This window comes from Erigeron canadensis, chromosome 4, assembly GCF_010389155.1.
Source record: "Erigeron canadensis isolate Cc75 chromosome 4, C_canadensis_v1, whole genome shotgun sequence".
In the NCBI taxonomy this organism is placed as follows: domain Eukaryota; kingdom Viridiplantae; phylum Streptophyta; class Magnoliopsida; order Asterales; family Asteraceae; genus Erigeron; species Erigeron canadensis.
The window spans coordinates 16240112-16384290 of record NC_057764.1 but is presented as its reverse complement, the minus strand read 5'-3'; the positions used below and the strand labels follow the sequence as shown (position 1 = coordinate 16384290).

The 144179-nt window shown below is 34.5% G+C and overlaps 6 protein-coding genes, 5 long non-coding RNA genes and 1 other non-coding gene across 19 annotated transcripts; 4 read left to right on the top strand and 8 right to left on the bottom strand.

Moving 5' to 3' along the window:
• The first annotated feature begins 513 nt into the window (after positions 1 to 513).
• Positions 514 to 8728, top strand: LOC122596796 (heat shock 70 kDa protein 16-like). The gene is made up of 10 exons (XM_043769440.1): positions 514 to 608; positions 795 to 2015; positions 2869 to 3081; positions 3549 to 3638; positions 3729 to 3857; positions 3994 to 4191; positions 4937 to 5083; positions 5166 to 5294; positions 6520 to 6650; positions 8313 to 8728. The coding sequence occupies exons 2-10, from the start codon at positions 846 to 848 to the stop codon at positions 8404 to 8406; spliced, it is 2301 nt and encodes a 766-aa protein (XP_043625375.1). The 5' UTR covers positions 514 to 608; positions 795 to 845; the 3' UTR covers positions 8407 to 8728.
• Positions 8729 to 19166: 10438 nt separating this feature from the next.
• Positions 19167 to 19716, bottom strand: LOC122598675. Its single transcript, XR_006323688.1, has 2 exons — positions 19507 to 19716; positions 19167 to 19408 (listed from the first exon to the last, which is right to left on the bottom strand). It is a non-coding gene; the product is annotated as an uncharacterized LOC122598675 (long non-coding RNA).
• A 3327-nt stretch (positions 19717 to 23043) lies between these two features.
• On the bottom strand, positions 23044 to 23490 carry LOC122597043. The gene has a single exon (XM_043769678.1). It carries the CDS (start codon positions 23488 to 23490, stop codon positions 23044 to 23046), a length of 447 nt encoding a protein of 148 aa, XP_043625613.1.
• Positions 23491 to 56006: 32516 nt separating this feature from the next.
• Positions 56007 to 56495, bottom strand: LOC122597042. The gene has a single exon (XM_043769677.1). The coding sequence runs from the start codon at positions 56493 to 56495 to the stop codon at positions 56007 to 56009; it is 489 nt and encodes a 162-aa protein (XP_043625612.1).
• A 24447-nt stretch (positions 56496 to 80942) lies between these two features.
• Positions 80943 to 85814, bottom strand: LOC122596598. Of its 7 annotated transcripts, none has more exons than XR_006323341.1 (8): positions 84602 to 84838; positions 84129 to 84196; positions 83722 to 83962; positions 82953 to 83090; positions 82656 to 82764; positions 82525 to 82566; positions 82311 to 82435; positions 80943 to 81252 (listed from the first exon to the last, which is right to left on the bottom strand). It is a non-coding gene; the product is annotated as an uncharacterized LOC122596598 (long non-coding RNA). The 7 variants fall into 7 exon arrangements; XR_006323338.1 differs by lacking the exon at positions 80943 to 81252 and adding an exon at positions 85700 to 85814 and having other exon boundaries at positions 81846 to 82435; positions 84602 to 84645; XR_006323340.1 differs by lacking the exon at positions 80943 to 81252 and having other exon boundaries at positions 81846 to 82435; positions 83722 to 83782; positions 83878 to 83962.
• Positions 85815 to 86881: 1067 nt separating this feature from the next.
• LOC122597041 (uncharacterized mitochondrial protein AtMg00810-like) lies at positions 86882 to 87844 on the bottom strand. Its single transcript, XM_043769676.1, has one exon. The coding sequence runs from the start codon at positions 87842 to 87844 to the stop codon at positions 86882 to 86884; it is 963 nt and encodes a 320-aa protein (XP_043625611.1).
• A 3171-nt stretch (positions 87845 to 91015) lies between these two features.
• LOC122598716 lies at positions 91016 to 91121 on the top strand. The gene has a single exon (XR_006323706.1). It is a non-coding gene; the product is annotated as a U6 spliceosomal RNA (small nuclear RNA).
• Positions 91122 to 91912: 791 nt separating this feature from the next.
• Positions 91913 to 94465, top strand: LOC122598298. Its single transcript, XR_006323578.1, has 3 exons — positions 91913 to 92266; positions 92651 to 92870; positions 94100 to 94465. It is a non-coding gene; the product is annotated as an uncharacterized LOC122598298 (long non-coding RNA).
• Positions 94466 to 105513: 11048 nt separating this feature from the next.
• LOC122598625 (protein DETOXIFICATION 40-like) lies at positions 105514 to 111174 on the top strand. Its single transcript, XM_043771211.1, has 6 exons — positions 105514 to 105897; positions 108841 to 109529; positions 109622 to 109860; positions 110042 to 110160; positions 110643 to 110729; positions 110810 to 111174. Exons 1-6 carry the CDS (start codon positions 105565 to 105567, stop codon positions 110885 to 110887), a joined length of 1545 nt encoding a protein of 514 aa, XP_043627146.1. The 5' UTR covers positions 105514 to 105564; the 3' UTR covers positions 110888 to 111174.
• A 4361-nt stretch (positions 111175 to 115535) lies between these two features.
• LOC122596779 (uncharacterized GPI-anchored protein At1g61900) lies at positions 115536 to 123811 on the bottom strand. The gene is made up of 8 exons (XM_043769410.1): positions 123618 to 123811; positions 119751 to 119936; positions 118644 to 119249; positions 117546 to 117791; positions 117414 to 117428; positions 116249 to 116392; positions 116118 to 116162; positions 115536 to 115949 (listed from the first exon to the last, which is right to left on the bottom strand). Exons 1-8 carry the CDS (start codon positions 123667 to 123669, stop codon positions 115879 to 115881), a joined length of 1365 nt encoding a protein of 454 aa, XP_043625345.1. The 5' UTR covers positions 123670 to 123811; the 3' UTR covers positions 115536 to 115878.
• Positions 123812 to 130641: 6830 nt separating this feature from the next.
• LOC122594862 lies at positions 130642 to 131296 on the bottom strand. The gene is made up of 2 exons (XR_006323130.1): positions 131171 to 131296; positions 130642 to 131062 (listed from the first exon to the last, which is right to left on the bottom strand). It is a non-coding gene; the product is annotated as an uncharacterized LOC122594862 (long non-coding RNA).
• Positions 131297 to 135549: 4253 nt separating this feature from the next.
• LOC122594940 lies at positions 135550 to 137676 on the bottom strand. 2 transcript variants are annotated; one of them, XR_006323158.1, is made up of 3 exons: positions 137383 to 137676; positions 137224 to 137309; positions 135550 to 135583 (listed from the first exon to the last, which is right to left on the bottom strand). It is a non-coding gene; the product is annotated as an uncharacterized LOC122594940 (long non-coding RNA). The 2 variants fall into 2 exon arrangements; XR_006323157.1 differs by having other exon boundaries at positions 137224 to 137299.
• Between the last annotated feature and the right edge of the window lie 6503 nt (positions 137677 to 144179).

The window sequence follows — 144179 nt, the reverse complement described above, 5'->3', positions numbered from 1 at the left end:
TGTAGCCTATGTAAAAGGATAGTGAAAATATTTTAAAAGATAAGGTTTTTAAGTGTAATTGGTAGGATAAGGTTTTAGGTTTTAAAGAACAATTCTATAATTTTTAATTATCTTTCTATATATTCTCTTTGTCTCATTTTAATTGTTATATTTTAACTGGTGAAGTTTTTTTATCTCAAGTTTGACCGTAAATATATTAGTCGATTAAATTTATATCAATAAAAAGTACATTAAAATTTAATTAATTCATATATCTTATATCAAGTGTTATATAATACAAACGAAAATAATAATAATCAAAGAAAAAGACCTAAAAAACAAAATATGATTTATAAACAAGTTAATTAAGAACATTTAAGTTACTTCCAAACTAATTTTTTAAAAATTATATTTATAATCAATGGAATTATAAAGGAGTGAGATTGCTTAATACATATACATACATCATGTGCATCCCATTGGATTTCGTAGTTTCTACTTTGTCAATTGCCTCCCGTTCCTTTTGTTCCTCATTTTTCCTTGTTCTACAAATCTCTACACACAAACACGCACATTTTCATTATTATTCTCATACTATTAACTTATTAATTAATCATATATAATAAAAGGTACGCTTCTTTATTTCTCTCTTTTTATATATTTATAAATAAATAAATTCATTTTATGATCATCTAGTTTACTTACTGTAAAACATACATATGTTCTGTGATCACAATTATGTTTGTTGATTGTTAATTATTTTTTTACTTTTATAGTAATAATGCTTTATTCTAATTATTTAATTTAATCTTTAGGGTTTAGCGATCATAATTCAGTAACTGCTGATTGTTAACTTATATGTAAAAATGAGTGTGGTTGGATTCGATATCGGAAACGAAAACCTAGTAATTGCGGCTGCAAAGAATCGTGGAATCGACGTGTTATTGAACGATGAATCTAACCGTGAGACGCCTGCAGTGGTGTGTTTTGGCGAAAAGCAAAGATTTTTAGGCTCTGCAGGGGCTGCTTCCGCTACTATGAATCCTAGATCCACTATTAGTCAGATCAAAAGGTTGATTGGAAGTCGGTTTGATAAGTTAGTTATGCAGGATGACTGTAAGTTGCTCCCGTTTGAAACTAGCGAGGCACCTGATGGCGGTGTTTTAATTCATTTAAACTATATGGATGAACGGAAGACATTTACCCCTGTTCAGATTATGGGAATGCTGTTTGCGCATTTGAAACAAATGGCGGAGAAAACCCTTGAAATGGTGGTTTCGGATTGTGTTATTGGGATTCCATCGTATTTTACTGACTTGCAAAGACGGGCTTATCTTGATGCTGCATATATTGCGGGATTAAGACCTTTGAGATTGATGCATGATTGTACTGCGATTGCGTTAGGTTATGGGATTTACAAGACTGATTTTGCTGATTCTGGGACTACTAATGTTGTGTTTGTTGATATTGGACATTGTGACACTCAGGTTACTGTCGCGGCTTTTGGAACAGGGCATGTGAAAATACTATCTCATTCTTTTGATAATAATTTAGGAGGTAGAGATTTTGATGAAGTTTTGTTTAAGTATTTCGCAGAAAGGTTTAAGGAGGAATATAAGATTGATGTTTACACAAATACTCGGGCTTGTTTAAGGTTAAGAACAGCATGTGAGAAGTTGAAAAAAGTTTTGAGTGCTAATGCTGAAGCACCATTAAATATTGAATGCTTGATGGATGAGAAAGACGTGAAAGGGTTTATAAAGAGAGAAGATTTTGAGAATCTGTGTTCTGATTTGTTACAGAGAGTTGGTGTTCCTTGTGTTAAGGCTGTAACTGATGCCGGAATAAGCGTTGATGAAATATATTCGATCGAGCTTGTTGGTTCTGGGTCTCGAATACCAGCTATTATGAAACAACTAACATCTCTTTTTAAAAGAGAACCAAGGAGGACACTTAATGCAAGTGAGTGTGTTGCTAGAGGATGTGCACTTCATTGTGCAATGCTTAGCCCCACTTTCCGTGTTAGAGATTATGAGGTTTGTTTTTTAATGCTGTTTGTCTTTTTGTTCTATTTTTGCAAATATTTTCAGCTCATTTTGCCGTACATTATGCTATTTCATTTATTTTGAGAAGGTAACTTGGTTTTGCATCCTGTTTATAAAATCCATTCTCCAAGTCCCATTACAAGGTGAATGAAAAATAATGTTGCATATTGAAATTACTCTCTACACATTTAATAAATTCGGTGTCCAGGATATGAAAATTGCTGGTTGACTCATTCCATTAAAGAGGGAATGTCTAGGATATGAGAATTGCAGGTTGACTCATTCCATTAAAAAGGGAAATTTAAAATGGAAAGTGATTCTTTTGTTTTTGTTTTATAGACGTTCATACACCATATACTGGATCACTGTTGATATACTTTTCTTATAATTTCAAGTTTAACATGAGGATGCCTGATGAACTCTCTTTATTTTGCTACGTATCTAAATGTTACAAGTCTTGGTGTTGATCATTATAGTACAACTAAATATAATGTCTTATTTGACAATGATTTAGGAGAAAGCTCCCAATTTTTTTTCCTTTTTTTTAGTCATTTGATTTGATTATATTTAATTAAGTAGACTTAACTGATCCAGAAATTGTTTTCTGGCATTAATTGTGCTGAGCGACAAATCCACTGACCCTATCTACCTGGAAAAAGGGGTTGTTACTTGTTTGGTAGAATGAAGCTATTTTTGATCATCAATATATGTCTGTATAAGTATGACACCTGCATGTCACACCTGAACATCAACTGATATTTGAGTTAGATTTTTTTAAATATGCAATTGGCACAGAAGATTTTTAATTATAGAGGTTTCATGATGCATTTTGTGTTGGTTGTAGGTTCAAGATTCATTTCCTTTTTCAATAGGACTTCAATCAGATGAATGTAAAGATATTTCATTGCCCAATGATGCATTGTTTCATAAAGGCCATCCATTCCCAAGTGTTAAGATGATTTCTTTGCATAGAAGTAAAACTTTCCATGTGGAAGTCATTTATGTCAACAAGAATGACCTCCCTGTTGGAGTATCGCCTCATATCAGTCGTTTTACGGTAAGAATATCTTGAGTTCGTATCTTTTATATTTCTAGTCTTTAGTTATTGAGCAGTTTCTTGGTGGCTACTGGTGTTTCCTGTTTTGACATCAACAAATTTTTAGGTTACTCGGTTATGGATTAGTTGATTTGGGTAACATTTGATCTCTAATGGGTCAAACAGGTTAAAGACTCTAGTTTAAAAGGAAATGGGTGCAGTGGGTTAAAAGTTACCCAAGTGTATTTTTAATATATAACACCGTCTAAATAATATTTGAGATATATATAATCTCTCCCATGCTTAAATATTTGGACAAAAGGTGTTTCAGGTTAACCTTAATGGAGCTGTTTTGAGCGGTCACTTCCCACTCTTACCCTACCAAATTTGCCACCTCTACTATAGTATATTAGTATTTTTGTTCTGAAAATTTGTTTGTATGTCTCAGTTTCCTATACCATTGATTTAATCATCAAATATATTCCCAGATTGGTCCTTTCTCAAGTGCAGAAAAAGTGAAGGTTAAAGTTAAATTTAGCCTAAATCTTCATGGAATTGTAACGATCGAATCTGCTTCTGTAAGTATAATTTTTAATTCTCTGTATGTTTTCATAAGATGAGTTTAGTCATGTTTTATGACATATACCTCTTCGTTTTTGTTGTTTTAGTTTATAGCAGATGATCACTCAGTTAAAAATGCTAATTCACCTTCAGAAGCAATGGAGGCAGACAATCATGTATCAAATGGTGCTGCTGATCATAAGTTTCCCAATTCTAGACCTTCAACAACATATTCTGTAAGTAATATTATGATCAAATCTATATATGTGACGTGATTTGATATCCCGGAGCTAATTTGAAGTTGATTTTTACATTTATGATACACATGTAATTGTTTGTTGTAATGCCAACCATATATATTTTACTATACAGGCTGATGAAATGAGAAAGGGCAAGTCGCAGAGGCAGAAACTTACGGTTTTTGAAGAGGTATATGGTGGAACTACAAGAGATGCTCTTTCCCAAGCTCAAGACATGGAAAGGCTGTTGGCAGAGCAAGACATATATGTAGAGCAAACTAAAGAACAGAAGAACACACTCGAATCGTTTGTCTATGACACACGTAATAAGGTACGTCGTTGGTTTAGAACCAGAGTTCAGTATTGCTTAACATCCTTTGCATGAAGTTTATATGCTTTATCTGAGGTTACAATGTTGGTTTATCCTGGTTACGTTGTCACACTTACAGATCAGACGGGTTCAAGTACATGATTTATGTGGGTCAACTAGGTCAAAAGTTGCTGAGTGTATTTTTTATTAGGGATAAGTATCCTGGAATGTAACAAACTTTGGACGAATGTCTATAGTAGGAAATAACTAAAGTTGTGTGTATTGTATGTAAACAACTTTGAGAAATGTTTATTGTATGTAAGAAAACATACGTGCAACCATATAGAGGTGCCACTTGTTAGATTTTAATTGGTTGAATACATTTTCTTACATAAAATAAACATTATTTCGAGTTGTTTACATACAATACACACAACTTTAGTTATTTCCTACTATAGACATTCGTTCAAAGTTTGTTACATTCCAAGATACTTATCCCTTTTTATTATATAAACATTTAAAAGGGTAGGTTATTGTTGGAGTAATAGATTTGCTGCAATCATATTTGACACTAGTTGTATATGAGAAGAATTAAAGTTGTTGGACAAAAAATGTTTCGGTCAATCCTGACCACTAACCAAGCTGCCCGCCCAACTGAATTTGACACTTCTATGTATTATGCGCGTTGCAGCTTTTGCAATTATTGGTTCTTTTTACTTCCAAATAAATCATAAGAATTGAAAGAAGTTTACGTGATTTACTTTAGCTTCTAAGTTCATACCGGAGCTTTGCCACAGAGGAAGAGAGGGAGAGAATCTCTAGAAATCTGCAAGAAACGGAGGACTGGTTATATGAAGATGGTGATGATGAATCTGAACAAGCCTATACTGGAAGGTTGGAGGATCTAAGAAAGGTATCTATAATGTCTACTTTTGAACCTCTCTCTAACTTTTTTATATATGTGGATCTGTAATTATATATATTTTTTAATGTAGCTGGTAGACCCTATTGAAAGTAGATACAAGGAAGAAGATGCTCGAGCACAAGCGACAAAAAACCTATCTAATTGTATCAAAAGATATTGCATGGATGCAAATTCACTACCTGCTTCTGAGAAAGAGGCGGTATGATCTATTCTTTATTAATCTATGACTACGTGTGCAATAATGTTACTCAGTTCATCGTAAGTGTCAAATTAGAAACATAGCCTTCAACTATTTTGTTCTTTTGATAAATGGGGTTAGAGTAGAACTATGGTAAGATAGTAACACCCCTACCAGTACATAGACTTTAAGTCCGAAAATAAATGGAAGGCTTCATTTGTTATATAGATTAGTTGTAGAGCATCCAAAGTGGGATGTCATACGGTTAGGGTGACAAGTGAATAACAATAATAATAACTTATCGGTATGTAAAGGGTTTGGTCAGCCTGACACCTATAGTTCAGTTATACACATTTTTGTGTGCGTCCATTTTCATTGTTATATAATGAAATAATGAATAATTAACATGGTGATTCTTATTACAACAATAACAGAAATATGACACATCATTCTTTATCACCCTCTCCACATCACAACTGACAGCAACTATCGGATATAATCCGAAAGATTCGAGACACCACAACACCTATATATCGCTGCCCCTGCTGTGCTGGTACCATGCTTCTATTAGTATTACCCCACTAGTAATGTGAAATTTTTGAATATCAAATGTATAAAAGTACCCTTTGGACTGTTCTCATTATAGCTAAACCTTTTTTATTTTAGCATTTCCCAAATGGCCACATTTAAGTACTAGCTATAGAGTTTAAATCCATGGTGCCTAGCTTTATTTGCACTTCATATTCTAGCAAAAAATTCCCAATGAACACCATTGTTTGTTGAAGTTTATAGATAATATGTGAGAATGTAATTGGTAATAAAAATCATTGTAATTGGCCACTATCTATCTACCATTTCCAGCATCTGTATTAGTCATAAGTGTACTTTTTTGTTTTTCTTTCGAATGATAGTCTGTTTGTAATGATGTATCACAGGAAAATGGCTCTATAACCTCTTCACTCCATACTTTAATCTTAGTGATTAATTATTAGTCAAATATACATTGTTTATGTAGTCAAGTCTTCTCCTTTAAAGTCATGATACAAGTATTTTGCAATTGTCACCTATTGAACTTTCACAAAAAAGGTAAATGTTGCAATTATCTCGTGACAGTGCAAAAATGAAATTTGTCAAATTTATATTCAAAATAGATGGTCCACATTTGGAATTGTGAGGTGGACATTTTGTTTCTTTTGGCAAGAATATTGATTACGGTTATGGTAATTTCATTGGCGAGGTGATTCAGGTATATAGTGAATGTAGCAAAGTTGAGAAGTGGTTGAAAGAGAAATCCCAACTGCAGGCTTCTATGCCGAAGAATGCTGACCCTGAGCTCTGGTCATCTGAAATCAATCAAAAAACCGAGGTTCTAGAGAGGTATGTTTTGACTTTGTGATTTGCTTACTGTTGTTAGATTAAGCTATAGGTTTATGGGCGCAAAATCAATTGTTTATACCTCACTGTATCATTCAGGTCGACCTTTAAAAAATAAAATAAATTATTAAGAAAAACTCCCACTAACAAAGTGGAAAGATGTTATTTATAATGAATGTATAATATATGATACTAAGAACTACATCTTAGATTAGTAATATAAGGGAAAAATCCATAAAAAGGTAACCTATTTATACAAAATTCCTAATAAGGGGAACCTATTTAGTTTCGTCTATTAAAAGGATCCAATTTCATAAAATTTCGCAATAAAGGGAATATCGTTAGGTTTCATCGTTAGTCATTCGTTTAGTGCCATGTTGACTTGCCAAGTGATTAAAAAGCCCACATAGACATCTGATGTGGCAATTTAATCAGGGTATATTAGTCCTTTTAGCTCATGTCTTTCTTCCTCAAATCAATCAATATCTATATCTATCATTCTGTATATATATGTACATATAATCTATATCCATATAGCTCAGTCTTCAAATCTCTTTTATCTTCAAACAATTCGAATTGTTTTGATCCTTTGAGTCACAACAATTAGTATTTTTAGCTAATACGTATCATTTATTCGCAAAAGTGACACCCCATCACGAAGTCCACATGATGACCAATGATGAGATATAAAATTAGTTGACCCACAATCTTCATCTATCCATCCATCCAGCACAATGAATGTAACTAGATACCGACCACCACCTTTACTCCGACTGTTAGATCCCACCACCACCACTCTACCATCAGATCCCACCACCACAACTCTGACCGTCAGATTCGGCCATCACGAAAAGTGCCACCACATAAGCAACCCAGCTTAGATCTTGTGTGTTACTGTTATAAGAGTTAAGAAAAAGTGTATGTATACATACACATGTGTATGTATGCATTTAGAAGAAATTTTTCTGATGATGATTACGATGATGATGATGATGATGATACAAAAAAACCCAGTTGCCCTCTTCAAGCTTTATTAAGTTATATAAATCTATTTTTTGGATGCTTTTTTGCTTTTCAGATCTTTGTTAGGGAATGGAATGTACGAGAAATTGAGAAAGATAATAGATATAGATGAGAAGAATATGATATAGATGATGATGAAGATTAATACATAAAAAATTTAGTGACATGGTAAATTTTAGTCAAAGTCCAAGTAAAGAATTTTTAATGACATGGCATTTAACGGAGGGTTAGCGTTAAAAACTAACAACATTCCCTTTATTGCGAAACTTTTAGAAATGAGGTCCTTTTAATAGACGAAAACTAAATGGATTCCCTTATTAGGAATTTTGTGTAAAAAGGTTACCTTTTTATGGATTTTTCCCTAGTAATATATTGTTTTTATTAATAGAAAGGAACATTTACATACACTTAAGTTTGATTCAGACTCGCTTGACCTTGGTACTTGTTTATTTGTAGTAGCTCAAAGTCATTTACCCTTTGACTCTTTACGAATCATACACAACCCATTTTCCTGATTCCATAGAAATTGGTCGAATTTGCAACCCCTTGCCCAACTCAGCAAACCCCCACTTCTATGGACTACAGGTAGTTTGTATGTTAATGCTAATCAATTGGTGACTGTGCCACTTATATATTTTTCAGAATTTTCAAGCACATAACGAAAAACAAGTATTCGAGCTCAAGTCATGAGGATACCAATGAAAGGGACAAACCTGATGACATGTATATAGATTGATGATATCCACCTTAGCCTGAAACTTAACACGCATTTTGAAATGATTCTCTCAGAATTGAGATTCAGAGGTAAGAACAAAATTTTGGTTGCTGAATCCCCAATTTTGAAGGTTATATGTATTGCCTTTGATTTGTTGTGTCATATGAAAAAGGGAGAAGTGGGATCTACCTGCATTTGTTATTAAAAGATGATGATTCGAGTGAATCAATCAGTTTGGTGGTTTCATGCTTTCATTCTGTAGGTCTGCTTTCGTTGACTTGAAGTTGATTTCTATGACTTCGCTTATGTTTGTTTTATTTGGTAAGTATTTAATGTTGATTCACACTGTAGATATTGTTAATCAAAACTTCTATATACTATAACTGACGGAATTAGAACCAAAAAATCAAGAGTTAAGTTATATAACTAGTCGAGAAAAGTATACTCTAGTTTTTACGGTCTTCTGCGGTTGAGCCAACCCGCTCTTAACCAGATGAGTATATTTGTGATCCATGAAAGCAAGCTAAGATGAAGAAAAGGACAAGATGGAAGTGCGGATAATATATACAGCTTGTCATGGACGAAAGCCTATTTTATTTAAGGATATGTCTCTTAAATAGTGATGGGCTCCCGTTAAAGAAAACAAAGATCAGTACCCGAAATAAAACTGGAATGAAGTTAAAAGGATCTCGTTGAGCCTGAACTAATTCAACCCACGATACAGTTGCACCACGTGAGATTAAACTAGCCTCCAAAGATCACCTAAATATGCTACAATTTAGAATAGCATTGGAGTAATTGTCATCTCCTAAATTGTTCAGTAGATAAACAACAGGAAATATATAGTTTCATTCAAAAGCGGTGATGCATTATTTCATGTCCAATACTAATAGAAAATGGCAGACAATAATGGTCCACTAAACTAAATAATAGGAAAACTTCTCAAACTAACTAGCACAATTTGCAACATGAATAAAAAACAATAAAAATAAATTAACAATAGCAACTGCAGCTATTCTTGTTACTCGGCTTGGGTTCGAACTAGTACTACCCAAGAGGTGGCAGCCTGGTCTTGATCATGGGCTTCCTAATGGCGCTCGTTGAGTGCAATAGCTGGACCGGTGGGGCTAACAAATAGTATCTTCTACAAATCTTTTTAAAAATATTACGAACATAATATCCGCGCGTTGCAGCGGAATTTCATTTTAGGAGTAAACAATTTGATACTCCTTTCGTCTCATTAAATGTGTCATATTTTGAATTTTCAAGTCTTTCATTATAAACTTTGACCTTATATATTTTGATTTGTGTTATATAATACTTAATGAAACTTATATTAATAAAGCATACATTTAAAATTCAATCAATACATATAACTTTCATCAAATATTGTATAACACAAATCAAAATATTTAAAGTCAAAGTTTATAAAAGAAGACTTCAAAATTCAAAGTAAGACACATTTAGTGGAACAAAGGAGTATAAGGGTAGATATAATAATTTAGTATTGTAGTGTGTGGAGGGGCATTTTGAGAAACATAAATATGTAAGAGTTAATCTTCTTTGTATCATTCCAATTGTCATAGGGCCCTGAAGGCATAAGGCTTATGAGTCCAAGTTGTCTTTGATTTCTTGGTTAAACAAAAAATTTTTGCTTTTAGCTTCTATAAAAGAACACTACAAGACTAATTTTTTTTTTTGTTGAGAAAGCTACACATGCGGTTACAAATTGCTCCACATTTCTGAAATAAAGATCAATGCGTCGTAATCGATTGAACCAAACAAAGGAAGACATAAGTCTATCAATTTGTTCGATGCAACTAGTAGCCAAAGCCCAAAGGGGGTAGTACCGAATATAGAGACTTTTTATAACACGATGACTCGGCATTATATCTTTATTTATACTTTGCTGGTGATATTGCAAATTTCTGGGAATTTGTTTTAAACGAGAACGGATGTTTGTTTACATATAACTATTGTGCTTAAATAGATCAATAGTTTGGAAAAAAAAAAGAGATAAATGTCATGTTTGTAAGGGTTTTTTGGTAACGCCATATGCTTGTTGTTCATCAGTTATGTCACATATGCATACGGATGAGCTCATATCGCTCTAAATTTTTATTATTTAAACCCAATAATATAATAAAAAGAAACTGAGCCTTAGAATATGTTTAGGAACAAGTTGTGGATAATCCTTCATGGCTGCAATTCATCAAATGTTGTAAACTTCGCACTCTTTGTTTTTGCCCCGCCAGTATACGAATAATCTGTAAAAACTTTTCCGGGATATGGATCTATAATCAAGATTAGATCTATCCATACTGAACTTGGATCTAATATATAATCACTGCCTTTAGATATGTAAACAGCGCTCGCCAGTTTCGCCATCAGAAAACACAAACAAGAAAGGATCGGGATGGATAAAATCCGCCACTGTTTGTCCCTAAGTTCCGACCAACAACAAATTTAAAATGGCGGGATTAGATGATGGTGACCCACAAGAACCGCACAAGGTCCGTCCAAGGTCCAAAGGATATACGGTATAAAGAAATGGAGTTGAGAGAGAATTATTTTGGAATTTTGTTGTATATTTCTAAAACTGAATAATACAAAGGAGTTTTGCAGTTCATATACTGTCAAACCTTTATAACCGCCTCTAACTACTTTCAGTTATAAAGTTACACTATTAATCCTCTAACTATATAAATATTTACATAATGTAACTGAATGTAATATTACATCATCTTGCAATATAAAAGTGCCGTCATCACCATCTTTTTTCATCTTGGAGTTGGACTTTGTAATTGATAAAGTGTTACATACAGTATTTACTTTTGACATTTCTGGATTTTCATTTAGAGATACATTACATGTATCTTCATCCCCCCCCCCCCCTTCCCCCAAGTTGAGGTGCTATAAGGATTACAGCAGCTTAACTTGCTCAAACAACTGTAATGGAGTGCTTTGGAGAGCCCTTTGGTGAGAATGTCTGCAACCTGAAGTTTGGAGGGTACAAATTTAGGTTTGATATGTCCAGATTTCATCTTTTCTCTAACAAAGTGACAATCTAACTCTATGTGTTTGGTTCTGGCATGGTGGATTGGATTGGAAGCCAGGGCAATTATGGAAGCATTGTCACATAGCATAAGTATTGGGGTTGGAATTGTGATGGTGAGATCCTTAAGGAGACAACTGAGCCATGTGATTTCACAGGTACTCTCTGCTAAGGCTCTGTACTCAGTTTCTGTTGAGGATCTGGAGACCACACTTTGCTTATTGGATTGCCATGAAATCAAGCTGGTGCCTAGAAAAATTGCATAGCCTGAGACTGATCTTCTGGATGTAGGGCAATTTGCCCAGTCACTGTCACAAAAGTTGAGCAATTGTAGGGTGTTCATGGTGGGGAAAAATAAGCCTTGTCCAGGGTTGAGTTTGACATATCTGAGAACTCTAATTAGTGCCTTCATATGTGTTGTTGTTGGAGAGTGAGAAAACTGGCTCAGGTGTTGGGCTGCAAAGGCAAGATCTGGTCTGGTGATTATTAAGTAAACAAGTTTTCCTACCAGTGTTCTGTACAATGAAGGGTCAGGTAGAGGATCTCCTGAATTAGGTAGAAGCTTCACTATAGGATCAACTGGAGTAATTGATGGTTTCAGATTGGTGACAGCATGATCTAGAAGGTCCAAAGCATATTTTCTTTGGCTCATAGCCAACCCTGTAGAATTTCTGAAGAACTCTATTCCAAGATAATAATGGAGTGGACTAAGGGCCTTGATGCTGAATTGTTGGTGGAGACTGGCTTTGACAAAATTAAGGATTGATTGGTTATTGCCGCAGAGGAGTATGTCATCAACATACACAAGGAGAGCTAGAAAATGAGTATCTTTGGTGAAAGTGAACAGAGAAGTGTCTGCATAGCTCTGTTTGAATCCAAGGGATCCAAGAAAGGTGGTCAATTTGATGAACCACTGTCTATTTGCCTGTTTGAGTCCATAAAGGGACTTATTCAATTTGCAAACTGTGTTAGAGGGAAGGTCCTTGTAATAACCCTTTGGGATAGCCATATAGACTTCTTCTTGAAGATCACCATGAAGGAAGGCATTATTGACATCAAGTTGCTCAATAAGCCAGCCTTTGGTAACTGCCACTGTCAATAGGGTTCTTACAGTCACCATCTTCGCAACAGGTGGAAAGGTTTCTTTGTAATCTATTCCCTCTTGTTGGGTGAATCCCTGAGCAACTAAACGGGCTTTGTATCTCTCTATGCTGCCATCTGATTGATATTTAATTTTGAAAACCGATTTGCATCCTATGGGCTGTTTGTCAATAGGAAGGGTGACAAGGGTCCAAGTATTATTGGATTCCAGTGCATTAATTTCTGTTGTCATGGCCTCAACCCATTTTGGATGCTTAGATGCTTGAAGATAGGTTTTAGGTTCTTTTGTTTATCAAGTGAACTAATAAAGTGAAGAGAGGAAGGGGATAACTTGGAGTAGTTAAGATAGTTTTCAATGGAAAATTTGGAGTGAACAGAATTAGTGATGGACTATGGAAGTTGACATGTGTAATCTTTAAGTTTGATTGAAGGTTGCCTTGTTCTTGTGGAATGTCTGGTAGGTGGAGGTGATGGTGTTGGTGGTGGTGGTGGTGGAAGTGGTGGTGATGATGTATTTGAAGCTGATGGAGAGACAGAATCATTAGTAGAAGAGGAAGGAGATGGTGTGGATTGTGTTTCAGTGGAAGAGGAAATATTGAGAGATTAAGTAGAAGAGTGAGTTTGTGAAGTAGAAGGAATATGAGAAGAAGGTGATGATGAGACTGGTGGTGGAAAATAGATTGGTGAAAAGGTGGAAGGAGAAGCAGATGTAGATGGAGGAAATAGAGTGGTGTGAAAGGGAAATTCAAGATCATGGAAGGTTACATGCCTACTGACAAAAACTGTTTTGGTATCCAGATTATAGAGAATGTAACCCTTTTGATTTTGAGGATATCCTAAAAGAGCACAGGGGATTGCCCTTGGGGCAAGTTTGTCTGCAGGATGTGTAAATGCAAAACATTAACATCCAATGACTCTTAGAGGTGATGGTGACGGTGGTTCATTGTAGATAAGTTCATAGGGGGTCTTGTGGTTTAGAATAGAACTTGGAAGTCTATTGATGAGATAGGTTGCAGTAAGAATGGAATATCCCCAAAGATGAATTGGTAAATTGGCTTGAATTTGAATTGCTCTTGCTAGTTCTAGAAGTTGCTTATGCTTTCTTTCTACCCTAGCATTTTGCTGGGGTGTGTATGGACATGAGGTTTGATGAATAATACCACATTGTTCAATGTAAGTTTTAAGGTCAGAATTGAGGAATTTAGTCCCATTGTCACTACGAATTGTTTGGATTGTTTTCTGGAATTGTGTAGTGACATAGAGATGGAAAAGTTTTAGTGTGGAAGAAACATGAGATTTGGTTGGTATGAGGTAAACCCAAGTGGCTCTTGAGTAATCATCAACAATAGTGAGAAAATATTTGCATTTATGGATTGTTGGGTGTTTGTATGGTCCCCAAACATCAACATGTATCAATTCAAACAACATAGAGGCATGAGAGGTACTGACAAAAAAAGGTAAATGTTGTTGTTTTGATAAAGGACAAATTGTACATTTATTATTACTATTACACTGAATGAAAGGACAAATACAAGGTATTTTCTTTAAAACTTGAAATGAAGAGTGGCCAAGTCTTGCATGCCAGAGATCAGAAGTGTGGAGCTGAGGAGAGTAGCTGAGTTGCGTGAGGAGATAGGTGGGGTATAGATGTACAGCCCATGTGAGATTAAGCCAATTGGGATCATTCCATTATGGGCCTGCAAATAGCAATTATCATGAGTGAAATTGACTGTGGTTTTTGTGGAGTGTGTGAGTTTTCTGATGGAAATTAGGTTGTAAGCAAAATTTGGGATGTAAAACACATTATGTAATACAAGATTAGATTGGAGCTGGACAGTTCCAATTTGAGTGACTGAAACTTGGTGTCCATTGGGTAGAGTGACAAGTATAGGAGTGGGACAGTTATGAATATGTAAGAATTTGGATAAGTTGTTACAAATGTGGTCAGTAGCACCACTATCAAGTATCCAAGCATCGATTAGGGTGTAAGCAGATGGAGTAACAAAGTGATAAATGCATGCTGAAATGTAAGAGTAAATAATATTGGATAGTGGTGAAACAGGATCAGTACCTTGAGATGTTTGACTTATCATCATCATCAGCTGGTTCAATTGATTCTGTAGTTGATCCTGTTGGGTCTTTTGGGTTTTATCAAAGTCATATTTTCCTTATAAACATGAAAAACGCAGCGGAAGAAATGAACCTTTCATTATGTTATATGTAGTTAAAATCAAATTTTAACATATAAAAGAAAACCCCAAACAATAAGGATCCATGTATATGAATGTCATACAATCAAAATAACAACCATAGGATGTTTAGAAGACTACCTTCTTCCAAGCTTATGAGAAGGTTGATATGAAGAAGATGATGTTCCTAGAAAGGCCAAGTCTTCAAGATAGAAGTACCTCAAGCTTGCATACCCCAAGTCTCCAACAAACACACCCAATATGCTAGGATTTAGACTTAAAAAAACTTTCTCCTTTTGCCTTGTTTGTGCCAAAATCAAGAGAAGAAAAAGAGAGAGTTTTTGCACTTGAGAGTTGAGAGAACACTATATCAAATGCATGTAACAATTGTGTGTTTCCAATGTAGCTAGTGGGTTATGTAAAACAAGCAAATGCATGTGCATTTTTGGGTGGGGTTGGCTGGCCACAAGGTGAGACCACATGGGTCTCACCAACTCAAAATCCACTTGCATTTTCCTTTTATACAATATATATAAATGTATTATAACATGTTATATACCTTATGTAACATATTATGTATTATACATAACACACATAAGTGTTTATTTTGCCAAATAAACACATTCACATATTTCTCAAAATAAATTATCCATATAATTTACTTATATTTCTCAAGTGCATTTATTTAGAAACCCATTTCCTAAATGCTTCAAGTATTGATATTTATTTAAAGATCATATCATATAAATACATATCATAAGTGTTTGTCTAACTTGTTATTGGGTATGACCTGACTTGGATCATCACATACTAGCCACGTCAATTTAATATGTGTCTTGGGCATCCGAAATTCCAACAATCTCCCACTTGCACAAGATTCATAGAATATTGACGCAAATAGCAAATACCGCCTAACAACGGTTTGCTACCCCTAATACGTGTGACGTAGTGCCATTCAATAACATCATCCCCTTCAAGTCTCTACTTGAAATGATTTAGGTGAATCGATCATTTTTCCTTTTGTCACAGATGTCATGTTAAATCCTAGAGACATAGAGTGATCATTCTCTATTGATTTAACTTTGTAACAGGCCTTAGACATCTAACTCTCAACGAATAAGAGGGACAAATCCCATTTCGACTACATACGTCTTTCACAATCACCTTATATCATACCTGAGCTTAGCCTTATGTACTGCCATGTTTCAGAACAGCGAAGAACCAAGTCAAAGTGTAATATTCAGTGAATATCAAGACCCAATATGTATCTCAGGTCTGAGGACACAATGATATTCGCCTTTTAAATCAAGATTACTTATGATCAATCACAAAGATTCCATGTAGTAATGCTTGAGTGCAGGTCAGTCCAATATTTGTATCCCACAAATATCTATGAACCTTGGCAGCAACACATTGCTCTATATTGAAAACCTTTTGAACATCTACCAATCCAAGTTCATAACAGTCTTACATTCATATTTGTTCCCACAAATATGATCGACTACGGACATTTAGAATAACTAATTTATTCATGGATTTAAACATGCAAAAAAAAAAAAAATGGAACATAACACACTTTAAATGCATAATACCAATATTCATATAAAAGTGTTAACAAATACAAACGTTCCGATATCCAAATACATAAAATAGATCAAATCCAATCACTAGAATATCGAAGTCCCATGGCACAAGTATGACTTTCATGCTTAGGCCTTTCAAGGAGCTTCGTGAGTGGGTCCGCAATATTTTGATCGGTGTGAACTTTGCGAATACATATCTTTCCCTTTTCAACTTCATCCCTTATGTAGTTGAATCTCCGCTCAATGTGTCTAGTCTTTTGATGCGCACGAGGTTCTTTGATTTGAGCAATTGCGCCCTCGTTATCACAAAGGATTTCTAGGGGTTCTTGAATGGAAGGAACAACCCCTAGATCGGCAATGAATTTCTTCAACCATGCAGCCTCTTGTGCTGCCAAAGAGGCGGCGATGTATTCTGACTCTGTAGTGGACAATGCAACCACATCTTGCTTCGAGCTTTTCCAAGAAACAGCTCCTCCATTTAGAATGAAGATGTACCCCGATTGTGATCGAGAATCATCTCGATCAGTTTGGAAACTCGCATCCGTGTAACCCTTTACAACGAGCTCCTCCTCACCAGATCCATATATTAAGAACATATCTTTAGTATTTCTAAGATATTTCAATATATTCTTGACAGCCATCCAATGACTATCTCCTGGATTTTGCTGGTATCTACTTGTCATGCTCAAAGCGCATGACACGTCCGGTCTCGTGCATATCATAGCATACATGATGGATCCTATAGCAGATGCATATGGGATTCCATTCATTTTCTCTTGCTCAACTTTTGAGCTAGGAGATTGAGAAGTGCTCAATATAGTTCCTCTTTGAATAGGTACTAAACCTTTCTTAGAGTTTTCCATCTTGAACCTTTTCAAGATTTTATCTATGTATGCACTTTGATTCAAACCTATTAAGCGCCTTGATCTATCCCTATAGATCCTTATTCCCAAAATATAGGCGGCTTCACCAAGATCCTTAATGGAAAAGCAACTTCCAAGCCAGGCTTTTACACCTTCCAAGGTTGGAATATCATTTCCAAATAGAAGAATGTCATCGACATATAATACTAGAAAGGTAATGATGCTCCCACTGGCCTTCTTATACACACAAGCTTCATCAGCGTTTTTGATGAAGCCAAATTTCTTGACTTCTTCATCAAAACGACGATTCCAGCTTCTTGATGCTTGTTTCAATCCATAGATTGATTTCTTTAACTTGCATACTTTATTAGGATGTTTAGGATCGACAAAACCTTCAGGCTGATCCATATAGACATCTTCCTCAAGATATCCATTTAGAAAAGCGGTTTTGACATCCATTTGCCATATCTCATAGTCATAATGAGCGGCTATGGCAAATAATATCCTAATAGACTTTAGCATTGCCACGGGCGAAAAAGTTTCATCATAGTCGACCCCTCGAGTTTGAGTGAAACCTTTTGCTACAAGTCTAGCTTTATAAGTAAGCAAGTTTCCATGCATATCGTGTTTCAATTTGAACACCCATTTACTTCCAACTACTTTGGAATTTGGTGGTTCATTAACTAATTCCCAAACTTGGTTATCATACATGGATTGCATCTCAGCGTTCATGGCTTCTAACCATTTGTCCGAATCCGATTTGGACATTGCATCATGGTAGGTGGTAGGTTCATCAGAAACCATCATATAGCATTCATCCATAAGAAATCCATATCTTTCAGGTGGATAAGAAGCTCTACCAGATCTGCGAACGTTTTGTGTGCCTTGATCAACTCCTTGATCATCTTCAACATATTTTTGTTGAAAGCTAGTGTCACCCAAGTGTGTATCTGTCAGTGGTTCTTGATCTTCTTCAAGTTCCACTGTTCTAGAACTAGTTCCTTCCATAAGGAATTTAGTCTCCAAGAACTCAGCCTTTCGAGCAACAAATACATTTTGCTCATTAGGATCGTAGAAATAATATCCCAAATCATCTTTAGGATATCCTACAAAGATACATTTAGTGGATCGGGGTTCTAATTTGCTTGAGGTATCATGTCTTACATAAGCCTCACAACCCCATACTTTTAAATATGACAAAGATGGAACTCTTCCATGCCATATTTCAAAAGGTGTTCTCTCCACTTTCTTGGTTGGAGCCATATTTAAAATTCGGGCAGCAGAGATTATGGCATAACCCCAAAATGACAGAGGTAGTGAGCTTTTGCTCATCATAGAACGAACCATATCTAATAGGGTTCGATTCCTCCTTTCAGACACACCATTATGTTGTGGTGTTCCAGGGGGAGTTAGTTGTGAGATTATCTCACAACTTCTAAGATGATATTGAAAAGCATCACTTAGGTATTCACCTCCTCTATCAGAACGAAGAATTTTTATTGTCTTGCTGAGTTGGTTTTCTACTTCATTCTTGAAAATTTTGAACACTTCAAAAGCTTCACTCTTGTGTTTTAATAAGTACACATAACCGTAACGACTATAGTCATCGGTGAATGTAATGAAGTATCTTTCACCATTCCTAGTCATTGGCTTAAAAGGACCACATACATCCGAATGTATGATACCTAATAAATCTTTTGCCCTTTCATTAGTGCCATTGAAAGGTGCCTTAGTCATCTTGCCTTGTAAACAAGATTCACATACATCAAATGAATCATTTGATTTTGTTTTCAAAAGACCATTCTTTTGAAGTGTTAGTACGCGATTCTTATTTATATGGCCAAGACGACAATGCCAAATATAGGTTTCACTTAAATCTAATTTAAGTTTCTTGGTGGTAGCTTGGTACATTGAGTTGTCATATGTTGTGCTTTCATGAACCAATTCATAAATACCATTTCTAGGCATGGCTTTAAAATAAAATACATCATTCATAGAAATATGGATATCATTGTTAACAAATTTAAAATCATATCCAACATGTCTTAAACGGGAAACTGAAATAATGTTCCTAGTTAAACTAGGTGCATACAAAACATTGTTCAATACAATTTCCAAACCATTTGGTAGTTTCAAAAGATAGTCTCCTTGGGCTTCAACTTGTACTTTCGCACCATTGCCCATAAAGAGACTAATGTCCCCCTTCTTGATGTTCCTTTTTCTTATGAACCCCTGTAACATATTACAAATATGAGTTCCACATCCGGTATCCAATACCCATATGTAAGAAAAAACAGTATTAAGCTCAATATATATCATAAATATTGTACCTGAGGTTTGCCCTGCATCCCTCTTAGCTTTCAACTCTTTGAGATAGGTTGGACAATTACGCTTCCAATGTCCTACCTCCCCACACTCAAAGCATGGGTCATTGACAGCAACCTTTTGCTTCTTCGTTTTTGGAGTATCCATTTTTGCCTTTCCTGTTCCTCTGTTGTTCCTTTTGTTGTTTCCCTTTCCTTTAGCAACATTTGCCTTTGGTCCGGGTTGGCCCTTTTCTTTCCGCCCTCATTGATCATGTGAACGGGTTGAACCTTTCCTCCCATGCTAGCCTCGGCCGTTTTGAGCATCCCATGGAGCTCGGAAACGGTTTTGTCCCATCCGTTCATGTTATAATTTAACACGAAGGTCTCAAATCTCTTAGATAAGGAGTTGAGGATCAAATCCGTAGCCAACTCGGTTGAAACGGGACAATTTAGCCTTTCGAGGCGATCAATGTAGCTTTTCATTTTAAGAACATAAGTTGAGACGGGTTGAGAATCATCCATATGACATGCATGAAGCGCTCGAACCGTTTCGAAGCGTTCAACCCTTGCCTTTTGTTGGAACATTTCCTTGAGTTGGGTAATCATGTCGTATGCCCCATGGTGCTCGAACTCCTTTTGGAGTTCGGGAGTCATACTCGCCAACATTATGCAACTAACTTGCACGGAGTCATCGACATATTTAACCCAATCATTGTAGGCATCAACATTTGTTTCTTCGGGCTCATCGGGAATAGGATCGTCTAGTATATAGGATTTCTTTTCATGCTTGAGAACAATTCTCAAGTTACGAAACCAATCCACAAAGTTGTTTTGGTTAAGACGCTCCTTTTCAAGGATGGATCTTAGTGAAAAATTATGGGCGTTTGGGTTGGGGTTGATTGGATTGTTAGCGGCCATCTACAAGATTAACAAAGTCTTTATTAGTATTTTCGATATCAAATATAAATTTTAATTGTTAATACCCTTTTATGTCTCATGGACAATTAATAATTAAAATCTAGAATCCAATGTTATATTTAAATGATGGTTAGGTGACCTTTATCCCATTATTTAAATTAACAAGGTAGTCAACGTTTGACAATTGTAACATTTTACAATTTCTAGTGGTATGGGATCGGTTTTAACATCTTATGTTAAGTCGGCATGTTTAATCCCATCAACGCCTTTGGTTACCATGCTTCGGTGACCCTAATCACATGGCTTCCAAGTCAAGTTGTCTCACTTATACACACATGTAAATTTATCTATACAAATGGTTAGGTGACCTTTATCCCACAAGTATAATGAATTTACCTTAACTTATAAGTTCCCTCAAGGTAGTTAGGTGACCTTTATCCTACAAAGAGTTCCCAAATAATTAAGTGTTGTATAAAAGATGGCGTTTTAACTTGTTTTTAAAGGGTCGTTTGAGTTTTTATATTCTAGTTAAAACTTTGTATCATGATGATAATTTTGAAATCCATATTTCAAAGTTCTTTTATAAAATCCATTTTTATAATTGTAGCCATTAACTTTTAATAAAAACCATTTTATTTTACCAAGTTAATGTCAATTTTAAAACCAATTTTTAAACTTTTATGTATGTCATTTAGTTTGTAGTTTTGAACATCCACATGACAATATTATCAAACAACCACACAAACATGACAAACATAATAATAAGTGCACAACATTAGCCAACTAATTTGACCACACTTGTTAGCCGAAACAAGTGTGTCAAAAGGTCCCAACCTAAGGGACAAAGTGACACAAAATTTATGTCAATGAACTCCCACTTGATCTTGCATCCAAATGCTTCAAGTAATCTTTTGTGATGTGATTTGAATGTCTTTCTTCACTCTTCCTTTTGGCCTCCAAAACAGCCCCTAAACTCTTTAAAGCCTTCTTGGAGATTACATTTACAAGAAAAAATGCAACTAGTCTACTTATTACATTCCAAATGAAATAAATAAAATTACATAACCAAATGAATGAAGAAAATCCTATTTAACTATTACAACCATTGAATAATTAAATAAAATACAAACACATCCACATATCACAAACAATCACAAGGTCTTTTGGCTAAGTTGTGACACTATAATACACAAACAAAAATCAACTTTTGATGCATACATCCATATAACCGGCTCTAGATGCCATTGTTGGGTCTTTTGGGTTTTATCAAAGTCATATTTTCCTTATAAACATGAAAAACGCAGTGGAAGAAATGAACCTTTCATTATGTTATATGTAGTTAAAATCAAATTTTAACATATAAAAGAAAACCCCAAACAATAAGGATCCATGTATATGAATGTCATACAATCAAAATAACAACCATAGGATGTTTAGAAGACTACCTTCTTCCAAGCTTATGAGAAGGTTGATATGAAGAAGATGATGTTCCTAGAAAGGCCAAGTCTTCAAGATAGAAGTACCTCAAGCTTGCATACCCCAAGTCTCCAACAAACACCCAAATATGCTAGGATTTAGACTTAAAAAAACTTTCTCCTTTTGCCTTGTTTGTGCCAAAATCAAGAGAAGAAAAAGAGAGAGTTTTTGCACTTGAGAGTTGAGAGAACACTATATCAAATGCATGTAACAATTGTGTGTTTCCAATGTAGCTAGTGGGTTATGTAAAACAAGCAAATGCATGTGCATTTTTGGGTGGGGTTGGCTGGCCACAAGGTGAGACCACATGGGTCTCACCAACTCAAAATCCACTTGCATTTTCCTTTTATACAATATATATAAATGTATTATAACATGTTATATACCTTATGTAACATATTATGTATTATACATAACACACATAAGTGTTTATTTTGCCAAATAAACACATTCACATATTTCTCAAAATAAATTATCCATATAATTTACTTATATTTCTCAAGTGCATTTATTTAGAAACCCATTTCCTAAATGCTTCAAGTATTGATATTTATTTAAAGATCATATCATATAAATACATATCATAAGTGTTTGTCTAACTTGTTATTGGGTATGACCTGACTTGGATCATCACATACTAGCCACGTCAATTTAATATGTGTCTTGGGCATCCGAAATTCCAACAGATCCATTCGGTTATGCATTGCTGAGTCAGAAGATGATGTTGGTGCAGCATTGTCCATGGGTGAGTTTGGCATGAAGGGACTTGCAGTGACAGTTTCATTTGCCATGATTGAGTTGACTTCTTTCCCTTTGGTGTAGGCTAGAGGCTTGAATTTTCCATGTAATGGATGTCCTGGTGGATAGCCAACCACCTGATAACACTCTTCTTTGGTATGTCCCTCTCTGTTACACTGCCCACAGTAAATTCCTTTCTTGAATGGACTTTTTCTCTCTGTAGGCTTGAGTGGATAGATGTTTTTAGGCTTTTAGTTGACCATGGAAGGCTTATAGGGTGTGTGGGTGGACAAAGTGGCAGGGATGGTTGGTGGTTTTGGCAGAATGCCTTCTCTCTGTTTATCTTCTTGCCAAACCATTCCATATGCTTTGGCCACAATGGGCAGGGGTTGCTGCAGAAGAATTTGTCCCCTAATGTTTGCATAACACTCATCTAGACCCATCAAAAACTGTAACAAACCTCTTCTTTTGCTCCCTTTCTCCATTTTTCTTACCATTTTCACAAATACAAACACAAGTGCAAGCATAAGGTGCTTCTAAGGCATCTAACTCATCCCAAAGTCCTTTGAGTTTATGGTAATAAGTCTCAATACTCATGGTTTCTTTCCTCAGGTTGGAGATGTCAACAGAAACTTGATAAATTCTATGATTATCTAGCTGACTATAGTGCTCAATTAACTCAGTCCACAAGGCATGTGCAGTATGAATGAAACTAAGGTTATTTGCAATAGAATCACATACAGAGTTTAAAATCCAAGAGATTACCATGTCATTGGTTCTGTCCCAATGTGGTTTGAGAGGTGAAGTTGAAGTTGGCTCTTTGTACTCACCATTGACTATGGTGAGTTTGTTTTTAGCACTAAGTGCAATTAACATCGATCTTTTCCAAGTACTAAAATTCTCTGATCTTGTTAATTTCTTTCCAATCAGAATCTAACCAGGATGATCATTCTGATGAAGATATAAGGGATGATGAATCGACTCCACATTATTCTCTTCTGGAATTGTGGTGGAAGTTATTTCTGGCATCTTTGATTGTTGTTAATTTGATTACTTTGAGAAAATTTTGATGAATTTTGAGAAGAATTGAGAAATATGAAATTTTAGGGTTTTACTATTGAATTTGGGGAAAAGTTATTGAGAAAGAATTAGAGAAATCTGTCACTTAGGGTTTGAATCGGACCTGAATTAGTGAAGGATTCCGGTGTCTGATTTGATCACCGACGAGATTTCGGCGAGTAATTTTAGATCGGAAGGCTCTGATACCATATAAAGAAATGGATTTGAGAGAGAATCATTTTGGAATTTTGTTGTCTATTTCAAAAACTGAATAATACAAAGGAGTTTTGCAGTTTATATACTGTCAAACATTGACAGCCGCCTCTAACTACTTTCAGTTATAAAGTTACACTACTAACCCTCTAACTACAAAACTATTTACATAATGTGACTAAATGTAATATTACATCATATTGCAATATAAAAGTGCTGTCATCACCATCTTTTTCATCTTGGAGCTGGACTTTGTAATTGATGAAGTGTTACATACAGTATTTACTCTTGACATTTCTGGATCTTCATTTAGAGATACATTACATGTATCTTCATACGGGATAATATAAAAACTTTAAAACCTCAATATAGTTGTCCGCCCGGTTGCTTTTGTTGAAATTATTACTTTTCATTCTCCCATGCTCTAGTAATTGCATGCATCGTGCATTTGACCACAAGCAAAGGAAAACAATGGGAGATTTAGAAAGGGGAATAAAAAGAACCCTATATAGCTCATCTTCCACTCATAGGCAGCATTGTAAATGGATCGAAGGAACACAAAGGAGGCATTGTTTATGTTCGTTCGTTTAACTTAACAAACGATACACGAACGGATAATTGAACAAAAAAGTTGTGTTCATGTTCGTTCATAAACAAAACTGTCTTTTTCATGTTCGTTCTTTGTATTCATGAACGAATGTTCACGAACATAAATGAAAATCACAAACAAATGAACACAAACGAACGAACACTAGCGAACAGACACGGACAAACATATAATTGGAAACTTTATATATAAAATTTAACTATAAAGGTTTTTTTATAAGAATAATTTATATTTAGTTTTTGTTTTGAAAGTATGAATAATTAGCTATTGATTAAGATATTCAGTATATTATACACAAAAAGAAGTTATATTTACATTATGCACGAATATATACGAATAAACCCTCATGAACATAAATAAACGATGTTCATAAACATGTTCATGATATAAATGAACGAATGTTCAAGAACATAAACCTAATGAACGTTCACAAACAAATTATCAAATATTAATAAACATAAATGAACGAACGAGAGCGTTGTTTTTATATTGTTTATTTATTTATCCAATTATAAATGAGATAAAACAAAAAGTTGCATTCAACGACTGGTAATCAAACACAAACACAATGAACTTGTAATCAAGATATTAAATAGGTAATCAAGATATTAAACAGTTTTGAAAATTAGAACACCCGATTCTAAACTTTGAAGTGACACTTTGGAAAGTGGAAACGTCCCCATTACTTCCTCCCTCTGCAACCACTAAAGTGAAACCACCGAACACCTCTTTATTTACTGTCCATTCATGGATTCATTATGGAGTTGTATTCAAACATGGTGTCATGGTGTTTCTGTGAAACCACAAAACCTGAAAGACCTTATGGAACTTCACAAATCCCACTTCATAACCCGATCCAAGCAAGTAATCAGTCAACTCATCATCCTTGTCCACATGTGGTGTGACACCCCCAAAATATTTAATCTTTTGAAAAAGAAAGGTGTGAACAATTTGAAGAATCATAATCACACATTCTAACAAACGACCTTTAAATGAGACGTTATTGGATTTTATTTATAAACAAAGCATTTCTTTACAAGGAAAGTAGATACGTTCATAGAACTTGAACAACTACTTCTAATACAAAAAAAAATTAACTAATCAAATGCTCCGTTTCTCTAATGTATGCATATGAGACTCCAAACCAAGTCTGCTCCGATACAACCTAAATTTTCTGAGAATACAGTTTAAAAGACGTCAACATAAAGTTGGTGAGGTCATAGGTTTTACAGCAATATAATGTGGCGGTAATAAGCTTTTAGTGCTACCCTCACCAGTATAATCACAATGATATCCTTGATCATTAATCCGAAATACTTTTGGAAATACTTTTCCACAATAGATAGTCATAATATAAAGATAGATAGGTATTCTATCGTAATGAAAACTTAATTGATATTCATACCATGAATATCCATAGGTAAACTGTTAATACAGAAACTTAACAGACAATTCACATAATAACAATATATAGGTCATTACTGTAACCAAAGAACTTTCTCATATAATTCATATCATAAGAATACACATGTCTTTGTTGGAATCCCAGAACCTTGTATTTCAATTTAGACGATATATATAGGTCTTTACTGTCATCACAGAACCTTAATATATACTTCACATATTAACAACATATAGGTTTTTACTGCCACCACAGAACCTTAATATATATATTTCACATCTGAACAATATATAGGATTTCACTGTCATCACGGAACCTTATATTTCACATATACAATATATATAGGTCTTTACTGCCGTCACAGAACTTTAATATATATTTCACATATTAACAATATATAGGTTTGTACTGCCATAACAGAACCTTAATATATATTTCACATCTTAACAATATATAGGTTTTCACTGTCATCACAGAACCTTATATTTCCCATTATACAATATATTTAGGTCTTTACTACCATCACAGAACCTTAATATAGATTTCACATCTTAACAATATATAGGTTTTCACTGCCATTACAGAACCTTATATTTATATAGATCACTTCATATATTATTTTATCGAATCCGAGCATATTAAATCATAATAAAACATACAATGTCCTAGAATCCGAGATAGTAGTTTAACATATTTATTCTTCAAATTTAAACCCGTGCGTTCATATAGAAATTTGTTTCACGAAATATTTCCAGAGGGTATGAATAAAAATGATATCCAATTTGTATATAACATTCTCTCAAAATAAGTGCATCTCAGTATAAAAAAATTTAGACAATGTATTCTCAGCCCAAAACGTAAAAGAGCTAATAAGGGGCTATGAGTCTCACCTTAGCAACAATAAAATGAAGTGATGAAAATGTAATGAGATGATGAGGAGGTCAACTAACCAAATCGAGAGATTCTAAACACAATATGATTTATTTACTTTCTTTCTTCAAAGCTAAACCTTCTATAAGGTTATTTATTAATAAGCTTGTCAACGTAACTAGTTTCAGGTTCTTTCAATAACCTTTGTCGTCTATTTTGAAATATTTATAAATGATACATGATTTATATATAGAAGATTTGTTTATAAATCATTTTTGAAATATCATAAATAAGCTAAGTAGTTAGCTTAATATGCAAATACGCTTATTTGTAAAATGAAAGTATATTTGATAGTATTGATTAATGTCAATACGATATCCTTAAGAAATGTATTCATGGATGAATACTAAAGCATATATACATATGTATATGTGAAGAGATACTTTAAACAGTAGGATTATAACTAATACAAAAATGTATTAATTTCAAGATGAAGAGATACTTTAGATGACAAGAATTATAACTAATACAAAAATGTATTAATCATAGATGAAAAGATACTTTTATAGTTTGTATTATAATCAATACAAAATGTATTAATTAAAATTGAAGGAATACCTTAAATGGCAAGAAAAACCAGTATTGTACTTCATGTTGTGTCAAGTCATGAGGTTAGGGTTATGTAGTACCCAAACGGTGAACCAAGTTGCGTTAAATTGCAAACTACAATCCCCTTCGTTGGTGTACCCCGAAGAGGCCCAAATGTCATTAAATTTGACTATTATAAATGAAGTACTTTGGTTAAAAAGGATAACAAGGATATATTCTATCCGAAACAAGAAATCAAAATATGAAATAATTCACAGATTGTGAAATACGATTTATATAAAAATAGGATAGTTAAATATATAACTATACATTTATTTATATACCATAATTAGTATATAAAGGTATTTACTAGAAGTGATTTACTAATGTATTTCTACAAAAGTGCCAACGATTCAATATTCGTATAAAAGCGTTATTTAACGTATTTAAATATAAATACATATCATTTGAGTATAAAATAAGTTGACAACCATTTCAATACATAACATATAGTTCTAAATTCATAGATCAAAGTATAGTAAGGTTAAATAGAAACATTTACAAGTATGATGAGTTTACGAGATTCAAGTTTAAAATGAGGATGTGACGAGAACACCGATGACTAATGATTGAATATAGCAAGAACTTGGACTTGGAATTTTGATAAAAACCACAATATCACAGCCCTAATTGGCCATTACAACAACCCATATTGACGATCTTGGAATTCTTGAAGATAACAACTTTACTTGTGAATTTTCTTGCAAAGTAACCTTACTTTTGCTTAGAACTTTTTAGGAGTTCTTGAGACTTAATATTATAAGGGAGGGGGATGATTATAGAGTTGTGGAATACTAATTATTGAGGGAGAATGAATTGTGGGAGGTGCCAGTTTGAATGAAGGCATTGGTTAGTATTTATAGGCAAAGTAAGTTACTTAGTTAGCTAAAATGTATGGTGTAATAGTTGTGATGGTGGCTGAAACCAAGGAAGAAAGGAGGTGATTCTTGCTTGTTTACCAAGGTAGTGATGTGTTGTATTTGTGTTGGAAGTAAAAGGAAAAGGGTGATATGTTCCTTTTTTTAATGGTTAAAACAAATATCTAGTTAAATGTGTTTATATAATTTGTGTAAGTATATAAAATATATACTAGCTTTTTATAAACTTAAGAGTAATGTTTATAAAAGATGATGATGTGTTCAAAATGTGGTGAAAGGATATAGAAAGTGGTGATGTGTTCAAAACCTAATGGTTTAAAAAATATCTAGTAAAACTAACTAGTTAACCTCCTTATTATTTACGAGATTAATTAAATTTTCTTAGTTTTTTCGAGTGTGGCACTTTATGAATTATAAATCATAATCGAATGTTGGAACACTAGTTATTAGGTTTCCTTAAGTCTTAAGTTCATACGAGAAAGACTCACGCGAAAAATAAACGTTTTACGATTTTTCATGAATTTTGAACTTTTTATTTTCTATTTGCTCATCATCAAGGTTTTTAAACTTGCTAAGGGAGTTTATATATTAGACTAGATTCCAACATAATAATCAAATAAAAGTTTAACACATACTTCATTACTTGATTAAACTTCACTTAATTTAGAATTAGGATATGGGTGAAAAGACTAACTTAATAATCTTTTAATTATAAAATTTTGTTGACCCGATTTTGACGATTGTCACATATGGGTGATTTGGAAAACCAAGAACCTGTGTAGATTCTCTAACAAATAGCCTTCCCTTCGGTTCGCTTTTAAGGAACTTAAAGGAACTAGTTTTTTCTTGTAATCTAACTGTAACACCCCAAGATTTTCAAGGTAAATAAATTAACCCTTTTTGTAGTTTTGACATTAAATTAATTTCCTAGTATTTTATTTTTGGTTACGTGATTAATTTAGTTGGAACTTTAGCAGATAGTGGGTATTTTACCCACCTAATTTCCTTTGATGCGTAGCATCAAGATGAGATGTCAGCCATCCCTTCCATTGTAATTCACTCTTTCTTTCTTCTTCATTCTCAAATCTTCTCCTCAATTTTCATTCTAACTAATTCTCATCTTTAATTCAATCCAAATATCCTTCAAGAAATTAACAATAAACCATATTATAGTGTGTGGGTAGTGTGGGCTGAATTTCAAGGGAAGAAAGTGCGATTTTAATCTCAATCTAAGTTACTTCCTTCAAGGTAAGATTATGTATAGTTTTTGCCCAAATTAGGGTTCTTGAAATCCCCAATTTGTGGGTTTTTGATGGGATTGAGATTATGTATAGTTTTTTCCCAAATTATTATACATTAGTGTTTTGTAATTGAGTTGCATGATGAAATTTATTAGAAATTATAAACGAAGTCAATAAAACCCAAACTTTGTAAAATTAATGACTTTGTTAGTTAAGTGAAATGATGATGATGATGAACTAAATTCACCATATGAAGGTTTGAAAATAAGGAACTCAAAGACAAAATGGCATGATTATGGTTTAGGAATGCTAGTTAAATATTAGTATGGCTAAGTTGAGTTGCCCAAGATTGTGAATATAGTCTTATATGCATATTGTGATCATTTGCTAGGTTGGAAGCTTTGCAACTATTGTGAAAATCTTGATTGTTGTTAGTCGCGGAGGAAGTGAGTAAATTTGCATACTCTTATATGTGTGTTGGGTCGATTAACGGATTCCGTGTGTGGTAATCGATTTGGCGTTATGGCCTAATTTTGAGGTCGGGGCCTAAGAACCCCATAGTTGTATTGAGATGAGACCTAAGAACCTCTTTGATTATTGTTTAGCGTATATCGATCCATGTATGTGTTGTTAGCGCAAAAGTGAGGATGCAAGTGATGGTATGACGGTACCATTGGCTACATGCGATAGTCTTTTGCGTTTTTGCCCTCCTTCGTATATACATTTGTATGTAAGTTTATTCACTAAGCATTCGCTCATATTTTAGTTGTTTACCATTTTATAGGTTGTCCTTGAAGAAGGAACTAAGTATCGTTGATTTGAAGTTGTTGACTTCAAGTGCTAGTGACTTCAATGTATTTTGGCCATCCATGAAAGAATAGCATTTCGGTTAGAAACTTAGTTAATCCCCTCTCAAACTCTTGGCTTTTGATACATGTATCTTTTGATGGAATTGTTGTGTATGATGTATTATAAGTCTTGAAGTCATGACTATCATGATGGTTTGAAGTCTAAATCATTTTAGAGTCAAATTGCCCATTTTGTCACTATGGGTAAATGCGGGTGAGTGACCCGTTTGGTCGTTTTAATGTACATTTCAATGGTTAAGGTTTCGAAAGTATCCATTCTGTTGTAATATGTATTTTACTATTTTTGGTGTTTTGATTTGAGCATTTGAGTTTTGAAAAGAGTTTGAATCCATTTGAGTCAAAATACTTTTGTGCAGATCGTAAATTTACGGCCAAGGACCATAAATTTACGACCCTTGTATTTTCGAGCTACTTTTGATCAACCGATACACCTCGATCGTAAATTTACCAGTGTTGTGAAACTCAACCGATACACCTCGATACAGCCGAGTTGGATCGTGTATCGACCAACTAACGATACGAGTTTTCCATACTCGGTTTAAAAATCGTCAGGGTTCTAGAATCGGGTCAACTTGGTCAAGACTCGGCTGTATCGGTCAAGAATTGGCTATATCGGTCAAGACTCAGTTGTGTCGGATCAGGTCAACCAAAGTCAAACTATTTTTCTTTTTTTTTTAAAGCTTTTATTAATTATTGTTTGGGTTAGAATTTTCGCTAATAGGATCCTGACTAGAATTTACACTTTAGTCCTTCTGAAATAAACACTTAATAACGTGTAGTCCTAAAGGATCCTTGATCCCAGTTAGTTTATTAGTTCAGACTATGTTATGTTATTATTTTAAGAGAACATGATCTTGATATCTTCAAGATCCATGATTTCACTAACGAATATATGTCTAGTATAGTAGATATTATGTGCAGGAATAAAGTAAAAGCGTGTTATATGAAGAAAACGTGTTTCAACGGATAGTTTACCACTTCAACTACAAGAATTGGGATTGATAATAGATTTACCAATTGAAGAATAACACTCAACGGTCATCTATGCCATTTCTTCAGTGTAGAGAGCAATTCCAGGAAGATCTCGGATATTTCGGAGATATGGTTCAACGTCTAGCTCTATAAATAGAAGAAGATCTCGTTCAGAAGAAGGAGACATCACATACATTACACACATAAGCAATCATCATATAAGCAATCACCACCACCAACAACAAGTTAGTTACTTAGCTGTTATTAGTTTTCTTATTCATTCGTCCCTTCATTCATTGTAATAATTCAAAAACATTAATAATAATAAGAGAACAACAGGTAGGATCAATTGAATCCTCCCGGGGTTTTTTTTACCTAAGATCACTTAACTGGATCAAGGGTTTTTCATCGTCAACAAAATTTTGGTGTCGTTGTACTTTTCTGTTTTTCCTTAAGATCCTAGCTTTAATTCGTAGTGCTTTACTTTTATCTTCAACCGTTTTCTTAATTATTCGAAATATTTTTGTCTCAAAGGCTTTCTCAAAACTCTTTTTAGTTAAAACTCTTAGTTTTAGTCGTTATTGTTAAGAAAACTTTACTTTTAATTGAAGATCCTTGAACACCAAACCCCACTTACAAATGTTTGGTTCTTGTCATCTTGAGTTGTCTAAAATCCTTTCTAAAACTATCTTAGGTAATTTTTGACCGAAACAATTTGGCGCCCACCGTGGGGCAAAAAGGTGTTTTTTTCAAATAAGATCAGTGTCATAAAAACAAAGATTTTGTTCTAAATAAAAATTTTGTGTCACGGAAAACTTTTTCTAGAGGAAATTATGTCTGAGCAATCTCAAAATCCCTCTTCTTCTGATTCGGGCAACGATTATCCTTACATAAAAGAGTATTTGAGAAACCCTCATGAAAATCCAAGATTCCTGGCTGAGCGGACCTTAAAAGGAAAAACCGAAGGTATCCCTTCGATACATCCGTATTTGGCTATGCTATGGAAAAAACATTTCGATCAATTCCATAGGATGATTCCTAATGAGGAACCTGAGGAAATAACCCAACGATCAGACGAATCAGTGTAGAGTTATATGGAAAGGTTCGAACGTACTCAGGGATCAGCTTTGAAGGTCAAGAAGAATCTCTTGAAGATCGAATCATCTAACAAGATCCAAAAGGATTCAGGTATGACAAACAAAGGTAAGAGTGATAAGAAATATTTACAATTTTCTCATTATCATTTTACCACTGATATGTGTGGACTTCTCACTATTATGAAAAGTCTGGGGGACAAGGTTAATTGGCCAGAAACATTACCTAGGAAATTTTATACTGAAAGAACTAAATGATGTGTTTTTCATAGAATTTTTGTTCATGAAACTAAAGAATGTGCAACATTTAATTATGAACTATGGAGATTAATACATGAAGGTTTATTAGATGAAATACTTCCTAATAAAAATTGGATATTAGCAAAAAAGTAATTTTCGAAATAAAAGTCAGTAGATTTATTATGATGCTAACCTAAGCAAATGAGTTGTGTTGGCCATAAGGGCTGGCATGAACCATTAGCATGTGTTTTGTCTTGATGCTCTTATGCAGGATCATTAACATTTAAGATCTTAACGGATGAAGATCATGAGCTATTATCCAAGGTACAAATCCTAAACAAAAACAGTTTCTCCTAAGTCTAAATTCTACAACGGATTACAGTGGATTGAACTAAAAATTCAATCCTAGGTTGAAGGGATCGCCTTCTCGAACGTTGAGGTTAACATTAACACCTCATTTCGCTCGGAACGCACGTCATAAAAAATTCTTGATTGTGGGTAGACCCTCATGGTTAGGAATTTTTAAAGGGTTGTTGATTTTGCAATCAACTCATTTGGTTATGACCACAAGTAATAGACAGTCATAAAAAAGAATAGGGATAATCTCTCTATTGAATACAAACGATTGACAAATGAATTGGCCAACAAACTTACAAATAGATTGATTAATTATCATTTGCAGTGATTTATGCATTTGAACAGGGAATAAAGACGAAGAAGATTTGAATGCAAAAGACTTGTCCAAGGATCCATAAGAAACAAAGGTATGGAATAAAAGTCTTAATTTAATAACAATTAGGAAACAGAATAATGGAAAATTAAAATTAGAACTAAGGGTTAGGCCTCATATTATTGCGGTTATGGGAAGGTTGTTTGGTATTGATCCCTAACTTGTTTTCTTCAACTGCTTCATTTTCCCCAAATATATGAGGATATTTGACTTTTAGCCACCCTGAAAAGCTTTTCAAATTGTTAACTTCTGCCTTTGTATTACTCAATTCCTTCTTTAAACTTGCCATCTCCTTTAAAGTTTGATTTATGTTGTCCATGATTGAAACTAAAAGACGGTTAGCGCTTTTGATAATTTCATTTTTGCACATGATTTCTGCTTCGTAGGAGTCAAACAATTTTTCAATGATCTAAGAAAATAAAAATAAAAAGTTTAGAAACCAATAAGAAATTAAAAGATATGGTTAAAGTAAAAAACTTACTGAAATGGATCACTCTCTAAGTCTTTTAGGTGCCCTACTTCTAGATGATGACTCGCCCTCCATTGAATTATTATAGATATTTATAGAAAAGGAGAAGATAATTTGAATATATTCTTTGGGCATGAGAATATATGTGTGACAAAAAATTATCTTGGATATAAATAAGTCAATTGGGGGAAACTAAATCGAGAAAAATGGGGTTTCACTGTCAAATCAAAGCGCGTAGGGAACATTGATCATTGAATATTGGGATACTAACATTAGGGATTAGATGTTTCGTGGAAGATATGTATTAAATGCAGTTTCTTAAAAAAGAGATGCGAGGATTAAATGCCTCAATCGATTAAAGATCAAATGTTATTCTCTAAGAAGGAATAAAACAAAGGTACAATATTTAAAACAATTGTATAGATTTCCTATGTTGATCTAATTTACTAGCGAATGCCTCTTTAGCAAATGACTCTTCTAGATTAGATAATGAACTACTCCACTTGTTAACATCCCAACTAGGAAATACAAGACCCATAGTTTTTGCTTCTGCTGCCATAAGTAGCTTAGTTTCTAAGACTTGGATGGTTGCATTCATATGAAAAACCCTTAGTAATGCCTCTTGTTCTGCATAATGCCAAGCGATATTTTCATGAAGCTTGGATTTAGCCTTAGATGTTTCTGCAATTGCATCGTTTAATGTCTCTCTTCGTATGATAGAAAGTTTTCTTAGGTGAGCAATAGTTTTCTTAGGTCTTTTTCTTAAGACTCATTGAGATAATGAAAACAGAATAATCAAGAAAATTAAGAAATTATTCTTACTAAATCAAATTCCTCTTTGATGAAAGACGTCGCCTTCGAACCTTCTGTGATTAAGTTGTTTGGCTGAAGGATCGGTGTCGGGAGTATCCATAGCCTTAGAATCGCCCATGATGTGCAAAAGATTAATAGAGCCTATAGGTATTTATAAGCTATGATCCCCAGGATTATCTCAACAATATTTCAAAAACTTCCTAATGCTGGGACAATTAGAAAAATAGGGAAATACAAGGTTATAGCCTTAGTAACATAAGTTGAAAATGGCCAACATAAACCATTTTAATACACCACAAGAACTAACCATTCCTGGTTAGTTAACCCCCCATAGAAATTGTTTAAAGTACAAACCACTAGCCCTAAGAAAATTAATATATTGTTCATAACTTAAAAACATTAGATTAGTCCTCCTCCATCTGTTCCACGACCAGATCTTCAGCAACTTCTTCTTCCTTCTTCTCTTCATCATCCTCCGAGACATCCACTAGTTTGGGATGGTCACCTCCTTCGCTCAGGGCAATATCTTTCTCAGATCCTTCATCGTTAGATTCAACTGTCTCAGAGTTCTTTTGAGGGAACAAAGCCAATGTCTCCTCCCAATCCGCTACATTCCACTTGTTAGTCTCAAAACCTTCTGCTTTTTCTTCGGAAGCCATCTTGATTTTAGCCTTAAGAACACTACAAGAAGCACTATTGAGACACCTTTCTTTTTGAGCATGCAGAGCTTTCTTCATCTTCTCATCATTACCCTTTTCAACTTCCTTTGCCCTTGCCATATAATAATCACGGTTCTTGGTTAGATTAGCCTTATCCTCCTTTAGTTTCTTCAATTCAGCCTTCAAGGTCTTAATTTCATTTGCCTTTAAATTCACTTCTTCCGCTATGCTAGTCATTCTTTGATTCTCTTCCATAGCTCTGTCTTTGGCAGTTTTCAACAACTAATGGAAGAAAAAAAATTAGGCGGATATCTTAGAAGGTAAAAAAGGTAGAAAAATAGCAAATGACTTAACATTGCAGCTTGATCTAAAGCGACATTTAGACTCATATTAGGGGCAATTTGACTGACAGGGATGGGATTCATGGGTCGAACTGAATTATCAAACTCAGGGTTTAAATCTGAATGAGTATGCTTAGGACGCTTAAATGCCTTGGTGGTGGTGTTTCCAGAAGTAGTTTTGCCTTTACCAGTAGATTCTGACTTGATACCCCCAATATGTTGATTAACAGTATCTAGATTATAAACTCTAGAGTCTGTATTAGGAGATTTTGGTAGAGCTTGAAAAGTTCTGATCTCTGCTGGAAGAGACAATATGTTTTTCACCCTGCTTGGTCCTGAATCTTCACTAGTAGGAAATCCTTCGAGATTGGCTGTAACAAAATCAATTAGAAGCAAATAACCATTAAACTGAACAGATGAGATAAAGAGAAAAATGAGTCCCTACCCTTCTCCATCCAAGCAGTAGGAAGATAGGATCCTTTAGGAAGAGACTTTTTTGAAACATAGAAAAACCTGCTTTTCCATAATGGGTCATTTTGAGTAACACCCAAAGCCAACTTCTCATCCTTCTTAGGAGCCTTAAGCATGTAGTAACCAGGGCCAAAAGTTTTCAAATTGTATGCTAAGGGAAGATCTGATAACTTAAATTCAATCTTTTTCTCCTTAACTAGGTTGTCTAAAACATATAGGGTTCTCCATAGCATAGGCATAGCTTGAGGATATGCTAATTTTGAAAACTTAAAGAACTGTTCATACATTTTGGGAAAGGGGAATGATAGTTTTAGATTTTCAAAAGGAAATCTAGGAAAACAAACCCAAAGATCTGATTGCATGTCAGAAGTAAGAGTAGGATCGAATGCCCTAAGTTCAGTGCCTTTAGGAAAGTAATCCTTAATCTTATGAATATCACTATCAACAAACGAGCATTTACTAGGGTTTTTAGCGATGTAAGTAGGACCGAAGCCTTCGCTCACTTTGATTGAGGAACGGGAATAAGATATTCGAGGCATAACTTAATAAACGAAAGTAAAACAATATAAAACTTGAAAGATTGAAGAAAAAAGAAAAACTAACCTTTATGGTTTGAAGAGATGTTGGCTCAAGATAAAAGTGATAAAAGGGAAAAACTGTCGATATATGTGGAAGAGTTGGAGATAAATGTGGGTAGTTGTAAAAGTCCTATCAATGCAGATTTTACCCCTTGATTTTCGTTTGACTGCTAAAATTAACCATGACTTATAAAACTTATGTTTATTTGCAATGAAATATAAATTTTGGGGACAAATGTTTGGGGTAGAATTTTCGCTACTAGGATCCTGAATAGAATTTACACTCTAGTCCTTCTGAAATAAACACTTAATAATGTGTAGTCCTAAAGGATCCTTTAATAATGTGTAGTCTAAAAGGATCCTTGATCCCGATTAGTTTATTAGTTCAGACTATGTTATGTTATTATCTTCAGATAACAGGATCTTGATACCTTTAGGATCCATGATATCACTAACGAATATATGTCTAGTATAGTAGATATTATGTGCAGGATTAAGTAAAAGTGTTATATGAAGAAAACGTGTTTCAACAGATAGTTTACCACTTCAACCACAAGAATCGGGATTGATAATAGATTTACCATGTGAAAAATAACACTCAACGGTCATCTATGCCATTTCTTCAGCGTAGAGAGCAAGTCCAGGAAGATCCCAGATATTTCGGAGATATGCTTCAACGTTTAGCTCTATAAATAAAAGAAGATCTCGTTCAGAAGAAGGAGTGTCACACCCCGCCAAATCACTTTGGCAGGTTATGACTATAGCTGATTCATAACACAAATTGTACAGAGAATGACCACTAAATGTGTCGTTTTTATTTATTAAGCATAATATTATTGTCTTTATAACATAACTTCTACAATAATATTAATTTCAAATTACATAGGAGCTTATTTTTATTGACTAGTGCCAGACACTTGAACAATCCATATGAGTTTCCTACTTTGCTCCATGAAAATCCAACATACTAGTTATCTGAGAAATACATGCTAAAACGTCAACATAAAGTTGGTGCGTCATAGGTTTATCATATCTACATAGTTTATGGATCACAAGGTTTTTATAATATATATAGTACTATACAACTGAGCTCCCAATACCGAAGCTTAACAATGATATAGTTACCCCATGCGTAGTATTTTCATCCTCAAGTACTATGAATCAAATAATTGTACACCCGTTTGATCATGCCGATCAAGTTAGTGCTACTAACTCGGGTGGGGGTACCAAACCTAATATATCTATTCACAAAAACTCGCGCTTAAGTCCATAACTAACGGTATTCAAATAGGGGATTTGATAGGATGAGAAACAACTCAGGCAGTATATAGTAACAAAGTACTTGTGTCCAATCTTAAAACAAGTAAAGTTATGCATGTATTCTCACCCCAAAATGAAATTTTTAAAAGGGGGCTATGAACTGACCTTAGGACAATAACGCGGTAATAATATCCGAGCGTCCTAAATAAATTATGAGATTTTTACTAACTAAAAATCGTTAGGAAATTAAATATTTTTAAGCCTCAAGCCATAATGTCTAACACCTTAGTTACTAATATGAACTCCGTTTTTAATTGAGGAAAAGTTGTCTCAATTTGTGTGTATATCAATGTACAATTTGTGCTCGTTATAGCATTATGTAGAATTTGTTACAACACGACTTGAATCCATGTTTTCAGTATAGTGGAAACAACAAATTCTGATTATCAATCCTTCACTATAAGTTCAAACATGATCGATGTATCTTTTATATATAATTATATATCTATGTACATAACTTTTATATGTGTCAACCTTAAGTACTCAAGGAAGCTTCTAATTTAATTATGTTTCTACTCATATTTATGTTTTCATCAATAAGCATCTAGTCCAATATTTGTGGTTTTTAAGTATTCAAAATCTGCAAAATTTCATGTACATATGGACTTCAATATGCTAGTTTCTAAAGTCATCACAGGTATACTCTGTTCTTATTTCCAATACTCATTTTGGTTTTATAATTTTCGATATTAATTAACTACAGCAACATTGTTAAGAAGCAAAAGGCTAATGCTTGATTATATATGTGTAGATTAGAGAAGGTCTTGGCTTGCTTATATGACTAACCTAAGATCATGTGAAGCATACTCACAAAGTTAATGTCAATTAGCATTTCATGTTTATAGTCTATTGTCCCTAAAGTTCATTCATGGTGTAGACGGGCGATATCGCGGTATGAGTTTTTAGAACCATTACCTCGATACGGGTCATAAGACTTACATTTATGGGAACCGAGAAGCATGGGAAAGAATTCTAGGACAAAATGAGCTCCTGGATCATGATAACCGAAAACGTACTGTTAGAAATCCAAAAATAGTGATACATTGTAATTTAAGTTATGGACTTACTTATTAAGTCATGTGTTGATGATTTCTAAGGTTGAGGGGCTAATTGTGATAATTAGCATAGTTGGTTAGTTTAGACTATAAATAGCCCTCAATACCTTAGAAATCATAACTTTTGTATAACCTTGACATACCATTACACCTGAATAACACACACTTGATCCCAATTCTCTCTCAACACACACACAAACACCAAGAACACACACACACACAAAACCGCAATTGTTGATGTGAATTCGAGTGATAAAATCGTGTTGTTACATGTGGTATCAGAGAAAAAAATCGTTTTGATCTCGATCCATAACTGAATTCAATCACAAATCATCAAACAATCACCTGTTAATTCTGTTTTTAATCCTGTTCTTGTTCGTTTTTTTTATCACTGAAAATTCAAAAATAACCTCTCAAATCACATAAAATCACAAATGTTTGTTCACCGTTCGATTCCTCATAGTTAATTACATAATCCTCTCAAGTTTCGTGTTCTAATTCGATCTGGATCAAAAGTTCAGATTTTGAGTTTTTGGCGCTAAAAATTTGGGATTTGATTCTGTTGTGTTATAAGCTGAATTGTGTTAATCGGAACGTTGCTAAGGTTAAAACAAACTTTTTGCAAGTGGTTTCATGTTCCAATTCTCAGAAAATCAAAAGATATTGAAGTTTTAAAAATCGTCAATGGAGTTGTTCATGTTCAGAGGTTGAAGACGACTTTGTGAAGCTAAAACGATCTTATTTAGATCGTTTTAGTGTTTTTCTTTCATACTTACATTTCAGTGTTGTGGCTTGTAAAACGATACAATTTAGATCGTTTTGACAAGTGTGCTTGTGGTGAGAAGAGTTGATTGTGGCTAACTGATCCTTTGGATTGGTTTTGGTCAATTCAATTTCTTGAAAATAATCAAGTATTGGTGAAATTCTGTGAAGAAATCCAAAACGATCTCTTTTAGATCGTTTCAGACTTTGACTTTTAGATCGTTTCAGTTTTGGTGAATCCAAAACGTCTCTTTTAGATCGTTTCATATTTCACTCAAACAAATTTCTGGTTTGATTACTTCTTGGGTAACTGATCTTCATGATTGGTTTTGCTCAATTCATTCCATTACATTTCATACCAAAACTCTGTCCAAATTCATTCAGAATACTTAGAATTTTTCATCTTGATCATTTTATTCCTAAAGACAAATTTAGATCGTTTCATTTCCAATCAAAATTGAGATTGTTTCAATTCCTTTATCAATTTAGATCGTTTTTCTATCTTTCCAACTTTAGATCGTTTCATTCTATCTCATTTTAGATCGTTTCATACTTTCTTCAAAAATCAATTCAATTCTCAAATCATTTTCTAATGGCTACTCGTGAAGCGTTGGCTCTGGGTACTGATATAAGAGCTCCAGTTCTTTATCGTGGTAACTATGGACTTTGGAAGAAAAGGTTCATGGATTATATGGAACGTCAGACTAATGGTCACATGCTTAAGGATTCAATCATGAATGGACTTGCTATGCATCGTCATCCTACTACCGGTGCTATTTTGACTCCTGATCTTTTGAATGCCGAACAAAGAGATCGTACTGCTGCTAACAACAGAGCTAGGTCATGCTTGTACCAAGCACTTCCTAATGAGATCTATAGCTCAGTTGATTCTTATGACATAGCAAAGGAGATTTGGGATGAAGTTGCTAGACAAATGGAAGGTGCTGATGTAACCTCAACAATCCGACTGACAAATGTCTTAACTGAGTTTGACAATTTTCAGAAATCACCAAATGAATCTCTCGAGTCCGTGTACTATAGATTTTGCAATGTGATCAATGAACTGAGAAAGAACAAGGTCAAGAAATCTGAAATTGAGCTGAACATCAAATTTATCAAAGCACTTGGTCCCGAGTGGGAAGATTATGGAACTCAAATCAAGCAACATCAAGATCTGACCAAATTCACCATTCATACTCTTTATGAATCTTTCAAGTTGAATGAACATCAAGTTCTAAGCAAATATTCATTCAATAAAGTGCCAGAAGTTGTATCTACTGATCCTTTGGCATTGGTTGTTGAAAGAAAGGTTTCTGAGGCTCTTAAAAGACAAATGACTGTTGTTTCTTCGTCTGATGAGGAGGGAGAAGATTTCTTGGCTCCAAGAGATGGTGTTCCTGATGAATTCTACCAAGCTCTTGACGCTGTGACTAAGCATTTCAAGAAAAAGTATTTCAAAGCGAGGCCAACTAACAACAATCTTCGTACTTCATCAACAAGTGCATTTCCAAAGAAGGAACAATATCATCACAAGAGTTTTGAACAAGGTGAAACAACTGGTTCCAAGAATGGAGATAAGAAAACAGAAACTGAGAAACAAATCGTGGAGAAAGGAAAAACATCTGACAAAAAGTGTTACAACTGTGGAGTTCCTGGTCATTTTGCTGTCGATTGCAAGCTGCCTCGCAAGAAGAATTATGAATACTACAAGCAGAAGATGATCTTGGCAAAGCAAATTGAAGCCGGTCAAGCCTTGATTGTTGAAGATGACAAGTGGCTTTTGCTGACTGATGATGAAGATGAAGATCTGTCTGCAAATGTATGTTTCATGGCAAGGTTGAGCAAAGACAAAATGTTGGAGGCTGACAGCATTGACGAGGAATATCCCGATGATGAAGTAAATCTCGACTCTACTTTTTCATCAATTAAGGATAAAGAGTCTTGTAGAATTGCCTTATCAAACTTGACGAATCATTACACTTCTTTAGCCAACAAAAACAAGAAATTGAAAAATAGCATTTTATTTTCAAAAAGGGAGTACACAAAACTTCTTGAAGAAAATTCTAAACTACTTTTTGAGTATGATGCTATGAAACAAGAATTTCAAAATCATAAAGAACAAATGTTGGTTAAAGAATGTGAGATGAATGCGTGTCCTGATTTTAAGTTATTGAAAAAGTGCCATAATTTAGAAAAGACCATTCTTGATCTTGAAAAAGCCAATCAAGATCTTGAAGTTCAAAAGACCAATGAATGGCTTCGGGCAAATGCAAGACAAATGGATGTTGATATTCTGAATAAGAAGCTTCAAGAAGCTACACCAAAAACAATTGAACTCGAAAGAAAAGTTTCTGATTTAAATCATAATTGTTTTTTAAAAGGCATTGAGATTGAAAACCTTGAAAGACAAATTGAGGAACATAAAAAGAATATACTTTTCTATTAAGAAAAGTTGTACAAAGTTGAACAAAATCCTCTTTTGGATTTCACTGCCTATTTCAATAAATCAAAGATTGATAGATCGGAACTTCTTCTTGGGTTGGGTTTTGAGAATATCACTCCATTACAAAAAGCAAAAGAAGAAATTATACCTATGTATGATGAAAAATTTTTGAGACTTGGTATGGTACAACAATTCATTCGTCCTTTGGATGACGAATTTGAGACTGATGAAGTTGAGAAGATTTAAAACAATAAATTTTTGGTTAATTATGATGCTATCAATACTTCTTATGAAACAAAAAATTCAACAATTTTTGAATTAAAAGAGATTGCGTCTAATTTTCAAAACCAAGAATCTGTCATCTCTCCACCAAAACAAACTAAATTGTATATTCCATCCACATTTTTGGAAAAACAAATACAAGGTTTATAACAAACAGTGGAATCTCAACAAAAACTCATTGATAATCTACAGTCTCAAAGTCCGAATTCAAAGAATGAATCAGTTGTTGTTGATATCAAGAAAGTTTGTGTGAATGTTTCTACCCAAACTGATGTCAGTCTCTTAGTAGACCATTTCACTCAGACTACTTGTGATTCATCCACCCAGACCGTGACTAACTGTTTTGTATGTACTTGTCAAACTACTGCTACTTCTTTAGCTGCAAATTATGTGCAATCTGATTTATCTGATGAAGATCTTGCGCATAACTTAGTTTTGATATGGTACTTTTATAGATTTTTCACATACGAAAATCTTGATGAGCTAGTTGTTCACCCTAAACTTTGTGCTAGTATAGGTGTTGATACTGCTACTCAATTTTCTTGTGAAACCAATGATGTTTCAGTCCAAGTCGACCTTATTCCTGAGACTACCCGTGGTATGATGTTGGACAACAAGATTCCTGATATTTCTACATTTTCGAATGAATTCACCAAAGATGAGTTTGATAAATTCATGGATGGAGAATATGTTTTTGACTCAGAAACTGAAAAAAAGATTGACTCTATCAAAATCATAAATTTTGAAAAAGAAATAAAAGGAGAATCTCAAAAACTAAAATCAGTGTCCAAAGCTCCAACATCATATTACTTCCAAGAACGAGTTAAACCCAAACTCGTCAAGGCTGAACAAAAGAGTTCTACCCCTTCTGTCAAGATTGAACAAAAGAGTCCTAACCCTCCAAAACCTGACAAACATGTTAAAAAGAAACAAGCTGAGACCTCACCAAAACCAAGGTATCACAAAGTGAAACTTTCAAATGACAATCCAAATGCTTCTTTGTCTAACTCTCAATCTAGTTCAATTTCCTAAGTGTCTAAGTCTAGCTCTGTTTTGCTAACTAAGGATACTTTAAATGGTGTAACTAGATATAGGGATAGATATGGATGGTTTTCAATTGCCAAACCTAAGAAGCAAGAAGTTTCCTCAACCCCAAAAGAGACAAAAATGATGAATAAGTTTAAAACCCCTCGTTCTAATCTTCTTAGTGTCAATTCAACAGGTGGAAAGACCAAATGGGTTCCTAAGTCATTAGAACCTAAGATCAATTTTAAGCAATTGTCTGTTGAGAAAAAGAAGAAGAGGAGGAGGAGAAAGAGTGTTGGTAACAGAAAGAAAAGAGTTTCTGTTGATTTAAACAATTCATCTTTAGTGAACAATGTTAATAAATCCAAGGCTATGCCTTGTGGGGCTGTAAACAATGATAATGGTCGTGCTTGTTTGAATGCTGTTAAACATGTTACTTTTAATTCAAATGTGAATGTGCGTACTTTTTATACGAATGTGCTTATTGATGGTGTGCTTGTTAATGCTCATATTGATTCTAAAGCATGTTTGTATGCATATCCTAGGTTATACCCCCTGCCTGTGTTAACTAACCACAAAGGACCCGTCTTTAAGTGGGTACCTAAAGTCGGTTAAAATTTTTGATTGCAGGAAATAACCATCTGTGTATGGATACTCGATTCCGGGTGTTCAAAACACATGACTGGCAATAAATTATTGCTCAAGAATTTTGTTGAAAGGTTCATGGGAACTGTTCGTTTCGGAAACAACAATTTCGCTCCAATTCTAGGTTATGGAGATATTGAAAGAAACGGGGTTGTCATTAAGAAAGTCTATTATGTTGAAGGTCTAAGTCATAACTTGTTCAGTGTTGGACAGTTCTGTGACAACAATCTTCAAGTTCTTTTTCGACAATTTCTGTGCAAAGTCCAAACTCTAGATGAAATTGATATCCTATGCAGAGATCGTGAAGATAATCTTTTCACAGTTAATCTTGATGATAACCAACCAACTGATAATATCTGTCTTGTTTCAAAAGCTACTTCGAAAAATTCTTGGTTGTGGCTTAGAAGGCTTTCTCACTTGAATTATCAAACCATCAATGCTTTAGTCAACAAGCAACTTATTAAAGGCCTGCCTGACTACAAGTATGAAAGTGAGCATGTCTGTCCTACTTGTGCAGTTGGGAAGATCAAAAGAACTTCTCATAAACCAAAGAAAATTCCACACACTTTGGCACCTCTTCATTTGCTTCACATGGATCTTTGTGGGCCTATGAAAGTACAAAGCAGAAACGGGAAGAGATATATTCTGGTTATCATTGATGATTATTCAAGATACACTTGGGTCAAGTTTCTTGCTTCAAAAGATGAAACAACTCAAATTTTGATCGATTTCATCACTTCTACTCAAGTGAATCTTCAACTTCCAGTCCGCTATATCCGTTCGGATAATGGTACTGAGTTCAAAAATGCCATCTTCGATGAATTTTGCAAAACAAAAGGCATTACTCACCAATTCTCTGCTGCTCGTACCCCGCAACAAAATGGTGTCGTTGAAAGGAGAAACCGTACGCTGGTGGAAGCAGCAAGGACAATGCTTGCTTATTCCAAGTTACCATCAAATATGTGGGCTGAAGCTGTTGACACTGCCTGTCACACTCAAAATCGGTCCATCATCAATCAGCGTCATGAGAAGACTCCTTATGAGGTTATTAACAAACGCAAACCCAACATCAATTACTTCCATATTTTTGGGTGTGTCTGTTATACTTTGAATGATCGGGAAAATGTTGGAAAGTTTGAAAGGAAAGGTGACGAAGGTTACTTTGTTGGTTACTCAGAGAAATCGATTGCATATCGCATCTTTAATCGTCGAACAAACACGATTCAAGAAACCATGAATGTTTGGTTTGACGAGATGTCTGGCATGATATTTGAACAAGAAAGTTTGCTACCAACAATTAGTGATCCAAGTACTTTAAGTGCTTCCTCAAAGACGTCTACCTTAGCTTCAAAGTTCAAGAAATATCCAAATCCAACAAGTTAAGAGCTAGATATTCTTTTCGAAGAATTCTACAATTCAAAACCGATTCAAGAAAAGGAACCTCAAGTCATCAATGAACCAATTCCGAACAATGATCCTATTCAAACAAATGAACCAGTTCCTGACAACAATCGTGAATCATCTTCAAATTCTGCAGAGCAAGAAGAATCATCTCCAAGTGATATTTATTCTCAAAAGAATGTTCAAGAACAACCTTCTCAAATCACCCAAACAACAAATCCATCAAATACTCCAAATGTGTATGTACCACTGGATTTTGATCATCCAAATTTTGAGGAAAGAGTTCTTCCGAGCTATGATTCCATTTCTCAACAGAACTCTGGATTTAATGATGATAATGTTGACATTCATCAACAAGATCCTCTTCCTCATGACAACAAGTGGTCGCGTATGCGCAAAGATCATCCTACAGAACAGATAATCGGAGATCCACAAGCTGGTGTTTCTACCCCTACTACAGTCAATGAGTGTCTTGTTGCACTTTCACTGAGTAAAATCGAACCCAAAACAGTCTCTGAAGCTTTTTGTGATCCAGAGTGGGTTAAAGAAATGCAAGATGAATTAGCTCAGTTTGAAAGATTAAAGGTATGGAAATTGGTTCCAAATCCAAGGAAAGAAGAACCAATTCGCACCAAGTGGATTTTCAAGAACAAGAAGGATGAAAATGGAGTTGTAGTAAGGAACAAAGCTAGATTGGTTGCAAAGGGTTACTGCCAACAACCTGGTGTGGATTTCGACGAAACTTTCGTTCCTGTTGCAAGAATGGAGGCCATTCGTATATTCTTAGCTTATGACGCATTCAAAAATTTCACAGTGTTTCAAATGGATGAGAAGACATCGTTCTTGAATGGAGAACTCAAAGAAGAAGTTTACGTGGAGTAACCTGAAGGTTTTGTTAATTCTAAGAAGCCAAACCATGTCAACAAGTTAGACAAGGCTCTCTATGGTTTAAAACAGGCACCCCGAGCATGGTATGATTCCTTAACTACTTTCTTACTCAAAGGAGGCTTTACCAAAGACACTATTGACCCTACCCTGTTTATTTGTAAGCAAGGTAAGCATGTTTTACTTGTCCAAATATATGTTGACATTATTTTTGGGTTAACCAGTCAAACTTTTTGCCAAAACTTTTCATCTCTAATGGCCAATCATTTTGAAATGAGCATGATTGGGGAAATGAATTACTTTCTGGGTCTACAAATCAAACAATTATCAACTGGTATTTTTATATCATAGGGTAAGTACATAAAGGATATGTTGAAAAAGTTTGATATGACTACATGTTCTTCAATTTCAACCCCAATGACTACTCGTACAAACATTAATGCTGATAAAAATGGGAAACCATTTGACCAAAAGAGGTATAGAAGCATGATTGGTTCGTTGTTGTATCTTACAGCATCTCGCCCAGATATAATGTTTGCAACATGTATGTGTGCTAGGTATCAAGCCGCTCCGACTGATTTACATTACCAAGATGTGAAACTAATTTTTCGTTATCTGAAGGGTACACCCAATCTTGGTCTCTAGTATCCAAGGGATACTGGATTCAATTTAACTGCCTATTCAGATGCAAATCATGCAGGTTGTAAGCTTGATCGCAAGAGCACATCTGGTACTTTACAATTCTTAGGGGATAAGATTGTAAGTTGTTCATACAAGAAGCAAAATTGTGTATCACTGTCAACAGCGGAAGCTGAATATGTGGCTGTTGCTAGTTGCTGTGCTCAAGTGTTATGGATGAAGACACAGCTTACCGACTATGGTCTGAAATATGATCGTGTCCCTATCTATTGTGATTCACAAAGTGCCATTGCAATTGCTGTCAACTCAGTTAACCACTCACGCTCAAAGCACATTGATGTGAGATATCATTTTCTCAAAAATCATGTTGAGAAAGGTGACATCGAACTCTACTTCGTGGGAACTGACTACCAACTCGCTGATTTGTTCACAAAACCACTGGACGAAAAGAGGTTTAATTTCTTAATCTCTAAACTTGGTATGCTAAATCCTGATCCTTGATTCACTTTACCATGGAAGGAATTCTTGATTCATTTTTCAAAAATTATAAAAAGTTGAAAAACAAAAATCAAATAAAAAAATATAAAATTTTAAAAAATAACAAAAAGAGTTTCTTTATTTTTTTTAAAAAAAGTAGCTTACATATGCTATGTATGTAACCCGAGCTTCATATTTTTATTTATATATCTTTGTGGTTTACATATACTCTGTATGTAACCCGTGCTTAAATGATATATTTATTTCAAAGTGGCTTATGCACACTAAGTGTATAACCCGTACTTATTTGTGTTATTTATTTCATAATGGCTTGCATATACTCTATATGCAACCCGGTTTTAAAAAGAAAAAATTATTTATGTTTCAAAGTTGGAATTAATTCATGTTGTTATACATATAAATTGATATAAGATAACGCGGAATTGAACGCCTTTGTGTACTGCCAAGTGGTCTTATATAAATGTATATGTGTAATATATTGGATTTTAATCATGATAACCTGAGTATCACAAGATATTGATTGCAATTTTGTTCCACCTGTTTCAAAAACTCTCAAATTGTTGATATGAGAAGCAAAGGATTGAACGCCTTTGTGTACTCCTGAGTTGTCTCATCTTGAACAATTGATTGAGTTCACTTTTCATAAAAACTGTTTTGATTTCACACAAATCATTTTTGCTACATCTTTTCTATGAAAATCTTTTTGATCTATCTTTGCATAGATTAAGGGGGAGTTTGTGATTTCAAATCTCTTTCAAACTTCAAATGTGTTGTTTAAACATTTTTTTTCACATTTGATGATTTTTTTCAAAACATTTGCTTCAAAGGAAGTTCGGTGTTTAGTTTGCACATGATCGACTAAGTTTTTTTTTCTCAAAATTCTACTCCATGAATTTCATCATCGCCGATGAGTTCTAACCCCGGAGTATTCACTTCTTTCATTAGATAGTGAGGGTATTTTTGAGTTACGATGAATTCGTGCAACTAAGTTGGAGGGAGTACAGTCGAAAAGTGAGAGGTTATGGTGATAATGTTGTGAGAAAAGGGTTAAAAGAATTGATACCCTTCAGTAAAATTCTCAAATCGCCGGGTAAAACACATTTCTATCGGATGCCATTTGTTGATATCTCGGTATTGAAGAAGCCTTCATGGACCCAGTGAAGCAATGCACATCTTTACCTAACCACTCAAGTGTTTCTTAACAAATGCTTGTTTTATTTCTCACGGAGATTTTCTCATTTCTATTGACTCTTCATTTGGAAGACGTTGATATTGAAAAAGGGTGACACTCTGCTCCAGTCCCCGACTTCATTTGATCACTTTGTGTCTAGAGCTCTCGTGATTGATCATTAATTTGATCGTTATTCGTTCTTTAGGCCACATTTGTGTCATATCTTTGTGATATACATGCTTATCTTTGTGATATAGCTGGAACATTTGTAGTGATATCTTAATTGACATTTCACGATGATCAAATGGAAATCCTACCATTGCTAACATCATTTCCCGCTTTGAACGTAGGTCTCATAATTGCATTTGTGTAATTATTGAGTTAACAAGAAGTCTATTGTGACCTTGGATTTTTCCTAAAAGTCTTTAAGGATAGTAGAACATGGTTATCGAACGCTTAGGTGACACTGACCATGGTTTACATTCTTTGAAGCAATCTTGAGGTTGGAAAGCCAAAAGACCAAACTATGTTAGGGGTTTGCTTTGTGCATTTCTCAATGATACATAGGAAATCCGATAAATGGTATACATTTCTTTCGGTCATTTCATTAATCCTTTCGATTTTTGAATGCAAACGGATCATTCTTATCCGGTTTCTTTTCTCATCACCCCAACACAAAAAACACCAACACCATAATAAAATGCTTATACCAACAACGTCAACCTTACATTTTAGTCACCCATAGGGTTATTTGGGTTGGATTAATGGTTTGGGTTGATGAGTTGTTAGTTCATATATCTTTGTGTAAACATCATTGAGCAATGGATTTTTTGATTTTTTTTGACATTCTATTCAATCAATGTTTGCATAATGACATTGGTTCCCAACTTTGTCATTATGAGGGGGAGAAAATAGTATAATTGATTTTTGATTGAGGAAGAAATTAGAATGATTTTAAGGATAAGAAGATCAAGATCAATAATGAAAGGATGCTCACTCAAGATGTTACAAAAAGTTCAAAAATGCTCAAATCAAAGACTATGATTACTCATGAATTGAGGAGGAGCATGATTACTCTCAAAAGTGTTCAAGACGATGTGACAAAGATCAAAGCTTCAAAGGACAAAAGGCTGAAGATTCAAGACAAAAGAAGAAAAGCTTCAAAAAGAGTCTTCATCAAATTAAAGATCTTCAAGTCATACAACAACACTTTACCAAAAGCTACATTGCACATATCACGGGGGAGAGTACATATTTCTGAAAATTCATTCCAAGACTTCAAAGAAAAGACTTCAAGATTCGAAGATTGAAGAATTCAAGACAAGTTCATACCACATTTCAAAAGACAACTCTCATCTTTGATTTAACAATCTTCGAAGATTTAATACACACACACTCATCATTCTTTGTTCAATAAGAACATTGAGAATCAACAAATGATTTAACTTCAAGAAGTCCAAGACCAAGACTGAATCAAGTTCTCCAAAGACAATGAGAAAGCTTTGAAGACTTGTCTCAACACACAAATTGTCTTCACCACCGGGCTCATCAAATTCATTTCTACAAGACAAAACAACACGTACTTCAAACCTTACAATATATCACTAAGGGGGAGAATGTTAGAAATCCAAAAATAGTGATACATTGTAATTTAAGTTATGGACTTACTTGTTGTTAAGTCATGTGTTGATGATTTCTAAAGTTGAGGGGCTAATTGTGATAATTAGCATAGTTGGTTAGTTTAGACTATAAATAGCCCTCAATACCTTAGAAATCATAACTTTTGTATAACCTTGACATACCATTACACCTGAATAACACACACTTGATCCCAATTCTCTCTCAACACACACACGAACACCAAGAACACACACACACACACAAAACCGTCATTGTTGATGTGAATTCGAGTGATAAAATCGTGTTGTTACACATACTACGGATGAACAAAAGAAAAAAGTTCGATTTTATTGGCATACTACAAAGAAAAATAGAAGAGAATGTAAAGGACTAAGAACATGTGTGTACGTATAGTACTAGCGAGTTTCGAAATCTACAATCAAGCGATCAAAGATTCTAGCTCATGGTGTTAGTGATTATATAATATTTTGGGTTGTGTTTTTCTAGTTCTAGATTATGATTTTAAAAGGGAGGTTTTTGAGTACTTAAAATGACATCAAGTAGTTTGTGTTTTGGGTGTATGAAATTGGAGATTGAAAAAGGCTATTTATAAAAGAAAAATTGGAGTCTTTGGGCTGGAATTGATCAATCGATCAGAGTAGAAGCATTGTCACTTTCATTTGTCTTCTAATCATTAATTGGTTATACTATTTTCATAGCATGAGTGTAGGCTTAGAGTGTGCACCTAAAGATGGCAAGCTAGTGACTTACATGAAGGAAAGTCATGCTAAAAGTTTTCCTATCCTTGTTGATGTGTGTGGTTGATCGAAATGCAAAGTTACTCAATTTGTCTTGTTGCCTGAATTGCCTACATACTAGGTTTCTCATGTATTCATTTAAATAGAAAGACTCTTGTCCCTAAGAGAGAAAAGGAGTAGATGGAAACTAGCTTAAAATATATGATTCCACTGCTACCAATAGTTGTTTTACAAGCATGGAGAAAAGTTCCTGGTTATTTTTCATCCACAACTCGTTTCCTCCTCCAAGTAAAAAGGAGTTTGTTGTTGTTTATTTTATTTATGTATAATGGGGTAGAAAGGTGTTGAATTAGTGTTTGCATCAAACTAGACAAAACTTTAATTAAGGCCATAGAAATATTTTGGCTAGCTTCTTTATTTGTATCACATTAAACTAAATTCTCTTAACTTAGCTTATGCCAACATGTGGGTACATTTTTATGGTCAAAGCCATTTGGCCGATTTGATTAACAAGTAAATGGTATTTTATTAGAAAAGTACATATTATTTTGTTATTAGTGTGTCTCAACAGTGTCATAGCTAGCACATATATGTATATATATATATATAAACATACACATATAGAAGAAATTTTTAATTACGCAACATTCTAGTTAACTAAATATGATTTTTAAATCAAATGTTAACCTGGAAATTTGATGGTTGCTAGAGTATCTACCCGTTAAAGGAACTTTCATCCCGAAAGTTATGTTGTAGTCTTTGGAGGAGTTGAGAAAAGATGAGGATACTTCTGTTTCATTTGATCCTCGCGTTCCCATGTAAATTATGGACCTCGCCTAGAGTTCCACCGAACTTTAACTATTGCGATGCGACTTTGTTTCAACCTCTTGGTTTCTTGGTCCATTATCTCCACAGGTTGTTCAATAAAATGCAATTTGTTATCCAAGTGGAGTTTTTCTAGAGGAATAACCAGGTTCTCATCAGCTAAACATTTCTTCAAATTAGATACATGAAAAGTGTTGTGAACACCACTAAGTTCTTGTGGCAACTTCAACTTGTATGCTATGGGGCCAATCCTTTCGATAATTTCAAATGGTCCAATGTATATGGGATTTAACTTTCCCCGTTTGCCAAATTGTATCACGCCTTTCCATGATGACACCTTCAACATCACCTTGTCACCAACTTGGAATTCCAATGGTTTTCTCCTAACGTCAGCATAGCTTTTTTGGCGGTCTCTTGCCGCTTTCAACCTTTCTTGGATTTGAACAATCTTCTCAGTGGTTTCATGTATAATTTCGGGTCCAGTGATCTAACTATCTCCTATTTCAGCCCAACAGATAGGTGATCGACACTTTCTCCCATAAAGTGCCTCAAACGGAGCAGTTTTAATGCTCGTATGGTAACTATTGTTGTATGAAAACTCTGCTAAAGGCAAGTGCTTATCCCAACCATTGCCAAAGTCGATCACACATGCTCGGAGCATGTCTTCTAGAGTCTGAATGGTCCTTTCACTTTGACCATCTGTCTAAGGGTGATAAGCGGTACTCATATCCAATCGGGTTCCTAAACCTTCTTGAAGTGACTGCCAAAATCTAGAGGTAAACCTATTGTCACGGTCTGAGATGATAGAAATGGGACCCCATGCCTTAAGACAATTTCTCTTAGGTACAATTGGGCTAATTTTTCCATTTTGTTAGTCTCTCTAATTGGCAGGAAATGTGCTCACTTAGTAAGACGATCTACTATCAACCAGATAGTGTCGTAACCTCCTTGTGTCTTTGGTAGCTTGGTTATGAAATCCATGGCTATACGTTCCCACTTCCACTGCGGAATTTCAGGCTGTTGCAATAATCCAGACGGCTTTTGAGTCTCTGCTTTTACCTTAGAACATGTCAGACATTTTTTGACATAGGTGGCGATGTCAGCCTTCATGTTAGGCCATCAATATAATTCTTTCAGCCCATGATACATTTTATCAGCTCCAGGATGAATTGAATATCTTGTTTTATGCGCCTCATCCATTACTAACTTTCTTAGTCCACCAAGACTAGGCACCCAAATTCGATTCATATAATAACGACTTCCATCCGTTTTGATTTCAAATTGGTTGTCCATTCCCCTCAATACTTCACCCTTTTCATTTTCTTTCATTAATTCCTTGAGTTGTACATCTCGAATATGAGAAGTGAGATTCGTACGAATTGTCATATTTAATGCCCGGACTCGAAGTGGTTTGGTGCTTTCTTTCTGACTTAAAGCATCTGCAACCACATTTGCTTTCCCTGGGTGATAACAGATTTCACAATTATAATCATTTAACAATTCTACCCATCTCCGCTGCCTCATGTTTAGATCTCTTTGATCAAAAATGTGTTGGAGGCTCTTGTGATCCGTAAACACTGGACACTTTGTTCCATAAAGGTAATGCCTCCACATTTTTAGCGCGAATATTATGGCTCCTAACTCCAGGTCATGGGTTGAATAGTTCTTCTCATGTACTTTCAATTGCCGGGATGCATATGCAATAACCTTCTGTCTTTGCATTAATACACAAGCCAAACCTTGGTGCGAGGCGTCACAGTATACCACAAAATCTTCGGTTCCTTCTGGCAGTGATAAAATCGGTGCACTACAAAGCTTTTGTTTCAGCAACTGAAATGTTGATTCTTGCTTATCTTCCCAGTTATATTTCCTATCCTTTTGAGTCAGTGAGGTCAAAGGTTGGGTTATTTTTGAAAATTTTTCTATAAATCGTCTATAATAACCTGCGAGGCCTAAAAATTGTCGAACTTCAGTTGGGGTTTTTGGCGCCTCCCAATTCTTAATAGCTTCAATCTTAGCAGGGTCTACATGGATACCTTGACTATTGACAACATGACCAAAAAATTGCACCTCTTGCAGCCAAAAATCACATTTTGAAAATTTAGCATATAGTTGTTCATTTTTCAACAACTCTAAAATCATTCTCAAGTGTTGTTCATGCTCATCTTTACTTCGAGAATATATTAGTATATCATCGATGAACACAATGACAAATTTGTCAAGATATGGCTTGCACACTCGATTCATGAGGTCCATGAATACGGCTGGTGCCTTAGTCAAACCAAATGGCATTACTAAAAATTCATAATGACCATAACGTGTCCGAAATGCTGTCTTCGGGACATCCTCATCCTTGACTCATAATTGATGATATCCAGACCTAAGATCAATCTTAGAGTAACAACTAGAACCTTGCAATTGGTCAAATAAATCATCTATACTTGAGAGAGGGTATCGGTTTTTCACAGTTAGTTTATTTAATTCCCTATAATCTATACACATGTGAAAAGAACCATCTTTCTTCTTTACAAATAACACTGGAGCTCCCCATGGCGACGAACATGGTCTTATAAAACCTTTATCTAGTAACTCTTGCAATTGACTTGATAACTCCTGCATCTCTAAAGGAGCTAATCTATATGGGGATCGTGCAACTGGAGTGGCTCCAGGCACTAAGTCAATACCAAGTTCCACTTGTCTTGATGGAGGAAGGCCAGGAATGTCTTCAGAGAAAACCTCAGGGTAGTCACGTGCGATAGGCACATCTTCAAGTCGTTTCTCATCTGGCTTCTTCTCTTTTATGTGTGCCAATATTGCTTGATTTCCCTTTCTTAAGAACTTTTGAGCCTTCATGCATGAAATGATGTTCAATTTCGTGTCGCTCCTTTCACCTTGTATAATTAACGTTTCGTCATTTGAGAAAGGAATACGAACAATCTTTTCATGACAAGAGATTTCTGCACGATTACTTGTTAACCAATCCATCCCAACAACTACATCAAAACTTCCGAGTTCTACCGGCATTAGATCTATCTTAAATGGTTTGTTTGCCAAACTTAAAGTACAATCTTAAAATATACTATCCGTTTTTATTAACTTACCGTTGGCTAGTTCTATGGAGTACTTAACATCTAAGGTAGTAGGGGAAATATTAATTAATAGATTGAATTCCTTAGCTATAAAACTCTTATCGGCACCAGTGTCAAATAAGACAGAAGCATAACAGTTGTTCAGTAAGAACGTAGCCGTGACCAGATTAGGGTCCTGACGGGCTCTGCCGCTATGATGACAAAAGCTCGTCCACGAGCTGGGCCAACATTTTTGTTTTTCAACTTTGGGCGGAAGTGACCCATTTCTCCACATCCATAGCATGACCCAGGGGTTGCGTTCTTAACCACTCCACTTCCTCCAGCTCCTTGTGTAAGAGGACCTTGTGCAGGAGCAGGACTCCTACAGTTTCGTGTCATGTGTCCCGTTTTCTTACATCTTGCACAGACTATGGTACATGGACCAGTGTGATGTCGATTGCATTTGTTATAATAGGGGTGGTTTCCAGTGTACCCCTTATTCACATTGGGTCCAACATTATATGCCCTGACCACATCTTGTCTCTTATTGGGGAAATGTCCAAAGTTCCTCCTATTATTTCCAACATTTCCTTCCCACTTCCTTTTTATCTCCACATTCCTCACTTTTGGTGACTTCATTGTTGTTCCTTGGCGGATAATTTGATCCATGAGATCATGAGCCATTCAGATAGTACTTTGTATGTTATCTGGCTTGGAAGAGGTAACCATTCCTTGAACTGGTTATGGAAGTCCCCAGATGTATCGCTCGATCATTTTATACTCCGGAGTGACCATGGTGGGACATAAAAGTGCCAACTCATTGAAGCGGTTTGTATAGTCCTACAAGTTTGTACCCTTTACCTTGAGGTTCCAAAATTCTACTTCCAACTTTTGGATTTCTGTTCGAGGGCAATACTCCTCAGTCATCATTCTCTTTAAATCCACCCACGGTGTTTCATAAGCAGTATCAAGTCCCACAGTTTGCGCATAAGTGTTCCACCAGGTCAGAGCACTGTCTAGTAGAGTACCAGTAGCATACTTAACTCTGTTGCCATTTGCACAGTTGCTTATGCGAAACACCGTTTCCATTTTCTCAAACCACCTGAGCAGACCTACTGTACCTTCTATTCCATGGAAACTTTGTGGCTTGCAATATTGAAAATCTCTGAAAGTAAAACTCTCCTGCCCATTGTTGAGTCTTGCGGGAGTGCTACCGGTTCCATTTTGACTTCCTGATCCGATCTCTCTAGCGGCTTCTGCAGATGCCAATGCTTCGGCTAGGCGTTGAGCTATCAATTTTTCAATTCTTGCAGTGCTCATGGGTGCCATTATTCTTCAAAAGTTAATTTAATAGATGAGACGCGAAAGAAAAATCATGGAAGTATCTTGATGTCTACAATTATTCTGTTGCTAATAATTCTTGCTGGGGCTTCTAATATTATGGTTACCTCCATCATTTAAGTACTAATTGCCATGTTGTTTTTACTACCAAGGTGCTTTACACATACAGAGGTTTAGAAACAACGTGATTTTTGTGGAAACAACAATATAATTGAGTCTGGAAGTCATGCACTTCAAATGCTATATATATTTACATTCTCTTGAACATATTTGGAACAAATTTGATAATATTATGGTTTCGAGAAGTGCTTATGGACAAGGCACCTGACTACTTTTTAGTTGTCAAGAACTCTTGCAATGTATGTCATCTTAGAAGGAATTAGTTCTTACCAATAATATTATTAATCTATTCCCATCATATGACTAAGAAAGATCATGATCCATCTCATGATCTAAGAGTTATATGTACATATAACATGTAAATTCTTGGTATTAGTTTGACTGTATTCTACTGTGATAAAAATTTCAGTCATAAGACTTTAACTAAACATGAGCATATTTTGATTAACTTGAAGTGTCACATCTTTAACCAAGTCAGATAGTTTCAGTTCATTACTTTTCTTTCATTTTGTATTTGAGGGAGTATGTATGGTTTGTCCCGGTGGGACTTGCATCTAAACAAATAAGTTTAGACGTCACATACTATATCCATGTGTCATTATGTAAACAATTTGAGGTACATCGACCCGATCTAGATTTGCTTCCAGCAATTTTTATGCATAAATCCTACCATATACCAATGACGAAAACAGGTTTTTAATAGCAAATTTAAATTTTATTTTTTGTTTATAAGTAGATGATATAATGCAAGCATCTAAAGGCAATGCCACAATTTCATTTACAAAATATATATACTTCAGATTCCACGAGTTCTTTATAAGTTTTCACACAGTCATTATGAGGAAAAATTAAGAAATTCTGACCACCCCATCGTGGCTTGTAAGTTACTAGTCTTCTGATCCTGGGTCATTTACATACATATTTAAATATATATGATTTCCTACAATCAAGACTTCACAAGTTTACATTAAACATAACAAGACAACACAATTTAGTTTGGAATACTAGTACATGGATCGAAAGGTTTCTTACCATCATTTAGCACAATTTAGTCCAGATTACAATTACACAAACCATACAAACTTCTTGTATGTCTAATCATGTATAAATTTTTGCACTTAAATCATTAGTTTTAGAGAGCAAAATATCACAGTATGTGAACATAGTTAGCTAACAAATGGGATGCCCGACTTTTTAAATATTACACATGAAAGTAGCAAAACTATAACAAGATCAATAAGTTTTAAAGAAACAACTACTGGAAGTTCTTCCTAATGTTACACTTATATTACTTATTCCGAATACTTGAGTCATAGTGCCAAAGTACTTCTAGTCCTAACATTCTTGGTCCTGTTCCTTTGCTTTCTTACCTTCCGTTGTACCCCCTTGGAACCACATCCCATGCATGGAGAAACTCCTCCAGGTTTCGGAAATCTGCGCTAAGTTGCTCAATTCGTTGCTCAGCATTCCTAATCCTCCCGTTCGTTTCTGCCACCCTTCTTTCCTCTGCAATCCTCTTGTTCCTCAACATCTCTACATCGTTCATGTTACGCATCAGGCGTTCATTGGTAGCCGTTAGATTATTCGAGAGTTCTACTTCTCTATTCATTAAATTATTTGTTGTCTGCTCATACAACCCAAGTCTCTGTTCCATGGTATTTGTTCGACCTTCCAAGGTGTGCACCTGATTAGTAACTTGCCGCATTTTGCCATATCCCGTCATCGCCATCATTCCTAGCTCCATATGGTCCATCCGCCGCTCCTGCTCATGAGATACTGCCGCCAGAAGTGGCACAGTGTGGTGTGGCTGCTCTTGTGTAAGAGGATAGAGATGGCGGGTGTTAGAAGACTTGCCGGTGTTAGAGGTAGGGGATGGGAGGTTGAGGCACTTCGCCATTCCCTTATGTACTTCGGGATTTTTGTACTCCAATCCTTGTCAGTCTGCTTCCATTCCATTGCTTGCATCGGGGGAGGAGTTTAATAACCTGGGTTTTCCTCAGCGGGCCAGAAATAAGACCCGTTTGGGAATGGTGCGTGTAATTGGTCTTGCACAACCTCCTTGTTGCATGGCTGAATCACGCTCATTCGTGCCGTGTGGGTGACACGGGTTCCTGCTCCTGATGGAGCAGGAGGTAATGGCGTCACCTTGGGTACGATTTCAGGTTCATCCTCCGGGAACTCTTCTGGATTAGACTCTTCTTCGTAGAGTCCCACGATGGCGTCTCCTTGCGGCTGTCTTGAATGGTGTGATTCGGCATCCGAATGGTTCATTGCTATGGGGTTTGCTTGGTGTTGTTCATCGGAATCAGTTAGTATGACGTAAGGATCCATTGCTATAAGAAAGGTGGTTAGCTAACAAGTCATGTATGATATTTATCTAGTAAGACCATATATCTTGGTTAGTTCGTTCCTATTCAAGTTTATAGGTTACATTAATTCTTATATAGAAGATGATAGAGGCTCCTTTCATAAAATAGTTAGGCAGTTCGATGTGTCATTGATTTATGTTTTGACTTAGACACAAAATTCAGAGTAGCTAGTCATTATACAATTTACCTATCCATGATGACGTGTTCCAATAAGTTCCTATCTAGTTCTGACATTAAGTGCTATACATGGCTGTAGCTTATTATAAAGGAAAAATTGTTTTTCTCTAGTAGTATAAGCTCCAAGAAAGAAGACAATATTCTTATGTGTCTACAAATTATAAAGTGACTGATATATATCTAACACAATAAAAGCATGAAAGTTGTATACTATTACATGGTCACTTTGAATTCTACTAGTATTTATTCATTAAAATTTGCAGCTGTCACGAGTTTAAGAGCATTGTAGTAACAACATGTAATGAAACTATACATATATCGAAAACAAAATTCTTTGGTACCATACTATAATATAAGTGTTTATTTCTCATACTTAGCTATATTTCATGTGGATCTAGGCTCATCAGAATGTTTGTAAGAACATCAATTATTCTCATAGATTTTTGTCTTTCCATTTCTATTATGGTTATTTTATTTTTGTAGTTTAATTAGTATCTACCCGTTAAAGATCACATCCTAATTCCTATCAAATGTTTTTCTTAAAAGAATCAACATGAAGTCATCTTATTAGGAAGTTCCATTATAGTCTAGGTCTACTAATGCAATCTAACCAAATAAATTCTTAGACCCCACTAGTGCAACCTAGTTCTCTAAAACAACCTGGCTCTGATACCATCTATCACACCCCGCCAAATCGCTTTGGCAGGTTATGACTATAGCTTAATCATAACACAAATTGTACAGAGAACGACCACAAAATGTGTCGTTTTTATTTTATTAAACATAATATTATTGTCTTTATAACATAACTTCTATAATAATATTAACTTCAAATTACATAGGAGCTTATTTTTATTGACTAGTGCCAGACTCTTGAACGATCCATATAAGTTTCCTACTTTGCTCCATGAAAATCCAATATACTACTTACCTGAGAAATACATGCTAAAACGTCAACATAAAGTTGGTGAGTCATAGGTTTATCATATCAACATAGTTTATGGATCACAAGATTTTCATTATATATATAGTACTATACAATTGAGCTCCCAATACCGAAGCTTAACGATCATATAGTTACCCCATGCGTAGTACTTTCATCCTCAAGTACTATGGATCAAATCATTGTACACCCGTTTGATCATGCCGATCAAGTTAGCGCTACTAACTCGGGTGGGGGTGTCAGACCCAATAGATCTATTCACAACTACTCACGTTTAAGTCCATAACTAACGATATTGAAATAGGGGATTTGATAGGATGAGAAACAACTCAGGCAGTATATAGTAACAAGGTACTTGTGTGTCCAATCTTAAAACACGTAAAGTTATGCATGTATTCTCACCCCAAAATGAAATATTTAAAAGGGGGCTATGAACTCACCTTAGGACGATAACGCGGTAATGATATCCGAGTGTCCTAAATAAATTATGAGATTTTTATTAATTAAAAATCGTTAGGAAATTAAATATTTTTAAGCCTCAAGCCATAATGTCTAACACCTTAGTTACTAATATGAAGTTCGTTTTTAGTTGAGGAAAAGCTATCTCAATTTGTGTGTATATCAATGTACAATTTGTGCTCGTTATAGCATTATGTAGAATTTGTTACGACACGACTTGAATCCATGTTTTCAGTTTAGTGGAAACATGATCGATGCATCTTTTATATATACTTATAAATCTATGTACATAACTTTTATATGTGTCAACCTTAATTACTCAAGGAAGCTTCTTATTTAATTATGTTTCTACTCATATTTATGTTTTCATCAGTAAGCATCTAGTCCAATATTTGTTGTTTTTAACTATTCAAAATCTGCAAAATTTCATGTACATATGGACTCCAATATGCTAGTTTCTAAAGTCATCACATGTATACTCTGTTCTTATTTCCAATACTCATTTTGGTTTTATAAATTTCGATATTAATAAACTACAGCAACATTGTTAAGGAGCAAAAGGCTGATGCTTGATTATATATGTTTAGATTAGAGAAGGTCTTGGCTTGCTTATATGACTAACCTAAGATCATGTGAAGCATACTCACAAAGTTAATGTCAATTAGCATTTCATGTTTATAGTCTATTGTCCCTAAAGTTCATTCATGGTGTAGACAGGCGATATCGCGGTATGAGTTTTTAGAACCATTACATCGATACGGGTTATAAGACTTACAGTTATGGGAACCGAGAAGCATGGGAAAGAACTCTAGGACAAAATGAGCTCCTGGATCATGATGACCGAAAACATACTACAAATGAACGAAGGAAACAAGTTCGATTTTATTGGCATACTACAAAGAAAAATAGAACAGAATGTAAAGGACTAAGAACATGTGTGTACTTAGAGTACTAGCGAGGTTCAAAATCTACAATCAAGCGATCAAAGCTTCTAGCTCATGGTGTTAGTGATTATATAATATTTTTGGTTGTGTTTTTCTAGTTCTAGATTATGATAGACAGAATTTTAAAAGGAGGTTTTTGAGTACTTCAAATGACATCAAGTAGTTTGTGTTTTGGGTGTATGAAATTGGAGATTGAAAGAGGCTATTTATAAAAGAAAAATTGGAGTCTTTGGGCTGGAATTGATCAATCGATCAGAGTAGAAGCATTGTCACTTTCGTTTGTCTTCTAATCATTAATTGGTTATACTATTTTCATAGCATGAGTGTAGGCTTAGAGTGTGCACCTAAAGATGGCAAGCTAGTGACTTACATGAAGGAAAGTCATGCTAAAAGTTTTCCTATCCTTGTTGATGTGTGTGGTTGATCGAAATGCAAAGTTACTCAATTTGTCTTGTTGCCTGAATTGCCTACATACTAGGTTCTCATGTATTCATTTAAATAGAAAGACTCTTGTCCCTAAGAGAGAAAAGGAGTAGATGGAAACTAGCTTAAAATATATGATTCCACTGCTACCAATAGTTGTTTTACAAGCATGGAGAAAAGTTCCTGGTTATTTTTCATCCACAACTCGTTTCCTCCTCCAAGTAAAAAGGAGTTTGTTGTTGTTTATTTTATTTATGTATAATGGGGTAGAAAGGTGTTGAATTAGTGTTTGCATCAAACTAGACAAAACTTTAATTAAGGCCATAGAAATATTTTGGCTAGCTTCTTTATTTGTGTATCACATTAAACTAAATTCTCTTAACTTAGATAATACCAACATGTGGGTACATTTTTATGGTCAAGGCCTTCTAGCCGATTTGATTAACAAGTAAATGGTATTTTATTAGAAAAGTACATATTATTTTGTTATTAGTGTGTCTCAACAGTGTCATAGCTAGCACATATATGTGTGTATATATATAAACATACACATATACAAGAAATGTATAATTACACAACATTCTAGTTAACTAAATATGATTTTTAAGTCAGATGTTAACTTGGAAATTTGACGGTTTGTTAGGTCTAGATCTACTGGACTCACTCAAGACGTGAACACTGGAGTCCTCTAAAGATTTGTCCAGAAATTATGAGAAGGCCAGTAAACCATTTACTTGTACATGAATCTAGATTACCAGATTGGTTCACTGGACTTCACTCCAGTCAAGATCATTCCACAGAAGAACTTTCTCACTGAAGTCGAAGACTGAAGTCTAAAGAAAGAAGTCTGACAAACAGCGGAGCTCACTGGCAGACTTACCAGATCTCCTGACTGGAGTCCTTGTCAGTGTTCTAGACCTTACAAATCTGAACACTGATTACGAGGAATTGACTTATTTGCCTTTGCACGCTTTTATCTGGACAATTCATTTGTCATTTGATAAAAGTTCTTACACGCGTGTAAAGGTGGTTGGTTAAAGTATCACAAATCACATCAAATTGACTTTATACTTTAACCTATGCTTTTAAGGAATAAAAAAAAATATATTTCTTAAATGCATGAAACTTTATTTGTATGGCAAAAAAAATTTAATATTAAATCTTTTTGCCTATAAATACCAAATCATTTCCCTCGTCCAAATCACTTTTTGCAATTTGGTGTGTTTGCCTAAATACTCTCGATCTTAACAGTTATGTAATAACACGATTTCTGCTATTGATTCGATCTCAACAATGGCGGTTCAAGTGTGTGTGTTCTTGGTGTGTTTAGTGTGTGTGATTTTCTAAAGAGAGAGAGAAAGAGACGATCTATATATGTTGTATGTGTAAAATGGATCAAAAGGCTTATGATTTCTAAGAAGTTGAGGGTATTTATAGTCTAAATCTACAATTAAGCTAATTGACACTCCTAGTCCCTCAACCTTAGAAATCATTTCACCATGTCTTAACAACAACTACGTCCACTAACTTAAGTTACAATTTATCACTATTTTGGATTTCTAACATTCTCCCCCTTAGTGATATATTGTAATGAATGAAGTGCGTGTTATTTTGTCTTGTAGGAATTAAGTTGATGAGCCTAATGGTGAAGACAATTGGTGTGATGAAACAAGTCTTCAAAGCATTCTCATTGTCTCTGGAGAACTTGAATCAATCTTGGTCTTGGACTTCTTGTAGTTAAAACATGATGAAATTCTCAATGTTCTGTTTGAACAGAGAATAAAATGAATGAGTCTAGAATCTTTGAAAATTGTTGAACCGTGAATCAAAGTTGTCTTTTGAAGTGCAGAAGGTATAAATTTGGCATTGGTTCTTCAATCTTCGATTCTTGAATGAAAATTTGTTTCCTTGGAATGAAGTATCAAAAACTTAATCTCTCCCCCTTGATATATGCATTGAAGCTTCTTGATTGAAGATCTTGAATGAAATGTGTTGATGAAGACTCTTTCGAAGTTTTACTTATTTGTCTTGAATCTTCCAATCAATCTTTTCAACTTTTGTAGCTTTGATCTTTGTAATTTTGACTTAAACACTTTGGAGAGTAAACTTTTGAACAAAACTTTGAATTAACCATGCTCCCCCTTAATTCATGAGTGTAAGCATTTTGGAGCATCTTTGAACAATATCCTTATTTTTGATCTCATCCTTAAAAAAAACTTTCAAGAGAACATATTTCGGCGGCAAAATTCACTTCTTTTTCAATCACAATTACTTTTCATTTCATTCTACCTTTACTCCATCAAATAATCTTTTTCTTTCTCAATCAATCATAATCTTTTTCTCCCCCTCATAATGACAAAGTTGGGAACCAATGTCATTATGCAAACATTGATTGATAAAATGCGAAAAGAAACCTCTTGCATGGTGGTTTTGTGTTTGTGAGATAAGAAATGAAAGACCGGATAAGGATGATCCATTAACATGTTCAAAAATCAAAAGGATTAATGAAATGACCGAAAGAAATGTATGACATTTTTCGGATTTCCTATGTATCATTGAATTATGCACAAAGCAATTTTTCTAACATAGTTCGGTCTTGTAGACGGGTCCTTTGTAGTTAGTTAAAACAGACAGGGTATGTAACTTAGGATATGCATACAAACATGCTTTTGAATCAACATACTTATTAACAAGCACATTATCAACAAGCACATTTGGATCAAACAAACGAATATTAACACACGAATCAAAAGTAACATGTCTACCACCATTCAAACCATACAAATAAGAGTGAGAATTAACATTGTTTACAACATCACAAGGCATTGCCTTGGCATCATTAACATTTGTTTTCAAAGATGACTTAAAAGATAAATTGTTTGAAACATCAGAAACAAGCTTCTTCTTACTACCCGCTTTTCTCCTTTGCCTTTTCTTCTTTTTCTCAACTTTAGTAATCTTAGGTACTAATGACTTAGCTACTCATTTAGACTCACTAATCAAGCTCTTTCCACCCGTGGGATTGACACTAAGAAGATTAGAACGAGAATTTTGAAGAACTTTTATCTTTTTAGTCTCTTTTGAGGGTGCGGAAACTTCTTGTTTCTTAGATTTATCATGAGAAAACCAGCTATATCTATCCCTATACCTAGTTGCACCATTTGAAGCATCCCTAGTTAGCAAAACTGAGCTAGATTTAGATACTTTAGGTAATGAACTATATTGAGAGTTAGATGAAGAAACATTTGAGTTGATTTCCAGAAGTTTCTCTTTGTTGTATTTGATTTTGGGAATGGTCTCAACTTGTTTGGTTTTGACATGCTTTTCAGAGGTAGGACATTTTGTTTTTAACTTATTGATCCTTGGTTTTTTGACAGTCTTTGGTTCAGTCTTGACAAGTTTTGGAATGACTTGTTTCTTAGAATAATGTGAAGTTGGATATTTGAAAAACAATTTTGGAGATTCCTCTTTTGATTCAACTTTGATTTTGGTAGATTCAATCTTTTTCTCAGTTTCAGAATCAAAAGCATATTCTCCCTCCATGAATTTATCAAAATCATCTTTTGTGAAAGGTTCAACCGGAGATATTTTTGAAAAATCAGGAATCTTGGTATCCAACTTTACACTATGGGTAGTCTCAGGAATGAAATCAACTTGAACTGACACATCTTTGGTTTCACAAGAATCTAAAGTAGAAGTATCAACACCTATACTAGCACTAAGCTTAGGGTGAACAACTAACTCTTCAAGAGACTCACATGTGAAAACCTAAAGTAGTACCATATCAAAACTAAACTATGCGCAAGTTCGTCATAAGATAAATCAGATTGCACATAATCATCAGCTATAACAGTAGCAGCATTTTGACATGAACACTCAAGAGAATCAGTCAAGGTTTGGGTGGAGGAAACAGTAGATGAAACACAAGTAGTCTGAGTGGAATGGTCTACTAAAGCACTTAGGTTAGTTTGAGTAGAAGCATCCATACAAACTTTCTTAGTATCCACAACAATTAATTTATCCTCCGAATTCAAACTTTGAGATTAAGTTTTTCAATTTCATTTTGTTGAGATTTCACCTTATGTTGCAAACCTTCTATTTGTTTTTCCAAAATGGTAGATGGAACATACATTTTAGTAGGTTTAGGTGAATTACCAACTGACTCTTGGTTTTGGAAATTTGATGCTATTTCTTCCAATTTGAAAATTAAAGATTCTTTCGAGTTATTTGAAGCATTAATAACATCATAGTTAACCAAAAAATCATTTTCAGGTATTTTCTCAACATCATCAGTCTCAAATTCGTCATCCAGTGGACGAATAAATTGTTGTACCATTCCAAGGCGAAGAAATCATTCATCATACAAGGGTTCGATTTGTTCTTTGGCTTTTTGTAATGGAGAGATATTCTCAAATCCCAACCCATGAAGAAGTTCCGATCTGTCAATCTTTGACTTGTTGAAATAGGCGGTAAAATCCAAAAAAGGGTTTTGTTCGACTTTATATAACTTCTCTTGATAGAAAAGTATATTCTTTTTAAATTCCTCTATTTGGTTTTGAAGAGTTTCAATCTCAACGCCTTTCAAAAAACAAGTATGATTTAAATCAGAAATCTTTCGTTCAAGTTCAACATTGTTAGGTTTGGATTCTAAAAGTTTCTTGTTAAGAATATCAACATCCATTTGTCTAGCATTAGCCCGAAGCCACTCATTGGTCTTTTGGATTTCAAGATCTTGATTAGCTTTTTCAAGATCATGAATGGTCTTTTCAAGTTTATAACACTTATGCAATAACTTAGAATCAGGAGATGCATTCAACTCACACTCTTTAACCAACATTTGATCTTTGTAGGTTTGAAAATCTTGTTTAATAGTATCATAATCAAAAAGTAATTTCGAATGTTCTTCAAAGAGTTTTAAAAATTCACTTTTAGAAAATGAAATACTATTTTTCAACTTCTTATTTTTGTTGGCTAAAGACGTAATATGAGTTGTCAAGTTAGATAAAGCTAAATCAAACGACTCTTTATCTTTAACTAAAGAAAAAGTAGAGTGTAGATTTACCTCATCATCCGGGTACTCTTCATCAGTGCTTTCAGCTTCAAATGCTTTATTCTTAGCCAACCTCGCCATGAAGCACACATTTGCAGAGAGATCTTCATCTTCATCATCTGATAGCAAAAGCCACTTGTCATCTTCAGCTAGTAATGCATGACCAGCTTCCACTTGCTTTGCTAAAAGCATCTTCTGCTTGTAGTACTCATAGTTTCTCTTGCGGGGTTGCTTGCAATCAATTGCAAAATGACCAGGAATACCACAGTTGTAGCACTTTTTATCAGAAGCTTTCCCCTTCTCAACAACTTGTTTGTCATAACGTTCAACTTTCTTTTCCACATGCTTGGATCCACTTGATTCACCTTGACTATTATTCTTTGAATGATAGTGTTCCTTCTTGGGAAATGCACTTGTGGAAGAAGTGCGGAGATTGTTGTTAGTTGGCCTCGCTTTGTAGTACTTTTTCTTGAAGTGCTTGGTAACTGCGGCAAGAGCTTGATATATTTCGTCAGAAACACCATCTCTTGGAGCCAACATATCATCTCCCTCCTCATCAGACGAAGAAACAACTACCATTTGCCTTTTAAGAGCTTCAGAAACCTTCTTTTCAACGATTAATGCCAAAGGATCAGAAGATACAACTTCTGGCATTTTGTTCGATGAAGCTTTGTTTAGTACTTGATGTTCATTGAGTTTGAAGGATTCATGAAGATTATGGATGGAGAACTTGGCCAGATTTTGATGTTGCTTAATCTGAGTTCCATAATCTTCCCACTCAGGACCAAGAGCCTTGATGAATTTAATGTTTAACTCCATCTCTGATTTCTTGACATTGTTCTTCCTAAGTTCATTTATGACATTACAAAATCTACAGTAGACAGCCTCTAAAGATTCATTTGGCAATTTGTTGAAGTTGTCAAACTCAGTCAACACATTTGTCAATCTAATTGTTGAAGTTAGGTCAGATCCTTCCATTTGTCTTGCCACCTCATCCCATATCTCCTTGGTTGTATCATAAGAATCAACAGAACCATAGATTTCATCTGGCAGTGCTTTGTATAAGCATGATCTAGCTCTGTTATCTGCAGCTGTTCGATCTTTTTGTTCAGCATTCAAAAGATCAAGAGTGAGTATTGAACCAGTGGTGGGATGGCGATGAACTGCAAGTCCATTAAGAATGGAATCTTTAAGAAGGTGACCATTTGGTTGACATTCCACATAATCCAAGAATCTTTTCTTCCATAGTCCATAAGAACCACGGTAGAGAACTGGAGGTCTAGTGTCAGAACCTAATGCCAAAGCTTCATGAGAAGCCATTTGAAAGAGATTTGATTTGGAACTTAAATTGGAATGAAAGTTGAAAATTTCAGTAGATGAAACGATCTTGAGAAGATCGTCTTAGGATAAGATCGTCTTAGAAGAGATCGTCCTAGATGAATGAAAGTAAGAATGACTTGAAACAAATCGTCTTGAGTTTAAGAAGAATGAGACGATTCAAAGAAGATCGTCTTGAATGAAATTTGATGAACTGTGGCTAAGTATTGAATGAAACTGAAATTGAGGAATGATTTTGAGTTTTGGAAATGGAAACTGAAAAGGAATTAAAGGAAATTGAAAATGAAATTGAAGTATAAAGAAACTCTGGAAATGAAACGATCTAAAAAGAGATCGACTTGGAATTTTGATCAAGGAAATGAAACGGTCTTGATAAGATCGTTTTAGAAGACTTGGTAATTTTTCTAAGTATTTTTGAAAAATTTGGACAGAGATTTGATTTGAATTGGAAGAAATTTGCTTTGAGCAAAACCAATCAATAATGATCAGTTACCCAGGAAGTGTGTGATTCCCAATCACAACAACTTCAAATGATCAACCACACCAACTCAACAAACAACAGACACTGAGATGATCTTGGTCAAGATCGTCTTAGTAGTCAGGTAACTGAGACGATCTTGGCAAGATCGTCTTAGTTTCTGCCAATTTTTTTTTTTTTTTTGAGAGAAAGAGAAAGAGACGATCTATATATGTTGTATGTATAAATGGATCAAAAGGCTTATGATTTCTAAGAAGTTTAGGGTATTTATAGTTTAAATCTACAATTAAGCTAATTGACACTCCTAGTCCCTCAACCTTAGAAATCATTTCACCATGTCTTAACAACAACTACGTCCACTAACTTAGGTTACAATTTATCACTATTTTTGGATTTCTAACAAGTTATCCTTCACAACTTTAAGTATTTTGATCAAGGAGTTTATTTAGCAAATATAGATCACTTGTAGTTCATAAGGTTGTTTAGATACTTACTTTGTAATATCTTGGTTCCGCAACAACCTTGTATTTTATTTAACATCAATAAATAAAATACACTTGAAAATTACATTTGTGTTCCACCATTTACATACTTGTTTACTTATTTATTGCTTAAGTCTTTATTGCTTTATTTATATATACTTGCATTTATATTACAAGCAATACTAGTCCAATCTAGTGCATACTTGACCTTGTTATTCTATACTTGTGGGTTAAACCATCGAGTGAGAAACTTCACAATTGGTATCAGAGCAAAAGGCTAACATACTTGTCTAGATCTGTTTTTTCTTGATGGCCAACCCAGAGAATACACAAGGAATTCCTTTAAATGTTGAACCTCCTCCTATTATTAATAATGAAAGTAATGAACCCCTACCTCTTAACAATAATCCACCACCACCTCTACCAACTCCTGCTTCTCCACACTTACATGTGCACTACTCAAACACTCATGTTCCTAAATTCAGTGGGAATAGTGACGAATTTGGGACGTGAAAAGCTAAGATGATTTTACATATTACTGGAATTGAGAGGAATATGATAAAAAATTTAAATGAAGGACCCTATATTCCTAGAAGCCCTCTCAATCCACTTCTTGATCCTCTTGGAGCAAGATCTGAAAGGGAAAAGAGAGAGGAACACTGGTCTGAAGAGGATAGAAGACTTGTAAATATTGATACTATTTTGAAAAATATGATCCTCGGGGCCGTTCCTGAATCTCTTATTCCCACATTAGTTCTTTATCCTAGTGCTAAAAGCATGTGGGATGAACTAGTAAACCAGTATGAAGGTGGTGATGACACTATTGTTACCAGCAAAATCTCCCTGAACAAGAAGTATGAGTCATTTTTTGCTCTACCCAATGAATCTCTAACTGGTACTTACACCAAATTTATGAGCATCATAAACCAGTTAAGAGGACTGGGAGTTGAAAAAGACAAGGATATACTTTTAGAGAAATTTTGTGATATTCTTCCAACTAAATGGTCACACATGATTCTGGTCTTGAGGCAAGGCAAAACCTTGCGTTCCCATACTTTGTCAACATTGTATGGAGCCTTCAGATTCACTGAAAAAAATCAAGCCCAGAGAATTTGTACGGTACCCTATTGTTGCGTGGATCGTAATAAGACGTGATTCGTTATGTCAAGAGTGCGGAATCCTCTTGAGATAACTAGATTGCTATTGCCTTCTATCGATTAATGAGCAATTAACCAACCCAAGGAGACGCACAAGGCTTGTAGTTCGTGTAGGAGGTCACACGAAGGAACAATTAACCTTAATTCGTAATTTCGTGAATATCTTCTAAGATATTCCAAACGATTAACCTAATTCCGTGGATTAGGTCTTGTATTTATACTAGTTAAGTATTGGATCGTGTAGGCTTAGGCCTTAATCGCAGATTAGGCCCGAAACAATAAGTCAATCGACTTTCCTCGTGCTGACGTCAGCACGAGGTTGTTCCTACATGCTGATGACGTCAGCACAAGGGACAACCTTTGACTCTTTGTTTAGCTTCGTTTAGCTCGTACATAACATCCAATCATTGTTCAAGTGTTCTACGATACTTATAAACCTTGATTCTATGTTCTTGTACCTGCAAAACAATATATAACACACAAACACAATACAAAACATAAATAGATATAATATTGAAGTTCAAACGTAATCATTAAATTTCAACACAAGTTCTTATTTAATGATTACAAACATAGTTCCTAAAACATAAATGATAATCAAATCTATGTTGCGATTGTCACAACGAATCTGCATCTACAGACTCCCCCTTGACGATTGCAACTAGATCTCTTTAAAGTCTCCGAACTTGAACTTCAAAGCTATCATTAAACAAAAGTCTTGTGCTATTCGCATGTATTCTCTCTTGCAAACAATGTGCGAGAATGTTGCGATAGCGCCTTGTTTCAACTCTCCAAAATTCCATTGTTGAGCAAGGTGTATCCAAAAGTCTTCTTTGATCACCTCTTGACAAGTTGACAACCTGCATTGGATCATACATGCGTAGCAACATTTGTTCTTGTGAATCATCAACGAACATATGTGCTTCGCCTGACTTGATATCTATTTGCCAAAATGTCATCTCTGTCAGCATATCTTGATCCCATCTGATAGCGGGAACCTTCTTAACACATTTAATCCTTCGTTGTTTAAAACAAAATGTGCCATCTTGATTCTTAATCTTCTTCAAGGGTGTTGGCTTAATCAACCTTTCTTCTGGCTTCAGACCTCTATCACTGAAATTTCTAATTCTTTCATCTCTGAATCTATTCCAGTAGAAATCTGCAAGTCCATTGCTCTGAAGATTAACGAACCATCGTCTTCCTAAATCTATCATGTCAGAATCACTAAGAGAGTGGAAATGTCTTTGACTCATAGACATATACTGACATCCTTCTTTTCTCTTGATAATAAACAATTTGATTATATGATCATAGAACCAACTTTGTATCACTGAGAAATACTTAGGTGCATCCTTGTCTGAGACAAACTCCCAAAACATCGATGGTTTATACATATCACGTATTACCAAACCAGTATGTCCTCTATAACCTGGAATCAGTCTATTAATAATAAACTCATGATCTTGCTGCACCGGAGGTATATTAAATCTTCCAAGATCAACCTCTCGCGTAGCATCTATATTCCAGTATAGATCAAATATATTATCATGTCCTTCATCAACTATATTTGCATATACAACAAACCTCAAACTTGCAGCATTTTTAGGTTCATCTGTACTGTCTCTGATTGGATTAAGATTGAGATGTTCCACTTCAACTATTGGTTCAACTTGAATGACTTCATCTTCATTAAAGAAACGATCAAAGTCATAAGGTATATCAAGCAACCTTTTTCTATTAGCTTCTGAAGTAATGAACTCTCCTTCTTCCATATCTTCATCATTGATACTTTCTAGATCTTCTTCAGCATCAAGATCGTCAAATGCACCTATCCTTTGAAGCTTATCTGCAATTCAAACGATTTACATATACAAAGATAAAGAACATAAATCATAAGTCAAGACATAATAAAATAGTATAAATACATAAAAGAAATTAAAATAAATAATACTATATCATAAATATAATGCAACAATGTAAGTCCACCTAACAAGATGTACACGAGATCAAGATATAACAAGATATAAAGTTAGACAATAATAATCTCAAGTTATATCAAGTAACCCGACTGGCAAGTAAATCGAAACTAGATAGGACTAGTTAGAATTACGATCCAGATAATGGATAAGAGTAATAAAGTATAATTGCTTGAAACTATATAAATTACTAAATATAATCAAGTATTATGGCAATGAGTCGAGATGTATTTTTCAATGTATTTTATTTATTGTTTATAAACAAAATACAAGAGTTGTTGCGGAACAAAGATAATCACACTTGTGAAAGTATCTAAACAACCCAGAAATACAAATGATCTATGTAACGAGGAATTACTCGTAAGAATACTTAGAGTAATATCACACGTTGCAATTGCCAAAGTTCCAAACAATATTGCAAGTGTGAGAAGTCTTATATTTATAGGCAAACATGTCCTGATGACATGGCAATATGCCGTACTAAATATGGTTGGATGGATTCGTGGGACAAATCCATAACATGCTTGGTTAAGGTAAAGTATGTAAGTTTCTTGATGTGACTTGACATACTTTATTCCTAACCTTTTTGCTAAAACTTTCCCAATCCCAGGTTGATAGTAATTAATCGGGTAAAGGTAGTTAAAGCTGCAAAAAGACTTTCCTCGTAATCAGTGAAAAAGTGTTGTAAGAACTTTTTCATTGAGCCTCTTCAGATTCAACTTCAGGTAAGATCTTCTCTGAGCTCTGCTTCTGAGATGATCTTCTTCCTCAGTCTTCAGTCTTTGACTTTTGTCTGAACGTCTTCAGTGTTGGTTGATTTTGAATCTGAAGTGAAGCTTCAGTGAGCTGTATTCTGAATGACTTCAGAATCCTGAGCAAGGTTTCTTCAATGAGCTTCAACTATTTTGAACAAATTATACTTAGTCGATTTTTGACCTAACAAATTCCCCCTATTTGTTCTAAAATAGTTCATGTATTTTAGACTTCTATCTATACAAGTTTGTAAGTCTAAAAATACAAGTTTTTGTTTAAGTTGTAAAAATATTTCTAAGGACATCTCATAGATCACGATGCCTTAAGAAAAATTTTCTTGTTTGTTTTCTAACTTAAACTATTTTCTAATAATATGATGTAACTTGCAACTATATAGAAGATATCGAGATGATTGTTCAGTTACAAGTACAGAAATGAAATGAAATGAAAAATATTTACAAGTACAAATATTTACAAAGAGATACACTACTTCTTCGCAGGCCTTGAGCCAGAAGGACCTTCAGTAGCTTTTCTCTTAGGAGAGCTGATCTTTCCAAATAGTCTTTCCTCCATCTCAACCTTGGCCTTCATTTTCTGTTGGATCTTCAGCATCCAGGCGCCATTCAGATGAGACTTCGGTTTTCCCTTCAGCGCATTGATCATCTCCTTATGCTCAGAATACCCAAACTTATGCACCGATACTTGCTCATATTCTTCTTCAGCTCTACCTTTTCTTTTTACAGTCAGATTAAACAGCTTCAGACCATCTTCCTTCAGAATTTGCACATCCAGGATCTTTGCAGGATTACACCTGTGTTTCATGTAGTAATCATACTGATCCTTCTCATATTTATCCTTTACCTGAGCAACTTCTTTGGAAATGGGTATGAATGTAGAGAGGTCAGCATCTCGAGCATTTTTCCTTGAAGACCTTGGGCCAGTAAGTTTGGGCTCCTGGGTGGCATGCAGATTTCCTTTTCAGCTTTCAGAACACTGGACATTATTTCTTTCTTTTTAAACTCCATCTCTTTCTTTCTATTCTTTATCAAATCTTCAATAGATATCTTGAAAGTGAGATGGTCCAGCATCTGTTCTAAGGGAGAATACTTTATCCCATATTCATACTCTGCCATATCCACCAATGCCTTCTGCACTCTTACGTCATGCTTGATCTTCTGATATCTTTCTTTTGTAAGACCAAGAGCTGCAGCATCAACCAAATCAATGGTACCCATTGCCAAGTGTTGGGCCCTATCTCTTTCTTGAGTCTCTCTCCACATTATGAACTGATTGGAGACTTGTCTCTGAAGGGCTTCCAACTTCTTCTGATCAGCTTCTAAGTCTGGCAATGGATAACCATGCTCATCCACATTCTCACCAACCACAAAGCCAGAGTCCTTGGCCCCCTTTTTCTTTGGCTCCTCAACCATCTTAGCTTTGCCTTTATCTTTCCTTGCTTGTTCAGATGGTTGAGGTTCAGATTGTACCCTTAGTTGTTCCCCCTCAGATCTAGATGTCCTCTTGGTTGCTTCGATTAATTCTTGAGAGCTGGCCAGCAACCCAATCGGCACATCACTTCCCCCTTTGGGAATTTCCGCAGGCATCCTTGCATATAATTCAATTGCCTTCTGCATGCCCTGCAAAGGTTCCCAATTCTGCTGGGAAATACTATCAGAAATTCCCTTCGACATAGTGGCAAACTGAGCTCTTAATCTGAATGTAGAGTTCAGATTCAGTTTCTCATGCTCCAGGACTTCCTTCAGTAACCCCTGTTCTTCATCAGATAGAGCACCAGAGGGAGGAGGAGTAACAACTTCAGGAGTTTTCTTGAGCAGGGCCAGGATTTCATCCAGTTGCTTTGACTGGTTCTGAACTTGTTTATCAAGAGTTGACACAGAGTTTTTCATTTCAGTTACAGCTTTGTCAACCTTGTCATTTGTTGCTTTAGAGACTTCAGAAACCAGCAACCTGACCCTCTCTTCAACTTTATCAGCCACCGACACTGAAATCTGAGAAATGAGATCTTCAGAAAATATAGATTTCAGTGTCGCAGAAACTTTATCACCAACTGAGGCACCAAGAGACTCTTCATCAACACTTGGCTTCTTCACCAACTCACCTACTTCCTTTTCAAGTGCCAAGAAGGAGTTTTGTATCATTAATAACCAGGATTGCAGATTCGCAACTACTGAACTCTGCACATCCCTCTTAGTCAACTTGAAGGCTTCACCAATCGCCCTACTTAACCCATTGCAAGATGACACCAATTCATGCAACTTCCCAACCACCAAGCTCTCATTCACTGCAATTCTTGTAAATTCAGTACCCATAACACCCTGGGCATCCTTCAGATCGGTTAGAGACTTGGTGTTGGCAGCCAGAGATTTTGATAAGCCCTCAACCTGAATGAGAAAGTTTTGGACTGCATTTTGCGATTTCTCTAGCTGAGCTTCCATGCTCAGTGGGGCAGCAGTCAAAGTGGAAGCTGAAGCAACAAAAGGAGTAGTCCTGATGCTCGCCAGAGATTTCTCCAGGATTCTTTCTGAAGGACCATCAGACTCGGTCTCAGAATCCAACTCTTTCTCTTGCTCTCCTGGCAGATCATACGTCCTCCTTGGTGGAACATCATGGATTTGTGGGTGAAGGAATTGAAGAGGTGGTTGAAAGACAGCAGAAGTGACATAGGCAAGAGTTGTGCCTTGAGGAAATAGATGGTGTTGATGAGAAATTGGTGGTGGTTGATAAGGTGGATCGAGATCAATGAATTGTTGTTGTTGTTGTTGTAGTGAATCTGGTTCTTCAAAATGAGTGAGGGTTGGCTTAGAATCTGAAAGATTCTCCCTCAGTAACTCTTCATCAAAAACGAAGTCTTCGAGGTTTCCCTCAGGTAGCTCATCTTCATCCCAGACATTTACATTCTGGTCAGATATGCTCTGGTCTAGATTCCCAGAATCCAGACCAGCACCCAGTTCAGCAGCTGCTTCAGCAGGTGCATCGTTACTGGTCAGAGATGGGACTGCTTCAGACGATACCAGTTGTGCCTCAGTAACTCTTGTGCTGGATCCAAGAGTCTCATCATCGGCCGTAGACTTAGAAACCTCCATTCCTCTGGGTATCACCTGAGAAACATCAAAAGTTTGTGCAAGCAAAGAGTGTAAGATTTGTGAAGTTATAGGGAGTGCATGTGCAGTCACAACTTCTAATGTGTGTTGGGCTGACACACCGATATCTTCACCATCTCCTCCTAAAGAAGTTTTGGAGATGGCTGCTTGTAGGTTTCCCATTTGACCTTCTTCTGAAACCTGTTTTGAGGTTTCAGAAGGCTGAGCTTGGGTACTAATATCCTTGGGTTTTAAGGATGGCCTAAAAGGACGCAGTGTTAATAAACCCTTTGGAAATCCTGAGGAGTCTTTTGAGAGATCCTCAGGTTGGTCAGTGGAAGATGAAGATGGCAGGGTAGAACTTGTTTTGGGTTTAAACAAGTGTAGTGTATTGCCACTAGATCGACTGGTGGGTCTCACATTCTTTTGTGACCCGCCCAGTGACCTTTCTGAGCCAGCCGGTCATGCTGTGTCAGTTTTAAAGTTGTTACTAAGTACCTGAAGCATAGCTGGGGACAGTTCAGGTTCGTCCTCAGACTCAGTCATCTTGAAGAGGTCCTTGCAAAATTCAGTCTGAGAGCTCTCCTGAAGGACGTCAGTGTATCCTTCTCCCAGAATCGCCAAAAAACAAATACTCAAAAATCTGGGGAAGGCAATATGTATGCTCCTCTTCCCTTTCAACTTAGTCAACAGCTGAGCAAACAGCATCTCAGCAAAATCTACCTTCATCCCGTGCCACAAATAGTAGCCCATCTCGACCTGAATCAAAGAGATTTGATCCAGTCCTCCACTAATCCCTCCTAGATACTCTACAATCTGTGTCCAGAAGTATCTCCAGCACCCCTTGAAACCCGCAATGAAGATGTGGCCCGACGTCTTCAAATTGCCATCATCATCAATGATCTGGTTGTGGCCAGTAACCAGCAAAACTTCCCTGAAGTTCACCCCTTTTTGTCTTTTCGTGTACGGGGTGTTGGGAGGCAAATAGTTCAGCCTGAGCGCCTCCCTGAAACCGTCAAGCGTCAATACGCACTTCACCGTACCCTCCTTCAGCGTGAAGGCTATTGACTTCTCATCTTTGGCAACTTCAGCCGTGTACCAAAATTCCAGCAAGTATCGATGGTATAAACGCTCTGAGTTAGCACTAAGAGCGTATGAAATGGGACAACGTTGAAGAAACGCGTTTAATCTGCCCATAAGCCCTTCAGATTTGGCATTCAGGGCTGCTTTAAAATTGTTCATATTGAAACGAATGGTTTTAGACTCAAAGTCTTTTGGCCATTGAGAGTTGGGTTTAACAGCAGATTTGGGTGGAGAATATTCAAAAGCGATGAGTGTTTTGGGTTCTTTAACGGATGATGAGGAAGCCATTTTAAAAGGAGATAGAATGAAATGAAAGAAAGGAGATGAAAATGTGTTAAGAAACTTTAGGGTTTGAAGTTATGGGAAAGAAGATGAAATAAATGTTAAATATTTGAAAGAATGAAATGAATGTTTGAGAGAATGTGAGAGAGATATGATTGGGAGTAAATGAAAAATGAAGTAAATGAAGGAATGATCTTGGAAAAAAAAATATATATATATTTTCAAAGAAATTCAAAGGACTTTTCATTAAAAATAAGTAAAAAGATTTTGGAATTCAAACCCAATAAAATATAATGATATTTTATTGATGGTAATTTTGATCGGGTTTGAAGTCCAAAATAATTTTCGGCAACACGTCCGCATTAAATGCAACAACGGCCATGACCCCACTTTTTCAAGAAAAATTCAACCATTTTTAATGCAAAAGCAATTATCATTTTCCTTTACGGCGCAAGTAGTATGACACGTCAGCAAAAAGGTATCCTGGAACAGTAAAAATCACGTGTCCACTTGCCAACTAGGTATCCATTGTGTAATAAAAGGTTTTGATGGACTTCAGATTGAATAATTTAAAATTCTGAGAGAGGTTAAGGAAGTGCAATCTGAACCTTCTCATATTCTAGAAATTCTGAAGTCCCTCAGTTCCTGAGACATTTCAAACAGAGTGTTTTCTGAGGCAAAATTCCCCCTCAAAAAAAAAAAAAAAAAATTTCTTTTTCTTGTAAAAACTTTTTTGTCTATTCCCCCTGAAATGCTACACAGGATTTAGCATTCCTAACTCACTGATGAGATGTTTAAAAGTTTTGACATCTAAAGGTTTTGTAAACACATCAGCCAGTTGTTTATCAGTGGGAATGAAATGAATTTCAATGTCACCTTTTAAAATATGATCACGAATGAAATGATACCTTAGATCAATATGCTTGGTTTTAGAGTGCATGACAGGATTGTGAGATATTGCAATGGCACTTGTGTTATCACAAAATATTGGCGTTCTTATGTACTTAACACCATAATCAGTTAGTTGATTTTTCATCCATAAGATCTGAGCACAACAACTTGCAGCAGAAATGTACTCAGCCTCAGCAGTTGATAATGATACTGCAGTCTGCTTCTTGCTTGTCCAACTAACTAATTTGCCACCAAGAAAATGACACCCACCTGTGGTACTTTTCCTATCTATCTTACAACCTGCATGATCAGAATCTGAATAGCCCATGAGATCTAGACTTGAGCCTTTGGGATACCAAAGACCTAGTCTGGGGACACCTTTCAGGTATCGAAAAATTCTTTTTACTGCATTTTGGTGTGCTTCTCTGGGATCAGATTGAAATGGTGCACAAAGACATGTTGCAAACATTATGTCTGGTCTACTTGCAGTTAAGTACATTAATGATCCCACCATACCACGATACTTTGTGGGATCAACAGGTTTTCCATTAGGATCTGAGTCCAAAGTTAATGGTGCAGAAATTGGAGTATCTTTAGATGAGACTGAATCAAATTGATATTTCTTTAATAAATCTTTGACATATTTTTCTTGATTAATAAAAATACCATCACTGGTTTGTTTTACTTGTAGACCTAGAAAATATGTCAATTCACCCATCATACTCATTTCATACTCAGAAGACATAATTTTTGAAAACTTATCACATAATTTTTCATTTGTAGACCCAAACACAATATCATCAACATATACTTGTACAAGTAAGATATCACTTTTCTCATGCAATATGAATAAGGTGTTATCTATAGCACCTCTACGAAAACCATTATCTAAAAGATGTCGAGTTAGAGTATCATACCAGGCTCTAGGTGCTTGTCTCAGACCATATAATGCTTTGTTCAGTCGATACACCCAGTGAGGTTTTTCTTTGCTTTCAAACCCTGGAGGTTGATACACATACACAACTTATTCTAGCTCTCCATTCAGGAATGCACTTTTAACATCCATTTGGTAGACTTTGAACTCAAGATGAGCTGCAAATGCTAAGAAAATTCTGATAGCTTCTAGTCTTGCCACTGGTGTGTAACACCTCGACTACGGCGGAAACACGAGATGCCACAGAACGACATGGTACAAAAGATTAAATGGAAAACATCTTAATTAAAGTCTTAAAACCATTCCAAATTAAACGATTACATAGTTCAAAGTAAAGTGTTAACAGTCCCCGTCTCAGTTTTACCGTCAAACTCCAAAGACATATTACGATACAGGTGATCATAGGGAGGTGATCTTCGATGTCCCATAAATACAGTTTTTTTGCAATTGTCTAACTACCTTGAATGTATCTCATCTTCACAAACAGGACATGCATATTTACCTTTCGTGCTATACCCTGACAAATTACCATAGGTTGGAAAATCATTTATTGTGCAATAAATCATGGCTCGCAACTGAAAATTTTCCTTCTTATATGCATCATACACTTCTACACCCGAACCCCATAAAGTTTTCAAGTCGTCAATCAAAGGAGCCAAATAAATGTCAATGTCATTACCAGGTTGTTTCGGACCAGAAATTAACAACGACATCATGATGTATTTACGTTTCATGCATAACCACGGTGGAAGATTATAGATGCACAAAAGAACCGGCCAAGTACTGTGGCGACTACTCATGTTTCCAAATGGGTTTATTCCATCCGAACTAAGTCCAAATCTAATATTTCTAATCTCTTTACCGAAGTCTGGAAACTTATTATTAATATTTCTCCATTGAGGCGAGTCTGTGACATGTCTTACTTTTCCATCTTTCTTATGCTCATCAAAATGCCAATGCATTAACTTTGCCTCTTTCTTGTTTGCAAATAATCGTTTTAGTCTTCGTATGATGGGAAAGTACCACAACACTTTAGCAGGGGGGCCATTTTTTTCACATCCTGATCAATTTCATCAGGAACCTTTTTATACCTTGATGCACCACAATTAACACATTCATGGAGACCTTCGTACTGGTCTCTATACAACATGCAATCATTTGGACATGCATATATTCTTTGAACTTTTAATCCCATTGGAGTCATTGGTTTTTTTGCTTGATATGTAGTAATAGGTAACGTATTATCGTCGGGAAACATTGGTTTCAAAACTTCTAGAAGGCCCGTAAAGCTTTTGTCACTCCATCCATATTTAGCTTTTACTCTATATAACTCCAATGCAGCGGCAAGTTTTGAGTACTTACAACCGGCATACAAATCAGTTTCTCCCTCAGCAAACAAATCTTGTAATTTTTCTTGATAAGAATCAGCAACATTAGCCTCCAAATCATGGTACATCCTTTTTAATTTTCAGGGTTATAGTTAATGTTTGAATCATTGTTTTCACTGGCATAAGGTATAGATGCCGATGTGCTACCATCAACTAGTGATTCCCCATGCTTTGACCAAATATGATATTTACGAACAAACCCATTTTTTGTCAGATGAAATTCAATTTGGTTGATATCCTTAAACTGAACAAAGTTTGCACATTTAGAACAAGGACAAAAAATCTAGTTTTTTCCTTTAGCTACTCGATCTTTTTCAGCAGCTACAAGAAAACTTGGCAGACCTTTCATAAAATCCCCCAAATTAACATCTTTTTGGTACATCCATTGTCAATCCATCTGAAAATTTATAACAATATAATAATTTATAACCAGCATATATTTATGAAAGAAAAAGGAGCGATGTCGTTTTTTTTATATAATAAATTAAAGATATATATATATATATATATATTGAAAAAAAATTAATAAGGTACACTATGTCAAACCGTACAATATGCTAACATTAAAACTAGTATCTAAGGCCCATACGATGCACGAAAAGGTAAGAATATATGTTTTACGTCTTTGAGAAAGTGACCTTGATCGTAAATGGACGTTTATGAAATAGTTTATCAAATTGTTATTGTATATGTATGAGGTCTCACTTTTATATGGATCAAATGAACCGACGGGCTAATAAAATAATAATTGTTAGCCTCATAAGTATCTTACTTTCTTTATTATCAAAACACAAAACGTATATAAGAATAAGAAGTAATAGAGTGAAGGTCCATGCAATGCGTAACTTATTGTTTCTTTGTCAAACATTATATGTAAAAATGTGGACAACGCTATTAAATTTCAACTTACAAACACACATATAAAACATAAATGGACAACACTATTTAATTAAAACTCGAAGAAACTTTTAACAAAAATTCCAACAAAACTACCGAGAAAAGTAACCTAAAATAATTGAAGAAGTTTCGATAACACATATAATGAAGTTGTTATGAATTTACTAATAAAAGAGTTGTACCTATTTCATTTCTAGCAGTCTTATACAACTTACCTTATATACTATATACCTAGCCTTAATTCTCTCGAAATAAGGCCGAACCTTATCAGCCTACAATAGAGCTTTTACACCTTGGTTCCCTATTGTCGAATTCAAGTTGAAAAATGCATGTTTTTTGCCTCAGGTTGAGCTTGAGGGGATTTCTTCCAGGGTATTTTCAAGGTTAAGTGGTGTAAGTTTGGGCTGGGAGAACAGGCGAGTCTCTTTGCAAAAGCTGATTGCAACTAAGCTAAACCAAAAGATCATCCATTCTCCAAAAATAATCAAAAGCAAAAAAAAAAAAAAAAAAAACAGCAATAAACTCTTATGGTAACAGGCAAATAAAGTTAAAAAAAACCTCATCCAGGGCATGTAGCATGCTCATAAGTCCTAATCACGAAAAACATGTACCAGCCAATTTGGTTCCATTCGCTTATATTTTCTCATCACTTTCAATGTCTACTTCAGACTCTAGAAAGGTACCTGTATCAAAAATGAGAAACAAAGTTAACCAGGAGAACACTTCGTTTCTTTGCTGGCCCGACATTGAGCTTCCCCCCCCCCCCCCCCACCTCAGCGTCGCCAACCTCAGTTTTCGATTCTTTGTAACAATCCTGAAAATATTCAAAAAAAAATCGTTACATATGTTCTGTCGACATTTTTTACTCCTCATTTGGCTGTAAGACTTAAATTTTCCATTTACCTGGTTCATTGGTTCATGTGGCTTTGCTGGAGTTTTTATTTAGAGATGCTATCTTGGAGCTTTTCTAAGAGCTGGCTGGGTGGAGTGACATCAAGTGCTTGCTTGACACCTTCAGGTGAGATAAGCCGAGCGCAATTAAAACTCTCATACTCCCCATATTGATAATCTAAAATTTTCTTCAATTGTATCATATTAACATTAAAGTGGACTCTAGGCCACTTTTGACTTATTTTACAATGAAATAGTAATATAAGATTCATTTCAAAAATGACTGAAAGCATTAGCTTTTGTTCATACCACCAAATAATTTACAGAAGATGAAGCACGTTGGCAGATAACTGATATTTCAAACTCTTAAGAAATGTCGTCACCTCTTTCACGATCATCCTACTACATTACACTTTCACCCATATCAATGTTGACCCATTATACAATCTACACCAACAAAAAGAAATCAGTTCAAATTATTTCCCATGTAACATACGGTTTAAAAATTTAACTTTGATGCAAGCTCAAATTCCTAATGACATGTCAATTTAAGCATGAGCTGATAAGCCTTTCATATCTACATTATTAGCCACATGTATTCAAGCAAAACTCAATCACCTAAGTAAATGGTTGTCCTTAAACTTGAACTTACATGGAGGAGATTGGTACAATCAAATCTACCATGAAAGAATTTTTTATTGTATCTTATTTTGTATCTACGGATAATTTTGACCATCCACACCAAAAGCTCTCCATTACTTTGTAGTTTCAATGTAGTTATTCAAAGTTGGGATAGGAAAAAAGATAAAAACGACAATAAGTGAAATGAAAACTTTTTAAGATAGGGGGCCAAAACTTTGTACCTCATAATCTCCATAGCAACAAAACAAACATTAGGTGATTTCGATTGCGTCATATTAGAGCCAAAACAACCCGAAAAAAGCACCAGAACTCCACACAAAAATATATAGTTTTTTATCATCATCAAAATGCCCCATTAACATACCACTAACAGTATGTAAACTGCATACAAACATGTCTAACATTGTACAAAGATTCCAAAGCTCTACTAACTTACCTTTAAATGTATGACGAAGACTCTCCAGGCTAAATGTCTCAAAAGTGATCAACATCTTCCCCTAAAACAATTTAGCAACAAAAGAAGCAACAAATAGTCAAAAGCTAAGCAACTATAAACAAATCTAAATACTGGAAAATACACTGAAAAGCTAACCATGTCCTTTCATATCATAAGACTGAACATACTCATCTAAAGTTATAAAAAGGCCGTCTACAATAGATACTCCAAATTAGGAGTTCTGCTTATTATAAAAAAACACAAAAAAATTGATTAGTAACTTAACTCGTTAGTCATGAATGTATAAGCATAAAAAGTTTCGCTAACTACCAATTGCTCCAAAGATATCTACAATGGATAAAACCATAGTGCCAGATTTTATAATCCACAAATATAATCATACTAACCGTTACTGGCATATTAATTGCTATGGGATCCCGTCGAAAACCATGTATTGAACGGATTTGCAACCAACCTATCCAAATTTATTAAAAATAAAATAGGTTCAACATTATCGTCATGTCATCAAGTGTAGCCAAATTAAGAAGGGAAATTTTTATTTTTTTAATAATTTCCATATCAAGTTACTGCCTTTTTAGTAAATTAAATTTATACCAAGATATGGTGAGTATAAAGTATGAACAACCTTACACAAAAGCAAGAATATACACCACCCATTACTAAAGAGGGTCATCAATAATCAAAACAAACAAAGCAGATAATCAAAGCAAACAAATAAGTGAATGATAGTAATGCAGGAATTTAATAAACCATATATAACAAACCAAAACACAAACCTATACATTAAGAATTAACTATACACTCATTTATGATAAAAATATTTATAGATAATAGAGAACCAAATTGAACTTTTACTCACCTTGAAAATCAGAATTTCCTCTTTATGATCTGATAAACATTCACCTGCACATTATTATACGAAAAAATATTATTAAGTATATAAAGATTAAAACAAACCGTCTAAAAATTGAGGAAATAAAACCCTAAAAGCAAGTTCGTCTTTTAGATTCTTCAATTGTGCAAACCAATCAACGATTTAAAGGAAATAAATGGAGTAAGAGAGATGGATAAGAAAAAAATATGTTAGATATCAAAGAGTTGCATAAGACGGTTACAATTCTAATTTGGGTGGGCTATCAAGATAAGTCGGTTGGGCTGCATCAAAAGGAGACCAAAAACTTACAATTAACTAATTAATCAAATACTAATTAATACAAATAATTAATAAATAGTAAATACAAAACATTTAAGGAGTATATAACGATTATTATTATGTAAGTATATATACGTATATAACTAAATAATCTTAAACAAAAATAATTAAATACATGATCAGTTTCATAGAAACAATGCTTATTAATTTAAACAAAATTAATTAACCCCATTAAGTACCCTAATTATTGAATTGTCAAAAAACCAACTTTGCTTCTACTTTAGTATATATATATAGATATATTAATAATTATCATTAACTAATTATGTATGTAGATATTTAATAATTAATCACTCTATTATATAAGTGTAAAATACATAATGAAATAAATAAAATCATAAATATACCCTACTAAAGTAATTAACCTTATTAAGTATTCTAATAACCCTATTAAGTACCCATCGATAAAACGTCAAGAAAGCGTCAATTTTGCCACTATCATGATAGAACTTTTAATTATATTATATATAGAATATAGATTTGCCAACTAATATTTCATAAACAGATAAACAGAAGTTAAATAAATTAACAAGATATCTAGCTCGATCATCACAATTTACATGCACACCAAATTGAAGTTTCTGCAGGTACATTATATATTCGAATTCGATTTCACTCAAATAATCATCGCCATGACGAAATTAGTGGATAGTAGTCAAATTACCACGAACGTGCAATCATCAATTTTATATCAACAAGTAGCTATAACTTAAATATAAAAAGTTCAGTAAAAATCAACAGTACCTTTTTATAAAGAATTCGAAAGCTATCCGAAAGCTATATTATAAATTATGTACCTATATAAGACAATTATATTCAATGTTTAAAAAAATATAAATTTAGCAGTAAAAAAAAGGTATATTCAATGATCGGTAATTTCTGGAAGATATATAATAATGGGGTATTTTGAGATAAAGCATATCATGTTAAAATATATATAGAAAAAGTACAAGATAAAAAGCATATCAATAATCATATAACGGATAACTTAGGATACTTGAAAACTCTTTTTAGAACGGTTGTATAAAAAACCGTAACAAATATAACAGAATTTGGAACAGGTCATGGAACGACACAACAACAACCGTTCCAAAGTTAGAAATTTACAACTTTTAGAAACGCTCTGTTACAAACCGTTCCAAATATTATACTTTTAGAACGGTTTTAAGATTAACCGTTCCAAACAACATTTACTTTTCAAATTAGAACGTTTTTTTTTTCACAACCGTTCCAAATGGGCGTTCCAAAAAACCAGAATTGTAGTACATATTTAAATACTTAGGATTTGAAGATGCATTAATTTAATAGCTCTTAATTAAAACCATAAGAAAAATAAACAAAACTCAGATGACTTCAAGACAAAAGTAGAAACTAAATAAACATGACTCCTAGGTGAAAAACTAATTATACCATCATCAAAATGTGACATCTGATCGAACGCTTGCAATCTACTTTACTAAGTATATTTATGTAAAAACTTCACAATCTAAAGTAAAAATCATCAAATCTTCAGTCTGATAATCAAAAAGTGTATTATTATATTTAGAGTTTATAGAGTTTTTATTACACAATATTAATCATCAATATGATAATTAAAGAACAGAAATTATATATATCGAATTGATATATATATGAATACAGAAAGATATATTTGAGAGAAATATTAAGAGAATAATATGACTGCAGGAGGATTTGATTGAATGAGTTCTCCACCCTAAAGTCACGATCATGTATCGTTTATATAGCCTCTTCACTTTTACACTTCTAGTCCCTCTTCTTTCCTTCTTTACATCTTTAGCCTCTTTATCTTTAGAACTTGATATCCATAGTCCTTGATCCTACAAATAACATCTTAATCAAAAATTAGAACTTTATAAAAACTATTTTATAAACCATAAACTAACTTATTTAACATCCCCCTTAAGTTTATGGTTTAAGCATATCAATCATTCCCAATTGTGAACTTAGAAAAGCATGTTGCTTAGAACCAATACTCTTGGTAAACAAATCTGCCAAGTTATGCTCAGATTTGATCTTATTAGCTTTCAAAACTCCTGAACAGATTTTTTCTCTAATAAAATGAAGATCAAGTTCAAAATGTTTGGTCCTTTCATGAAATACAGGATTGGCTGCAATCTGTAAAGCAGCTTTACTATCACAAAAAACATCAACTGGTAAATCAACTTTGACACCAAGATCACTTAAAAGATTCATAAGCCACATAATTTCACAAGTTACAGCAGCTAAAGCCCTATATTCAGCTTCTGCTGAAGACTTAGCTACTGTGGATTGTTTCTTAGATTTCCAAGATATTAAAGAGTTTCCAAGGAAGACAGAATACCCAGAAACTGATCTCCTTGTCATAAGACATCTAGCCCAATCAGCATCAGAATACCCTCTAAGATTAAGAGTTTCAGATTTCACAATATATAAACCATTACCTGGGGAAGACTTAAGATACCTTAAAATTCTGAAACCAGCAATAAGATGTTGCTGAGTTGGAGCATGCATAAACTGAGATAAACACTGAACAGCATAGCAAATATCTGGTCTTGTTAAAGTTAAATATATCAATTTACCAATCAATTTTTGATATGCAGAAATAATTTCAAGAGGTTTTGAGCTATCATTTTTGAAAGTTAAATTTTGTTCTAAGGGAGTAGTAATAGGCTTACAACCAAGAAGTCCAAACTCATTCAATAACTCCAAACAATACTTTCTTTGAGATAAACAAATTCCATTTTCACAATTAATAACTTCTATTCCAAGAAAGTATTTCAATCTGCCCAAATCCTTAATTTTATATTTAGAATTCATTAAAGCTTTAACCTTTTCAATCTCACTTTCATTGTTTCCTGTTAAAACAATATCATCCACATACACTAACATAGTCACAAAAGTATCATTTTTATTCCTTATGAAAAGAGAATAATCAGATTTACTTTGTACAAAACCAAACTCAATTAAAGAACTACACAACTTAGCATTCTATTGTCTTGGTGCTTGTTTTAAACCATACAAAGACTTATTTAATTTACAAACCATTTTATCATCTTTGTTAAAATATCCTTCAGGCAGTTTCATATAAACATCTTCAATAAGATCTCCATACAAAAATGCATTGTTAACATCCATTTGATACAAAGCCAATTATTAGAAACTGCAACAGATAATAAACACCTAATAGTTACCATTTTCACAACAGGAGAGAAAGTTTCATCATAATCAATGCCAGCTCTTTGACTAAAACCTTTTGCAACAAGTCTAACTTTATATCTTTCAATCTCACCATTAGACTTATATTTTATTTTATAAATCCATTTGCAATCAATTGGTTGCCTATCAGAAGGAAGATTAGTAATAGTCAACAACTAATGAAAAACAATTAACAACAGTAGTAATCAAACAGAAAACAACAAAAAAGCACAGATAATGAAACTACAAATTTTTTCTTCTCAAAAAAAAAAAATTGGGTAATATATCTTAACCTCACAAACGTGTCAGTGACAGGATTCCCAACCTCTCAAATGAAGGCAGGTCAAGTATTAACACGCCTGTTTTTATGAGATTGAAGATAGAAAAAAAATTGTGATATATATATATAAAAAATTTTTGGAGATGAGAAGAAAAAAAATAGCAGAATCAAACAGATATAATAGAAGGACAAAAAATGGAAAAAGAAGACAATACAGTGCTATTAATGCCGATGGTAGAGGAACCCTAATTCTTCTCTTGATTCACTTAGTCAAGAGAAGTAATCAGGATCAGAGACGAAATCCAGAAGCCCTAATTTGTCCTTGATTCACTTAGTCAAGAACAAAATTAGGCAAAACAATAATAATTGCAGCGGAAGAATATAAATCAAGGTTTCCAGATGAAACCCTAACTTAATCGAACAAAAAACCCCAAAAATTAGAATCTAGGGTTTCAGATGAAATACGCCCTAGACCTAATCAGATCTGAAAATAAATCGAATCAATAACCACCAAATACCGTCGGTTTTGGCTCTCATACCATGTAAAAACTTCACAATCTACAGTAAAAATCATCAAATCTTCAGTCTGATAATCAGAAAATGTATTATTATATTTAGAGTTTATAGAGTTTTTATTACACAATATTAATCATCAATATGATGATTAAAGAACAGAAATTATATATATCGAATTTATATATATATGAATACAGAAAGATATATTTGAGAGAAATATTAAGAGAATAATATGACTGCAGGAGGATTTGATCGAATGGGTTCTCCACCCTAAAGTCACGATCATGTATCGTTTATATAGCCTCTTCACTTTTACACTTCTAGTCCCTCTTCTTTCCTTCTTTACATCTTTAGCCTCTTTATCTTTAGAACTTGATATCCATAGTCCTTGATCCTACAAATAACATCTTAATCAAAAATAAGAACTTTATAAAAACTATTTTATAAACCATAAACTAACTTATTTAACAATTTATGTCGTTAAACTAATTTGCCGTACTTATTTTATATGAGTTAAATAACTAATGGACTTAAGATATATATGATCAAGAATAAATCTTTCATTTAAACTATGGTTAATTAAACTATCTATTGTAATAAATACTATCAATCCAAAATCTACATTTTAGATTTGTAATATATATACAATTTTCATTCGATATCAAAATTCTGATATTCTAGTACTAAATTAATCTACTAATCAAAATCACATGAGTTAAATTCTTACGAACGAAAGCTCTAATCATTTTAGAGGACTTACGAATTTCTCACATATTTCCCACAGATTATGTTATTCCATGGGAAATCCTTGAAAAATTGTGACAAATTCATACGATTGTCATTTTTGTGTGTATATAGTGTATGTAAGTACATGTATGTAATTCCTAAACATACCCGTACATACATATACTATATTTTATATGTAGGGGTTGGGTATTGTAAAAAAAGTATAAAAGTAAAACAAATAAGACAAGATTTTGACCCTTAGATCATAGTTAAATTGATGCACGAAGATTCACGATTCAATTGATGTACAATGATTTTCATGATGCACGGTGAATATCACTTAAGAAAAACCTATTATGTTATTTGTTTTACTTTAATAGTTGTTTTATTTTACTTAAAAGCTTTATATGTATTGTGTATATATGTATGTACGTATAATACATGTATATGTACATATATATGTATCTAAGACTGCACATTTATCCATAAAACACATACATGTCATAAATATTACATAAGTGTATATATCATTAGTACACACGATATACCTACATATCCCACATATATATCTACATACATACATAGACGATATATAATAATTTATTACCAATATACTAAAACAGGATTGAATGAGCTTTAAACTATGTGGCGCAAGCTATATAAAGTCATGTGTCGTTTGATTTAATATTTTTATTACATATATTTATACTCCATAATGAAATTATATAAGGACATCTACCCAATTTACCCATCACTTAATTCACTAAGTATAACCATCTAATACACTTAATGAAATAATTTACAACATAAATCACCAACTCTACCACAGGACCACCAACGCTACCACACATCACCCACCACCACCGTTGCCACTACCGTCGTTACTGTCACTACATAAATGTCATTCGTATATATGTTATACATACATCTATACCACCTAATAAAGAGAATCCACCTTTTTATTTTAGGTAATTCTACTTTTGAATTATCAGAATTGTTCTTGACTTTTTATATTTAGCCCTAAATGAATTAATTTACACTTTAAACTTTTATTTTAATAATTAACACTTTAAACCCTTATCTTCTAAAAAATTCACAATCACAATTATATCAACCTACACCAGACACCGCCACCACTACGAATAGTACCATCACCGACACTACTAAACCGTTTTCCCCACCCATGCCGCCGCATTGCGCGGGTGCCATGCTCGTACATACCTACACATATATGCCACATTAATATTTAGCCTAGTAGACCCATATACAAAAGTTCTATATATACGTGGCCCTTAGACCCAAAAGAACGATTAATAAGTACGAATATAATATAATATATTAATGTCTCTTCAGGGACCTCTGATAAAATTGGTACGATATGGAGAAAATTAGCATGACCTTTACGCATGGTCAAAAAGTAATATTTTAAATTAGTATTACAATAACTTTCGTATATAGAGAAGTATTACAAAAGAAGGTGTATTTGAATTATCATTTTGTTTTTTCATTTGTTATTACATTTGAGATTTTAAGGTTTCTTGGTTACATATGGTTAATAGAAGCATCTCTACCTTAAGTATAAGTAATACTGTCTATATCTCTTCTTTGCGTGGATACTGAGACCAAAAACATTTGAAAGACAGTATTTGGTGTTATTTACTTACTTACTTACTATATATTTTATACCTTATCTTAAATGTCGAGAACATCACGTGTATATGACACGAGACTAAATCAAATATTAAAATAATAAATAAAAATGTTAACAAAATAACAAATATGATAAAGATTATAAATATATATATATATATATGATAAAGATTCTAACTCATTGATAAAACATTTAACCTTTTATATTAAGAAATTTTTATATCTATAATCACCCCACCACAGTCGTCACCCTACCATCATCGACTTCGCTATCACCTGTCGCCGCCACCACCGTCCGTTGTCGCTAACATCAATGTCGCCGCATCATGCGTGTATACGTCTAATTATAAATAATATTAACTTGTTAATAAAGATTACCAACCATAAATTTAGAATAAAAATATTTTAATTAATAATGAAACAGATATAATAAAGATTATTATTAATTTAGTATTATACAATTAATATAGATTGATGATAAGGTTCTAGTAGTACAACAACACCACTTATTTTCAAAATAAATTTCGAAGTCTTTGGCGGCACTCCAAAAAAATTGAAATCACTCTCCAAAAATTCAAACCCTCCATATATTTGCTCACCCAAAATTGAAAAACTCTTATTTGTACACAGACACAATCTTTCTCATCCCAACAAAACCCACCGCCCCCTCTCTGTTCAGTCCTTGCCGTGAAAGAATCCAATTTACTGTCGAGAAAAATCCTAGAAAAATTCCACCCTCTCTTCCATCTTCTTCTATACCTCGATCTGGTTCGCCACTACAAACCACCACCCAGCTGCCGATAAATAGATCCACCCATTCTAAGGCACAACTGCGCCGCTTTTTTTTATTTCGCTCTCACCGGAAGAAGCCTGCGTCACCGGAAAATCCCACTCTTTGGAAAAATCCCACTACCGTTGTTGGCCACCCCGTCTTCTCTTTTCTTGTAAGTTTATATATATATATATATTAATTAGTAAATAATTTCTAGATTTCCTTATATGTATTGCTTCATATTTTTATAAATTTGTATGGTAGATTTGTAAGACTGAAAATAAATTAATATTAATGTTTGATAAGTGATAATTTTAAAGAATGTGATTTATTCATGATTTTCAGCAGTGTATATTAGTTGAGTGTATAATGTTAAAGTAAGTTTGAGGGGTTTTCTAAACTCTGGTTTGATTGTGTACAATTGACTGTTTACTTGTATGAGCTTGAGTTGTAAGTAGTTGACTTTTAAACTTAGTTGAATTTGAGTTTAAGTTGCCTAAATTTGACTCGTAAGTGGCAAGTTTTTGACATGTAAAGGGCTGATTTTAACTTGTAGAGGGTTGATATTGACGTTTGAGTGAGTATGACGACAAGTAGCGATCGAGGATGGATGTATAAGAGGCAAGAGAGTCTCAGATTTCTTTGTATGCTTTATGTTAGAAAAGCTGCACAATTTTTAGACTTTGCATACTTGAACGAGGAGACTGTTGAAAGTAAGTTAACAAGAGAAGGTGGGATAGTATGCCGAATCAAATGTTACACAACAACAATCACAGGTTTGTCTATTAACTCACACTTGTTGCTGAATTTGATTGTTGCAAATAGGAAAGATTGAATGATTATAACTACTCGGTTGATGCTTGTTGGATGCTTAGGATTTCTCAGTAGACCCTTAACTGACCCTTTACACACTTTGTAGTTACTTTGTTTGTTGTTTTGCTCGCCATTAGTAAGCGTTTATACTGATGGAATTAGCTAGTTTGCAAGTCAACACATTTGGTTATTGCCAGTTGCAGATCTAGGAATTTGTGAGGTAGCGGGCACAAAAATTTAGCTTAAACTATGAAAGAAAACAGCATAGGAAGTACCTTAGCCGATCATTGAAACAGGGCCAAGACCTAGCCTGGAAACAACACCTAAAACAGCCTGAAAAAAGCATCATTCATCACCAATAGCAGATTTGAAATTGCCTGAAAACAGAACCATTTTGCACCACTAAAAGTTAAAAAAAAAAACAGGCTTAAAACAACCCCTATAACAGCCGTAAATCTGCACCAAAGGCAGCATAAAAACGCCTATAATTCTGCAGCAAAACACTGGGAATACAGCAACAATTATCCATCAAAACAGCAGCAATTAGGCACTGTTTCAGGAAAAAAAAAACAGCAATTCTGTAGCAAAAATATAACTGCAAGTATCATTGACAAATGAAACTGCGATAAAACATAATGTAACATGTTACATACTAGTTATGCGCTACCTACTAATAACAAACTTTATAGCAAATTCTCCATGAGATAATAGGAATTTTATTGCTAGTTCCTACTCACTAGTTTGCTCCTGTATCAAGTCCATAGACAATTTTAGTTGAGTTCTTTATTTGGAAATTGTAGCCATGAGATACCCAAATTTGTATCAATTGAACAAACATACTGATGTGTGCATGTGAATAGGGATTTGAAATAACTAACACCCCCAAAAAAGGATTTTTTCTAATATATAATCTTGATGTAATATGTAATATTCTCAAGACTTCTATTATATATATTTGAAAGTACATACTATCAAATATGTAAGTCTGATTTTTACGGGTTACTCGGGATTCACGGCTTAAATACATAGTGATGTTTGTATATAACTTAGTTCGGGCTTTGGTCAATAATGGGTTAATAGTAGGTTACTATGTTCAAGTGCTCATGGGTTTTTTTTTATTGGTGAATTTGTTATATTATCTACTTATATGATTTATATATCAATATCCATGTTAATATATAAGTGTTTGTAGGTACAAATTTTGACCCAAACTATGGCGGAAATGCGGGAAAGACATGAGACACAACAAAGGGAGATTGTCGAGATGAAAAAGCGTGTAGAAAAGCAAAAAAGGAAACTAGAAGGTTTTGAAAGCAAAAAGTAAAGCCGGAACAAAGAAATAAAAGCGACCATCGCCGCCGTGATGAAGTTCTTACCCAATATGAAGCCACCGGCCTAAATCTAAAGATTTATTAAAAACTTATTAGTTTGAATTATCTTTAAAATTTTAACTTTTTAATGATGTGAATGAATGTTTTGTTGACGGATATATTTTTATTCTTAGGTAATGGATTATATGTATTTTCGTAGTTCAGATATTGATTGATTAGTTGGTTTATTATATATATGTATATATATATATAATCACAGGGCGGAAAAAGGAATAAAAAAAATTCTATTATTAATTAAAAAATGACGGTTGCGGGAAATCCGTGGGAAAAATGAAATTATATCCCGTGGGAAAATCGTGGGAAACAACCCGTGGAAAATCTGTGGGAAACTAATCCGTTGAAAACTCAGTGGGAAATAATTCAAAGAAATCTGTGGGAAATCTATGGGAAATAACTTTTGTGGGAAATCCGTGGGAAAGAAAATCTGTGGGTAATCGGTGGGAAAATAAAATCCGTGGGAAAATACAAAAAAAAAAAGAGTTTCGTTGGAAATCCGTTTGTATTGTTGTGGGAAAATTCGTGGGAAATATTCCCACAGATTTATGATCGTGGGAAAAGCGTGGGAAATATTCGGTGGTCGTGGGAAATTATTTCCCATGCCACTTTTAACGATGGCCACAATCCGTGGGAAATCCGGAATTGTCCGTGGGAATACGCCAGTTTTGTAGTAGTGACAGGCCATAACTTAGGTCTTAAGTTTCTACAGAAAAAAACCTATGCTCTGATACCATTCTGTTATGCCCATAACTTTCTAAACATTACAAAATGATATCAAAAGAACTAAAAGGCAAAACGGCGTTATTCTTATTCAAAGTGAAACAAAAGTCAAGCTATAAAGTCAACTTGACAAATGCAAATGATGTTCTAAATTTTGATATAAAGCTCTATGTAAAGGGTTGCTAAGTCGACTTGTATCTACTCTCTTCTCTCGTTCCCAAAGCCCTTCTGATAACCCGCCGTATAAGAAAGAAAAAGGAATACGGCTGAGCAAAAAGCCCAGTGAACGGATATAACAAAAGCTGAATAGTTTTATATACTTACGAATACATATTTCCAAGACAAACTTAGTTTCAGAACAAACTTATTTCAAATCACACTTATTTCAAATCCAAATACCAATAGAGATAACTTCACCATTAACTTATACTTAACAAACAAATATACTATAAATCCAAATTTCATAAAATAATGCACATCAGAGCCAAAACAAATAAGTTAACAAAAGGGTCGAATGAAATCATAGGGTAGCTACTCCACTAATCATTCATTTTATGGTGCCAAACGTTTCGTATGACACTACGATAAACGTCAACCGTCAAAACTTACAAATATGCCTAGGACTGATCCATACGCCTCCTATCAAAATATAAAATCAAAGTGCGCATAACCACTCGGTGGTCATCAAAAGGAGACGCCGTAGATCAAATCAAATACACCCCTACGGTAGGTGCCACGTTACCGGTGTCACAATAACGCGCTCATGGGACCTCCATGGATAGGTACTCTCTTATATGCATATTTTAAGAAACCGTTTTGACTAACTTATACGCATAAATATATTAAATAAATTTCCAAATGACAAAATTAGTTTTCAATCAAATAAATAATTTAAATATATATTTTTGAGACATTTTAAATATTGACTTAAAACCACATCTCCGTCTACCCAATTTTTATAATATGATTATCTCAAATTTTCTGGGCCAATACTCGAGGGACATATTTGAGTGTACAATTTTGGAAAACACTTGTACGAATCACCGCATCAAATGTAACCCAAACGTACCTCTTTCGGGACCAATACTCAAGGGACATATATGAGTGTACAAATTTGAGAAACACTTGTACGAATCACTGCATCAAATGAAATCCAAACGTACCTCTTTCAGGACTATTTTCAAATCGGGTTTTAGAGATGGTTTTGACACAACAATCTTATACAAAGGCTGACAAACAATAATATTTCAAATAATATAATACTGATACAAATAATACAAAGTTTTGGGAAGGAATATTTTACCGGAAGGAAATCTTAATAACACCTAAAATATATGTAGTATTATATATATATAACAAATAATGTTTTGAAGGAAAAGACAGTACCGAAAAGCTCCTAAGACAATCTAGAATATCCGTACCTTATATTTGGTCACGACTATTGCCAAAGCAAAAACTCCTAACTTGATTTATGTGTGTGTTCGAACGGATAAAGAAACAAAACAATTTGTTTTTGCCGACCAAGGATCGATCAAGACCAAAGTTTATTATTATTATTTTTAATAACTTGTTGAGTCTCAATGCTATTTGTAAATTTGGTGATGACAAATCTGATATATAAACACTTAGTAATCTTTTGGTTCTTGTAATCTGATCTGGGTCAGACTAAGCTGACATAACTTGCGATCTGTAACTGACTCAGATCATGCTTCATATATTGTAATTGTTTATCTTATGGAAGCAAGTGTTGTTCAAGCTGCATCAAATGGTTATAGCATTCAGTCCAAATCAAAGAGGAGGATTGAAGATAGAAGATCAAGTTGTTGGTGGAAGACAGCTTAGGATTTGCAGTCATCTTGGAAACACTTAGACAGATTTGCTCTTGACAAACGAGCAATCTATGTCTAAACAATCAGTGAAGATTACAGCCTGGATTTATTGATAAGGACGTATGACGTGACTAGGAAGGTTCCTAGAATCTGGGTTGGTGGTTTACTTACATATGCATGTCCATACTCTCATTGGACGATCAAAATGACGTGCTGCAGTTTTGGGGACCACAAGTACGATGAAGGCACGTTCCAATATTCCCTAATCATCCAACCATAATTGAAGACGTGGCTTATTTGGACACCAAGTGAATTTGAAGCTTTCGCCTATAAAAGCTACAATCCTTGAAGGCATATGTGACATTCCTTTGAATCATTCTTCACAAAAGTTCTCTTTGCTCTTATACACAGCCTCGTCTGTGAGAAGTCAGCTTGGGCTGCTTCTCTTGAGAAAGAACTTATTTGATTGTTGTTTGTCAATTCATAGGGTTGTTTAGATATTGTAGGTTATCTTGTTTCCAAAACAACCCTTTAATTCTTTGTATAGATTATTTCTTAATAAAGGATTACATTTGAAAAACGCAATCAATGCCTAAGAATGTTTATTTTCTGCTTTACTGTTTTATTGATTCTTATAACTCACATTGTTTAATATACTTATTGGATCAATTAAAACCCTTTATAAAAGAAAGTATAGGAAAAACGAAACAGTTGTATTCACCCCCCTTCTACAACTACTTGTGTACATTATACCTTGGTATCTTGTTACACCTCTGTGACATAACATAATTCATTAACAATTTATAATGGAACTAGTGTCTTTCATGTTTTGTGGCAGATCGCTCGAAAGGAATGGAACTTTGTGGCGTTTATTTTATTTTTTTTCTTCTTGTGTTGTGCGACAACTTCAAAAGTATAATAAGGGTTTTGTTTTGTTTGTTTTGGTATTTCACGGCTTTACCCAAATATTGAGATTTAATATATATAATAAAAGATATGGTAGTTTTCTTCCTAAACAAGATATGTAAAACTTACAGAGTCATTAGATATTGCCTTATCTTAATTTTGTCAAAAATTCTAGCATATCTTTAATTTGTACGTGAGCTTGGTCCATACTTCAAGTTATCATTTAGCAATCCTTAGTTTATTATTATTTTATAACAACTCAGCATAAAATATATGTCTCCAAATATTAGTTTATATTTTATTAATTTATATTGGTTTAGTTTTTTTTTTACCGGATATTACTAGGTCTGCTTGGATGCTACTGATGATTCTTCGCGTTTGTGATCAGATGAGTTTGTTATGGTTTCAACAATTTGAAATAATTTCTCTCTTTTCTCTCTATTTGTTAATTCTTGATGATGGTTGTGGTTGGTTCCCGCTGCGTGCGGATGAGACATTTTCAAAGAATCTCTCTTCTCCCCCTATTTCATAATTCTATTTTGTTGGTGATGTCAGATGCCCGCCTGCGTGTAGATGAAAACAATTTGAAACAATTTCTTTCCCCCAATCCCCGATAATTCCTTAGTATGGTAATTTATGTAGTAGGCAGGGTAAACAACAAGTAACAGACAATGTTAATGCTTTTATGTTTCACGTGTATGATATTATGTTTTCCATGTTTGCTATGATTTTGGTTTAAGTGTTTGTGACAGTCAGAATTATCGAGTGAGGACTGATTTCAACAGGTTTTATGGAAGGATACAACCAAAAATACCGGGAAGTTTTGTTACTCTTTTTGTTTTAGTTTTTCCCATTTTACTTTTTGAGCCATAGTATAGTCATTACAATGGGGACATTGTAACATTTAAGTGTGGGGGGAGAAATGCGTAAAATAGGAAAAATTTTAGGTTTTTGATTCAAAATATAAGAGTTTGAAATGGAATTTGTTATAGTTTTGGAACTAGTAAAAAGTTAGACAGAAATGATGAATATTAGTTATAGATGTTGTTTTAAGCTACATCTCTCGAATCCTTAGCATGAATTAGATCTACCCTAAATGAAAAACAGTGTTCTATGCATGATAAATTGGACTTAATTGAAAAACGATTGATGGTTCATATTAGAGAAAATAGTAGCATATTCATTTGGAGTTTTTAGTTAAGAATAGTGTAAGCCAGAACCTTTAGATTTGTGGAAATCCTTAAATTCCAGGAAGTGGAATGTAACTAGTGTGGATTTTTGATGACTATATGAACCATCTGGGGATCTATCGACTAAATTGTGCTTAACAATATTATATATCATTCGATAGCCGATATATCTAAAAGGGGTGTAATGTGCTTAATAAGTTACCTAGCTGTGTTTGGAAGTAAACGAATGAGATAAATGCAAAATCAATTAATAGGTCAAGTTATGTTGCTCTGCGCGTTGGGAACCATCGACCTGTCACCGCTGTCTTAGCTTTTAAAGATTTTTATCGTAGATTGTAATTATCATGTATTCATTGATTAGTCAAACTAAACCATGACATGGAAGTATTTTTAATAGGGAAAAGCGAACACATTCTTGCAAGAGATCACTTATGAGTTGTTGCAATTGATCTTTACTAGCTATCAATCATGGTAATGGAATTATAAATGATTATATGAGACACATGTGTAATCAATAAAGGTATGAACGAAATAAGTGTGTGGGAGAAAACGAGATGTGAGCATAGGATCAGTTGTCTTGTAACACTGATTTGTCAAAGCTAGTTCCTAACTTTTTCTTTTAAGTTGAAATAGAAGTTTGCTTGAGGACAAACAAAGGTTTAAGTGTGAGGGAATATAATGAGTGATTTATTTGTGACTTTTTCCCCATTCGTTTGACGCATATTTGAGGTGTAAATGAATGATTAGTATGGACTTTATGGTACTTAATGGAATTAGGTTTGTGAATAGGTTTTAGGTGAGAGATTATTGATCGAGAGAGAGTATAAATGAGCTAAGGAGATTAAGGATGAACTTCGGGAGATTAATATAAGAAGAATTGGAGCTGAAACAAGAAAACGTGAGCGAAGCGGACCTCCAGTGCCGCTGGTGACCAACCAGCGCCGTTGGATCCTATAGGAAGAAGAAAGTACCGCTGGCATCTTGCCTACGCCGCTGGAGCCATCTGGGGCTCACCTAGTGCCGCTGGGCATAGTCCAAGCGCCGCTGGTGCTAGGTTGGCAGAATTAGGGTTTTTCGTGTTTTTCCTATAAATACCCCGTTATAAACCCTAAAAACATATCCAGATGGCATAGGTCGAAAGTGATGGCTAGAGATCGAAGGATAGGGTTTCTTGGGCACTCCAAAGCAGATTTAACATCATCAGACATCAACGAATCCAACCTTGTGATTTATAATCACCCAGTTTTAATTCTTTTTCTCTTTCCATTATCTCTAGATTGTTCATGGCTACTCAATCTATGAGTAGCTAAGTTACTAGACATTCGTTTGGACGTGATGTAAACATGACTTGATTGTTGATTATGGTTGATTGTTGAATAGTTTCTATGCTAAATCGCCGATCCATATTTATTTGAATATGATTTGTTATTGGTTTTCATATACAAACTGGTTTTATTGATTTGTTTGAGTCGGATTGGTACCGAGGCTCTAGAGTCGTTTAATCTGTTTGTGAGACATTGGTCGGTCTTTAACTAGTGTGATCATTTGATCTATAACTGGACACTTGATTGAAAATTAATAATTGGTTCAAACGAGTATGTGCTTAATTAGGTTAATCTAACTTATCTGGCGAACGGAAACCGGATCCAGGTGGTTAGGGTAATCAGTGTCTTTTGATTTTAACAAGAATTAAGACTTACAAAAAAGATTTCAGTCATAGTTATTGGCTCAGTTCTTAAAGCTTTTCATAAGCAGATAGGACGCAACCTCGAAGCCTACGTAGACGATATGGTCATCAAGAGCAGGTCAGAAGAAGAACTTCTCGAAGATGTTCAAGAAACATTAAATACACTGCGGGGAATCAACATGAAGCTCAACCCCAAGAAATGTTCTTTTGGGATGGAAGCAGGAAAGTTCCTAGGATATTATGTAACGAACAAAGGCATACAAGCAAATCCATCCAAAGTAGACAAGATACTTCAATTACCTGCACCGAAGACCATAAAGGAAGTTTAAAGCCTAAATGGTAAACTCGCAGCTTTAAGCTGTTTTCTATCAAAAGGAGCAGATAGGCAATTACCATTTTTTAAGACATTGAAGAATTGTACGGCAAGAAAGGGATTCGAGTAGAGCAAAGAAGTAGACGAAGCATTGGAACCAGAAGAAGGCATGGCGTGTTCAAGGTGTTGTATGGCATATCCAGAAGGGATTAGAGAGGCCATGGCTGAAAGCAAATGGGTCAAGAAGACCAGAGAATATTGCTCGATAGAGGAACACGATTGGATTCTCAATATTTGCAAGATGGATTCGTGTAGAGAGGAAAGTATATGTGGCATGCAATAAACAGTGGTGTTATGGAATCTAAGGAACGGGAAGATTGAAGAAACAAAAGATTAATAGATTAGGGGGGGGGGGGGAATATGTTGGAAATATAATAATTATATTAATCTTTTGGTTAGTAATTATCTATAGTTATTAGTGTAAGGGTTAAAGTTGTGTTTTCTTAAAATTGGTAATTGTCATGTGAAAAGGTAGATGGTACAAATTGAACCATCACAATGGTTGAATTGTGTCTCTTGTATATATGTCTATATATATTTCCTTAGGCGTATGTAAAAACTGACCCACATACAGTTAATAAAATATATATCGTTTGGGTTCATCCTTTGTTCCTTATTCTTATAGTTATTTATTATATATTGACAATGATTATGGGACAATATACTACAAGGAGAAGAAGTAAATTATCCACAGATGGAAAAATTAGTGTTATCCCTTGTTCACGCAGCAAGAAGACTTTGCAGGTATTTTCATGGGCACCCAATCATAGTACTCTCGGTCAAGACCCTAAGACAAATACTCATGAAGCCAGAAAAATCCGGAAAGAATGGCAAAATGGGCAATTGAGTTAGGAGCTTACGACATTAAATACAGAGCACGACATGTAGTTAAAGGTCAAATCTTAGCAGACTTCATCACAGAAGTCAAAGAGACCGAGAACTCGGTTACACATTCCACCTCAGTCATGGTAACGGGGAAAGTACTCTGACACATGGGAGTTGTATATGCAAATGGAGCATCAAGCTCCGAAGGTTGTGGGGCAGGAATTAGGTTGGTTAGCCCAGATCAAAAGGAATACACGTATGCCTAAGATTCGAATTTGAAACAACCTATAATGAGGCAGAATACGAGGCACTAATAGCTGGATTAAACCTAGCAATAATTATGAAAATCAGAAGCATCAAAGCATTCGTAGATTCCCAATTAGTTGCTTGTCAGGTGAGAAAGGGATACGAAGCCAAGGGAGAAACAATAAAGCTATACTTGGAAAAGACACCAAAGCTGATCGAGCAGTTTAGCTGCTTTACAATTGAGTACATACGAAGAAACCAAAATAAGAAAGCAGACGCCCTCAGCAAGCTGGCCTCACTAACATTCAATCACCTGGGAAAGAAAATATTGATAGAAGTATTTTGAGAAAGATCAATATACCAAAAGCAAGTACACGACCTTGTTAAAGAAGATGGGAAAAATTATATGACACCAATAACGGAATACTTGATAAGCGGAATAATCCCAGAATATGAAATCGAGGCAAGGAAGATAAGAATAAAGGTGCTACAGTACAAGATGATGGAAGGAAACCTCTACAAAAAAGCATTTCTAAACCCATGGTTCCACTGCGTAGGACCAAAGCAAGCAGAAACAATAATTTTCAAAATACATAAATGAATATGTGGTCTACACGCATGACCTAGGTCGGTAGAAACAAAGACTCTTTGGCTAGGATATTGTTGAAACACGTCGGACCGTTCAAATCGTGATCTAAACAACTACAAACTTGCGGAATCCGATTGTAGTTGTCTTTGAGGATTCTGAATAAACATGAACATATATGCACGAATTAAACAAAGAACAAGAGATATAAAACAAATTCCTTTATTATTTAGTCATCTCGATTACAATACAATGATAAATCCGTATAGAAAACATCTCAATGATTACGGATTACAATCAAAGAGACGACAATAATAACGAATTACATGGGTGGACACAGTGTATAGATCTCTACACCGATCCTATGAATAGCTTTCTGACTAGTCTAAAATCATTAACCCTAAATTGTAACCTAAGTCGTGTATATATAGGCTATCGAATGGGCTGGGCTTCTATCATGTTCGTGGGTTTCGAGCTCCTTCGCCATAGATAATTGTTTCAGACACTTCGAACAATTTGAAGAAAAAACCTTTCCAAAACTTTGCAAAGGACACAATATTACACAATCTTTCACATCTGTATATTACCCACAAGGTAATGGACATATGGAGGCAATCAATAAGCAAATAGTGAAAGGAATGGAGAAAAGGCTAGGCCACAGTCACACAGGCTGGGTAGACGAATTGCCATTAGTCCTATGGGCTTCGTACTACGCCTAAGCAAAGCAACAGAGAGACACCATTTTCTCTATCATTTGAATCCGAAGCCATCCTCCCAGCAAAAATTCAAGTATCCACTTGTAGAACATCTAACATACGAGAAGAAGACAATGATACAGAAATGTGCACCAAGCTGGACCTCCTTGAAGAAAGAAGAAAAGTGGCAACAATTAGAGAAGCCACATATAAATGGAGAATCGAGATGTATTATATTAAAAGGGTGCGCCCAAACTGCTTCAAGATTGATTATGTGCTCAGGTTAAATAGTGCGAGCCAAGTTGAATATCAAGGGAAGATGGGGCCAACTTGGTAAGGTCCATACAAAATCGACACCGTCATCGGAAATGGCGCATACAAGCTTTCAACAATAGATGACAAAACTGTAAGTCGAACACGGAACACAACAAATTTGCGTAAGTTTTTATTGCTAACTAATACAACATTTTTCCATTTAATAACAAGTGCTCTATTAAATAAAGGCTTGAAACATTGCACGTGATGGGGACGCCTACACAAGCATACAAGATTACACAAAAATATGATGCATATATATATATATATATATAATAATTATAATACAAGTATTCTTGATATCGGAAAAACGATGGGACAATTTCCCAAAACACAACAACAAGAAAAGCAATAATCTAAAATCAACACCCGGATGAAGAATTCGGGCATAATTTGTGAATATCAAAATCTTCACCAACAGCTTCATCAACAAGGCATGCGGGTTCACGATGATCAAGTAATATACAAAAGGAATCACACCGGTCAACACTTTCCTATATATTTGCCCTGCAGAAGAGACAATTTAGACTTTAGAGATTGCACCCGATTCTCCCTCTCCAACATACCATCTCGAGCCACTTGCAACTGGATATCTTTAATTACGAGACAGTCCTTCAATTTACAAAGGTCAGAATGAAGGCTTTGCAAGCCAAGCTCATCAACAAGTCCCTTAGCACGATCAAAAGCAGTAACATCTTCAAAGCGTTGCTTCCACATCTTCAAATCCGCCTCCAAGCGACGAATTTTTATCATATCAAAACAAGAGCCAGCTCCAATCTTAAATTTCTGGCCGAAAGTTTTTATCCAACCATGTTTACAAAAGGCACTCCTTTTTCGACAACCCCACCTCATAGAATTTAAAAAGAGAAGCTTTTGGGAGCAACAAGAAGGACGACGGACATAAAGATAAGTTTTTCTTCAACAAAGATAGATCTACCTTCCACTTATATTGGGATACGAGAGCATTCAACAATTTACAAGAAGACCCAAAAATATCCTTAAAAACAGTTTTTACCTGTAAAGACCAAGACAACAATTTGGCAGAAGCATAACCCGTCTCCAGAAGAAAGTAGGTATACCTGGGGAAAGACCATGAGACTAATAATATGACCTTGACAGTCCACATCATTAGTCCCGGGGGGGGGGGGGGCTTGATGACAGTACCCACCCAGACCATTAGCACCCAGGAAAACCAGAATGAAAAGTACACGCAGATTAAACGTAGCCTTAGCTTTAAGGATAAACACGAATAATAAATTATCATATCGTTTCCTCAAATAACGAGATCCTTGCCAAGAATACAGCAGATTTAGCCACGTCTTCAATTTACCCTCCTAGTTATGTAGCCGCTATATAAGGAAGAGAAAGGGGGACGAAATTAAAAACACAACAAATCCTACAACATCATGTATCATATCATCTTCAAATCGGTGTACCTCTTTTCCTTAAACAATCATCATTGTAATCATTAGATAATAATTATATTTCAACCCTCAATTGGCTGTACAAACACAATTGTTATACTAAGCTTACACAAATTGCTTCGAGCCTGCTTCTAGCCTAAAAGTAAAGGAAGACTTCTCTTTAATTTTATACCAAAATATGTTGCTCAGGTTGTCGCTCTGACTCCCCGTAAGCAGGGCTGAGTCTGGGTCTTATAAAAGCCGGAAGCTTAAACTCACAAATTTTGATAGCTCTATCCTTAAAATACAACAGATTGTTGTGCACCCACTCGATGACTTATATACAAATTTGGACAAAACTAAAGGACCATTTCTGCCTTCTTTCCAAAATATACAATTATTTAAGTAACTAAATCTTTTATAAATGGTAATGATGATGCAAATCATTTGAGACATTAAATAGCAGCGCAGCTTGTAACACCACTGACCCACCAATGGATTCAAGCTCTACCCAACATGGTGAGCTCACCGAGCCAATTCTAGCAAACCACCATAAACCACCGGTGGCACCAGGGGAGATAGTGAGTTCTGAACTAGAAGATATACTTTTGGACACAAGCTTAACGTCTTTTGGGCGTATACAGAAGGCGATGTCAATAGAACTGTATAGTTTGTTCCGGTTAGCCGGTCCAGCCATCATTGTTTATTTGCTGAACAACGTTACGTCCATGTCTACACAAATCTTTTGTGGGCATCTTGGTAACCTTGAGCTTGCGGCTGCTTCGCTTGGAAACAATGGTGTCCAGCTTTTTGCATATGGTGTCATGGTAAGGATTAAGGAAACAACATATACATATATATATGGAAAATGATATAAATTTACAAACACACAAATATAATACATTAAATTTTTTTATTTGAATTTCGATCATCTTTTAATTTTATCAAGTATGATGATCAACTTATTAAAGATCAGGCTGATCTTTTCAAAAATATAATACTTTCCATATGTTATTTGTTATTAACCCCAAAATATCTGCATCTTTTGTGGGCGCTACCTGCATAAACTTTCAAGTGGTCAAAATTGGAATTCTAACTAGATGTTTAATCATTGATGCTGATTTTGAAAAAAGATGTAAAAAAACAAAATATAATGTAGACGTACAATGCATTTTCATTTAATAGATATAGGAAGTGATAACTACCATAAAATTTGATAACTTTATATTTTTATGCATTTCATACTTGTACAACATATAATGATAAACATATAGTGTGTGATAAATATATCAAATTATGTGACACGATTATTACTACTCGATAGATATCATGTACGTCCGTCTATTTTAATTAATCCATAAGATATAAACGAACACTACTAGAAAAACAGCTATTCTTGACGCGCAATGCGTGTCATAAATGAGTCAGATGACGCGCAAAAGCGCGTCAAGGAAGGACCAGTCATAAATTTTTATGACCCGCATTTGGGCGTCATCCGTCTATGACACGCACTTATGACACACATTTATAACTCTCCTTTTTTACCTTCGTAATAGAGTGTCATAACCTTTATGACCCACTTTTTCGACATATGTTTTTGCGTGTCATAACTAATAAAATTATTTTTTTTTATCTTTTCTTTTTTAAAAAAAATATTAAGGCAGAGATTGTAAAACAAAACATAAGTAATGATGCCTAGGGAATCGTGCCAAAAAAAACGATGACCCTATTTAGGACGAAGCAAAACGAACGTCATCTAGAAACCTAAATTTTATCAGATTATGACCCATATGTTATGCGCTTCTGAAAACGCGTCATCCCCAACATTAAATTTACTCTTAATTACCCTTATTTTATGAGTTCTTACTTTGCGTGTCATCTATTAACGTGGGTAATAAAAAAGCGGGTCAAGGATAATCCTGTCTCTAGTAGTGAAACTTCAAAAAGAAAAAGGACTTTTTGGAATAATGTTTCAAAATTTTACTTTTTCTTAATCAAATATTCAAACATTAATCATTAAAGTAGCATGATATTAAACGTGATTAATTTAACTTCAAAAGTAACCTTAACTTTTGTAATATACAGTATAATATTATGGTATTATTAACTTTTATTCGGATGAAGTACTAGGTTTTGTTTGTTTCTTGTTTCTTAACTGCATGTGCATATGTAATATAGATACATATATATGTTATCTATATCTTGTTTTCCAATACATGCATATAGCTAAAAACTAGAAACAATCATATCATGGTTTATAGTCTTTGTCTTTATTTGTTATATATGCCAAAAAGCAAAAAAAATCTTCAACAAATGCCATTAAATGTATAAAAAATTACAAAGAAACTAACTGCACCTGATTAGTTATTATATATATAATTAAACAAATATATGTGGTATTTAAATAATTCTTTTAGTTTTAAGAAAATTTATATATATTTAACAATACTAATATACAGATGAAAGAACCCATTTTATCTTCATGGGTATATATATATTATTTATGTATCAACATAATAATTACTCATGTACTCGTATATCATAAGTGTGTAGTTACTACTGTATCGATGGATCTGTTTAATTTGTTCAATCATGTTATGTACGTGATTTGATCCAATTTGGAAACGTAAATTATCCATAAATTTGATATAGAATATGACTTGATGGAAATCATGTTTCCCTAAATATAGTATATTCATTGTACGTACAGTGCCAATGGTTAGTTGTATGTGTTTTAATGTGAAACGATATACTTGGATAATTACAAAAGAAATTAGATAAAGGTTGATTTTTTTAAAAAAAAAAGCCAAATATTAGCTACACCAATTTATTCCTACACTTAATTTAAACTTGGTCTACTCTCCAAGATGTATAAGGCTCTATCAAGTTGGCTAGTCTCATATTAAATATGTGGTAAATTTACAACAAATGTACATGTTTTACTGCACAGCGCGTAAAACATATGATATTGTTGTAGATGATTAATAATTATTGTAGATATATTATTCCCCTTAGATAAGGTTGATAAGTAAAGGGAAAAAAAAAGTAAAAAAGAGAGGCAAATCACTAAATTGCTCCCTCGTGAAGTCGTGAGAAAGGTTTTTGTGACAAACATAACATAAAAGATTGTAGAACGCATAAAGATAAGAAGCTAGTAATTAAAACGGAGGTGGAAATAGAAAATAGTTAAAATGGATGACAAATGATCAAATTGCACCTGTGTGAAAAGTATTTTTATGACAAACCTAATACATGAGATAAAAAAAATGGTAAAATGTCTAATGAAATTAAAAAGATACAAAATAAAAAAATTTGCAAAGAAATTTATACAAACTTATATATCAACAATGAAATGAAGAGGGTGAATAAAAAAGAGATAATAATAATTTAGACAATCTTAATTAATTTGCAAATGTTTATTTGTAATTTGTTTATATTAACCTAGTATTTCTCAAAATAAGAAAAGTAAATTATCTTGAACAATTTTTGTACGATGAACGCAGATACATAATATTAACAATCGTACCCAATCTCGTCTTTTACAATATGTACACAGTCTTACCTATATTTCAAGTAGAGATTTTGTTTCAGGAAACCCGCTGACTATTTTGTAAAGAGTGAGTATTAAACCGTTGATTTTTTCATCCGATTAATATAAAATATTAATTATACATAAACCATAACATATGTTAAAATGTATAAAATTTGTGCATTGCAATTTGCAAAAAAAAAATATACACAAATTGTATAACTATTGTATCAATTTGTAGCTTGGTATGGGAAGTGCAGTGGAGACACTCTGTGGTCAAGCATATGGAGCTCACCAATATGAAATGCTAGGTGTTTATCTTCAGAGATCAACTATTCTGTTAATGGCAACAGCGATTCCTCTTATGTTTCTCTACATTTTCTCCAAATCACTCTTACTTTTGATCGGTCAATCGCCTGAGATTGCTTCGGCCGCTGCCCTCTTCATCTATGGCCTCATCCCACAGATATTTGCCTATGCTGCCAACTTCCCCATACAAAAGTTCCTGCAAGCTCAAAGTATTGTGAACCCGAGCGCCTATATTGCAGCCGTGATGCTTGTGGTTCACATTGCATTGACATGGATTGCATTGTATGTTTGGGGTTGGGGCTTATTGGGTGGTTCACTCGTGTTGAGTTTTTCATGGTGGGCGATTGTAGTTGCACAGTTTGTGTACATATTGAAGAGTGAAAAGACTAAAGAGACTTGGACCGGATTTAGCATGCAGGCGTTCTCTGGACTTTGGCCTTTCTTGAAACTATCGACTGCTTCTGCTATTATGTTGTGTTTAGAGACATGGTATTTTCAGATTTTGATTTTGATTGCGGGTTTGCTTGAAAATCCTGAAATAGCATTGGATTCATTGGCTGTGTGTGGGACTATTCTAGGATGGGTGTTGATGATTTCTATTGGATTTAATGCTGCTGCAAGGTTTGTTCCCAATTAATACTATATCCTTGGCTTATTTAAGTGGTAAAGATTTGCGCGTTTACTAGAACGGACTACATATATATATGTGACAGTGTAAGAGTTAGCAACGAGCTAGGGGCAGGACACCCTAAATCAGCAGCATTTGCAGTCATCGTGGTGACTCTCAGCTCATTCGTGATTTCTTTGATATGTGCTATCATTCTCTTGGCTCTAAGACATGTCATAAGCTATGCTTTTACCGAAGGTGAAACTGTTGCTGATGCTGTGTCAGAACTTACTCCTCTCCTCGCAGTTTCTATTCTCCTCAACGGCATCCAACCCGTCCTTTCAGGTAAGAACTTTTATAGTTCATATAGGTTATATTACAAATTGTCTAGCAATTTAAACTGAAAGTGCCATTCACCACTAAAATTGTCAACAAAGAAAAAAAAATGGCCCAAAACATGATACATGTGTGCAGTTTATGTGGTAAACGAATATGGCTGATCTTGTTGACAATATAACATAATTAGGGGTTGCTGTTGGATGTGGATGGCAAGCATTTGTTGCATATGTGAATGTTGGCTGCTATTATGTGGTTGGAGTTCCACTTGGTTCTGTCCTGGCCTTCAAGTTTAACTATGGTGCTAAGGTAACCCATAAGAGTATTACTCGTATTATATTTTTTCCAACGGCACAAGATTAATTGTTAGTAGTTAGTTTCCGAAAAATTAGTAATTAAACAAAAAACATCCGTATTTGAACCCGTTCCCAATGTGCCTATGATGTAGCACTAGGCGGACTATTAGCTAGTGTGTAAGCCTCCCACCTTCCTCTTGAATCACTAGATCAAGAGCTTATTGGAAATCATACAACTACTTTCCTATTATCTATCATTAGTAATTAAATTACTAATGATAGATTATTAGTCATTAAATTACTTAAAATGCTTTTGGTGTATGTATCCAACATTTTTTTGTTGATTTATATGTATGATGTAATGTGGCATCACAAAACCCGTCACATTAGTAAAAGTACCACCGAATACAAGTTGAAGTGCAAAAGTTCTAAGTTCAATGGAAAAGTATATATTCTATCAGGAAGTGACTGACACTATGCTTAAACGAAACGCAGGGAATATGGTCTGGTCTCGTAGGGGGTATGACGATGCAAACCCTTATTCTATTATGGGTCACTTTCCGAACGGATTGGAACAAAGAGGTAATTTCAGAATACTTCTAATAAAATCATTTGTTTGTGTTGACCTTAATGTTTAAACTGATTTTTTGTAATATTTTCAGGTAGAGCAAGCAAGAAAACGAATAGATAAATGGCAACACAGGAAAAAGGAACCTTTGTTGATCGAACGATTAATTTAAGTTGTTTTTTATCTTTGATGAAAACATTGTCTAAAAAGAAGCAATTAATGTTCAACTTTACAATAGATAAGTTTAATTTTGCGACAATTAAAGAGATCACTTATCAGTTTGAAACATATAAACATTGTATGCTTCAAATTGATTAGTGACCCTTGTCACAAAATTAAGGTTACTATTTTATTGCAAAATAGAACATTAATTACCCCATTTTATGGTAAACTTGTTTAATGTTTCCTCATGTACTGAAAAATATTACAGTGTCTTCCAAATAGGATTTTGCTTTGGTGTGTTTGTTTGCCAAGATATGGTTGATATGTTTCAAACAATCTTGAGTAAATTACATTTTGATGGCAAATCTATGTCACTTAGAGCAAACTTAACAAAGCACGGGCATCCGCTTCCGTGACCAGATACCATCATACCAAGGTCTGTACATAACTTTGAATATAGTGCCTGTGTAAGTGAAATACCGTATAATTTATTTATGTTGTATATATATATATATTAACCAAATAGCTTAATAATCCTCTTAATCATGAGATGATGACACATGAAAAAATCATGGGGGCAAGATTAGGAATGAGAATTAGTGGATACCACATGTCACTTTCTTAATGTTTTAAAAGGATTATTAGGCTATTTGGTTAGGAAGATTTATCATTTTCTTATATTAATCATTGAACATCTGGACTTGACATATAACATCAGTAACCAATGGGTTGAAATCCATCAAAACCCGAAATCAAAAGGTTAAGATACCGTTTAGAAAATACACAAATCACAAAAATATTATCTAACTATTGGCATATCTAATGATTAGTTTGTGAACATTCTGGCATAAAGGGGAGTTTCTTAATCTACTTATTATTGCATGTTAATGTGCGGTTAGCCCATTTGGTAGAGGATCTTGCCTGTTGGCGATGAAGTCCAAAGTTTTATCTTCGACATGGTTGATTCTATGATTATTTGGTGTAGTTTAAGAGTAAGGTAGAATTCCGGGTCAAAAAGACTTATTACTGCCCAGTCTAACAATATGAACCCACATATGGTAACTAACTCTGTATGTATGTGTACTATATTTATGAATCATTATTGGCAAACATTTTCATTGGTGATACAATGGGTTCTAAGAATAGAATTACCAAATAGAAGCATGAATCATATAATACTACATGTGCATATGTATTAGTCTATGAAGACATGCCTAAGCATATAATAGTAATGTCACCATGTGACCTTCTGCATTGTTATCAATAAATAGATCAATACGACTGCGAGAAAGTAGTAGTTATAACGACCCACTGGCCACTATCACAGCAAAGTCCATACGAACACTAATAAATACATTATGGTACCCTGACATTTATGTGAATACCTCATACGTAGTTTTCTTGATGTGTTTGATCATGTCTGTAACAAAAAGGCAAAAATGATACGGAATCGATGCCATCCTACACCCTCACTTGATCTTTGAACATTTAGGTAACACGTGTGTTAAATAAGAAAACAAAGGTGAGGTAGCAATAATCACAACAAGCATGCAATTAATTATCTATATATGTACTAGTGATGTCGATGTCGATGACATCCACGAAAAGCAGAGTTCCCCTATTGTGGATGGGTTTTTTCTTGATCAACACAAAAGTCCACGTGAAATGACTCACATGTCAAGCCAAGCTTCCATTTAACACATGCCTGAGACCGAATGATATGGGGCGAAATCCCCCTTTTTTTCGTCCAAATTTCGCCCCCACCGCCCCCCCCCCCTCCTCCGATTGCGCCCCCAACACCCCTCCAAACTTTTTTATTTTTCCGCCCAAATCCTCCTTTAATTTGACCGTTCCTTGAATTCCATCCCCCACCCCCTCCAACGAATACTTTTAATTTTTTTTTTTCTTCTTTCTAATATATACATAACCCACATCCATTTTTAACATACAACAACACAAAAATAAAACAAAAACCAACATACACCCAAAAATTATATAAAAACATACCCAAAAATTATGGAAGATATTGATGAGTTTTCATCTTCTAGTTGCTCATCGTAGATGGCATGAGGCAAACGAACGGTTGATGCATTTTTACTTTGTTGACAACCCGGTATATACCCCGAGGGAGTTTAGGAAGCGTTATCGTATGAGTAAACGTTTATTTTTGCAAATAACAAGAGATTTGGAAGAGAAGTATACGTATTTCCAATAAAGATATGATTGTCGTGGGAAGTTAGGTTTCACCGCGATACAAAAGTGCACTGCGGCGCTTCGCCAACTAGCATACGGAAGTACCATGGACTCATTTGACGAAAATTTTGAGATGTCAGAAAGGGTTTTACGAGAGTCACTAGCCAACTTTTGTGAATGTATCAATCTAAAACTATTATAATTTAGATGTTATAATTTAGATATTGTAAGTGCAACTTGGTGTGACAACAGCAACGTAGATTTGATTAGTCATTTTGTTATTTGGTTTATATGTAACGTTGGACTTTACTGTGATAAACGTTTATGTTTTGGACATTTATATTGTTACATAAGTTATTATTGACCAAGTTTAATTAGATGGTCATTTAAAGTATGATACGTAATAATATATGTGGTTGTCGAATTAATTGTGGAACTTATAATATGTAATACAACATTATTGTGCAGAGAACTTAATATTGACAGTGGAAACTAACTTATTCTGTTTGTTGTGCAGGGAGAACCAAGGAAGCCTATCAGTCTTTGATATGTTGACAGTGGATATTCCCGGCACATGACAGGGGACAAGAAACTCTTGTCCAACTATGTAGATATTCATAGTTCTTATGTTAGTTTCGCTGGTCCCAATGGCGGCAATATTTCAGGTCAGGGTGATGTCGTTAATGGGAAAATTACAATGGATAAAGTTAATTATGTGGAACAGCTATCCCATAATCTTATGAGTGTTTCTCAGATATGTGATAAGGGTAATCATGTCCATTTCACTGACAAAGAAGCTCTTATTTTGAAGCCTGGGTATGTTATTCCTGATGATTGGATTTTGTTAAGGGCTCCTAGGAAGAAAGACATCTATGGATTGATTTTAGGTGTTGATAATTCGAAGGAACCAGTTTGTTTGTTAAGTAAAGCTAATGAGTCTGAATCTCTTTTGTGGCATAGAAGAATGGGACACATTCATTTTCGAAAGATGAATCACATTGTGAAACATGGTTTGATTGAGGGTGTTCCGATGAAAAGGTTTGAAATGGAAGATAAGTGTGTACCGTGTTTGAAGGGTAAACAACATAAGAGTTCACACAAACCGAATAAAGAAAATTCTATTGCCACCCCATTTGAGTTACTTCACATGGATCTTTTTGGTCCTGTGAATGTGAGGAGTATTGGTGGGATGTACTACTACTTAGTTGTTACTGATGATTACTCTAGATTTTCTTGGGTGTTCTTTTTACACTCTAAGGATGAAACTGCACAAATCCTGATCAATTTCTTTGTTGAGACGGAAAATGTATATAGAGTTAGAGTTAAGAGAATCAGAAGTGATAACGGTACTGAATTCAGGAATAGGACATTGGAAGTCTTTTGTTTATCCATTGTAAGCTACTTAAGCTCGACTCTTGAGAGTTCGATTCGATCTGGGCTTAAACAAGCTCAAGCTTCAGAACTTAATTTGGCTACCATGCCTAAACGAACTTAAACAAGCCATTCAATAAAACTTTATATATACTTAATAATACTAGCATAATATAGAGGTGCACAAACAGGTTAATCAGTTCGGTTATTTATATATAGTAACCGTAACCGGTTTTTTGTTTTTTTTTTTTTTAAAAAAAACGATTTAGGTTATCCTACATAGGTTAATAACCGATTTATACATGAAAAAACACTAACCTATGGAACCGATTAAGGTTAAAAAAAACCGGTTAACCTGTTTTGGTTAACCTATTTGCGGTTAATATTAACTGGGCACTCAAGAACAGAAAACAGCAAAAAATTGGAGACATGAAGATAAGCAACAATCGAATTGCAGCAAAAATAACATAAACAAACACTTAAGCAGCAGAAATTACATTAAGCAGTAAGACATTAAGCTATATATTTGTGTTGATTTTATGAAGAGAAGAGAAAGAAAGTGATTGGATGGGAGAAAGAGATTTATTGATTTTATAAAGAGATTATTATTTGTGTTGATTTGTGGATTATTATTTGTGTTGAATCGATGGTGATGATTGCATAATTGAAGAACCCTAAAAAGCTATATCCCCAATTCTTGAATTATAAGATAGTCGATCAATCCCTGATGGCTTATCACTTATATTGGACTCTTGGTGGTTGTAATTCTTTAATGGGGATGAGAATATATAAAACTGTTAGATACTTAAGTCTAGGTGTCAAACACTCATATATTAATTTTTTAAACTATTAAATCATGAAGGCCAGACATTTTTTTATTAAACAATAAATAATAAAATATTAGTATGTGATGGGTTCTACACTTAAGCTTAGATGTCGAACAACCTTATATTCCCTTTTCCCATAATATATAGTTGTATGTAACATCAGATCATATATCTTGTATACATATTTAGATTTCTACATAAAAAATTCATACAAAGTTCGTTGTCATTTTATGTAGAATCCCTATGGAAAACGAACTTAAAAAGTAATATATAATTGTCCAACTTTTAAATTATAAGGGGGTAAACAACAATTAGTGAAAAGTGAGTTGAGGCAGGAGTTGCAAAAATTTACATGAACTCCCTCTTTTCTTTACAAAATTCTTATTACACAACACTATGCAAGAATGCTTAAATATTTTCCATAACAAATTCACCATCCCTACTAACTCAATTTTTCATGCAATCTTTTCTACATGTTTAACTTCGAGCTGAAATTCCAGCCAAAATCTTCATCGTTGTTTTCATGTTCTCGTTGTTACACGAATAGGTTAACATTGAACAAACTCCGCCTTTCAACTTCCAGCAAGCAAGAGATTGATCCATTGTAAAGTTAATAAACGGTCAGAAGAAGGATTGTCATGACGGAAAGAACAATAAATATAACATCATCATTGTATAGTCCTGGTAATACAATTACAAAATCATTAGGTATAAGTAATATATGCGGAACTTAAGGAAGGGATTATTAAAGCAAGGAAATCACAAACATAATCTTGAAGTCTCAGTTAAATATCAAAGAAATGAATCACTGATTTAATGTGCCAACAAATTAGAAGGCAAATAATTTACCTCTTTGACCTGAAGCTGCTGCAGGAAGCGCAGGAATCTTAACAGCTGCAGATGAATAGAAAAAAGGTTCAGAAGTTAGTTTAATATCATGATAGTGGAGTTTTTAACAAGAGTGTCTTTGAAAAACATACTTTTGTTACATGATGAAGGTGGCAAATGTGACATTGAAGGCCAAGGTGCAGGAATGTGATCGTTTAGATCACAAAGAAAGCTCACTCCTGAAGATCTGTCAAATGTTGCATCGGAAGGCAAGCTAGGAAGAAGGCATCCAGACTCTATTTCAAGTATAACTAAAAAATTTAGACTGAATGCCTATAATTATCAATTTGCCCTATGTCGTTTAAAAAAAAATACTAATGACATTGATTCTGGTACACTTAATTGAAATATTTTATGTGACGCAGGGTGTTATTTATAACATATGGCTAATGATTAAACACTTCCACTAAACTACACGGCCACTTAAGTATTTCAAGTCCAGATAAAAATCAAGAAGCATCATAATATAATTAGCTTTTGATGTTCTTATACTCCCTTGATGAAATGAGGGAAAGGCGTATATGGCCGATACTACTGGAAGAATTCCTCTTTGGATAATAGGTATTGTAGCTGGTATTCTTGTGATCAGTTTAGTAGGCGTTTTCTTTTATGGTTCACATTCCGGATTGGGTTCATCTCTGTAGTAATCAGATGAATTGAGTTGATCCTTAAAAAACCGCAACTTTTAACTTTAAGGTGGCATTTTCGACCCGTAGTCTTATGAATGGGTCGATTTTTATTGTGTTTTATTTTAAACGTGACAAAATCACAAATTTTAGACAAGGGGGAACATGTCAAAATGGTTGAAAGTCACCCAAACTCCAAGTCTATCTTTTATGCATGAATAATCCTTAATCATCTTTTTCGATTTAGACATCTACTATAAATAAATTATTTTTAACACAGTTAACGCGTTAAATCTTCTTCAAAAACTTTATAAATTTGACAAAAAAATCTCTGGGGATCAACCGAGCCTCCCGTTGCATGCACCAAAAAATGACGCACTTTTTACTCACTGAACATTCTTTACCCATCATTCAACCCATCCATCTTGGTCACCTCTAGTTATACGAGATAGTTAGAGTACGTATCACATGTTTAAAAATAGACTTTGAGAATCTTGTTCCCCTAAATCAATATAGATTAACATATCTTGTATTAAATTAATGAGCAAAAGGCCTATCTTGAAAATTTCACATTGTTGCAAATTTCATGGAACTGTGTATCATATATATCATGAAAGAATAGTTGAGTTACCTTGCATTCCATTTGCTGCAATTGAGTTGTAAATTCCAACATGTCAAGAAATTGTATAAAACTATTAGATATTACCCAAAAGATTAATGATAAATGGGGAAAAAAAACCCTAAAAGAACCAAAGAAACAAACCTTGGAGGGAGAAGTCTTGGAGGGTTATACGACAAAGTTTATAAACATTATTTGTTATATTCTCCTTTTGTAACTTCTTCCCAAGAGAAGCCGCACAATTCAAAGCTTGCAAATTGGTTAAAAAGCTCTGCTTTTGCAAGTGAGATACATAACTCCCCATAGCACTACAACATGATGTCTGATTACTAATGTCACTCCCACAACCTCGAGCAACGGGTCGAACATTTGGCAAAACCAACGGGCAAACTGAAATCAATAAAAACAATGTTTTTTAATAGTGGTTTGACTTTTCTGAATAATAGTTGCCATTAGATTAGGTTTGAACATGACCATCCTACTCGATACTCATATAATCATCCCAAAAAAAACATACAAGGTACTGAAAATTTTCTAACCAATATATTCAAAATTTAAACGTTGCCATTGCTTTCATGAACTCATGGCTTAACTTTTTTCAGCGTTAAGACGTAGTGATATAATATCTTTAACGTTGTACTCCATCCCCATTGAGTTGCAAGGAATAATAGAGTAGAAGTTAATTTGTAATCACAACAAATGGAAGAGTAGTTCATTTCACATTCAGAAAGTTATCGTGATTCAAATAGAAAATGTATAAATTATATGTAAAACAATGAAACATAAAAGGAAAGTAAAATGGGAAATCTTGAACTATATGAATGATATCGTACAACTTTTCTGATCCATATATTTACAAATGGCCGACTTGGATTACCTTTTTATTAATGGGCCAGAAAGGTTAGCTAAAAAATATAAGATAGAGTGAAGCGGGTCAAAGGGGGTTGTAAGTCACTCAAATTGTTTACAAAAACATAGAACATCCAAAGTTGCAGTATCAGTTTTATGTAACTTAATGTTTGCTAATCACATGTAGCAAGTCAAGTGTTTATAACATTAAAGAAATGACCAAAAAAGTGTTTGCCAGTCAACCCAACCCGCTTGAGCTCATAATTTCTCAGTTTAATCCTAACATGTTTTTACAATTTTACCCCTTACACAACATGTCAGACATGTCCATTTAGCCACCTCCATTCACCTCATATATGGAATAAAAGAGCAAGAGTATCATGATTATATTACCTTTATTAAGCTTGCAATTAGCTAAACCTCTTAAGACTTCAATGGCTCGTGAAGGTTCAAGTTTACTTGCTAACCATCTCAATACAATACTTTTGCAATCATTAGTCACTCGAGTTGAGATATCAGAAGGACGCCGAAGTCCCATTGCATCAAATTCAATGGAAACCGAAGCAAGATCCTTCGCAGCCTCTGATATAGCATTTTGACATGTCTCTTGACAGCATTCATTAACAAGATCAATCTTTCCACAATTCGCAAGAAGCTTAGATGTATTGACCAGTTTTTCAAACATATTGACATCTCTCACCGGGCAAGAAGCTTCTGTTAGATTTGATGGACCAACGGAACATATCTGCTGTAAACTATTATTTGCGCCTTGACCCATCAGAATTTGATCAAAGTCAGAAAGGCAGTGTTTGGCAAGAGTAGAATTTAGAGAAAGGCTTTGGGTTTTTTTACTGGATTGGCCAATGAGAATCACGAGAGTTGCTTCAAACTGTGGACAACATACAACATTTGCAAGGTACGGTGCAAAAACAGTAAAACAATCAATTGCAGTCATGCTCATCATGCTATCTATGGAATCAAAATCTAACGTGCACACGCCTGAAAGAAAATACGAAAGATGAATTATCCATAATTATGAAATAAGCTCAATACAACTAGAGATGGCAATTTCAATCAAGTTACTTATTAATGGATCACATAATAATTTTATCTTTAACGGGTCAAACAGCAAAAATCAAACACATTAAAGTCAAGAAAAGATGTTTTGGAATTGGCTAATATCAGACTTTGAACCTGTGACCTCTAGCTTACATGGTTATAAGCTGAAGACCACTAAACCACAATCAAATCGATTAAAACTAGAAAGTTGCTCAACGTTTATTTTAATGCATAAAACTTCCATAATTTATTCAGGAGATCAGATTATTATTCAAATGATATAACCTTTGTAATCAAGTTTGAAACTCATATTATTTATTTAAGTTTAAAAAAATAGACAAAAGGTACTTGCGGTCAACTCAACCAGACCCATTACCCAACCTGCCAACTTTCCCACCTCTAAGTAAAATAAATTACTGGCCTCAAGTGTCTGAAACATACCTGATAACTTTGGAGCGGTGTTATTTGTGATTGTGAATGGTGACAATGGAGATGGTGCAAGAAGAGGGTAAAGGGGTTGAGGATTTCCAGTTGGAGATATCTCAGGTAATAAGTTATCCACTTTTTTACCAGATAGTAGTGACTTTTGCAGATTATTCAATGTACTGCATTGGGAGTTGTTGAAACCTGTCCAAAATACCACGTAAAGAATATGAATGTAGTAAAACGGAAATGGTAAAAGAAGAACACAAAAAGAAAATTAAATTGCCAACACTTCCTTCAAAGGCCCGATTCCAAGCAAACTTTCCTATATGCTCATTATTGGGGCAACAACAAAGATGATGATAGTTAAATAATCTAAAATCGCACTCTACTTCCGCACACCGTACCAACAAGGAATTAGGAAGTGGTAATGGAAGTACTTGGTGACCTTAAAGTCTCAAGTTCAATCCCCGCTTGGCACAAAAAAAAAAGATTTTGTAGGGTACGTGTTACCAATGAAGCCTAGGCCCACATGTGAAGTTCTAAAGACACGGGTTCGATCCTTTGGGATGACCAGATCATGTGGGGATTAGGATGGAGGTACTGTACCGGCATCATATGGCTCATATGGGGGAGTCAATGGGTATCCAATTGTGGTACCGGGGCAAGGGTTCCTCTCATTACCCTTTTTTTCGTATCCAAACCGCACACACCCTGATGGTCATGTATGACATGTATATAGATAGATGCATATCTGTGTGTCAACATTAATTTTCCAAATACAAATTTTTATCATTTAAGATATGTGACAATTAGTCAACAACACCACTTAAACCACATCATAGTTGTTAGACTCGTGCGAGTCGACTCGTACGAGTCACAACGGAGTAGAAAAGAGACGACTCGGACATAGACTTGGAACAACTTTCGACTCGAGGTGTCTCGCACGAGCCGTGTTGTGATTCGGTCCGATTCGTATCGTATCGGGAATCGTGCGAGTCACAAAAACAAGAAGAAAAACTTGAGGAAGAAGAAGAAATAGCCATTAACGAGCTGGCGGTGATCGGCATTGAAACCCATGGTGATGATGATGTTGCGTTTAGTTTTACGAATACCATATCTAGTCTATATGTGTATATAACTATGTATATATATATTAAAAGAAAATGAGGAGAGAGTGAAAAGAAGATGGAGTATAGCGGATGAAATTGCTTTTTTATCTATCAACAAAGTAAATTAGAGAAGTGACTAGTATTAGATTATTTGTATTCCCCATGATTCTTTTAGATTTAGAACCGATGGATGATATAGTCAATCTAGTGGTTGAAGTTTATTCTCTCTTACATGGATTCCATCCATCAATTTCCATAAAATAATAATAATAATAATAAACATAATAATGTGCGACAGGGGTGTTAAAACATAAATAAATTTTCAATCTGTAGTTTAAAAACATAAATATAAAATGAAAATAAGTTAGAAGAAAATAGATAATATTAATAAATTCATCAAATTATACATATTTATATATTTATATATTTTTGTTATAAAATGTTTATCTTTATGACTCTTACGATACGAGTCACGATACGACGTCTCAAAAAGTTGCAAAACGAGTCGTATCACGAGTTGACAACTATGAACCACATGCTAATTAAGCCGTTGCAAATTCATGAAAAGGATAGCGGAAAATGATTGTACATGAGTCCCAGGTTCAGAAATTAATTTGTTTGCGGAGGAACTGAGTGATAGTCACACGGAATTTTTAAATAACAGGGTGATGGATTTGGAGTCGGTTTGGGTTGGATTTATTGACGAATTCTTCACATAAATTTAATTTCTGGGCTCGGCTTACACCTTGGTAGCCTCTACACCTCTATGATTTTGTTCCCTCCACTTCATGCAGGAATGGGATTTTCACAAAATCCTTCCTTTTTGGTAGAAAAGAAAATATCACACATCGCTAAATTATCTACACAATCGTCCCTTATGAATTATGAGACTTCGACCCATAGCCTTTTGCTTGATAGGCCAATTCGGCAACAAAAATACAGCTAGGCCAGGCAAAAAAATAAAATAAAATAAATAAAAAATAAGAAGAAGAAGAATACCAGGCATACAGTTATAAACAATTCCGTTCTCAGGGATCACATCAAAAACATATTTGTGTGCAACATTTTACACGCGCACATAGATGATTTGTTATCTTTGGAAAGGAGAACAATTAGTTTAACTTTCTTAAGATACAGTCTGTCACAATACCCAAATTTGATGCACTACCTTGCTAGTTCCTTTCGAAAAAATAGAAAATCTAAAGACCAGTTGAACAAGACAAAAGATAGTTTGGCAGTTCCATATATACTTTAATCTAGAATTAAAGAGTCAGGAGCATCTAAGTTTTAACACATGTGCTATTCACAACTATGAGCTGTTCGTATGCAGACATGCTGCCCTAGCACGAAGCCAACCGCAAATAAGTAGCAGTAAAAAGGGTGAAATACTTGAGTGCTGTTCCCTCATATTGAGTTCAGGTCATATGTATCACATTACACTAATGGGTTTCATAGTGTTGTAGTGTCCTTAAAAAAGAGTTGCTCCAATAACCTCGAAATTCACTTAAACCATGGCTGTAGTTATTATCAGCACGCAATGCAGGTGCTTCTTCACTACCAGTTGTAATGCGCTAAGACTAAAACAGCAAACTAAAAGAGTTGTGAGCGTTAGTAGCAACCTAAGATTGTGGACTTGTGCAGGAATCTGAATTCTAATTCATAAACATATCGATAATTTTGGACTTCATTGTGTAAAACTTATTCTCCTTTAATTTTACATCATCTCGATACAAGGTATATTAATGTTGTCTTAGATTTCAGGTTGATAGTTAAATTAAGGTTACATACACAAATAAGGTTTTGTACTTGACAACATATATCCCAACTGTAAGTGCACCTCAACCATGTGAAAAGTAGGTAGCAATCCAAGAAAATGAATAGCTTCTATAAATGCCAATTATTGCAAGTAGTTGTATGAAAAAATTTCAATAAAGTTACTCTTTTAGCTTAACTAAAAATTATATTCTCTTGCACTAAGAAAACTATATTATTAAATGAAGATTTGGCCTATAAACATACAAAAAAGACTCTGCGCTCAAACAATCTTAGCCAGTTAAAAAGTCAATCCTTGTTGTCATCTCTACTGTCCATGATTTCATTCTCGAGAACTTTCGTGTTTTACTAGCAAATGGGATTTCTATGAAGATTTCGATTTCCTACATTGATAATTACTAACGAAGTTTCATTAGTTGACTCTTAAAGGGTAACGCTAAACGGATGAAGTTTTTCCAGGTTAGGTTGCCTGGGAAGACGAGTCTTTTACTCAAATATAAGCTGTCTAACATGAGTATCCCGTGACCATTTCCAAATTTTGTTATTTGATTCTAAAAGGTCAAAATGCACTAGGCTATATTTCTAAAACCCTAGAATTAGGCAGCCTTACCTTCATAAAAGTGACATATTTACTTTTACATTGATAAACAATCAAGTTAAATATTAAATAAAACCTTGAGAAGAAAAAAAAAAAAGCAAACCCCTTAATCTTAAAGTAACAAACAGATTATTACACTACAGAAACATAATAACATAACAAAATGCAGCTAGCACATTAAAATGAACAAAATAATTAAAGATGATCCCAATTTAAATTCTTTTAAGTATATGTGAACAACCCAATTGTTGAAAGCCTTGTATACAACAGCATGATCAAACCCCATAAGCTAAATCATTGAAAAGATTGAAACTTAATAAGTTTCTTGACACCCAAATCAGAAAAAATCATTACATAAAGTAAGTAAATAAAAGAAAATGGGTATTTATAATTATGACTTACAAAAAGGCAGCAAAAATAAGAAAAGGAGCTTCTGAGCTTTGTTTTCTCTCATTCCTTCAAGGGTTTGCTGCTACTTGAAAGTATATATTTATATAATATTGAATCTTTAGAAATTAAAAAGGATGAAAGAAATATATGAGAAGATTTTAGAAAATTAAATGAGAATATAATAGAACAGAGGTAGAGGTGGGAGTGAAGAGGGAGAAAGAATAGTGAGGAGGCATTAATGAGATGCAAGTGTTGTGGGGACAATTTGCAGTAATTTCATAGTAGCTGTCCATTTATATGCCAAGGCCCTACTAAAAAAACAAGATATTAAACGAATATTTATTCTAGTAACTTGTATAAATAATCCTCAGATTATTGCTTATCTTACATTTTTAGTCACAATATATGTTTATTTTCTCATTTTATTGTCTAAGAGAATTTTCTTTTGATATTAATAATTTGACACACAGGAAGATAAGGATGTGCATGGTCTGGTTTGGACGTTTTAGTCAAAAATCTCAACCAAACCAATACATACGGTTTCATGATTTTTCAAATCAATCCGTCCAAATTGTTATGTCGAACCAAACCAACTAAAACCAATTAATCCGGTTTGGTTTGGACGGTTAAACGGTTTATTATATTTTATTGGAAGTAATGTATAAAAGCATAAAATAATACGTAGCATTTAAGATTCGAATCATGACATAGCAAAATATTCATAATCTTATTAGACAAAACAAACATAACAATTTAAGATTCGATATTATGTCTACAACTTTGACAAATAATAAGTATATATAATTTATATTATTAACTATTGGGGTGAGTTATTTTGAGAACTTCTAAAAAAAAGAACTCAAGAACCATTCTGGACCACACATTCTTTTTCTCTTTCTCTCTCTTCAATTAAATAATAAAATACACCCAAATCATTCAAAATATTTTTAACTCACAAACCGTAAATCGTTAGACGAAACAAAAAGCATGGGTAGTCTTAAAATTCCGTCCTCTTTCATTAGAGATGCAATTCGATATACTTTTGACGACTTTTTAATTTTCGTTTTCTTTTGGTAGTTACACATAACTTACACATGTGTAGGTTGAACAAAAATTATGATTCGGAACGGGCTTCGCCCTTAAGGATATTCATAAACCAAAGCTATTGGGGGTGATAGGTCATAGCGTGATAGGTCATAGGGGGTGACCAGTGAGGAGTGATCTACCTAACAGGCTCCGCCCTTAGTCGCTATTCCTCCGCCATGGACTAATGGGCTCCGTCCTTGGCTACCATGGCTCTGCCATGGATTGACGGGCTCCGCCCTTGACCTTCATTGTTGTGTACATATGTTCATTTACTAATTTACATGTGAAAACAATGATCTTATACATGTGTAGGATGAACGCGATGGGAAAAAAAACGAAAATTAAAAAGTCGTCAAAATTATATCGAATTGGATCTCTAATGAAAGAGGACGAAATTTTAAGACTACCCATGTTTTTTTTTTCTTCTAACGATTTACGGTTTTTGAGATAAATCATTTTAAATGATTTGGGTGAATATTCTTATTTAATAGAAGAGAGAGAAAATATAAGAAAATGAGTGGTCCAGAATTGTTCTCACGTTCCTTATTATTTGTGAGTTCTCAAATAACCCTTCCTCATTAACTATTAGTATAAATATAAACTTACAATTATTATAACTAAATAGTCCGGTTTGGTTTTACCGGAATGTATAATATTTAAAACCAAAACCAAACCATACAAATGGTTTACGAAAAAAACAAACCGACGGTTCAAAATTTTGATTTAAAACCAACCAATCCGTCCAAATACCTCGGTTTAAATGGTTTAGCCGGTTTGGACCAAACCGTGCACATCCCTACAGGAAGATTTATTTTGTTTGTGCTTCACGTCAGGCTAATCAATAAAGAGGCTGATCGGGCAATGATATCTCCACCACATCTTTTGTTATTTTTATCACTATTATCCATTAAATATTTATATAATATGCATAATTTATGATACATTTTGATAATTTATCAAAAAGTATAATAAGAATATCATTACCCAATCAATAAAAGTTAGTAGATCATGTATTACTATGGATATAAATACAAATATGATTGAGGCTTAAAACGAGGATGCAAAACTATCACAATATTATTCTCTTTATTAAAAGAGAAGCTTGTGAATAGTAGATGACGACGTGAGGTCCTTTGATTCTACGACGTCACATTATCTTTTGGATTTTGGCATGTCGTATATAATTCAAAATTTTGTTTTGCTATTAATATTTGATTATCACGCAATTTTTTTCCTTTTTCCTTTAACTAATATATTAAAAACTTTAAATTGACTTCTGGTTTGGGTTCTTCATTAGTGAACGCAATGAACAATACAAGCAATATGATACCATCAACATTCTGATACATCGTATTTCGTACCACTAAGATTTTGCTATATCTCACCCATTTTTTTTTATTATTATCGATTTTTTGCTGAGTTTTATTTCAGTAAAAGGCCCTCACCCCTATTTATATTTTATAAATTAATAAACCTCATGTCATCGATTGACTACTACAATCACACAGACAAGTGCAATGTCAATAAAGCCTACCTTTTAAAGAGATCACCAGCCGTCACTTTACAGAAGAGGTCTTGGATTCGAGTCTTGTCAAAGGCAAACTTGAGATAATCAAGAGATTATTAAGTGGTTCACATGGACACTATCCTGACTGGGGGATTAGTGGGTACCAAATGTTGCGTGGGATCAAAGGATTTTCATCCAATTATTCTTTTTTTTTTATATGAAATAAAATAAAAAAATGAATTGAATTTTTAAAAGTAAAGTGTTTATAACATCATAAATAAGCTTTTAAAAAACTATACTAAAAAAATGCGTATTTGACAAATAAGTTATTCTTATAGAATGTTTATTTCATAATAAGTACTTCTTTTTAATATTAAAATCACAAAACGATAAAACTTGTAAGTTTTGATCTCTGAATTAGTAAATGATGCCCAACTACAATAATACAATAGATGAGAATGCAATAGATGATGATAATGATGATGCTACAACGTAATCTATACTTATATTATAAAGCAAAAAACGTCTAGATTTTTAATATTGAACTTAAATTTTCAATATTGATTTTAGAGAAAATTAAATTTTTGGTCCCTTAAGTTGGCAGGATTTTCAGTTATTACCCCTAAGTGAATTAATTACAGAAAAAACCTTAAAGTTGGTCAACTTTTTCACTTTTCACTCCGTGACTAACAACCGTTTATTAGATCCGTTAAGTGATGAGCATATTCGTCATTTCACCATTATCCCTTCTTCTTTTTCTTCCATTTTCAAACACAAACCTAGATTCGTCAGTTTTTGCAGAAAACAAAATGTCAACTGAAATAACGGCGGCCAGAAATTTAAAAATCACGCCAGAAATCAATCGAATCAAAACACGAAACATGTTGCAATCGACTCAGAAATCAATCGCGCACAAACATTAGCCAAAGTAAATCCGATCTAAACATCACCGGAAAAACTTGTTTGAATAGAAAAGAAAGACAAACCAAAGCAATTGCACTTCGAATCCAACCAAATCTAGCCAAAACGAATCCTGATCCAAGTAATTGCGAATCCAAAAACCTTGTTTCCGATCTCAGATTTGTGTGTTTTTAGTGTGTGTTTCTGAGTGTGTGTATTTGGGTGTGTGCGTGCGCGCTCGGTGTGTGTTTTCAGTGGACATTTTGTTTTCAAGTTGCCGTGATTTTCAAAATCTGGGTTTGTGTTTGAGTTTGGAAGTAGAAAAAGAATTGATCATGGTAAAATGACAAATCTGTCCCTCACTTAACGGACCTAATAGACGACTGCTAGTCATAGAGTGAAAAGTGAAAAAATTGACCAATTTCAGGGTTTTTTCTGTAATTAATTCACTTAAGGGTAATAACTGGAAATCCTGCCAACTTGAGGGACCGAAAATTTTATATTTACCTAAAATAACTATATTACTCTTTCTCTCTTCTCAATTTCAATCAATCATTTTTTTTTTCTCTCCTCCATAAATCATTTATTCCTCCAATTGATTCAAAAAATTTTATCTCAAAACAACGATTAATCATAAATATTATATGGGTGTTCTTAAACTTTCATATTCTTTCAAAAACCGCACGGCTAAGGCATTTGCCTATCACACTGTATGACCTATCACCTCATCATCTCACCGCCGCAACGCATGGGTACTTGCTCTCGTATATACTAAAGGAAAAAAGAGAATTTAAAAGTTAAATGATGACAAAAAAAACTTACAGCCAAAATCAAAAATTAAAATTTTTAAATTAGAATAAGACATATAAATTAGGATGAAATGAATAAAAGATAAGAAATGTTAACTTTTGTGAGGAAAAAAAAAAGAAAAAAAAAAAAAAAAAACACAACTTATCCTCATCCAATACAAAGTTACAATATTAATCGATAAATAGTAAATACATTTAAATTTTGACGAAACGATATCAGTTATATTAATCAAATCAAATCAAATCATCGTTGTAGATAATAGATATACAAGAATTACTTCATCAATCCATCTTTCTTGTATTTTTGACGAAATGATATCGTCCTGTTTTTAGTAAGTAGTAACACATCTAAGTTAACGGGCTTGCCTTCAAAGATCAGCCCATTTCTTGCAGTCCATAGCCCACATATTGTCTCCATTTTGGAGACCCCTCAAAATTATTATTATGGGATAACCGCACACCAAATCATGATTGACTCGATCCCAAACTGATTGAGGAAAATCGAACGGTACAAATTACAAATAGATGATCCGATGCTACTTCCTGTTACCCAGTAGCAAAGTAAGTTGTGGAAGCAGTACTTTGGGAGAAGTTGTATTGCTAGACTGCTAGCTATAGATTTAAGAGGACTAAAATATCCTAATTATACTGTTAAAAAAAATAAAACTTTCCTAATTATAATTAGCGTGCACAATACATTCATTTTTCCATGACAGGTTAAGGCCTTTTTTTTTGTCCTTAAATACTTATGCATTAAGTGGTTGAATGTATAAATAATGTCGGTATTTAATGTTTATTATTTTTATCAAGTTCTTAATTATTATAAGTTTATAAAATGAAAAATAAACTCGGCCTATGTATACTCAAGAAATTTATAATTATACCTTCTTATCGTTAGTTTTACCTTGTCTCTCGTCCATTAGCGTGCAACAACAAAAACGTTTGTCTATATACAGAATTATTGCAAAATGCTAGTGGCGTAGTGCTGCACCTTTCATCAACCCATTTGAAAACAAAAATCTATTAGTGAATTCTTTTTTTTAAAAAACTAATAAGAAAGGAAAAGCACCCACCTATCCATCAATTCTTGTGGCGTTGTCTAGTAGTGAGTTCTCTTAGGATATTTGGAGTGGTATTGTCGAGGTTTGAGCTACTTTTATCACGTCGCGTTATATGGTATCCTGGGTTGCTGAGGTTGTCTAGAAAAAAAAAAGAGAATGGAGTTGCCTGAAAGGTGGGGTAGGGTAATGGTTGATTTATTTTTTATTTATTTTTGTGTGTTTGACTTTAATTTTAAATAAAAGATATTTTTATTTATCTAAAATATAAAAATACAATACATTACATAAAATAAACATTAAAATTACGAAAAAAACATTAAAAATTATGAAAAAAAAAAAACCAAAAAAGAGAACATTAAAACATTAAAAAAAAAAAGACATTACTTATTCAAAAGATAAACACAACATGAACTACATAGAAGTTAAATGACATTACAAACTAAATAAACCATCTGATATTGTCGTTCCGCAGATTTGTTCAACATCCTCAATGTGAAAGTGGCATCGTCAAGCTGTTGAATTGCATTTTGGAGGCTGCCGATCTTCAGCTGCAAATAATCTATATATAGCCACTCAAGATTAGAACATTCTCTTGCTAGTAAAACAAAAATTTGTTCTCGGTACCATTTCTTTTTTGCGTTAAACTTGTCCATAATTGCAACCATTTCCTCTTGAAACATTACATGGTCTAGAATATCCGCCACCATATTCTCCTCCACTTGATTGACAGTTATCGGTAGCATTGGGATATTGTTGAAATTTGATGAAGAAGCCATTGAGTATAGAAATGTATGTTTATTTTTGGTTTGGAATGTTGTAGCAACAACATAATATACATAGATGAAGTAAAACGACACTCCAACGTCCCAATTTCAAATATCTACACTTTTAGTCCCTCTAATGTTCAGATTTCAAAATATTTATACATTTAGTCCCTTTAACGTTCACATTTCAAAATATATACACATTTAGTCACGGTAACATTCAAATTTCAAATTACAACTTTGGCCCCTAAATGACTTCACTATATAAACATGATTGCAGAGATACTAACCAATTCACATTTCCATTTCTAAACACATTGACTCTTCAATTTGAAATGTCGTCATCATCAAATATCGTTCACCGACCTCGCATGACCGTCGATGAGATGAGGTCACTAATCATGGCTGATATCTAAGAAGACACTCTCATTCAAATAGAAATATCTGGGGTTCTGAAATGTCTAAGGAAAAAAAGGCAGTGTTGTGAGGCAACGTTAAAGGAAATACAGGCGCCCGGTCGTGACATTTTGAAACATGAAGGCCAATATGCCTGTTTTTTGCAGGAGGAGATTAAGAGGGTCAAGCCCGCAATCAAGGATGTTTTTGATGCCGGTCACACTTTAGGAGAAGAATGCACTTGGGCCGAAACGTACCATGATAATTGTGGTGAAGACAAAACCACCGAGGAAGTCAGATTGCCTAAATATGACGAATGGTGGCTCGACCTAAATGCCCACCAAGGGATAGGAAGTATGTCACTATAAGATCATCATTGGTAGTTATGTGATATGTGCTTTTATTATGTTATGTCATTTTAATTATGTACTCTCCTTTTCCTAGGCTAATGTATTGTGTGTTTTTATTAATAAAAGTGTTAGTTTTAATACAAACTATTATTAAAACACTTGATTACGAAATACAACATGACATAACTATTATTCAAACACTTGAATACGAAATACAACACGAGATAACTATTATTGAAATTCGAAAATACGAAATACAATACTACGATGCAAGCATACGCAAATACGACAAGACATAGCTATTATTCAAACTTTGGGCATCTTTTTAGCAACTCCCATGCCTCCATGTGATTAAATGCTCCTCTTTGTGTTGCTCTATATGACCAACGCATTTTCGATTCTTGTCTTGTTAGGAAGATTGTGCAAACGTTTGAAAATTGTGTTGAATGAGTGAATAGAGATGCGCATACGGCGCCATCTAGCGATAATGGCGTCATCGGTACGATAACCGATTTATTGATTTTCCAAATTCAAAAACAAATTAACAACTATTTTCCAAAAAGTTCTCGACCTTTGGGAATTTTCTACAAACAATAAAAAAAAACTAAGATGATGATAATAAAACATTAGTAACAATAATATAAAAGAATAAAACATTAACAAAGTATATCGCAATTTGGATCTTCCGCTACCTTGATCTAAGCTCTAGTTAAACTAATATATCTTCAACCGGTGTCCACTGCATATTTGATTCGTAATGAGTTGTAATAAATAGTGAAAATGGGAGAGAAATATGTATATAATGTAGTATTGTGAAATAGAAATGGAGATGTATGTATATATATATATATACAACTAAAATAAGAAAATTATTTTTATTTTTTATTTGGTCAAAGTCCCGCTCCCAACGGTTACATTTCCTTGTTTCCATTGTCAATAGTACACTCCTCCTTGCAAGTCCTATGGATCGCCGGCCCGGGTGGTGTGCCTGACGACTAGCCGGCGAAATCCGGTGGATCGCCAAGGCAATCTCCCTCATTCCATTTAGCCTTACATGCAATGTTACAAACCACCTCATTCCACCACTTTTAATCTATTCACATCCACAATCACAGCATTATACATAAGATGATCTTTTGTTAGAGAAGAAAAATTATAGATCAATATTCTATAGAACTTTTTGGGATATATTTTCTCAGTATTTATGAACTAGTAAGGGTTAATTAGTTCAAGTATCTCAATAGAACTAATTGTCTAGCAACGTATTTATAAGCACAACTTTAATCTGAGATACACATCGAGTCAAACAAGGGCGGAACCACATATGGGTCCGTTCAATCCATTTAGTTCAAATTTTTCGAAAAAGAATGTAATTTTTATTGGTGCTACGGGTCAAATAAATACGGGATATCGGTCAATGTATCAAAGTTAAACTTTTAAAATATTTTTCTATAACTTAAACTTATATAGATGTATTTGTATAACTAAATGATAAATAAAAATTACTAAAAGTGCCAAAAAGTCTATTAAAAGTGGGCAAAAATATTTAAAAAAATTGCTAAAAATTATAACAATTTTGTCGTTATCGTTGTTATCGTTACCTTATGCCGATATAAGGGTAGGAGGAAAAAAAGAGTCCTATGAGTCACTTTCGATTATGGTTCCACCACTGAAGTCAAAGGGATATACATAGATTGCTCTAATATTAATTGGTGATTAGATAACATATTATTGGATATTACGAAACGTACGCGTACATTGAAGTCACCAAAACTAAGTCGATATTGGGAGAGGCGATAACAGGCAGCAAACTCAATCCACAAAAGCCGACCGGTTGCTTGAATATCAATTTTGTTAAACAACTCATTGTCAAACTAAACCCACAAAATTGTTGGAAATAGGGAACAAAACTGGTTTTCAATACGTATATATAAGCTATAAACTATTACAAGATATAAAAGTAAATACATGAATTGAAAAAAATAATCATAAAACTAAAAAGAAGAACAGCAACAAGATTGATTCCTGAAAAAGAAAAAGAAAACACTAATAATAAAGAACCAGGCTCGTGTTCGACACAAACAGGTTCATCGTTTGTTCATAAGATACACCGGCTTGAAGCCGCGTACTGCTGGACCTAAACATTTGCCCTAAAAATGACTGGGATGGGGATAGGATGCTGATTCAGAGAACAAAAATTGCATTGTAAGTTTGCCATGCCAAAAATTTTGTTCTAGATAGTTCTTGAAACCGAGTTAAAAATATTCCGGCTCACACGAGCCCGAATTTTCTTATCTGCATTGATTGAAAGATTTTTTTTTAATGTGTCAATATGATAGATAATAACCAAATAGTGGTTATTGGAATATTGGTTATTGGAAGTTGTAGTAGTCAGGGGAAGAGTGATGACATGACTGTTGGCAAATAGACACAATGGAAGCTAGTTTAGAATAGACATGACTTTTAGTGTAAAGTCATGATGGCCGGTCATTGTATTATATATAAGTGTCATGTAACATAATCGATCAATCTATCACACACGATTATATTTCTAGTAAAATTCTCTTCGTTCTATCTTTTGTGAATAAAACGATTAGGGACAATAATTGGCATCAAAGAATAGGAAGAACTTTGTTGGTGCATATCCTGTAAGTCCCCTTCACGTGGATCGTTAATAGTTTGATCCCGTTATCCAGAGCAGCGGAATCCCTCTCTATAACGTGGTGATTCACAACGAAAGCCCCTAGATCACCTGCTGTCTCGCAGATCTTCTCCGGGCTAGCGGAACGACCTTTGACCTATTAACCGACACAAGAATGCTTGAAAATTCGACAAATGTTTGACCCTAATCTCTGTTAGGGTTCTGGTATTTATAGAAAAACCTCCCAAAGGCTTCAGCAAGTCGACCTCGTAAATCCAGCCCAGCCCGTCACAAATGCGAGGTCGTAATTGTTGATTGGCTCGTAATTGGCCCTGCAATTACGGAGTCGTAATCCTATAAGTCACCTTGCAATTGACCCTGCAATTGCGAGGTCGCATTTCTTACTTAGCAGATTAATTACACATTCAATACTCAAACTTAATCTAGTATTCTATGCATAATATGAAGTTCATTAATGACAATTACAGTGACAAAGACATATTACAATATAAGTCCAAACAATCTAGACTGCTACTGACATAGACGTGCACTTACAGACTCCCCTTTGGCTATAGCTTCTAGACGTTAAAATAAAAGTCTTCGTCTCATCTTTGTCATCAATCGACTTCTTCTGCTTCCTTTTCTTGCTCTTGCTCTGCTCCTTCTCAGTCTCAGTCTCATAATCAGAATTTGACTCTGACTTTGAAGGAGTATGAGTTAATCCTAACCGTCTCTTCTCTTGATCCCACAATGATCTTGGATCCTCCATGTCTCTCATCTCAGCTCTCAACTGTTCATGAGTTCCACGGCTATATCCCTTACACATCTCCAATCTAGCAACAATTGTTGGATGTAACGGAGAATCTGTAGATGTACTAGAGATTGAGTTGGTCTTGATCGACTCACTATCCTGAGCACTAGCAATCTTCTCTTCAGGAGCAGAAACACTAGATTGCCCTACCAAACCCTTACCAAATCTATCAACGTCAACATCTTCTGTAAGGTGTTTGGTTTGAGGTGCCTCAGACTCAACTAACATATTCAACTCGGTGATAACTGTAACACCCCAACTAAGGCGGAACGATGAGATGTACAGAAAGTCGAGTATTCAAAACAAGGATTATAAATAACATTCACCATAGCTTTATTTGATAAAAAGGAATTTACAAATGTACAAGCATGTGAACCAATTTCCAAGTACAAATGCGTCTACCATACTTGAATATTAAGTTCACGAAACAAATATCAAGCACATGAATAGTATACTACAATGATCAATCACAAGGTTTGATATTCGACTCCAAAGTGCAATGCAAACAATCATGATGCATATAAATCCTCAAAGCTTATTCTAATTCCTGAAAAGCATGAAGAAAAAGTGTCAACTACGAAAACGTAGTTGGTGAGTGCATAGGTTTTTATATAAATCTTGGTACATCACCGTTTTAATACTTAGAAAACCGATTACTATTACATTTCGAAATACCCAAACCATATGATCGACAAAAATTCTTATATCATATTATCGAGTTTTTCCCAAATACCATACTGTCATATCAAGACTTGGAATAATCCATAATAAAATTTCAGGTTCTCATTTGTCAAATCATCATAAGAGAAAAAGTATATAAATCGATTAATCGTATACCATACCAAAATCATTCGGTTATCAAAATCATTTCATTATCACCAATTTTGACGTCTTTCAAGATATCATATGAGGGACGGTACCCAATCCGTATGTTCAAAACAATTTCCAATTATCAACGATATTAATATCAATTTCACTTATCCACAAGGGCATAATTTAATATCAATTTCATTTAGCCACAAAGGCATCATTTACATAATTTTGATGAGTAAATGCTTGAGCCACTACTACTATCATTTTATCAAGTCCAACAATATATATAATTCATTTCATGGCACAAGCTGTCAATCAAGTGCCGTATTAATAATAATAGGGTCGTGCCATGGACACGACCATTTAAATTTAAGGTAGCTAGAGCACCACTATGGTCGGACTGGAAGTGAAGGTCATCACAAAGACAACCAACCTTCCACCGTTACACTTATGGGTGGGTGGACAAAACCTAGTTGCGCAACTCTCTAATTACAGGCCTCCACTTTCGGAGTAACTAGTAGTGTACCGAAAGAAAACGGGTTGACAGAACTCAAACTTATCATAAAACATTTATCACCTTGAACATATGAAACAAATTCATTTCATAATCATTATATCAAGAATCATTTCATATATATGTATATAAAAGTAAATTTCATTTATATATCATGCTTTTCACCGCGATAGTTAAACACATAAAATAGTTTGAAAAGGGGCTATGACTCACCTTGATATGCCGCATATTATACTCATCTATCCAAAATGGGTACTTTCCATCTATAGCCTCCTTGACCATATATCCATTATGTTCCTCCATCATATTTCAAGCCAAGACTATCCCTACGATAGGACTAATATACGTAAGTTCCTATCTTAAGCCATCACTTAGAAATACCCTTTTCATTATGTCGTTATCGATTTTGGAATCCAAGTGTATTGCTAATATTCGCATCATCATTTTGGTTGAAGAGATTGATGATGGTGAAAAAGGTTACTTTCATTACATGCGTAGTTATAAGTTGTTAGATTTTCGGTAACTTAGTTTCATTTGTGGTTTCACTTGATATCTTAGGTTATCATATAGAAATTCCATATTAAGTTATGTTATCCATATTCATCATTTGTTGTGTAACCGATTTTAGCGTGAATTAGCAGTTGTGATATCAATATATAGCTTGGTTAACATAATTACTTATGTCAATCTCACTTAATTATCTTTGTTTTATTTTGATTACACTTATCTTCAACTCGTATATTTCTCGATTTGTCTTACGATTACTTGGTTCATGAAATTCGTTTAAGTGTTATGGGCCATTATCAATTGGGCCTTAAGTGTCATGGGCTTTTAAATGTTTTGGGCTTACAATTGTTATTGGGCTTTACCTTATTTGGGTTAGGTGCTTAATGGGTCATAGTGGTTATTGGGCTATAAGGCTTATTGGGCCAAGTGGGCCGACTGATTTGTGTTCCTTATGGGTTCATTAGTTGGACCGGGCTAGCCCATTAACTCCTTAGTGCATCTTTTAGCCCGTTACATACATGATTAGTTTTCTTTTAAATTTTCTGTTTTCATACCTTATTATTACGAATTTTTGGTCACTATTTTGGGGTCAAGATAAATTATTTGGACCTTCCTGATTTTTGTGTAGCAACCTATATGTGTCTTGTAATTTTGTGAATTTTTACTTAATTTTTAGGCATTGTTTGCTACCTCTAAAAATTTCCAAACTAAAACTGGTCAGAATGGTTGCTGTTGTGCGACTTGAAATGTTTTATAAAAGTTCTTAAGGATGTGACCTTCAAAAAAATACCACAAAATTATTTTAAGTTATGGGCACATTGAAATTACTTTCCACCAAGCATGACCTCCTGGAGCCTTTTGTTTTAGGAGATAAAAATTGTCAAATTTCATAAAATATTCAGACAAAATTACAGTTTTGACCACTTATGGTAGAAAAATCATATCTTTCATTTAGTTCAGTATTTTTGTGTAATTCTAGCTGGTGGTTAATCTTAACTCTTTTGTATACAACCTTTATTTTGAAAGTTTTGCTTGAAAATTCCCTCACATATTCAGTTTATTCGTTACAAGACAGAAGATTAATTCTGTCAGAAAGTTTATTGGTTAATACATCCCGCCAATGATGTTGATTGCTTGTGTTAGCCTCTAAATTACCACTAACAAGATTTTCACTTTATTTTGTATCTATTAACATCAATTTTCCAGATTATTAACAATTTCAAAATCATCACTCATCATTCAAAGATCCATCTCAAATCCCAAATCAAAATCAATAGAAACTAAGCATGCATGTTAAGATCTAACATTTTTAGACAAGATTACTTATCATCTTTTATGTGTATGACTTTTTAATGATTATTCCTTGTTAACCCATCATTCAAATATGCATGCATGTGTAGATCTAGACTTGTTTAGCTCAAGAAATCAAATATTAGTGAAGAGGGTTCAAGCTAACAACCTTTGAAGATCAAAACAAGAAGATCAAGAGTGTTGTTGGGTCTCCATTTCATGGCTGCCCTTGGAGTGTTTCATGGCTGTAACAAGCTTGAAAGGAAGAGGAAATAAGCTACAAAGTGAAGGAAAATATGAAGAACAATCAAAGGAACAAGTTGGGTACCCTTTGATGATCAAGAATCAAAAGAAAATAGAAGCATGGGGCTGTTTTCCTTCCTCCTGCTGCTGCTGCCGATCAGCCCCACTTGAGGGCTGTTTTTGTGCACTTGGAGACCTCTAAGATCCTTGATCTTGACCTTTCATTGTTCCCTTACTAGATGGTGACTCAAAGATGTAGATTTGATGCTTGAAAGTAGTGTTTTAGGGCAGTTTTTCTGCCCTTATTGTGGGAGTCCGAAAATTAGAAAGGAGGAGGGGAGAAAGAGTGTTTGAGAGTAAAGAGGAGTGTGTTGGAAGCATAAACATGTGAAATGAATAAGTGGTGGAGTTAGAGTGTGGAGTTGGAGTAAATATGCTTTGGAATTGACATGGAGCATGTTGCTAGTTGATGAGGGATTGGTCAAATTGTGTGAAGTGTGTCGGTGTGTTTTATTTATAAGAGCCATTTCAAATTTGTAGTTTTTATTTTATAAAGTATTGGTGTGTAGCCTTTGTAAAGTATATACATGTGAGTATGAGTATAATTATAAGTATTAGTAAATTTTCTAACCATGGTTACTTTATTGGATACTTTCTTTGCTTAGATGTTTACGTATATGTGTAGGATTTAACTAAGTTAAATCTTGAAGTAAATTACATGTTGATTTGTGTATATATATATAGGACGTGTATGTGTATATGTATGTATATATAGTTTTTTTTGGGTTTTAATTTTATTACTTGCCTCATTATTTATAAACTTGCATTTACAATAGACATATATACTTATTGTTATTTAAGCTCACTTTATATACACACTAGTTTATGAATAAAATTTTAAGTTGGTAATTACATTTTTATGTTCAGATGTACTTTAATTAGCTTAGTGATTGAATTGTTGGATAATATATTATAAGGATTTCTTGTTGCTATCACAACTTATAAAGCTTATATAATTATTTATGTACTCTTAACTTCTTGAATAAAACTTTTTGGTTCATTGACATTTCATCAAGTTCAATTAGAACTTAAATATAGCTTGAGATTGTCTTGAATGATTATAGTTATTGTTTAAGGCATTTCTAAGGCAACTGGCTTCCTTTTGGCTTCTAATGAACTATAGGGCAAATATCACTATGTCCTAATGCCTAAAAGGTCAATTCTCTTAATAAACTTCTAGGGTTAAAGGCCTAGATAGGTCCACGTATATTATCCTAGTCGGAAATTGAGGGTTGTTACAATAACTTGTTCTTGAGTCTATGGAGCTTCTGAGGTAGCCTTGCCAGCACCACCAGCCTGGCTAGACTCTCCTTGAGTCTCTGTTCTGAAAAACAAACCTCCTCCAAGCTCTTGAGTAGCTCTAGCAGCATCGGGATCATCATTTTGATCATCATCATGCCCAACTTTGGCTAGCTCATCACCTCGGCAACCCAAACTGTCTCTCTCAGCTCTAACCTTGAGATAGTTGTCGATGAACTCATGCAATTTGTCTTCAGCAATTTTAATGCCATTCTTCAGTGCATCTTCCATCCTGACAACCTTCTCATCTAGATCCAAATACTTGTTGTGTATACCCGACACCACAACCCCTGCCTTGTTGAGCTTATCAGTAGGCTCTACATTCTTGGCAGCTTCATTCTTAAGATTCTCAGACAATTGATGGACTAAGCTCCCCATTTCTGACATGTCTCTGTCATGTTGCTCTTGTTGCTCAGACAGTCGTCTCTACAGACTAGCAACATCTTGAGTAGCTTCTTCCGTTGCCTGTGGTTGTCTTGTTTCTGGTATAACAACCCTTGGAGCACTTTGGGAGACACCAGCAACAGCAGATGATTCGTGTTCCCTGACAAGAGTTCTTCTTTTAGGTACGCGCTGCTCTGGCTCCCAATCTGCATCATCATCTTCTCTTGTTCTTCTTCTTCTTCGCTGAGCGGCTTCAGTAGGTCTAGGAACCATTCTAGAACCAACTCTGATGAATTCATGTGATCTGTAAGGATCCTCATCACCATCACTGCTGGAATCATCACCAGAATGCATAGAAGGCTCTTTGTCTGTTTGAACATCAGCAACAGCCTTTCCTTTACCCACATCAACACCACCTGACCCTCTAGCCTGACTAACTCCAGATCCACTAGCTTCACCAGAACCTAAACCACTAGCTCTAGCTGCTTCAGAACTGCAGCTGGTTCTGATTCACATCCACTAGATCATCCTCATTGGCGTTGTACCTTTCCACTTGAGCAATATCCCCCTTTGGATCGCCCATTTGTTCCAGCAAATCATCCACGATTTCTGGATTGGCTCCAGCTAAGTCAATCACATCATTTGCAGCTTGCACAAGAAAAAACAGGCTCAACCGGCACATCTCCTTCAACAACCACATTATGCAGCTGCTCTGGAATCTCAACATTCCCTGCAACTTCACCATCTTCTGGCTGAGGCCCTACATATGCTGAAATGACCCCATCAGCTGTGCTACATAATTGGCGTTGATAATCGCACCGAATAATGCAACATCTTGTGCATTTGGGTCATTAGGATATCGAGATACAAACTCATCATACCCTCGGCGAATGATCGAACTTACATGCTCCACTTCCCTTACAACAGGTAGATTTGGAAGTCTAGCATTAATTATCATCATCACAAGTCGAGGATACATCAAAAATCTCCTCGTGCCCGTGGCCCTGATCTGTTTTCTCATCTCTTCGAAGAAGAACTTCGAGAAGCTATATGGCTTATTGAAAACTAAGGCAACAATCTGTGCTTGGGCTTCCTGGTTCAAAGTATCGAAACCAGACTTCTTATTACTCAGCCCAACATTAATCACATGAGCGAGAAACCCCCACCTGTCGTAGAAACCCTTCTTGAACAACGTTCTACTGGCCAAGTCACCTGCAAACCCCATCATCCGGAAAGCACCCTGAATTAACTCATGTCGGAATCTGGTGAGACCTGTAGCACCACCTTCCTACTCAACTGTGCCTAAACGAAGTATGTCAATGAGATTAGCAGCGGTGAACTATATCTGCTGCCCGGCAATCGTAGTGTGAAAAATGTATTCGTCTCCAGCACGAACTACATTAGCATTAGCCCAAAAATCTCTCAAATACTTGAGATATATAACGGGCGAATGAGTAAGCGCATGATGAACTCTCGATCTTCGGAAGAAGGCAAATATCTCGTGGTAATATTCTGTGCTTTCCTGACCATCATCGAAGTTCATCACGTAGTTATGCGCACCAATGAAATTTCTTGCCATTTCTGTAATCAATAACAAGCCATTAATTTCTTAAATCGACATAAAAATTCACACGCATAATATACACAACTAGAATTATCTTGGTAATCTAGTCAAACATATAAATTATCCCTATCATTTATACTTATAAATACAATTAACATAAATTATCTCTGCAATTCTTGTTAATATCATTAACTATAATTATCTCAGTAATTAAGTTAACCAATTATAAATTATCTCGGTAATTGATGTGTGAAATCTAGCTTTAAATTTATAAACACGATTTACTGGAAGACTGACTACTACACACTCACAAGCATGCAGTATAGTAAAAACTGGTAAGCCGAGATCGTTCACAAGGACTTCTATAAGTAATTGTAACTATTAAGTGATTCAAGTAAAATGGGGGTTTTGTGGCCGAATTGCCACTTTGCAAGTAGTTAGTAAAATTTGTTAATAATCCCGGAGGATTAATCGAAAGAGAAGTTTGTTGTTGAAAACAATAATTTAAAGGTCACCCATCATGATTTCGCTCGACAGAATGTTGAGATTGCACGTTTGATGAAGTTCAAATTCAATTTAGTGATTAAATGACAGAGACTCAAATTAATCGCCAACCCCGTACCCGTCAAGTTAACAACTTGTTCGACTCTCTTGTATAAACTAGTTTCATTATTAAGACTTTTTATAACTTCTCTAGTTTAACAATGGTTTTGGTCATTTCAGATAACAATTTTGCCTATCGATTGTACCCAACCATCAACCCGTTAATTCTTATCAAATATTAATTACCCTTTACCGTACCCGTCATAGAACCAATTGCTTCTAACCAAGCAATCAAAATAACTTATACCCAAATCCTAGTCGTCACTAAGCAATGAATACAAATTATCCGCAATCAATAATTGAATAACAAATAATTAATAGATTAAGATCATGACAAAACGTTAAATCAAATTACTTGAATTAATAAATATTGTGCAATCCCTACATAATGTCTCACTCCATCAAGATGGATGAAAAGGCGATTAGCCACTCATATTAAATATGAAATAACAAATCAAAATGAAGGAATTCATTGTTACCGAATACAAAGGATTGAAAGCGAATAACGATATAATTCGAATAAAGCCTTAGATCCTCCCAAATTGATGAAATATGAGAAAAACCCTAAAAAGAGGACTCAAAATCGTCTGGAATATCAAAGATAGGTTTTTGGAATGTTTTTGCAAGCTATAGATATGCTGACCAAATTTAGCAGATTCGGCGGTAAACTGCGTCGCAGTCCCAAACTGCGTCGTAGTTTCAACTTTGACCTTTCTGTTGACTTGACTTTCATTGACTGGCACTCTGTCGTATATAGCCTAACTGCGTCATAGTTTCGCTCAACTGTGAAGTAGTTTCAACCTTGGCTATAATCACTGCGGCGCATAACTACACTGAGTCGCAGTTTCATGTTGACTTGCATTGACCACCTTGACCAGCTTTGACTCTCTTCTAATCTTCACTTACGTGCCCCGTAAAACGTCCGTAAGCACTCGTTTTGCTCCAGAAACTTCGTTTTCTTTAAATTATCGCTTAGGTACCTGTTTTCCACCTGAAATACTGACAAATACCATGAACGCACCAACTGTATACGAAAACGACTCGTAAACCTCACTAATCAACCACTTTAAGCTATGGGAAATGGGCAGAAAATACGACATATCAAATCCCCCCACACTTAAGCTTTGCTTGTCCTCAAGCAAATCCAAACTAAAAACAAATCAAACCTTGGTGCATTATGGAACCACATTTCAGTTATCAAAAAGAAGCTCAACCATAATCAAAGATGAGAATAAATGGTTAGGAAGTTTTAATCTTAAATGAAAACCGGAATGTTTGATAATATTTGACTGATATACAAGCCTTAATAACACGACAAAGCACAAATGAAACGAACAAGTGATATCTCGCCTATCCTACTCCCACTAACTTTCTTTTGGGATTGAATATTTGAATAATCACTCAATAGCCAAGTCGTGATGCATAATCTTTTAACCATAGGCTTGTACAAGGATCGTTTCTAAGTCACCAAGGCGCATGCGCCCTATAACGTCTATCAGAAGAGGACTTTAAGGGAGGTAACATTTTAAGGCTAATCAGGGAATTTAAACAAGGTATAGGGATTTGGGAAAACAATTTGTGTTAACAAAGAACTAACACAACATTTAACAAATTTTCACATATAGTCTAGTCCAAACAAACCCATGTCATTAGTTGCCAACGGTCCGCATTCCAAGAAGTTCTCCCGTCCATAACCCAAATAGGACGATCCGAAAACCGACACCATTGTTGTGTGAGACAATCAAACAACTTATCAATCAAATCCAACCAATATTGACTTCAAACAAACTAACCATATACATATTAAACTTCAGCACACTTTGTTGATTATAATGACGAACCAACTTTCACAATATGATTTGAAAAAAAAGGAGAAATACCAACTGACAGCCCAAGCTCAATTTTTTTCATTTTTCTGTTTCTCAATTCTTTTATTCTTTTTATTCATTTTTTTTTGTTTTTGTGAGCTACTTTTACACTGCCTAATTGGTATTCTCTTACATAACGAAGAAATAGTAACAAATCATTACAAAATTTTGCTAAGATGAACAATCTAGACTTTATCCACGAACCATGACGAAATCAAACTACCCCCATAAAATGAGAATATCCCAACCCGACATAATAAGGCAAAACCCAAACGGTCCAATCTAGCAAAGGCAACCAATGACCCACCAGGACTTCGACTATCGGTATGGCGAGGAAAGTTTTATATTTAGGTAGATTCAACAAAGAACATGCTAATGAAAACATGTTTTCTATTGTTTCTTGCACTAAAAGTGAGTGCAACATACGGGTTTTCAACGGTTGGTTCACTAACCAGTATAGTTAGCTACTAAACACATTACAAAACATGCACATAACAGATTTTTACGAAACAAAAGGGTGAATAAACAAAGAACAGAGGTTTAATCCTAAATTTGCCTCTTCATCATATAGCAAAATAACGGAACGATCAACAAGGACAAGTTCTAGAATCAACGCAATCACCGGCACACTCATAGCAAATGTAATATTCCAGAAATGGAAAATCAACCTCAAACTCGCACATCCTAGTTCAGAGCTCAAAAAGAGACCCTTACTCCCGGATAAATCCGAAAGCCTAAGAGAGGGACAAATTTACAAGGTTAATAGTTCCAAAACCGTAACACCTATCATACTAGCAATGAATCAATAATATCTCACAAATTTGGTGTTTGGTGCTATAAGCATGCTAGCAATGTTATTAATCCAGAAGGGATTGCCACGTTAATCAGTCAAAACACATTCCACATATTAAAGTTTTTACCAAGGTGTAGTTACATTGCTCAATTATATCTATAATTAGGTGACAAAAGCAATTAACTACGAGGACAAACATGCAAAATCGTCAAAAATACCCAACTTTTTCCTATTTACCTCCCCCCCACACTTGAGTTGGACAATGTCCTCAATGTCCAATAATTAAGCCAACCTAAGGGAAATAGGGAAAA

Bases quoted from the DNA above. Each gene is read 5' to 3' on its own strand.
- LOC122596796 (XM_043769440.1), top strand. From the start codon at position 846: ATGAGTGTGGTTGGATTCGATATCGGAAACGAAAACCTAGTAATTGCG. The intron at 4,192-4,936 runs GTACGTCGTTGG...GATTTACTTTAG, and splicing joins TCTATGACACACGTAATAAG to CTTCTAAGTTCATACCGGAG. The intron at 6,651-8,312 runs GTATGTTTTGAC...TATATTTTTCAG, and splicing joins AAAACCGAGGTTCTAGAGAG to AATTTTCAAGCACATAACGA.
- LOC122597043 (XM_043769678.1), bottom strand. From the start codon at position 23,490: ATGTTAATTGCACTTAGTGCTAAAAACAAACTCACCATAGTCAATGGT.
- LOC122597042 (XM_043769677.1), bottom strand. From the start codon at position 56,495: ATGGCACCCATGAGCACTGCAAGAATTGAAAAATTGATAGCTCAACGC.
- LOC122597041 (XM_043769676.1), bottom strand. From the start codon at position 87,844: ATGTTAGTGTATGTGGATGATATTGTTTTAACAGGAAACAATGAAAGT.
- LOC122598625 (XM_043771211.1), top strand. From the start codon at position 105,565: ATGGATTCAAGCTCTACCCAACATGGTGAGCTCACCGAGCCAATTCTA. The intron at 109,861-110,041 runs GTAAGAACTTTT...TAACATAATTAG, and splicing joins CATCCAACCCGTCCTTTCAG to GGGTTGCTGTTGGATGTGGA. The intron at 110,730-110,809 runs GTAATTTCAGAA...TAATATTTTCAG, and splicing joins GAACGGATTGGAACAAAGAG to GTAGAGCAAGCAAGAAAACG.
- LOC122596779 (XM_043769410.1), bottom strand. From the start codon at position 123,669: ATGAGAGAAAACAAAGCTCAGAAGCTCCTTTTCTTATTTTTGCTGCCT. The intron at 117,792-118,643 runs GTAATATAATCA...TATTGATTTCAG, and splicing joins TAATTGCAAGCTTAATAAAG to TTTGCCCGTTGGTTTTGCCA. The intron at 116,163-116,248 runs GTATGTTTTTCA...ATTCATCTGCAG, and splicing joins ACCTTCATCATGTAACAAAA to CTGTTAAGATTCCTGCGCTT.